The sequence below is a fragment of the Microcaecilia unicolor genome, chromosome 3 (assembly GCF_901765095.1).
Source record: "Microcaecilia unicolor chromosome 3, aMicUni1.1, whole genome shotgun sequence".
Classification (NCBI taxonomy): Eukaryota; Metazoa; Chordata; class Amphibia; order Gymnophiona; family Siphonopidae; genus Microcaecilia; species Microcaecilia unicolor.
In genome coordinates, this window is record NC_044033.1 from 241,626,118 (window position 1) to 241,750,653 (window position 124,536).

Consider the following 124,536-nt stretch of genomic DNA (forward strand, 5'->3'; position numbering starts at 1 on the left):
CACTTCTATAGCTGTATCATATCTCCCCTCAGCCGTCTTTTCTCCAACCTGAAGAGCCTTTCCTCATAGGGAAGTTGTCCAATCCCCTTTATCATTTTTGTCGCCCTTCTCTGCACCTTTTCTAATTCCACTATATCTTTTTTGAGATGCAGCGACCAGAATTGAACACAATATTTGAGGTGCGGTCGCACCATGGAGCGATACAAAGGCATTATAACATCCTCATTTTTGTTTTCCATTCCTTTCCTAATAATACTTAACATTCTATTTGCTTTCTTAGCCACCACAGCACACTGAGCAAAAGGTTTCAATGTATCATCAACGACGACACCTAGATCCCTTTCTTGGTCCGTGACTACTGACGTAGAACCTTGCATGACATAGACATAATTCAGGTTCCTCTTTACTACATGCCTCACTTTGAACTTGCTCACATTAAATGTCATCTGCCATTTAGATGCCCCGTCTCCCAGTCTCATAAGGTCCTCTTGTAATTTTTCACAATCCTCCCGCGACTTAACTACTTTGAAAAACTTTGTGTCGTCAGCAAATTTAATTACCTCACTAGTTACTCCCATCTCTAGGTCATTTATAAATATGTTAAAAAGCAGCGATCCCAGCACAGACCCCTGGGGAACCTCACTAACTACCCTTCTCCATTGAGAATACTGACCATTTATCCCTACTCCCTGTTTTCTATCTTTTAACCAGTTTTTAATCCACAATAGGACACTATCTCCTATCCCATGACATTCTAATTTCCTCTGGAGTCTTTCATGAGGTACTTCGTCAAACGCCTTCTGGAAATCCAGATACACAATATCAACCAGCTCACCTTTATCCACATGTTTGTTCACTCCTTCAAAGAAATATACTAGATTGGTGAGGCAAGATTTCCCTTCACTAAATCCATGTTGGGTTTGTCTCATTAATCCACGCTTTTGAATATGCTCTATAATTTTGTTCTTTATAATAGTCTCTACCATTTTGCCCTGCACTGATGTAAGACTCACTGGTCTATAATTTCCCGGATCTCCCCTGGAACCTTTTTTAAAAATCGGCGTTACATTGGCCACCCTCCAATCTTCCAGTACCTCGCTTGATTTTAAGGATAAATTACATATTACTAACAATAGTTCCGCAAGTTCATTTTTCAGTTCTATCAGTACTCTGGGATGAATACCATCTGGTCCAGGAGATTTGCTATCTTCAGTTTGTCAAATTTCCCCATTACATACTCTAGGTCTGTAGAGATTTCATTCAGTTTCTCCGATTCGTCAGCTTTGAATACCATTTCTGGCATTGGTATCTCTCCTACATCTTCCTCGGTGAAGGCCAAAGCAAAGACTTCATTTAATCTCTCTGCTATGGCTATGTCTTCCCCTATATCCCCTTTTACCCCTCGGTCATCTAGCGGTCCAACCGATTTTTTTGCCGGCTTCCTACTTTTAATATACCTAAAAATATTTTCACTATCCAGCTTATAATCGAAAGAGAAAAACACCTATATTGTGACCCAAATCAGGAGATAGACGTTTATCTCACAAAAACGAATAAAGCGGTATAATCGAAAGCCGAATTTGGACGTTTTCAACTGCACTCAGTCACAGATGCGGACAAAGTTGATGGGGGCGTGTCAAAGGCGTGGTGAAGGCGGAACTGGGGCGTGGTTATCGGCCGATCAGAGATAGGCGCCTTTCGCCGATAATGGAAAAAAATATGCGTTTTTAGCGAGAATTTAGGGCACTTTTCCTGGACCCTGTTTTTCCACGAATAGGGCCCCAAAAATTGCCCTAAATGACCAGATGACCACTGGAGGGAGTCGGGGATGACCTCCCCTGACTCCCCCAGTGGTCACAAACCCCCTCCCACCACAAAAATATGCCGTTTCACAACTTTTTATGTTCACCCTCAAATGTCATACCCACCTCCCTGGCAGCAGTATGCAGGTCACTGGAGCAGTTATTAGGGGGTGCAGTGGACGTCAGGCAGGTAGACCCAGGCCCATCCCCCCCCCACCTGTTACACTTGTGCTGGTAAATGGGAGCCCTCCACACCATCCCCCAAACCCACTGTACCCGCATGTAGGTGCCCCCTTCACCCCTTAGGGCTATAGTAATGGTGTAGACTTGTGGGTGGTGGGTTTTGAGGGGGATTTGGGGGGCTCAACACCCAAGGGAAGGGTGCTATGCACCTGGGAGCTCTTTTACCTTTTTTTTTGTTTTTGTAAAAGTGCCCCCTAGGGTGCCCGGTTGGTGTCCTGGCATGTGAGGGGGACCAGTGCACTACGACTCCTGGCCCCTCCCACGAACAAATGACTTGGATTTATTCACTTTTGAGCTGGGCGCTTTCATTTTCCATTATCGCTGAAAAACAAAAACGCCCAGCTCACAAATTGTCGAATAAAACATGGACGTCTATTTTTTCCCAAAATACGGTTCGGTCCGCCCCTTCACGGACCCGTTCTCGGAGATAAACGCCCATGGAGATAGACGTTTTCGTTTGATTATGCCCCTCCACGTGTTTTGGCCTCCAATGTAATCTTTTTTTTCGAAGTCCCTCTTAGCCTTCCTTATCAGCGCTTTGCATTTGACTTGCCATTCCTTATGCTGTTTCTTATTATTTTCAGTCGGTTCCTTCTTCCATTTTCTGAAGGATTTTCTATTAGCTCTAATAGCTTCCTTCATCTCACTTTTTAACCATGCTGGCTGTCGTTTGGTCTTCAGTCCTCCTTTTTTAATACGTGGAATATATTTGGCCTGGGCTTCCAGGATGGTGTTTTTGAACAGCATCCATGCCTGATGTAAATTTTTGACCCTTGAAGTCGCTCCTCTAAGTTTGTTTTTCACTGTTCTTCTCATTTTATCATAGACTCCTTTTTTAAAGTTAAATGATAATGTACTGGATTTCCTAAGTATACTTACTTCAGAGCTAATATCAAATTTGATCATATTATAATCACTGTTATCAAAGCTCCAGCACCATTACCTCCTGCACCAGATCATGCGCTCCACTAAGGACTAGGTCTAGAATTTTTCCTTCTCTAGTCGGCTCCTGTACCAGCTGCTCCATAAAGCAGTCCTTGATTTCATCAAGGAATTTTACCTCCCTAGCATGCCCCGATGTTTCATTTACCCAGTCAATACTGGAGTAATTGAAATCACCCATTATTATTGTGTTGCCCAGTTTGTTTGCTTCCCTAATTTCCTTTAACATTTCTACATCCGTCTATTCACCCTGTCCAGGCGGACGGTAGTACACTCCTATTACTATCCTTTTCCCCTTTTCACATGGAATTTCAATCCATAGGGATTCCAAGATGTGTTTAGTTTCCTGCAGAATTTTCAATCTATTTGTTTCAAGGCTCTCCTTAACATACAATGCTACCCCTCTACCAATTCGATCCAGTACTTCACAGCTTTCCTCTGCACTCTTGTGTGGGTGGTTGAGAAGCAGAGAATACCCTGTGTTCTGGTGAAATATTCCACATACTTTTTCTGCTTTCTTTCCAGATCAAAACACACTTTTAGGAATATCTTCATTAGTGAGAGGGAGCATTTTCAGACAGGGAAATCAAAATGTGTTATTCTGTTTTTTAAATTTCTAGCCGCCACCCTCCAAAAAAAAGAATGAAACATTAGCAGTAATAATTGATCTGATGCTATGCTAAATATCAAATATAATATTGCCAAGTGTGAACCTCAATTATAAACTGTGTCACATTTCATAGAACAGAGACAGGAAAATGTAAATTGCTAAGAAAGCACTGAGCATTAAAAGATACCCCTGGGGTACAAGTTACATCTGCAGTTCAAGTTGGCAGCCACCAAAATGAAATTTACAAGCGTGTCTCAGATAGGAGAGAAGATACAATGCCACTTCCATGCATTGTTCATCCAACCAGGGGAAAGTTGTGAAGGTGGAGGGTGTCACGTCCTGATAAATCAAAGTTTGTACGAATCCCCCAATCATGATGTCCCCCTCCCTGAAATAATCTTCTGGGAAGCCTCCCTCTTTTACGTGTGAATCTTGGCACTCAGTGGTCTTCCACAGATCTGCCTAAAACGTTAATAAAATCAAAAAGAGATGAGCTCCCATCTTTCAAGATGTTTTTCCTGCTCTGTCACTCTGGTTAATGTGTTGGCACAGCTGAGGATACTGGGCATGTCCTGGTGACCCACAGCTTTCTGAATCTTTTATTACAGTTAGAAAAGATTAAGAATTAATCAAGCAACTTCAAATTGCACCTGGGAAGACCCTTTCATGGGCACAGATCACTTTACAGATGGACCACAGAACTCTTCTGCCGATGTTGATGTGAATTCTGATCTGAGCGAGTATCCAGCAGCTCACTATGGGCCCTGTTTGCTAAGCCACAATGTAGGCGCGCTTTTTAGTGCGCTTAAACAATTAGCGTGCACTAACAATAGAGACAGCCATTATGGGAACCTATAACTAAGGTGCGCTCAAAAATGGTTTGCAGTAGTGTAGGCATGGGTTTTGGGCACGCACTGATCCATTTTTTAGCGTGCCTGTATAAAAGGCCTTTTTTTGCCAAAAATGGACATGTGGTAAAATCAAAATTGCCGCACGTTCATTTTGAGTCTGAGACCTTACCCCCAGCCATTGACCTAGTGGTAAGGAATCCGGGCGGTAATGACCTACCCATCAAATGCCACGGTGCGCGTCTGTTACGTGTGCCCAAAAATAAAAAATATTTTTTGGATGCGCATATCGGACATACGCCAAAAATGAAATTATCACAAGAGCCACGTGGTAGTCAAGTAGTAATTCCATTTTGGCTTGCAATGGGTGCGTAGATGCTTATGCGGCTGAGAAAAAGGGCCCTTATATTCCTATGGGTTTCTCTGGTAGTAGCGTGCGGTAAAATGTTTGTGCACCTAGATCACAGCTTAGTAAACAGGGCCCTATGTGATCTGTATAGGACTCTGCTCATGAAAGGTTCAGCCTCAAAGGAATGCTTGGTGAGGAGAGTACTAATACCATTCAGAGGAATGGTGTATTTGGTTTATAATCCATAGAAAATAATAAAGTAAAAAATATGCTTCTATGATCAGAATCTACCAGACGTACAATCTGCTGCAGGGTCACTGTACACAGAATAATATCTTCAGTTTTTGAGTCAGATTTATCAAAGCTATTCACATTGTAAAAAATATAGAATTGAAAGATTGGCCTCCATCTATCAGAGATCAATGTATAGGGAATTTCTTACCATATTGAAAGGGAATTGATATGATTTAATAAAAATAATATTAAATCCTATGAAGATGTTTCAGTACTAAAACCCCTCTTGATTATATTGATATTTATTTATTTATTTATTGCATTTGTATCCCACATAACATCAGCAACCCCTCCTTCCCCAATTCTTTCTCTGTGTTGTGATCTCTCACATCATAACCACAGTTGAGTAGCATTTTCACTCCTGTGGTCAAGGTCGTGCCCCTTTTGAGAAATGCATTATGGGAGTTAGGCGTCCTGTCTGTAGATGCATGCAGATTCTAATGGGTGCCAATTAACATCAATAACTGGTGATATAAAATACGCATATTTGATCCTGTTCTGTCTTTGCCATTTTTGGAGCAGACTGTAGACGTCTGCCTGGCACTGGCTTTACTTCCCAACTACTGAAGTTGCCATCAAAGCCCAGTCCAGTCCATCCTGATCTGTCTTGCCCTTTTGGGGACACAGAGTGTAGATGTCTGCCCTGCAATGGCCTTACTTCCCAACTTTTGGAGTAGCTGTCCAAATACTACTCCTGCTCATCATAACAGATCAACAATGAGGTCATGAATGTTTTATTTTGATTTTACCCTCTTTCCATGCAGGGATCATTGTGATTATGCCAAACATTTTTGAATGCCGTCACCTTTTTTGTCTACATCACCTCCACTGGTAGGCTATACCGGTGTTTCCTGATATTTCTCCTGTTTACCACCCTGCAACTTCAATTCATATTTTCTAGTTCTACTTCTTTCCCAATTCTGAAAAGATGTGTTTTTATATTAATACCTTTCAAGGATTTAAACATTTATTTCTTATCTCCTCTGTCTGTCCTTCCTTTCCTCTAGTTAGGCACATTCAGGTCTTCAAATCCCTTCTCATATATCTTTTGGCACAAACCACACAACATTTTCATCATCTTTCTCCAAATCACTTCATCTTTTTTTATCCTCAGAGAGATACGGCCTCCAAAACTAAACATTATACTCTATGTGGAAACTTATCAAAAACTTGTACAGGGGTATTCACACTTCCTTTCTTCTACTGGTTATACCTCTCTCTGTGCCATCTAGCATCCTTCTGGCTGTGGCCACAGGCTGGTCACAATGGTTCTCCAGCTTGATATCACAGAAACAATCATCCCAAGGTCCCTCTCTAGGTCTGTGGCTATCACCCTAGAAGTTATGTGGATGCCAGGAAATGCATAGCTAAGCAGCCAGAACTGTCATTTATGTGGTGGTACCTAGTCACTTAACTGTGCCGGCACTGGCACTAAGGGCTCCTTTTATGAAGCGGCAGTAAGCCCAACATGGGCTTACAGCTTGCTATACAGGAAGTACCGCCGGGTTACCTAGGCAGCCCGGTTGTACTTCCCACCCCTAGTGTACTGTCATTTCCAGCGTAACAAAACTTTATTTATTTTTTTAGCACTGGAGTGTACCCAACAGTAATGGGGCAGTGCTGCGTGCTGCGTGCTGCGTGGTTACTGCTGGGTTAACGCGGGAGCCCTTACCGCTACCTCATAGGGTGGCAGTAAGGGCTTCCTCCCAAAATGGTTGTGTGGCAACTGCTTTACTTGTTGCATGGCCATTACCTGCAGGAAGATGAGACTTCCCTTTTACCAGCTGTGGTAAAAGGGGGCCTCTGCTTACGTGTAAAATATGAGCCAACATCAGCACCAGCCCCCTTTTTCCACAGCTTGGTAAAAGGAGCCCTAAATATGGCTCATGACTGTATAATTGCTCACTCCTTTCTGGACCACCTCGGCACTAGCCAGGCATTGCTGAACCTTGACCCCTAAGCTTCTCTGTTTATGTTTCCAACATGATAGGTCTGATAGAAAGAAAACTAAGTTGGTTTTAGGTTCCAACCCTTCTTCTGAATGGCAGGCTTAAAAGCGTCCGATTTGAGTTTACTGTGGTTCAGTGGTGAGTGTCAGTTCCTTTGTGTTGTGCATTTTAGAGTTGATACCTTGCCTACTTTTGTGGTTGTTCCGTTTTTGAGGTTAGTGTAACTCATCATGGTGCTGAGTTATGTATGACCCCTGAAGCAGACCAGTGTGTCCTGTCGAAACATGACCCTGTGTCGAGTCAAGTATACGAGTAGTGCTAAATAAAGTTTGATACCGTTTACATCTGGCTGTGAAGATTTCTTGGTCCACCCCTACTACTTGGATTTTTTTCTTTTTTTACTTCTACACGTTAGCCACATTGAACCTGAGAATACTTGGGATAATGTGGGATATAAATGTCATAAATAAATATTCAAACCATGGCCCTCTTTTATCAAGTCATTCTAGCAGTACGGTAAAGCCGGCAAAGCCCATTTGGCATTGACACGCGGCAGCCTCTAGTGCGGCTTGATAAAAGGGGGCCCATATTTGTATCATGTATGAAGTCAAATGTGACAGCAGAATAAGCTCAAATTATTTTGTTTATTATAGCATATATTTGTTTTCCTTTACGAGAAAAAGTTACTCTGTTATTTCTAAGCCTAAAAATCATTATGAGGCCCCTTTTACTAAAATGTAAAATGCACTAAAATATGAACCTAGTAGGTTTTAACACAGGGCTTTCCTGAATGCTAAAGACCATATTCAAGATGCCAGTATTTTAAGGATTTTTTTTCAGGTCCTGTGCAAAATTTTCCATTAGTATGTGGGACTTGAAAAACATTAACTCTGAGCACTTTTCACCTACTTTCTGAAAACAATTCCCCAAAAAATAAACAACATGCACTGAAAGGCAAATTACTGCAAAATATTTTAATGAATTTTGTGGTAAGCCTTTCTTCATTCGATAAATGTGCGTTAGCACCTAATGCGGTTTAATTAAGAGCCCCTATGTTTTTCGTTAGATACTTCTTGCTGTTCCTTTCTGGCTTCAACAGAATAATGTAACATTTAGGGAGAAAGATACAGCCCAGTATTCCAGCACTTGAAGCCAGGATAGCGAATATCTCCACTGCCACCGTGTATTTGCCCTTGGTGCTCAGGTACGTTGGTATGAAGGAGATCCAGACACTGAAGAACACCAGCATGCTGAAGGTGATGTACTTGGCCTCATTGAACCTGTCAGGTAGATTTCTTGCTAGGAAAGCTACAATGAAGCTGACACCAGCCAGAAATCCCAGGTAACCCAGAACACAGTAAAATGCAACTATTGACCCTTCATTACATTCAATTATTATTGTTCCAATCTCTGATTTCATATTAAAATATGGGAACGGGGGAGCAGTGAACAACCAGGCAAGACACAGAACAGTTTGAATAAAGGAACAGAAAAGGACTATAGACATTGGGACCCTGGAGCCCATCCATTTCCGGAGCTTGCTTCCAGGCTTGGTGGCATGAAAGGCTGTGACCACAGTGATAGTTTTTGCCAGTATGGAGGAGAAAGCAATGGAGAAAGAGATCCCAAAGACAGTCTGTCGGAGAATGCAGCTCACTTCTTGTGGATGACCGATGAAAACCAAGGAACAGAGGAAGCAGAGCATGAGGGAGATGAGGAGAATGTAACTGAGGTCCCGGTTGTTGGCTCTCACTATGGGAGTGTCTCGGTAATGAATAAAGATTCCCAGGATGACAGCTGTGATCAGAAAGAAGAAAAAGCTGGTGGAAGTCAAAACTATTCCTAGAGGGTCTTCATAAGACAGGGAAGTTTTAACTTTTGCGATACAGGCATCTCTCTTCTGATTGGACCATTGATCCTCTGGGCATGTTGTACAGATGTTCATATCTGAGAAGGAAGATAATGGTCTCATTATCTCACAAATACCACAAGATCTGTTTACTAAAGTACACTGAAATACCACCAGCCCTGTAAGTGTTACCGCTCATCCAAGACAGAGCACTTTTATTCTTACACAACAGCATGTGAAGTGAAGGACTATGGAATGCGCATTGAGTTAGCACATAGTACTTTAACACTCATGGCTGCAAGTAGCATCACTTCATTTAAGAGCAGGTATTATGAGCTAGATTATGCAAATGAAGACGAGTCGGAATAGTGCGCATAGTGCTATTCTATAAAGTGCACCTGCATTACGATGTACATTATAGAATAGCGCACAGGCTGGTGGAACGCGCCTACATTTAGGTATGAATCAAATAGATAGGACAAAATTTTTTTGATGTGCAGGGACCTTACAACATGCCCAAAATTATTCCCATATATATATATAACAACACAGGTACTGCAGAATCTACTTATCTTAAGCAGCCAAGTGTGAATTGTCATTGTCGGGAATGCTTAGCATGGAGTGAGAAGAACTGAATTGAACCTCTTCCCTGAAGAAGAAAAATTAAACCTGTTTTTGAAATTTGAAGCTAAGTAGCTTTATTTTTTCCTGCAATGTTATTTAAACAAAAAAAATTCTTGAAATTTTGGGTCAATGACGATTCACACTCGGCTGCTTAAGATAAGTTGATTCTGCAATACCTATGTTGTTATATCTGAAGATCCATATTATCAAAATGACATGTTTTGCAGAGTAGCTAAAGATATGTGAGTTGTGTATGATGCTGGGAATAATTTTGGGTACATTTAGGTATGGCCATTTATGCCAGTGAAAAACTGGTGCAAATACCCGCGCCTAAATGTAGGCACATTTGCCCGAATTCTATAACTACGCATGTAAATCCGAATAATGCCCCTGATACACCCACACTCCTTCCATTGCCATGCCCCCTTTCAGCTACTCATGTTAGGAATTGTATGTGCCTCTCTCTAGAATATGCCTAAAAGGGAGTGTGCGTAAATTCCGCTTATTGACAATTAGTGATGATAATTGGTTGTTATCAGCCAATTATTATTACTGATTAGCTCTTTACTCAATCAGGTAGCACACACAATTTAACATGCACTACTACCCACACCTTATATAGAATCTGGGCGTATAAGTATCTACATTACCAGCAAGCAGGTACTACAGCCCACTGCATAAGAATCTAACCATCCCCCCCAATCTGAATCTTGACCCCCTTCCACTTCACTGATGAGATCCTGACCCTTCTCCCATTTCATGATGATGTTCCAGACCCTTTTCCAATACCTTGAACCTTTTTTCACCCATCCTGATCCCCCCAAATTTACTGGTGGAGTCTCTGGGGGTTAGTGGTAAGGCAAGAGTAATCGCCAGACTCTTCTGCCCTGTTGCAAGCTGGGATTCAAAATGGTGGCTCTGGTCCATAGCTGTAGTGTTGTGGTTCTATCACTAGGGGTCAGCCAGCTAACTAAAAGCAGTGTACCCGTATTTGGCAACTTGACTCCTAGAGATAGTACTGCAGGACTACAGTTATGGGTCAGAACCACCATTTTGAGTCCAGGCTGATAAAGCAACACAAGCCTTTGGAGATTTTACTTACCCCACCACAAACCCATAATGAACACCCCCCAGTAAGAGCTGGGAACAGGGGATTAAAGAATGGGAACTCTGGAACTTCATCAGGGTATGGAAAGTCAAAGATATCATTACAAGGGTGAGAGAGGGGTCTGAAACCTCATGGGAGAGTTGGGGAGGAGTGTTATGTGGTTCTAGAACCTTCTTAGGGTTAGAATGGAAGTTGGCAATGTTCTTAAGGATGCTACTTATTGGGGTGGGGGTTGGGGTTGCTACTGGGGGGGATTGTTTTTTATATAAGCTGTAATTGTAGTAAATGCATGTTGATAGGACAGATGCATTTACAGCACTACCAAAGCATTTTCTGGACATTATGTGTTTACCTTGTGTGTTAACTGCAAGGCAGATACTGGGCAAACCTCCAACAGTTAACACACAGGCTTTACACATACTACATGTTACTTTTTCATATAATTTCCCTCACTTTAATAAACAGGTCTCCATCAGCTTTACAGCTGTGAAAATGGGTGAAAAACTTAGAATATAAGCCCTCTTGGGACAGGGCAATGTCTTCTGTACCTGAATGTAAGCCTACAGGACAACTGAAGAAAGGGGACTTTGGTAGGGCTTTTTCTGTTTTCTTTCTACAGGTGCATATACTACAACCGTGAAACATTGTGTCATCCAAGCTCCAGTTAAAGCTTCCGCCTTTCTGTAGACAGAAAATGTGATCCCAGGAGAGGTGATGGTTCCATGTGCAAGATGTCTTCACCTTGAATCTCTCATGAAAGAATTGAAAGAACTAAGAGATAGGTGACAAGGTTGAGAAGCATTTGTAAAAATGAGAAATACAATGATGAAATGCTTCATGAAGCATCAATGATATCCAACAGTGGGGAAGAAGAAGCTCTGCTGAAAGAGGACAAGAAATCTCAGTGAACCTAGAAGACATACTGAGCCAAATCAACAAGTTAAATAATGGCAAATCACCAGGTACTAAAAGAACTCAGACATGAAATTGCAGATCTGCTGACCTGTAACCTGTCATTAAAATCATCCATAGTACCTGCAGATTGGAGGGTGGCCTATGTAAAGCCAATTTTTTAAATGTGTTCTAGGGGTGATTTGGGAAATTACAGAGTGGTAAGCCTGACGTCACTGCTGGGCAAAATAGTGGAAATTATTATAAAGAATAAAATTACAGAACACATTGTAACCAGGCTCCTCTCAATGTAGCGAAGGATAGAACAATCTCCTTCAGCCACAGGTTCCCGGTACAGTCAAAGAATAAATATCCACCAGCAAACTTCAATCTTAAGGACTTTATTCAATGAAGATTTCTTGTAGTCCTGATTCACAGTTCCAACAGCAACATTCACATTCAATCTTAAACACATGTAGGCCACCTGAAAGAGTATGGCAAATAGTCCCCTTTAAGAAGTAGGCTATCAGCCCCCATCAGGATTCAATACCCAAGTTCAAAATCAGCTTCAGTCTGGGCTCTTTATCCAGTTCATAGTAAACGATAACTCAGTTCCAAATAAGCAGTTAATTCAGTAAACACTCCCATAAACCATAAAACAGAAGTTTCTACCTCCTACTTTCTTTACCTTCCTGGTAGATTCAATATTTTAGGGACCTTCTCATACCCAAGGAATTTCAGCATGCATCTGCTTCACTCTCCACTCCTCTCTCTTGGGACTCCTTCCCACCTGCCTAGTCAATCCCTGGCTTCTGCTACCACAACCAATCATTCTCTTTCCCTTAGCTTCCCCCACACCCATTCCAGCTGAGTTAAGCATTGCCTAATGATGAGCTCCTGCACACAGAGTTTCCTATCTCTCTCACCTCCCCCCCCCCCCCCCAGTGGCAGCCAAGCTACAAGTCCTGCCACTTACATCCCTGGCTTCCCCTACTGCAGCTAGGAGTCCAGTCCAGGTTCTCCATCTCACCCCCTGGCTCCTTGCCTGCAATGCCTTCTGGGGCATGTATTTCAAGCTGAAACTGCATTAACCCAACTATCCTGGATGTGCCTTTGTCATAACATAGACAAACACGGTTTAATGGGATAGAGTCAGCATGGGTTCAGCCAAGGGAGGTCTTGCCTCACCAATTTGCTTCATTTCTTTGAAGGCATGAATAAACAAGTGGATAAAGGTAAGCCAGTTGGTATAATGTATCTAGATTTTCAGAAAGCTTTTGACAAAGTTCCTCATGAGAGACTCCTGAGAAAATTAAAGAGTCATGGCACAGGAGGCAATGTCCTTCAATGGTTTAGTCTGGAAAGAGGGATTGGCAAATTGGTGTGATATGCAGGCCTACTTCACAGACAGAAGTGGACAGAGATTTAATTGAAGGCATTCAATATATAGCTATGAAAGAGGAAGTACTACTAATAGGTGATTTTAATGTGCCAGATGTTGATTGGGGTAACCCTATTGCAGGGTCTTTTAGAAGCAGCGAGATTCTATTCCAGCAGTGAGTAATGGAACCCAGGTGGGATGGGGCCCTACTGGAATTACAGGTCATGTTCAGAAGCAAACGCGGGTACTAGAAGCTATTAGCCCATACTAGTGCCCGTATTTGCTACCACCCCATGATCAGAGCCCCCGAGCACATGAAACTACGTGCTTGCGGGCTCTGACTGCAAGTAGCATGCAAATGCATGCTAAACAGGTATTTTATTATTCCACCCCAATGATCAGTGGGCAGCACACCAAACATAGACATGCTGCTCAAGGCAAACCCTACACCAGCTCGGAGCTGGCGTTAGGGTTTGCAGAACATCGGAGAGAAAAGCTGAGTCCTGTCAAGCATGCATTTGCATGTTAGCAGGCCCCCCATCTCCCAACAGAAACCCCCTCAGGAGCCCCCGAGCCCTCACCCACAGGAACCCTGACCCCCACCTCAAGCCAGTGACATGGGAGCTGGAGGTCCAGTATACCTCCAGTCTCCCTGACCCCCCCCCCCGACACAAGATCAGGATGCACTGGGCAGGGCTGGAGGGTTCTACTCCTTCCTCTGCCACTCAGGTACAGGGGGGGTGTGAGGATGGGGGTCGCTAGACTACCAGGTTGGGGAGGACTTGTTTTTCCAGCCCACTGGGTCACCAGGGCTTTTTTATTGGGGTGCAAGGGGGGTTAGGGGTGCTGAAGATCCACCAGATCCCCAGATCCCCGCAAACTTGTGTAGGGAGGGGGGTTGGGGGACTGGAGATCTGCTGGACTTCCAGCCCCTGTGTATGACAGGTCTGGGCTTTTGACAGCCTGGACCTGTCAAGCAAGTGCATGCTCAGGCACAATACTCCCGCACTTTTACCATATGATCAGAGATAATAGCGTGCTTAAATTTGCATACTATTTTCTCAGATCATAGGGACAGTAAAGCCCCATGCTGTTCCAGTGCTATTTTTAGAGTGCTGTTTGGAACATTGCGGGGCTTTTGATCATCTTCATTTTGGTGCTTAATATTGGGGGAAGTATTTCTGATGTTATAGTAGGTGATCATTGGGCATCCAGTGATCACCAGATGGTGTGGTTTAATATTAAGATAGGTGTGGAGAGGGTTCATTCAAAAGTGAAGGTTCTAGACTTGAAAAAACTAACTTTATTCAGATGGGGTATTATTACTACTACTACTACTACTTATCATTTTGCTGTCTGAATGGGAACATCTGGAAAAAGTTGGAAAACAATGGACAAAAATGAAAGGAGCTACAGTAAGGGCAACAAACCTTTATGTAAGGAAAGTAAATTAAAGTATGAGGAAAGAAACACCACTTTGGTTCTCAAAAGTAGTACTGAAAAGTTAAAGGAAAAGCAATTAGCCTTTAAAACTATAAGAGATCGCAGAAAGAGGAAGACATGCAACAGTAGCTAAACTAAAGGTGGACAAAGCAATGGGGCCGGATGGCATACATCCAAGGGTACTGAAGGAACTTAGGGAAGTTCTAGCAGCTCTACTGACTGACCTTTTCAATGCTTCTCTAGAGTCAGGAGTGGTCCTAAAGAACTGGAGAAGAGCAGATGTGGTCCCTCTCCACAAAAGCAGAAGTAAGGAAGAGTTTGGGAATTACAGGCCAGTAAGTCTGACTTCTCTGGTAAGTAAAATAATGGAAACACTTTTAAAACAGAAAATAGAAGAGTTTTTGGAATCCCGTGGTTTACAGGACCTGAGGAAACATGGTTTCACTAGAGGCAGGTCTTATCAGACAAATAATTAATTTCTTTGACTGAGTGACCAGAGAGTTGGACAGCGATAGATGTGGTGTATTTAGATTTTAGCAAAGCAATTGAAATGATTCCGCATAGATGACTAATAAATAAACTGAGCATCCTCAGTATGAGCTTTAAAGTGACACTGGGTTAGGAACTGGTTGAGTGGAAGGCAACAGAGGGTAGTGGTAAATGGAGCTCATTCTGAGGAAACGGATGTTACCTGTAGTGTGCTGCAAAGTTTGGTTCTTCGGCTGGATCTTTTTAACATTTTTGTAAGCAATATTTCTGAAGGGCTGTCTGGTAAGATTTGCCTCTTTGAAGATGATACCAAAATCTACAATAGGGTAGACATCCCTGATGATGTAGATAACATGAGGAAGGTCTTAGCAAAGCTGGAGGAATGGTCTGGATTTTATCAGCTTAGATTTAATGTTAAAAATTCAGGGTCATGCATTTAAGCTGCAAAAACCCAAGGGAATGGTACAGTTTAAGGGGCGAAGAACTTTTGTACATGAAAGAAGAGCAAGACTTGGGTGTAATCATATGTGATGATCTTAAGATGGCCAACTCGGTAGAAAAGGCAATGGCTAAAGCTAGAAGGATGCTTGAGTGCATAGGGAGAGTAACGGCCAGTAGGAAAAAATGCCCCTGTGTAAGACTCTGGTGAGACCTCATTTAGACTATTGTATGCAATTCTGGAGACTACACCTTCAGAAAAATATAAACAGGTTGGAGTCAGTCCAGAAGGCAGCTACTAAAATGGTCAGTGGTCTTCATTATAAAGCATATGGGGACAGACTTAAAGATCTCAATATGTATACTTTGGAAGAAAGGCGGGAGAAGGGAGATTTGATAGAGACATTTAAATACCTATGCAGCATAAATGCACAGGAGTCAAATCTCTTTCAATTGAAAGGAAGCTCTGAAATGAGGGGGCAAAGGATGGAGAGGAAAGGAAATAGACTCAGAAGTAATCTTCAAGAAAAGGGTGGTGAATTCGTGGAACGGTTTCCTGGTGGAAGTGATGGAGACAAAAACAGTATCTAAATTAAAGAGAGCTTGTGACAAGGGTGTGATTGGGAGAGTAGATGACTTGAATGGGCAGACTGAATAGACCATATGGTCTTTGCCTACATTTTTCTATGTTTCTATCTTCAGCTACCAATAGAAAAGGTGTATGATCAGATTTATTTTACAGTATTGCTGATGGTTGGGCTATACTTCATTTCCTTGTGTTAAGATTGATGCATTCTTTGGATTTCAGGGTACTTCTGTCCTTGGCGTAGACTGAGGGTGCTGGTCTTCCCTAATGATATTTTCCTTTTAAAGAGACAGAGGGCAGTTCCTGAACCATTATCATGACTGGTTGGCCAGCTGAAGGGAAGAGAGGAATATTATCCAGAATATTTTTCTTCATTTTCCAAAGATTTGCTCCCCTGCATAATTTCACAGAGCAGAAACAATAATGTATCTATGTTTACTCCACATATTCCATGATATCACCCACCGGTTTGATTGGAGATCTCTCCCTCTGCACAGGGAATACAGTCATAGCAGCAGACGGCCTCTTCTTTCCTTTGTAATTTGCTGTAACCAGGATGGCAACTTGGGCTGCATCTGGAATATGGAGGTGTCTGAGGATTGAGAAAAGAAGTTATGTAACCTCATTTGACACTGGGCAATTGTTTCTCGAATAGAATTTGACCTTTTGGGGATAACTTATTTAAATGCTCATGAAGACTTGTAAAATACCCCAGTGTGTACCAGAATACAGAAGGTGCTCAGAAAACATTTTGCCTACATTTATATGATATTCATGTATAAAATCTATGGGGTACAGAATGGTTAGAATGAGGACAAATAAACAAGAGATTCAAATGGCCTGATATTTAACTGAAGAAAGAAGCACCAAGAGCCTTCAAAAACGGAACACAGTTCCTTTAATTGTAAAACTTGAAAATCAATATTCCATTTCAAACCTGGCATGGGCTGTTTCAGGGGTTAAATTTGTTCTAATGTGAGATGTATTCCATGTGCAACAACAACACTTCCTCCCTTTAATGAACGAGAGGACCAATTTTGTTCCTAACGTGTCGAGCAGCTAGGTACCAAAGTGCTTGGATTTCTTTTTACCTCAAAGGGAGGAAGTTTTGTTGTTGCATATGGAATCCATCTCATAGTAGAACACATTCGACCCCTGATGCAGGCACTGTGCGCTGAAGCATGTCCCGTGTTGGGTTCGAAATGGAAGATTGACTTTCAAGTTTGACAATTAAAGGAACTGTGTCCCATTTTTGAAGGCTTTTGGTGCTTCTTTTTGTGGTTTTTGGACTTTGTTCTGTACTTGGGATCCTCTCTGTGCTGATATTGAACTGGCAAGGAGAGGCTACAGTGTGCTTAAACCATTCTGAGTTAGGGCCGTGCCATAACGGTAAACGGGGTAAGCATGGCAGGGGGGCGCCTCCCTCTGGGGGGCGCCGCCGCACCATGCTCACCTCGCTTGCCCTCCCGCTCCCATTGTTCAACTGCCCGCCCTCTTCTCCCCCCTCCCGACATCCCATTTCTTTTTTTTTTCTTTTTAAATTTACCTCCGTGGCGGTCCAGCAGCGCAGCATCAGTGAAGGAGGCGGCGCTCCCGACGTCTCTAGCCTTTCCTTCGCTGTGTTCTGCCTTCTTCTGACGTCAAGGAAATGACATCAGAAGAAGGCGGAACACAGTGAAGGGAAGGCTAGAGATGTCGGGAGCACCGCCTCCTTCATGACGCTGCGCTGCTGGACCGCCACGGAGGTAAATTTAAAAAGAAAAAGGGATGTTGGGGGAGAGAAGAGGGAGGGCAGTTGAACAATGGGAGCGGGAGGGCAGGGGAGAGACGAACATGGATGTGAAGGGGGAGGGGAGAAGAGGGCGGGCCAGGCCAACTGGGACATGGGAGCGGGAGGACAGGGGAGAGAGGAGCATGGATGTGGGGGGGTCATGGAAGGGAGAGAGGGGAATTGCTGGATAGGGATTAATGGAGGGTGACAGAGGAGCATGGATGGGAGGGGCAGGGCTCAGGGAGAGAGGGGACTTGCTGGATAGGGAATTAGGGATGAATGGAGGGGACAGAGGAGCATGGATGGGAGGGCAGGGCTCAGGGAGAGAGGGGAATTGCTGGATAGGGATTAATGGAGGGGGACAGAGGAGCATGGATGGGAGGGCAGGGCTCAGGGAGAGAGGGGAATTGCTGAATAGGGATGAATGGAGGGGACAGAGGAGCATGGATGGGAGGGCAGGGCTCAGGGAGAGACGGGAATTGCTGGATAGGAATGAATGGAGGGGCAGAGGGCAGGGGACAGAGGAGCATGGATGGGAGGGCAGGGTTCAGGGAGAGAGGAGAAATTGCTGGACATAGAGGGAGGGAAGAGAGATGAAGGAGATGAAATGAGGGAAAAGGAAGAGAGGAGAAAAACTGCACATGGATGAAGAAAATAGGCAGAAGCTGAGGACCAGAAATGAAGAAGAAAGAGGAAAGGAAAGAAATAAATGGAAAGGAAGCCCTGGAAACGGAGTTAAGAGGACAGATAGCAGCAGAATCAGATACTGGGCCAGCATGATCAGAAAAAGAAAGTCACCAGACAACAAAGGTAGAAAAAAATCATTTTATTTTCATTTTAGTGTTTGGAATATGTTCACTTTGAGAATTTACATCTGCTATCTTATTTTGCAAAGTATAGCAATTTGTTTCTAAGAATATTGCTGACAATTCCTGTCAGTGTGGCAAGTGGTGAGCGATCATTTTCACGGGGGGAGGGGGGGAGGGGCGCCGCCGCCGCCAACTGATAGTCTGTAGGGGGGCGCCAGAGACCCTAGGCACGGCCCTGTTCTGAGTGAATCATGACAAGATATTTCATGGCACTTAACCTGGCAGTGCCACTGAAAATCCCTTCTGACCACTGCAGCACTGTCTGAGCATTACCAGAGTGATCGGGGACAAAGTCAGGGTGGAGCTGGGAGTTATACACACACTGGCAAAACTGACCACATAGATACCTGGACAAGTACAACCACGTAAATAGCAGGTCTTTTCTTTCTGTGGTTAGTGATATGGACGCGGCATAGTCAATTTCCAGGTACCACTGCTGAGAGTGTGTAAACCCAGATATTCAGGGCCAGTTTCTGGATATGGCCTGACACTGAGTACCTGGGTCTAAGTTAGCCACAGTAGTCACCGTCTTTAAAATACTGACCGCCATCATCAACTCAATGTAGACCCAAAAAGTGTTGATTCTTATGGCCAAATACACAGATTATACCAGCCTCAGAGCAGGTCTGACAACTTTCAGGGAGACAATTTTATATAGACAAATTAATTTATTTAATAATATTTAGAGCCCACCAATCCAGGGACAGCTCATAGTGGGTTTTATGTTTCAACTGTTTTTTATTATGAAAGAAATCAACATATCCACATCTTATAGACATTATAGAACTAATACAAGTATTTTTTTGTTCCTCCATTATCTTGTAACAGCATAATAAAACAATAATTATCTTACACAAGGATAGTGTGTTTCTTTTTCTTTCTCTGTGTGTTTCATTAATTTGTATTATCCATGAATTCAACAGAACATTGCATTATTGTCAACATCTAACATAACCAAATATTGTGCCACCTTCATTATCCGATATTAGTACAACAAATCCATTATTAGTTCCCACCATAGTATAATGTTGCATTCTTCCATCCTTATACCTACTATTTCCCTTTCCCCCTTCCCACCCTCCCTGCCCTCTTATTCTTCATGGTTCCCCCTGTAACCTATAAAATTCCCCATACTTTCCAGTATCGCATAAAGTCCACTCATAAGGTATTAATAATCAGACTTCGCCCTTTCTGCGTCATTTTTTCCAAGTAGCATCCCCAGATTTTAAGAAATCTCGTTTTTCTTTTATCATTTCCTTTAGCCTCTTTTGCTTCCCAAACCAACAATTGATGTACCTGATTACGCCAATGCCAGAAATTTGGCGGGTTGTGTGTAGTCCAGTGCTGCATAATACATTTCCTTGCTATCAAACATAATTTGCGCTTTAGCAATACTTTATCTGCATTTAAACTCGATTGTACCTCCTTCATATCCAATATGAGATGTAATGGATTCATATCTACTCTACTACATAACATACCTGTAAGATAGTTAGTTATTTGTCTCCAATATCGTTGTATTAATACACACTTCCACATCGCATGATAAATGGAGTTCTCGGCATTATGACATTTTACACAAAGAGCTGTTTCTATACCCCCTGCTTTATACAATTGAACCTGTGTAAAGTATGCCCTGTGTATCATTCTAAATGCACATTCCCTATAATCATTTCCCCCTATCAGGCATGGAATACTTTTGATTTGTGCCATTATATCCCAGGATTGCAAGTTCCTTCCCATATCTTTTTCCCATTTCTGTTTCAATAAAGTCATCTCCTTCGCAGGAGTTAGGCTCCATAGTCTCTGATATAATTGCGATATAGAAGGGGCATTTTCTGTAATTTCCTCAAAGAAGGTAATAATTTTATTACCTAACCTAATTATAAGTGCTTCTTTATTTAAATTTTGTATGTAATGTTTAAGCTGATAGTGCGCATAAGTATCTTGCCATCCAGGTTCCTCTTGATGAAGCAGCTGCGGCAGTGGCTTAATATCCCCATTCTCTCCTAGTACGTCTGCCAGGGTTTCCACACTTATCTTTCCCCAGTCATCAAAGATTTTGTTCTCCATTCCTGGTTGGAAGGCCGGATTCCCTCTAATACTTATTAACTCCGTTATTCTCGAGTCTCCGCCTAATAGTTTGCCTATAAATTTCCATACCTCTCTCATGGGTTTAAGTAAAATATTGTGCCTAATTCTAGGAGGAGTTTCCCCGCTCCGCAAATGCATTAGGGTAGTAAAGTGATATGGGTTAAATAATGCATCTTCCATCTCTATAGGTGTATAGTCGGAAGCATGAAATAATCTATCTCTCACCAGTCGCAATAAACATGCCATATTATAATATTTAAGATTGGGAATTCCCAAACCCCCCTGTCTCCATCCTCCCAACATGTATTTTTGTTGTATTTTAGCTTTTTTCTTAGCCCAACAGAATCTGAGCAGCATTCGGTATAAGCGCTTTATATCTTTCTGCAACAGGGCTATTGGTAAGATCTGCAACATATATAACCATCTCGGTAAGATCACCATTTTAAGAAGGTTGATCCTCCCTATGAGCGAGAGTGTTAGCGTGCCCCATGATGCCAACTGCTGTGCTGTCTGTTCCAGTAATTTTTCAACATTTAAATGATATAGCTCTTTTGGTCTGGCCGGCAACTGTATACCCAAATATACAAAAGATTTATGTGCCTGCTTCAAAGGGAAATCTCCCCCCCATAACTCGTGTATGTCCACATTAATTTGAAGCGCTTCTGACTTGTCTATATTCAGTTTGAAACCCGAATAATCTCCATATTCTCTGAAAATTTGTAAAAGATTCTCTAGAGTATCTTTTGGCTTCGTAATAATCATTAACAAGTCATCCGCAAATGCAGCTATCTTAAATTCCTGATTTTTAATATGTACCCCTGTTATCGCTGCACAATCATGTATGTCTCTAATTAATGGGTCTAATTGAAGTGCAAATAACAGAGGCGACAAAGGACAACCTTGTCTAGTTCCCCTAGTGATCTGAATTTCCCCCGATATATTTCCATTTACCAGCACTTGTGCCCTTGGGTTATGATATAGTGCTCTAATTGCCTGCACAAAGGTGCCATTAAATCCATATTTCTGTAGCACCGAGTATAGAAAGGGCCATTCCACTCTGTCGAATGCTTTTTCTGCGTCGAAGCTGATCATCACAGCTTGTTCTTTGGAGTGACCTAGTCCTTCCAATGACGCCAAAATATTCCGCAAGTTTTTTGTACTTGTTCGCCCTTGGACAAAACCCACCTGTGCTGGATGAATTAGATGAGGCAATATCCCTCCTAATCTTTTGGCCAATATTTTTGCAAATAATTTTGCCTCTTGATTAATTAGGGAAATGGGTCTATATGATGTAACCAACTGTTCATCTCGTTTTGGTTTAGGAAATACTACTATCCTAGCTAAATTCATATTATCAGACAAGGCCCCCTTCTCTATCCAGTCATTGAACATTTCAGTCAAGGTAGGGAGAATCGAGTCCCCCATCATCTTATAAAATTCTGCTTTAAAACCGTCTGGACCTGATGCCTTGCCTGATTTACTTTGTTTGATTGCCCATCCTACCTCGTCTTCACTAATCCTAGCATTTAGCCGCTTTCTGTCTCTACTTTGCAGCCTCGGAATGTGAACACCCTCTAAGTAAGACTCCCCCTGTAGCTCGTCTTGATCTGCCCTCTTATAAAGTTCTTGATAAAAATTTTGAAAAGCTTGTCGAATTTCTTTATTAGAGTGTATGAGTTTCCCATTTTTTTGTTTAATAGTTGTTATATTTCGGGAATTAACCTTAGATGCTATAAGTCGAGCTAAATATTTGCCCCCTTTATTCCCGTGCTTGTAAAGTTGAAAGCGATAGTAGGCCTGAGATTTCACTTCTCTCTCATGTAGTTTGGCATTTAAAGTTGCTTGTATGGTCAGAATCTCTTGTCTGATATCATTACTAGGGTTCATACCGTATTGGCGGTGTAATTTACCTAAAAGTTGTTCTAGTCTCATTATTTCTCTGTCTCTCATTCGTTTATAGTGCGTGACATAGCTAATTATTTCCCCCCGCAACACCGCTTTCGCTGCTTCCCAGTAAGTGCTGATCTCTTCCACTGAGCCTTCATTAAAATGCTTAAATTCTGCCCATTTAGCATGTAAAAGCTCCCCAAATCTTGCATCTTTAATTAAGTATGTTGGAAACGTCCAGCTTTTTAGCAAGTCTTCATCCTCTCCTCCCTTCCATGTCATTCCGACCACTGAATGATCCGATATGACACAGGGATCTATGTGTACCTCAGTAATGTCTGTTATTATAGTTCGTGATACCAGCAAGTAATCAATTCTTGATGCTGACCCATGTGCTCTAGATTGGTGTGTGTATTCTTTCTCCATAGGATGCAAGGTGCGCCAGACATCTATTAAATCTAATATTTCACATAAATCCGGTAGACCCCTAGTATCTATTTTTCTTATCTCCTTAGGCGGATGCGATCTATCCATATTCGGGTCCCAAGTCATATTGAAATCTCCTCCCATCACTAGGGGCAAGTTTTCCAGTTGAGTGATTTGGGAAAGCAATTTCTTATAGAATTTTAAATCTAACACATTAGGAGCATAGACATTTCCCAAAATTATAGTTTTTTTATTAATGGTTACTATGCTTAGCACAAATCTACCCTCTGGGTCTGAAATAGTTTTATGTATCTTGATTGCTAGCCCTTTCCGAAAAAGTATGGCTACTCCCCCTTTTCGACCCATTGCCGCAGCTGCCACACAATCTGCCACCCACCATTTGGCTAATTTGGCATGCTCCTCTGCTGACAAATGTGTTTCTTGGAGCATTGCAATATCTGCTCTTATATGTTTAAGATGGCGCAATATTTTTGATCTCTTGATGGGGGAATGTATTCCCCCCACATTCCAGGATGCTACCTTAAGTAGTTATCATTCATATAGCGATTTTCCATCATCTGATTACCTTTTACTATCAAGAGTAGCCAGCCCAGCCTCCAACCACTCCTGTTCATACCCCATGTTCTCATTTTCATATTTATTTGCGTCTGTAGGTTACATTGAGTTACTCTCTTCCCCTTCCCCCCCTTACATTGTCTTGTAGTTATCTGTTCCCTAACCTCCCCCCTCTCCCCATTCCCCCCCCATTAGCCCTCTCCTTCCCGTAGGAAGCAGGTCACTTTCAACGCTCCTCCTCCCATTATTTGTATCCGTCCCTTTTCTGCTCGTTCTTCCATTAATGATACATGTATGTGTGAGTAAGTATTACCTCTTTAACATTCAGTCCCCCAACACATTTGACATTTAGATTTGCCATTCTCTACAATTATTAAGCAAAAGCAGTATTATTAGTCATAAATAATCTTATGATTATCAGATTCTTTCAAACTAAGCTTGTTATACTTTTAAATCTAATGTAACTGATTTCAGGCTCTACGACTTATATGACCTGCAGTGTCAACTTGTTATCAACAACAGTAGTATCTTAACCTTATTATACTATATCTATTATAACATATTTTTATGATTGTGTGAGTATGTATTACCTCTTTATCATTCAGTCCCCCATCTCATTTGACTTTTAAATTTGCCAGTCTCTACAATTGTTAATCAAGAGTAGTATTAGTCTTATGAGATCTTAGTGTTGTCAGATTCTTTCAAACCTAGATTGTAATACTTTCAAATCTAATTTAACTGATTTCAGGCCTTGCAGCTTACATTATCTGCAGTATCAAATATCTAACAACAAAAGTAATATCTTAATATCCTTATACTATATCTATTATAACATACTTTCCTAATATCCAAGATTCTTGGCCACTTTTCATGCTTAAATCGTCCTTTCCTGTTATCCTGTTTGTGTTTCAATTGGCCCTCTAATGGTTTCAGTGTGCATTATGTCCACCTTAAATCCAATTTGTGTCGCTGTTCAGTGTGTCCATTGATAGTCTCTTTTATGTATCATCTGCCCCAACATCCTCTGTTTATAATTCTCATTTCAATTATAGGTCTCTTCTTTATACTTTTTTCTCAAGCATTTAGCGATGTCAGTTAGAAAATGTCTTTTTTTCAGCAGTGCAATCCTTAGCTCTCAAGTTTCCGGCCTCTCTTCCATCTGTTGCACAAATAGTTTTGCTTCTTCCATAGTGGTAAACAACTTTGTGCCCGAAGAATGAATGATTCTCAACTTTGCAGGGTATAATAGCGCAAACTTAATCTTTTTATTCACCAACGCTGAGCATATCGATGAAAACTTTTTTCTTTGCGCCGCCACCGCCGATGAATAATCTTGAAAGCAAAGAACTTTGCGGTTCCCGCTGTATAGTTCTTTGCCGTTGCGCAGGGCTTGCAGTATGGCGTTTTTGTGACTGAAATTGAGAATTTTGCAGATGACTACACGTGGTCTTCCCTCCGCCACGTTCTTCGGCCCTAGTCGATGTGCACGCTCGATTCTTAGCGGCCCCAACATCTCAGGTAACTCCAGTTCTGCTGTGAACCACGTTTCAAGAAATTTGCTGAGTTCACGATCTCCTTGCCCTTCAGTTAGTCCCACAATTCGGAGGTTGTTCCTCCTCGACCTATTTTCTAGGTCTTCGAGTTTGTCGTCGTATGAGGTAATTGTTTTCTTCAGTTGATTTATCTCTGCTTCTAGTACAGTGACTCGGTCTTCCGTTTCACTGGCCCGCTGTTGATATTGCGCCATATCCGTTTGTATTTGGGCTATACTGTTATTAAGGGATTCCAACTTGTTGTCCAGGGAACTCAGTTTTTTATCTAATATTACCTCTAGCGCTTGTGTAACTTCTCCCACAATTTCCGCGGCCCAGGCGGACCCCACCTCCGACGTTCCCGGGCTCACCGGCGCCGCCATTTTGTCTCCAACTAGGCGAGTTTTTTCTTTTTCTTTTCTTGTGTTTTTTGTCGCCATTGCCGTAACCTTCTGCACTCAATCCGTTCACTGTGAGTTCGGCTATTGTTCGCTCTCAGTTAGCAGGATGTTAATCTTTGTTTGCAGCGATTTTTTGCCTAGATGTTTGAGGAGAAGGCAGGAGCGATCCAACTAGCGCCCACTCCCGCTCATAGCGTCACGTGACCCCTCTCATAGTGGGTTTTAATTGAACATTCATAACGCATCCCATTCAAAACAATGGTGCAATGAAAACAAACTGCTAGAAAAGACAGATCAACCAAAAGATTTCAAAGTATAAAATTTTTTTTAAAAACTACAAACAGTATCATATCCCCCCCCCCCCCCCCCCCCCCAAGGCTTCCTGAAAAAGAACATCTTCAACTTTTCTTTGAAAAGGAAGTAACTATTGTCCTGTTTTGAATAAGCAGGAAGAGGTTTCCACATAAGCAGGATGGGTTTTTGTGCCTTGACGGCCTAGAGAACCTGGAGCCAGATTCAGTAAATGGTGTCCAAAGTTAGGCATTGTTAAGATCAGTGCTAGGATAGTGTTCTGTAAAGAGTGCTCTGCATAGACCACCCTTTACAGAATTCGAGCTTAGTGCCCTTCCTGCATCTAATTTTGGCACCAGGACTTATGCCTCCTGAAACCTGGTGTAAATATCCATGCCCAGTTAGGTGTGCAAATTCTATAACATTGCACTGAATTTCGAGGAACACCTCTGACCCACCCATTCCCTTTCCATGGCAATGCCTCCTTTTCAGTTACCCAATATGAAATGTAGGTGCAGATGCTATAGAATAGGCAGATGACAGATGTGTTTGTAATTCATAATTAGGAAAGGGATGGTGAATAAAACTAAAAATACTATAATGCCTCTGTACCGCTGCATGGTGCAACCGCACCTTGAGTATTTCGTTCAGTTCTGGTCGCAGAATCTCAAAAATGATATAGTGGAATTAAGCAGGGTTCAAGGAAGAGCAACCAGAATGATAAAGGGGATGGAACTCCTCTCATATGAGGAAAGGCTAAAGAGGTTATAGCTGTTCAGTTTGGAAAAGGGATGGCTGAGGGGAGATATGATTGAAGTCTACAAAATCCTAAATGGTATAGAACGAGTAGAAGTAAATCAATTTTTTACTCATTCCAAAAGTACAAAGACTAGGGGCCACTCAAGGAAGTTACATGGAAATACTTTTAATATTTTTTCATTCAACAAATAGTTAAGCTCTGGAACTCTTTGCCGGAGGATGTGGTAACAACAGTTAGTGTATCTGGGTTTAAAAAAGGTTTGGACAAGTTTCTGGAGGAAAAGTTCATAGTCTGTCATTAAGACAGACAAAGGGAGGCAGCTGCTTGGTAGCATGGAATGTTGCTAATTATTGGGTTTCTGCCAGGTACTTGTGACCTGGCTTGGCCATTGTTTAGAAATGGGATACTGGGCTAGATGGACCATTGGTCTGACCCAGTACAGCTATTCTTACGTTCTTAGTGCCAATTAATTGCAATTAACCCCAATAACTTATTGTTGGCGCATACTTGACTAATTAATTTAAGTGCACATCTGGGATCCGCACCTAAATTTGGGCGACCTATACAGAATCTGGGAACTTCTGTACAACTCTCTTCTTAAGGGTTAGATACAAAAGATCAAACTATGGCTTGATCAGACAGGCTGAAAATGTTTCCTCATGGAGCAGCTAACTATCAACTGTCCATTTTTGCTTTCAGAGTAGGAATCCCTAGGATTGGATCTGTACCTCTCATCATGCTCTTATATCACTTAAATCTGACCTGGGTGAATGAACTCTCCCACACGATCGCCTTCTCATCAATAATGAAATCCTGCCCTGGGGGAGCATGAGGGTTATAACTTCCAACAATTTCATATTTCCATGTCCCATCAGGCAGAAAGAGCAAGTTCACAATATCGTATCCAGTGGCAAGGTCTCCATTTTCATCCATATTCATCTCTTCCCCCAGACCGTTCTTAAAATGGAGGTTCTTCAGATAATGATGGAGCTAAGGAGTGAGGTGTAAATTTACAGTAGTGCCAGGTTACAGAGATAATTTCAAGCATACATAAAAACAAAACAATTTAATTTGTTTAAATTATAAGGAGAACTAATTTTAAATCCATTTCTGGAGATGAAACACAACTTTTCCCTTGACTCAATCCATGTTGGCTTTGTCTCTCATTAATAGTCTCTACATTTTGCTCGGCACCAACATCATGCTTACCAGTCTATAATGTCCTGGATCACCTCTGAAACCCTCTTAATTTCTGTGTATTTGAGTAACATTACTCAAATGTGCAGAAATTAAAAAGGGTTCCAGAGGTGATCAGGGAAATTATAGAGTAGTGAGTCGGACGTAGATGACAGGAGAAATGTAGAGATTACTATAAAGAACAAAATTACAGAGCATATAAATAAATGATATAAAAAACAAAACTTAAAGAGTTACATATGTGTTTGCATGTCAAGTGGTGCTTAGATGGCAACTCTGGCTGCATCAACTAAGGCCGGTGCTGGGCTGACTTGTACAGCCTGAGTCCCGCATATAGCGATCCAGTTTAGGGTGGGCTGGAGAGAGCTTCACCAGAAACTTCAATATTTTTGGAACATGAGGACAGTGCCAGGCAGACTTTTACGGTCTTTGTCCTGCAAACGACAGGACAGATTTGGATAGGCTGGAGTGGGCTTTGATGGCAACTCCAGTAATTAGAACATAAGGACACAGCTGAGCAGACTTCTATGGTCTATGTCCCAGAAACACCAAAGAAAGACCATGATCAAGTAAATAATTCACGTTCATTGTTGATTTAAATCTTGAATTGATAATGAATGTGACTGTTGGGCAGACTGGATGGACCATTCAGGTGTTTATCTACCATCACTTACTATGTTACTATGTTGCTATATGTAAGCATGGATTAATGAGAGAAAGCTAACATGGATTTACTGACGGGAAATCCTGCCTCACCACATTTCTTTGAAGGGATGAATAAGCATATGGTTCAAGGTGAGCCTATCGATATTGTGTATCTGGATTTTCAAAAGGCATTTGACAAAATACCTCATGAAAGACTCCTGAGTCATGAGAGAAATTTGCATGCAATGGAGGTAGTGCATGCAAACCTATCTCATGTGAGAAAAAGGATTGTTGTGATAGTGAGATGAAATAGAAGATCGTGAATATGGATTTGACAGTTTAAATATTTGGATCGCAGCATTTTGGTCATTATAAAAGTTGGAGGACCGTTATGCTATAAAGGGACTCCAGGAAGGAAGGCAAATCCACCTAGGTGGATGGACCACAAAATACCACGGAGTCAATAGAGCAAAGAGGAAAGTGTGAAATGGACCAATAACCTCAGAGACTTGGACAGCTGGAGCATATAAAGCACATTTTATTACAGACTCATCAAAGATCTGTGTTTCGGCCACAGGCCTGCCTCAGGAGTCTAAAAGAATATATAAAAAAACATGTAATGCAAACAAATATAAAAAACCATTTATAATGTAAATGTAAAAACTTAACACATATAAAACAGCCAGAGAAAAATAACTTAAAATGAACTAAAAGAATATAATTTCATTATGTAAAGTATTAGAAAACATGTGTGAACAGAATTATAAAAAATGATTGTGTCTTGTCCACAAGGAAGGTGAGCCCTTAGGTCCCGTAAGGCCCCAAAGGACCTCAAAGGACAGCCGTGCAACCCCAAGTCTTCACCCGCGGCGACAGCCGTTCACCAGGGGTTGAGCCCCCAACTGCAGGCGGTCAATGGGACTTCAGGAACCGCGGGGTTGACGGACTGACCTGGACTGGAACCAGGAGAGAAGTGGGCAGGTGGAAAAGAGAAGTCCACAAACTGGCAGCAGATCGGGGCAGGCAGCTAACAACGTAGTCAGAGTCCGGCAAGAGGTCTAGGCAGGCGGCTTGTAGAGTAATCAATGTCAGGCAAGAGGTCAAGGCAGGCAGCTAGCAGAGTAAACCAGGAAATAGTCCAAAAGTCCAAAATCAGCAACACCAGGAAATCACGGAACACAGGAACCACGGAGACTGGCCTCGGGTAAAAGAACCTGAAGCAACATCCATCTCCGGCTCATTCCTTAAATACTGTTCGGCAGTCAGCTGCCCAGCCCCCGTAGACATAGCCGGCCAATCAGAACTTGGTTATCGACAGAACCCTTCTGATTGGCTCGGATCGAACTCCCAGGCGGATCTATCATGCCGGCCCTCCAGTCCAACTCCTCTGAGGCGGAGCTTTGGGTTCCCGCGCCCAAGAATGAAGAAGACGCCGGCCATCGCACCTCGGCGCCATCTCCCCTATTGGCACAAACACAGCCCCCGTAGCCGGCGATCGAGAGTCCGGCAGCCGCGATCGCTGGCCTCCGGCCTCGGCCCCGGACTGGGCGGCCATCACCACGGCGAGCCCCGGCTCCCCTCCGAGGCCTCAAGAAAGCCGGCCTTCGTCGAGGTGGACGCCGTCTCCTGCTTCCCGCGGAGGAGCAGCCGGAGGGAGCGACGGATGTGACAGTATCCCCCCGGATGCCCCCCTCCTCCTGGGTCCAGGTTTTTGAGGATATCGATCATGGAAGGCTCGTACCAACTCCGGGGCATGTACATTGGTAGCCGGCTCCCAGGAATTATCTTCGGGACCGAAATGCTTCCATGACAACAAATAGAGCAGCTTTCCCCGGCGCCTCTTGGATATGATTTCTTCCACCTCATCCTCGGGGTCAGCCTCTGGAACAATTGACTCTTTATTCTGTGGATGACATTTAGACCCCCGAAAGATCTTCAGTAGAGAAACATGGAAGGCATTATGGATCCGCAAAGTACTGGGTAACCGCAGGCGGTATGTCACTGCTCCAATCCGAGACTGGATAACAAACGGCCTGATGTATCGTGGCCCCAGCCTCCGAGAGGGTACCCGGAGCCTCAAGTATTTGGTGCTCAACCATACTTTTTGCCCTGGCTGGAAAACCGGAGCAGGGCGCCGGTGTCGGTCAGCAAACGATTTATACCTGGCGGCTGCTCTCTGTAACTGCTCTCGGGCCATATTCAGACCTCCCGCAGGTCAGCCAGGGTTTGAGTGACCATGGGCATAGATGAGTCAGAGGGGATGGGCGAAGGAAGCCGCGGATGTTGTCCATACACCATGAAAAATGGAGATTGCCCAGAGGCAGAGTGTTCGCTGTGGTTATAGGCGAACTCGGCCCACGGAAGAAGGGATGCCCAGTTGTCTTGCCACTTATTGACAAAAGCACGCAAGAACCCCTTCAACGTTTGGTTAATCCTTTCGACCATCCCGTTAGTCTGCGGATGGTAGGCAGAGGAGAAATGGGTAGCAACCCCCAGAGCAGAACACAGGGCTCTCCAGAATCGTGAAGTGAACTGGGCTCCGCAGTCACTGATGATCCTAACTGGTAACCCATGGAGCCGGAAGATATGTTGGATAAACTGTTGGGCTAACTGTGCAGCCGACGGAAGACCTGGCAGGGGAACGAAGTGTGCCATATGGGAGAACCGGTCTACCACCACCCAAATTACAGTGTGCCCCTGGGAACGAGGAAGGTCCATGATGAAATCCATAGACAATTCCTCCCAGGGTGCTGCAGGAACGGGCAAGGGCTGCAGATCTCCCCAGGGACGCCCCACCACAGACTTGGTCCGGGCACAGGTCGGGCAGGTCGTGACAAACTGAAGGATGTCTTTTTTCTTATGAGGCCATTGGTACTGTCGAGAAATCAGACGGAGGGTTTTTTGGAACCCAAAGTGTCCGGCCCATACAGACGAATGTCCCCAATGCATTACTTTTTCCCGGTCCTGAGGAGGCACCAGTTCCTGCCTCGGGGTGACCTCTCCCGGGGCCGCACCGAGGCAGGCCGGGTCCAACATAGGGTGAGGCTCTTCAATGTCTTCTGGAGCTTCGAAGGCTCAGGAGAGGGAGTCCGCAGGGGTATTCTGTGCAACTGACCGGAACACAAGTTGAAACCGGAACCTGGTGAAAAACAGCGACCAGCGGGCTTGCCGCGGATTCAGCCTTTGGGCCTCCTGCAGATATAAAATATTTTTGTGGTCCGTAATCACTGTAAATCGGTGCTCTGCCCCCTCCAGCAGATGTCTCCATTCTTGCAGAGCTAACTTCAAGGCTAGCAATTCTCTGTCTCCCACAGTATAATTGCGTTCCGCAGGGGAGAATTTCCGGGAGAAGAAGAAGCAAGGTTGACACCAGCCCTTGGCGTTAACTTGAGAGAGGACCGCCCCGGCGCCCAAAGCTGAGGCGTCCACCTCTACCACAAAAGGTTTATCAGGATCTGGGGCCTGAAGGATAGGAGCGGATTCGAAGGCTTTCTTCAAGTGACTAAACGCTGCTTGTGCCTCGGCCGGCCAATTCCGAACATCCGCATACTTCTTAGTGAGCGCTGTCAGCGGAGCTGTCAATTGCGAATAGTGAGGAATAAACTGACGATAGTAATTCGCGAACCCCAGGAACCGCTGCAGCGCCCTCAGACCTTGGGTTTGAGGCCACTCCCGGATAGCGCGAAGTTTGTCTGGATCCATTCGCAGACCCCCAGGTAAAATAATATGTCCCAGAAACGGCAGAATCTGTTGATGGAATGAGCATTTGCTGAGTTTGGCAAACAGGTGATATTGCCGTAGGCGCTGAAGAACAGTCCGTACGTGGGCCACATGCTCCTGGGGATCCTTGGAAAAGATCAGGATGTCATCTAGGTATACAATTACCGTTGCGTAAAGCAGGTCTTCAAGAGCGAAGTTTATGAATCTCTGGAACACTGCTGGGGCGTTGCACAGGCCGAAAGGCATCACCCGGTATTCGAAGTGCCCCTCATGTGTATTAAATGCAGTTTTCCATTCGTCCCCCTGCCGGATACGGACCAAGTTGTATGCTCCACGGAGGTCCAATTTAGTGAAGATCTGGGCCCCCTGCAGCCGATCAAACAACTCCGGGATAAGGGGCAGGGGGTATCGATCCTTAATGGTGATGGCATTTAGGCCCCGGTAGTCAATGCAGGGCCTCAAGGAGCCATCTTTCTTGGTCACGAAGAAGAATTCTGCCCCGGCAGGGGACGTGGAGGGATGAATAAACCCTTTCTGGAGATTCTCCCGGATGTAGGCTTGCATGACCTTTGTTTCCTCTCGGGACAGGGTATAGAGTCGGCCCCGCGGCGGCATTTTGTCAGCCATCAAATTAATAGCGCAATCAAAGGACCGATGTGGGGGCAGCACATCCGCTTCCACGGGACTAAACACATCAGTGAACTCCCGGTACTCCTTGGGTAGAGCAGCTTGACAGACTGACACAGTTCTAGGAGTGGCTACTACCGCGGGACAGCTGGATTCCCGACCATTCAAACAGGTCTCAGTACAGGCGCCACCCCAGGCTTGAATTCTTCCTAAAGTCCAATCTATAACAGGAGTGTGACGCCGTAACCAGGGCAGGCCCAGTACCATAGGATGAATGGTGCGGGGTAAAATCAGAAATTGAGCGTCCTCCCGGTGGTCTTCCCCCACCTGGAGCCCCAAAAATGGAGTCACCTCTGTGATAGGCTGAGGTAACGCTGTTCCCTGGATGGATGTTACTTGCAAAGCGGGGCGATAGGGCAGGGTAGGCCATCCCATTTGCCGCAAGAGTTCCTGACAAATGAAATTTCCCCCGGCCCCGGAGTCCAAAAGAGCTTGGGTGTGAACCATCGTCTCCTGCCACCGCAGGGTCACCGGGAGAGTTATCAGATGATCGGGTAGGGGATTCGAGTGCCCCAAGACCCCTCCCCTCAGGGCGCCTTGGGAGCGGCGTTTCCTGGTCGTGCGGGGCAAGTACGGATGAAATGGGCGGCCTCGCCGCAATACAGGCACAGGCCGCCCCGAAGGCGTTGAGTCCTTTCCGACGGGGTTAACCTTTGACGGCCGATGACCATAGGTTCCTCAGAGGTCGCTCTGGATTCATTGGAGCCCCGTCGGGGGGAAGGTACCCGACTAGACCGGGGCCCGCCTCCAGAACTCCTCCGCCGGTCCGCACGGGCTCTGGCCCTTTCCTGAAAACGGGTATCCACCCGGACACAGAGCGAGATCAAAGCGTCCAACTGCCCCGGAACCTCCCGGCCAGCCAGTTCATCCTTGATTCGATCCTGAAGCCCCTCCAGGAAGATTGCGGATAGGGACTCCTGATTCCAGCGCAATTCAGTCGCCAGAGTCCGGAACCGGATTGCATAGTCTGCCACGGTCCCTTCGCCCTGTTGGATCCGCAGCAGCTCGGAAGCAGCGGAAGAGGGCCTTCCTGGAAGATCAAACACCATGCGAAATTGGCGTTGGAACTCGGCGTAGTTGTCCAAAAGCGGATCTTGTTGTTCACATAGCGGGGACGCCCAGGCTAGGGCCCGTCCCGTAAGCAAGGAGATAACATAGGCCACTCTTATCTGGTCTGAGGCAAAAGTCTCTGGTTGCATCTTGAAGTATAGGTTGCACTGATTGAGGAACCCCCGGCAGCTTCCGGGGACACCATCAAACCGAGCGGGCTCAGGGAACCGAGGTCCCGGGAAGGACCCTCCCGGACGGGGAGCCGCTGCGGTGACCTGGTGCGCCGCAGCAGCCTGGTTCTGAGCCTGGACCGTGGTTAGCTGAGAGCAGACATTCTGCAGGGCCCCCGACAGGGCGTTCAACTGCTCCTGCTGCTGCTGAAGAATTTTAGCCAGGTCCCATAGGTCGGGTTGCGTAGGCGAGCTCATGGCTTCATGTTTCTGTCTTGTCCACAAGGAAGGTGAGCCCTTAGGTCCCGTAAGGCCCCAAAGGACCTCAAAGGACAGCCGTGCAACCCCAAGTCTTCACCCGCGGCGACAGCCGTTCACCAGGGGTTGAGCCCCCAGCTGCAGGCGGTCAACGGGACTTCAGGAACCGCGGGGTTGACGGACTGACCTGGATTGGAACCAGGAGAGAAGTGGGCAGGTGGAAAAGAGAAGTCCACAAACTGGCAGCAGATCGGGGCAGGCAGCTAACAACGTAGTCAGAGTCCGGCAAGAGGTCTAGGCAGGCGGCTTGTAGAGTAATCAATGTCAGGCAAGAGGTCAAGGCAGGCAGCTAGCAGAGTAAACCAGGAAATAGTCCAAAAGTCCAAAATCAGCAACACCAGGAAATCACGGAACACAGGAACCACGGAGACTGGCCTCGGGTAAAGAACCTGAAGCAACATCCATCTCCGGCTCATTCCTTAAATACTGTTCGGCAGTCAGCCGCCCAGCCCCCGTAGACATAGCCGGCCAATCAGAACTTGGTTATCGACAGAACCCTTCTGATTGGCTCGGATCGAACTCCCAGGCGGATCTATCATGCCGGCCCTCCAGTCCAACTCCTCTGAGGTGGAGCTTTGGGTTCCCGTGCCCAAGAATGAAGAAGACGCCGGCCATCGCGCCTCGGCGCCATCTCCCCTATTGGCGCAAACACAGCCCCCGTAGCCGGCGATCGAGAGTCCGGCAGCCGCGATCGCCGGCCTCCGGCCTCGGCCCCGGACTGGGCGGCCATCACCACGGCGAGCCCCGGCTCCCCTCCGAGGCCTCAAGAAAGCCGGCCTTCGTCGAGGTGGACGCCGTCTCCTGCTTCCCGCGGAGGAGCAGCCGGAGGGAGCGACGGATATGACAGATTGTTATATATAAAAAACATCTGTATCATAATAATAGAAATAAAGAAAAAATGATCCAGCTGTCCCAGTCTCTGAGGTTATTGGTCCATTTCCCACTTTGCTCTGTGTGCTAGAAAGGGACTCCAACATCGTGGTTTAAAGGATGGAACAACTGCACCACAAATAATTTGAAGGGGAATTTTTCCACAGAAATCTTTTTTAAGCATGAAGGATTGAGCACTTTCAGGAGCAAGAATATCATCTGTTGACTCTTAAACCACAATAAGATTGGAATTCAAATGCATCTTAACTGTGAATGAATTTGATTATAGATATAATACTGTGGTATAGGGTCAATAGGAATAGATGACTTATGCTGTGATATATGAGTAGGTTGTGAGAAGTGGAAAAATATTTTATCAATGCTTAATTGAGGGAAAGCTTTTATACAATTAATATTTTTGGAATAATAAACATAGTAACATAGTAAATGACAGCAGATCAAGACCTGAATGGTCCATCCAGTCTGCCCAACAAGATAAGATCATTATTTTTTATTGCATTTATATCCCAATGTGGCTTACAGAGTTCAATTATGGTTTTGCCATTCCAGGATATTAGATATGATTAGTGATTTAAAAGTGTTAGATAGGGAGAGAAGAAAAGGATTAGGTGGATAGGTAAAGAGATTAGACTGCCGTAGCTGGGCTAGTTGGCGGGATGATTTAGTAAGGTTATGGGTTCTCTTTGTAAGCTTTGTTGAAGAGGTATGTGATACTTTATATGCATACCCAAATTTGATTTGTCCTTGCCATACTCAGGGCACAGGCCGTAGAAGTCTGCCCAGCACTGTTCTTGTACTAAAAGTTCTGAAGTTAACATCGCAGCCCCTTAAAATTTACACTCCAGCCCATCCATATCTATTCAGTTACGATCAGGGCGTAGACTGTAGAAGTCTGCCCAGCACTGGTTTTACTTCACAATTATCAGCGTTGCCACCCAATCTCCCCTAAGATTCCATAGATCCATTCCTTCTAAACAGGATTCCTTTGTGTTTAACCCACGCATGTTTGAATTCCATTACCGTTTTCATTTCCACCACCTCCCGCAGGAGGGCATTCCACGTATCTACCACCCTTTCTGTGAAAAAATACTTCCTGACATTACTCCTGAGTCTGCCCCCTTCAACCTCAATTCATGACCTCTAGTTCTACCTCCTTCCCGTCTCCAGAAAAGGTTTGCTTGCGGATTACTACCTTTCAAGTTTGCGGATTAATACCTTTCAAATGTAAAAGAAGGCGAAAAGAAGTGATAACTATATTGAAATAGAGTGAATCTTATAGTTGTGATAGATGAAAGTTCTTTGTGTGTATCCTGAAAACCTAACTGGCTGGGAATGCTCCAGGACCAGGCTTGGGAATCACTGGCCTAGATTTCTCTTTTTCCTCTGTAATTACTATTTCTCTATCACAATGGTATTTGATGTGTAAGTTTACTTGTATCTGGATTTTCAAAAGGCATTTGATAAAGTATCTCATGAAAGACTCCAGAGAAAATTGGAGAGTCATGGGATAGGAGGTAGAGTTCTACTGGGGTTTAAAAACTGGTTAAAAGATAGAAAACAGAGAGTAGGGTTAGATGGTCAGTATTATCAATAGAGAAGGGTAGATAGTGGGGTTCTGCAGGGGTCTGTGCTGGGAGCACTGCTTTTTAACATATTTATAAATGATCTAATGATGGGAGTAACTAGTGAGGTAATTAAATTTGGTGACAACACAAAATTATTCAAAGTTGTTAAATCAGAAGAGGATTCTGAAAAATTGCAAGAGGACCTTACAAGACTGGGAGACTGAGCATCCAAATTGCAGATGAAGTTTAATGTGAGCAAGTGCAAAGTGATGCATGTGGGAAAGAGGAACCCGAACTATAACTACATAATGCAAGATTCCATGTAAGGCGGCACCAATCAGGAACGGGATCTAGGTGTAATTATTGATGATATGTTGAAACCTTCTGCTCAGTGTGGAGCGGCTGCTAAGAAAGCAAATAGAATGTTAGGTTTTATTAGGAAAATGAATGGAAAACAAAAATGAGGACGTTATAATGCCTTTGTATCGCTCCATGTTGTGACCACACCTCAATTACTGTGTGTAATTCTGGTCACCGCATCTCAAAAAAGATATATTATTAAAGGTACAGAGAAGGGTGATAAAAAATGATAAAGAGGATGGGACGATTCCCTTATGAGGAAAGGCTAAAGTGGCTAGGGCTCTTCAGCTTTGAGAAAAGACAGCTGAGGGGAGATATGATAGAGGTCTATAAAATAATGAGTTGAGTGGAACAGGACTAATTGGTATTAATTAGAAATTATTCACACTACTCACTAAGCATATTCTAAAATGTAGTCCACGTAAGTTCTAACGTACAGATCTCAGAAAGCATGACCATGGGAGGAGCATGGGCAGGTTGTGGGCATTCCTAAAATTTACGATGTAGTACAATCTACTCTAAGTCTAAAGTTAGGCATGGGCATTTACTCCAGGTTTTCATTGATGTAAATGGATGCGCCTAAACTTTAGTCACGTGTATAGCGCTACGTGTATTCTATAAACCGTGCCTAACTTTAGGCACGGTTTATAGAATAAGTGTAAGCATATTTTCCATTGGTGCCGATTTTTTAGGTGCAATATAGAGAATTTGATCCTTTATGTGTAACATGGAAAGACATTTTCAAAAGGGACGGCCAAGTTTTGTTGAGGACGTCCTCGCAAAACGTCCACATCCAGGGGTGGGGAAATCCGTATTTTCGAAATAAGATGGACGTCCATCTTTCATTTCGATAATACAGTCAGGGATGCCCAAATCTTGAAATTTGGTCATCCTTAGAGATGGTCGTCCCTAGACTTGGTTGTTTCTGATTTTCGGCGATAATCGAAACAAAGGACATCCATTTCAGAAATGACCAAATGCAAGCCATTTGGTCATGGGAGGAGCCAGCATTTGTAATGCACTGGTCCCCCTGACATGCCAGGATACCAACTGGGCACCCTAGGGGGCACTAAAGTGGACTTCATAAATTGCTCCCAGGTACATAGCTCTCTTACCTTGTGTGCTGAGCCCCCCAAACCCCACTACCTACAACTGTACACCACTACCATAGCCCTTACAGGTGAAGGGGGGCACCTAGATGTGGTGGGTTTGGATGGCTCGCTGTTTCCTCCACAAACGTAACAGATAGGGGGAGAAAGGGCCTGGGTCCGCCTTCCTGAAGTGCACTGCACCCACTAAAACTGTTCCAGGGACCTGCATAGTGCTGTGATGGACCTGAGTATGACATCTGAGGCTGGCAATCAATATTTTTAAAGATGTTTTTTGAGGGTGGGTGGGTTACTGACCACTGGGGGAGTAAGAGGAGGTCATCCCCGATTCTCTCCAGTGGTCATTTGGTCATTTTGGGCACCTTTTTGTGCCTTGGTCGTAAGAAAAACACAACCAGGTAAAGTTGTCCAAGTGTTCATCAGGGACGTCCTTGTTTCTTTTGATTATGGATTGAGGACGTCCTAGTGTTAGGCATGTACAAGTGCCCCCTTCGCTACGCCTCCAATACGCCCTCTTGAACTTTGGCTGTCCCTGCGATTGAAAGCAGTTGGGGACATCCAAAATTGGCTTCAATTATACCAATTTGGATGACTTTGTGAGAAGGACGCCTATCTTCCGATTTATGTCGAAAGATGGATGTCCTTCTCTTTCGAAAATGAACCCAATAGTAACCTAGTGAATGACTGCAAATAAAGACCTGAATGGTCCATTCAGGCTACCCAATAATCACACTCATTATCAATTCATGATTAAACCAACAATTAATGTGAGATAAAATACTTGATCCTGACCTTTCCTTGGTATTTCTGGGGCATAGACCATAGAAGTCTACCCGGCTTTGTCCTTAATGTTCCAACCACTGGAGGGGCTGTCAAAACCCATTCCAGCCTATCTGAATCTGTTGTGTCATATGCAGGACAAGGATTGTAAAAGTTTGTCTGACAATGTCCTCACATTCCAACCACTGGAGCTACCATTGAAGATTTATTTATTTATTACATTTGTACCCCGCACTTTCCCACATACAGCAGGTTCAGTGCAGCTTACATAGTAAAAGAAAGCATCTTACATGGTAGAAAATAAAGCAAAGCAAGAAAATGCAGGAAGAGTATTATAAACTGTGATGATCATAACTACTTACATAGTGAAAAAGCATTACAAAGGACATGTGAAAAGAATATTATGAACTGAGAAAAACACAGTGGCAACAGCGCCCAGGAATATATGAGTTGGAATAGGGAAGGTAAACAAGGATAGGATAGGTAAAAGGGAAAGAGACTGGGAGGGAGATGGTAAGGATGGAGGGGAGAAGATAAGGGATTGAGTATAAGGGGATTTGAGAAAATGGTCAGATGTGTCATTGGGGTCAAAGTTAGTGTCGATGTCATAGCAGGAGTATCGTAGGTGGGCTGGTAGAATTAAGTTGGTCCATTAGGGTGATGACATTCTTCTATTTCTAATTGGAAGGTCAATCAAGTTGTTCATATAGCTGGGGGACTCTCCTGATATGATCTTATGGATCACTGTATGGACCTTGAAGTATATTCTCTCTTTGATGGGGAGCCAGTGAAGCCTTTCTCGAAGGGGTGTTGCGCTTTCAAATCTTGACTTGCCAAAGATAAGTCTGGCTGCTGTGTTCTGGGCAGTCTGAAGCCTTTTCAGGAATTGGGATTTACAGCCAAGGAAAACACTGTTGCAATAATCAACATGGGCGATGACTGTGGATTGAACCAGGTTCCGAAAAGTGTTCAAGTGAAGATAGGATTTCAGTCGCTTCAGAATCCACATCATATTAAACATTTTCTTCGTGGTGAGCTTAGCGTGGTTATCGAAGGATAAATGGCTATCTATTGTAACTCCAAGGATCTTTAGACTATTGGAGATGGGGATAGTTGCATCTGGGGTATTGAGGGTGGCCGGGAAAGGTGGGGAGTATTGAGATGAAAGGACTAGGCATTGAGTTTTTTCTTTATTTAATTTAATCTTAAAGGCATTAGCCGAGGAGATCAAGGTGGACATGCCAGTAGTGATTTTATCGGAAATTTCAGATAAATTTGATTTAAAGGGAATAAAAATGGTGACATCATCAGCGTATATAAAGGGATTAAGGCCATGTTTGGCTAATAACCTGGCCAAGGGGATCATCATGAGGTTGAAGAGTTTCAGGGAAAGAGGAGATCCCTGTGGCACCCCGCATTCAGACGACCATGGGGATGTTATATTTGTGGTTCCTTTAACTTGATAAGACCTGGTTGTGATGAAGTCTTTTAACCAACTGATAATATTGCCACCAATTCCAAGATTGTCCAAATGTTTAGCAAGGATGTTATGATCGACCATATCAAAAGCGCTTGATAAATCAAATTGCAAAAGGAGGATGTTGTTGCCAGTCGCGATTTCCTGTTTGAATTTGGTTATTAGAGTAAGGAGGACTATTTCAGTGCTGTGGGCAGAGCGGAAGCCTGATTATGACTCATGAAGGATGGAAAATTTCTGAATATATTCATTGAGTTGCGAGGTCACTCTATTCTCCATTAGTTTAGTGATTAGAGGGATGGAGGCAATTGGACAGTAGTTGGTAACGTCGTTTGCTGCTTTCTTTGGATTTTTCGGTTTAGGTGTTAATAAAATATTACCATGATTGGTAGGGAAGGAACCTCGTTGAAGCAGAAAGTTTATGTGAGTGGTGAGATCCAAGATGAAGCATGTTGGAGCGCCTCTCAAAATGTAATTTGGACAGGGGTCAAGATGGCGTGGTGACTTGGAGAGTATGTAGATGGTTTTGGTGACTTCCTCAGTGGTCAGGGGGTGAAATTAGTCCAAGATCGGTCAACTGGTATTTCATCTAAACCAGGATCTAGTTCATCAAGAAATGAGTTCGCAGTGACGTTGTCTTAAGAAATTGACTTGCGAAGATTAGTGATTTTGTCACTGAAGTATTTTGCTAACTGGTCAGCCGAAGGATAGTTTGAAGGTGAAGTTGTCACTGGATCTGTGTTTAAAAGATTTTTATAAATTGGAATTGTTTTTTAATATCAGTGCCAAATATATATATATATATATATATATATATATATATATATATATATATATATATATATATATATATATATATATATGGATTTAGCACCGTTCAAATGGATATAGCACCGTTCACGGAAGAGAGTGTGTATCAACAACTAGAAAAACTAAAGATGGACAAAGCCATGGGACCGGATGGGATCCACCCCAGGATATTGAGGGAGCTCACAGCGGTTCTGGCGGGTCCTCTTAAAGATTTGTTTATTAAATCCTTAGAAACGGGAGAGGTTCCGAGGGATTGGAGAACAGCAGAGGTGGTCCCTCTTCACAAAAGTGGTGATAGGGAAGAAACTGGAAACTACAGGCCGGTAAGCCTCACTTCGATTATTGGAAAAGTAATGGAAGCGATGCTGAAGGAAAGGATAGTGAATTTCCTAGAAGAAAATGAGTTGCAAGATCCGAGACAACATGGTTTTACCAGAGGGAAATCGTGCCAAACGAATCTCATTGAATTCTTTGATTGGGTAACTGGAGAATTGAATCATCGACGTGCTATAGACGTAATCTACTTAGATTTTAGCAAAGCTTTTGATACGGTTCCTCACCGGAGGCTCTTAAATAAACTAGATGGGCTGAAGATAGGTCCCGAAGTGGTGAACTGGATTAGGAACTGGTTGACGGACAGACAACAGAGGGTGGTGGTAAATGGAGTTTGCTCGGAGGAGGGAAAGGTGAGTAGCGGAGTGCCTCAGGGATCGGTGCTGGGGCCGATTCTGTTCAATATATTTGTGAGTGACATTGCCGAAGGGTTAGAAGGTAAAGTTTGCCTATTTGCAGATGATACTAAGATTTGCAACAGAGTGGACGCCCGGGAGTGGAAAGCATGAAAAGGGATCTGAGGAAGCTAGAAGAATGGTCTGAGGTTTGGCAATTAAAATTCAATGCAAAGAAATGCAAAGTGATGCATTTAGGGAGTAGAAACCCACGAGAGACGTATGTGTTAGGCGGTGAGAGTCTGATAGGTACTGAGGGGGAGAGGGATCTTGGGGTGATAGTATCCTAGGATCTGAAGGCGATGAAACAGTGTGACAAGGCGGTGGCCGTAGCGAGAAGGTTGCTAGGCTGTATAGAGAGAGGTGTGATCAGCAGAAGAAAGGAAGTGTTGATGCCCCTGTACAAGTCGTTGGTGAGGCCCCACCTGGAGTATTGTGTTCAGTTTTGGAGGCCATACCTTGCGAAGGATGTTAAAAAAATGGAAGCGGTGCAAAGAAAAGCTACGAGAATGGTATGGGATTTGCGTTCCAAGACGTATGACCAAAGACTTGCTGACCTGAACATGTATACCCTGGAGGAAAGGAGGAACAGGAGTGATATGATACAGATGTTCAAATACTAGAAAGGTATTAATCCGCGGGAGGTGGTGGAGATGAAAACGGTAACGGAATTCAAACATGCGTGGGATATGCATAAAGGAATCCTGTGCAGCAGAAATGGATCCTCAGAAGCTTAGCTGAAATTGGGTGGCGGAGCAGGTGGGGGGAAGAGGGGTTGGTGGTTGGGAGGCTAGGATAGGGGAGGGCAGACTTATACGGTCTGTACCAGAGCCGGTGATGGGAGACGGGACTGGTGGTTGGGAGGCGGGAAATATTGGGTGGTGGAGCAGGTGGGGGGAAGAGGGGTTGGTGGTTGGGAGGCTAGGATAGGGGAGGGCAGACTTATATGGTCTGTACCAGAGCCGGTGATGGGAGACGGGACTGGTGGTTGGGAGGCGGGAAATACTGCTGGGCAGACTTATACGGTCTGTGCCCTGAAAAAGACAGGTACAATTCAAGATATGAGTTTATCTTGGGCAGACTAGATGGACCATGCAGGTCTTTTTCTGCCGTCATCTACTATGTTACTATGTAGTAATTTTTTGTGTGTAGTGGTCTCTTTTGGCACGTTTAATGGCATATTTATAGTTTCTTTGAGATTGCTTCCAAGAATTAAAGGTAAAGTTATTTTTAGTCTTGCTCCATGCTTTTTCAAGTTTCCTGGTTAGAAATTTTAGGTCTTTTAGTGAGTCGTTGAACCATGGTGATGATTGATGTTTACGCGAAGTCCTGGGGCGTAGTGATGCAATTTCATCAAGAACCATCTTGCATCTGTTATCCCATATAGTAAGGAAGAGATCAGAATTTGGTTGAGTAGACCAATTGTTTGCATAGATGTGTTTCCAGAAGCTATCGCTATCAATTCGTCCTCTGGTGAGGAATGTTATAGGGTCATGAGGTTTGGGCTGACCCTTCTTGCGCCATTGTATGGCGAGGGATGTTTGTAGTGATCAGACCAAGGAGTGGGAGACCAATCAATATCAGATATAATGAAATTATGGTCAGCGGGAAATTTATAAGCGATAATATCAAGTGAGTGACCCTTGATATGAGTGGGTTGAGGTGGAAGTAGGATGAGGTCACGTAGATAGAGAAGATCTATGCATTCACGGGTATGGACAGATTTGGAGTCCTCTAGATGTAAGTTTAGGTCACCTAAAATTATTACATTGGGGTCATTAATGCACGAGTTAATAATAAAGTCCATAAAGGTAGTATGGTTGTGGTTCCAGTTGCATGGGGGTCTATAAAATAAAATACAGGTCAGGTGATTGCATAGTGAAGGGCTGTGTAATTTGATTGAAGTGATTTCCAACTGCGGGGTAATGCTTTCAGATATGGTTTCAGCGGAGAAGTCAGATCTGAAGAATAAGGCTATTCCTCCTCCCATTTTCTCTTTTCTAGGCCAATGTAAGATTTTATAGCCAGGAGGGCAAAGATCTAGTATGGCAGGGTCTTTCGAGTCACGGATCCAGGTTTATGTGATACAAAGCAAGTCAAGGTTGTCAGATTTAATCCAATCTGTGATGATTTCAGTTTTGTTGACAATGGACCTGGCATTAATGTAGCCCAGACGTAGAGTTAGATAAGGCTTGGTGTTATTAGATGACAAGGGAATATTTATAATTTGTCTTGTTATTTGTGCTTTGTTGTTAATTGCTTTAGACAACTTAGGTGTTATGGGCTTAGTTAGACTATCTTCTTCTAATGATAGTTGGTGAGGTTGGGATGGATTTCTGTGGTTATGAAGATTTCGTGAGGACTTAAATAGTTTAATTGGTCTTTTGTGGTGATGGAGAACTGGTATGAAACTAAGATCAGGTGGGAGGGCTTTGGAGGTTGCAAGGATAAGAACAAGTGAGAGAATGGTGAGAAGAAAGTTGAGGAGATTCATTTTGATGAAGAGGAAGGATTCAACAGTGTCAGGGAATGAAGATGATAATTAGCAAGACTATCTAGGGATAGAATCAGCTAATTAACAGATTAGCAACAGTAAGGATTACAGTGAGTAATTAGCATTCACAGTGACATGAGGGTACAATGGATAATTAGCAGAACTATAAAGTCAAACAGCAGTTAGTTAAGTTTACAGTGGGTGATTAGCATTCACAGTAGTATAGGAGTATAATGGAAAATTAGCTAGATTAAATAGTTAATCGACTATTATTAACAAGCATTCACAGTGGTATATTATTATTGATTGCCTTTATAGTGGCATGGAGTACAGTGGAAAATTAGCTGGACTAAATAGCTAATCAGCTGTATTAATTGGTATTCATATTAGTATAGGAATATCCTTAACAGTGGTATGGAGTACAATGAAGACTAGCTGGACTAAGTAGCTAATCAGCCATTATTAGTTGGCATTCGCAGTGGTATAGCTAATCAGCTATTATTAATTGACATTAAGTGGTATAACTAATCAGCATTCACAGTAATATAGACGTACAGTGGCAAATTAGCTGTACTAAATAGTTAATCTGCTATTGTTAATTAGTAATCACAGTGGTATAGTATTATGAGTTATCCTTCACAGTTGTAAGGAGTACAGTGGAAACGTCGCAGGATTAAAGCTAATCATCTATTATTAATTAACTTTCTCAGTAATATAGTATTATTAATTAGTGTTTACAGTGGTATGGGAGTACAGTGGAAAATTAGCAGGACTAAATAGCTAATCATTTATTATCAACCAACTAACATTCACTGCAATATAGTAATGTTAATTGGCATCCACCGTAGTATAGGAGTACAATAAAGATTAGCAGGACAGATAGGTAATCAGCTAATTAGTTGAATTCACAACAGTATAAGGAATACATAGTAATATAGTAGATGACAGCAGAAAAAGACCTGCATGGTCCATCCAGTCTGCCCAACAAGATAAACTCATATGTGCTACTTTTTGTGTATACCTTACCTTGATTTGTATCTGTCATTTTCAGGGCACAGACCATATAAGTCTGCCCAGCACTATCCCTGCCTCCCAACCACCGGCTCTGGGACAGACTGTATAAGTCTGCCCAACAATATCCTCGCCTCCCAACCTCCAGCCCAGCCTCCCACCACCGGCTCTGCCACCTAATCTCAGCTAAGCTTCTGAGGATCCATTCAGAAGCTTAGCTGAGATTAAGTGGCAGAGCCGATGGTGGGAGGCGGGGCTGGTGGTTGGGAGGATAAATTAGTGGATAAATTAGCAGGATTATCAATCTAAATTAATAGGAGTATTAAAGAATAACTAGATAGTTAAGTATCTAAATTATGGTATAACTAGGGTTGAACTGGGTTGAATATATGTTTGAGTCAAATTCAGATCAGATTTTCTGTCCAGATTGATCTTGTGGACTTTGTTGGCTCAGAGACCACCATTAGCAGTCGGCAGCACAGATGGTATAATTAGGGTTGAACTGGGTTGAGTATATATTTGAGGTCAAATTCGGATTAGATTTTCTGTTCAGATTGATCTCGTGGACTTTGTCAGCTCAGAGACCACCATTAACTGTCGGCAGCACAGATGGTAGAACTAATGAACAGCCACAGCCAGTAGAACGTGATCCGCTAATCAAGATGAACGCCGGAAGATGGAGGAGTCAGGGGCTGTTAGAGTCCAGACCACCGGTGTCGAGACCGGCCAGTAAAACGGCCGCGCAGCCTCCTGATGATGGTCCTGCGCAGGCTGAGTCTGATGGCACTCGTGGTCAGCAACACTGGAAGATGGAAGAGTCAGGGGCTGTCAGAGACGAGGCCGACCAGCAAAACGGCCGCGCAGCCTCCCGACGATGGTCCTGCGCAGGCTGAATCAGATGGTACTCACGGCCAACAACGCCGGAAGATGAATGAGTTAGAAGCTGTCAGAGACAAGGTCGCCGAAGTCGGCCCCAACGATGGTCCCGCGCAGGCTAATTTTGAATGGCAAGTCGAATGGCAGACATTGCAGGCGGCAACTGCAGCTCAGCGGAACGCCGAAGATAATCACATCAGGCGACACTCACGGCCGGCAAGTTAGGGGCTGTCAGGTCGAGGCCGCCAATGTCGAGGCTGGCCAGCAGTCCAATAGCTCGCGTGGAACTCGGACCAAGCCGAGATATCAAGTGCCAGTTCAAATTCTGTGGCACCCTCCACTGTTGAGTCAAAGCAGCTTAAACCAGCTCAAACAGCTCAATCCACGGCCGATCACCGTCAGGCCAAGTTGGGTCCTGGAGCTAACGGTTCATGCGGAGCTAACGGTTCATGCGGAGCTAACTGTTTATGCGGCCATCCATACGGCGGCCAGTCTACTGACACTTTAATTGTTGATTTGCTTTCTTGTTTCAAATGGTGAGTCTTTCAAATTTTCGTGGCTCTCAAGTCTGAGTCTCCAGCCCATCCCAAACTGTCTTGCCATATATGGGGCACAGTCCATACAAGTCTGCATGGCACTGGCCTTAGTTCTTCACAGCTGGAGTTACCATCTTAGCACCACTCGACAGATCAACACATGCAGCCATTTAAGTTTTGTTGTTTTTTTATACAATCCATATTCTAATTAATGATCCTTTGTGTTCATCTCACGCCTTTTAAACTTCTGTCACCATTTTTTATCTCCATCATTTCCTTCAGGAGGACATTCCAGACAATGGCACCCCTCTCTGTGAAAAATAATGTCCTGATATTACTCCTAAGTCTACCAACTTGCAACCTCTTTATGACATCACGTTTTCCTGTTTTCTCTTCTCTGGAAAATATTTGTTTTTATATTAATACCTTTCAAGTATTTCAATGTCTGTATCATATTTCCCCTATTCCTTCTTTCCTCTAGGGTATACATATTCAGGTCTTCCAGTCTGTTCTTAAACGTATTTTTGTGCCTTCCTCTGGACTGCTTCAAGTCTTTTTACATTCACAACAATTTACAGCCTACAAAACTGAACAGGATGCTCAAGGTGGGGCCTCATCAATGACTTGTACAGAGGCATCAACACCTACATTCTTCTGCACAAGCAATTTAAATGTCCAAGAGCCTCTCCTGGCAGTTTAAATTGCTTTTACTATCAACCCCTTGATGTACAATTATATATTTTTGCATGGTTGCTATGGGAGGGATGCTGTTCAGATGATCTTGATTATTGACTATAATTATTAAAATTTTGGAGGGAAGAGAGTGTAAGCTCTTTGAGCAGGGACTGTCTTTCTTCTATGTTTGTGCAGCGCTGCGTACGCCTTGTAGCGCTATAGAAATGCTAAATAGTAGTAGTAGTAGTGTTTAAGGCTGAAGGATCACCTAGGGTACTCGATACCGTGTACTGGTCCTGACCATGGGAACTGGGCATCTGTGAGGTCAGTCTCCTCAACACACTGCATCCTTCTCAGAAGGCTTCCCTCTTACATTGTGCCAAAGTATACCACTTTTTCTCTTTTGAAAATAGAATTCCTCTAACAAATAATGTTACCTTCCATGGCAAATGATCCAAAAATTCCCAATTTTCTCTTCTCCATGTGTCATTTCCTGAACCAGACATTATCATGTCATGCACTGCGTGTGCCACGGCATAGACAGCATTGTACACACTATAGCTGCTCGCAAAGTGTGTGGTGTGACAGTGATCGCTAAATTTGATCTTATCCTTAGGGTTGCAGTCTCTTTTGATATTCTTTGGGCATTGACTGTCACACAAGCCCACCCACCAATACCTAGCAGAGAAATCAGTTGGCAGCCAGATAGGTTTGACCTCACGGATGAATTTTAAAAACTTTGGCATAGCTTTCCTGTGCGTTGTGAATACCAAAGTGTTGTTCATCATATGATAGTCTAGTAGAAGTTTTATGTTTATGGTTATCTCTGATATGGTGATGAAAATCTTGCCAGGTATTCGCAGAAAGTAATATCTCAGTGTATACTGTGTAATAAATGCAGAGTTTTCATTAAAGTAGAGAATGTTCACAGTAGATGATGAATTAATTTCTCTCAAGATTTTATCTAATCGCTTATCTTGTAAACTAATGTGCTCAGGGAAGGTTACATGGAATGCAATGCAGCCACCGCTTTGCTCAATCCCTTCTCTCAGGATCTGGACAGCTTTCATACTATGGTAATCATCAGATGTAATGATACCGACCCAGTTCCAGCCGAAATGCTTCAGTAATTTGACTATCCCAGCACAGACATGCAACTCATTGGGAACAGTCCGGTAGAAATAAGGAAATTTATCAGTGTCACTCATGTAAAGATTCTGTGAGGTGTAGCTGATCTGTTGAGAAAAAATAATTAACACATTACCATCTTTGTCACTGTGAGAGAATAGTTTAAATTACAAAGGCCATAGGCTTCGATGACACATAGTTTGAAGGTGGGCGTTCACATGGGTGTAGTCTGGATGCAGTATGGGCAGGATGCACGCTTACGAGCATAACTTAATGATTACAAAAAATGTATGCATGTCTTCGGAATGTCACATCAGCATTTACACCAGCTCTATGGCTGGCTTAAGGGCTTGTGCCTAAATGGATACACGTGTTTATACCCAGATACTCTAGTTTTCAATATAGAAAAATAGACGCTTCCTTTCCTATATAGAATAGGCTCAAATTGGGTGTCCCTTTATAGAATTGCCCTCCATGCTTTACACTGTAAAATATGGACTCCCTTTTTGCCATTTAAGATATTTGCTGTGAATGGTCTCTTATAAAATACCGACCAGAGTAAAAGTACACACCTTGAAATGACGATGTGCATTTTGCAGAGGGGGGGCATACAAAGGGATAGATTTTAGCTGAACTGTATGTGGACCACACATCACAGTTTATAGAATACTATAGTCTACACTGGTTCCTTCAAAGTATTAGTGTGGGCTTCTACATTGGCCCTAGAGCTGGTGTAAATGTAAATGACTGCTATGTATGCATCTGTGGGAGAAAAAGAAATAGTGAAAAGACACATTAAGAATGAAAATATGCCAGATCTAATGGGAGCTGGGAGAGGAGCCAGAAAAATAAGTCCATCCCCTAAATTTCTATAGCAGAAGCACTTCCATCATCTGTAGTACAGAAACTTCCATACAGGGTAGCAGTAAATGGATTTCACTCAGAGAAAGATGGTGTTACAATCTTTAGAGCAGGGGCTAATTCATGCTTTTATTCGTTAAAGCAGATTTACATCGTAGCAAGAGATGTTTCCCTTGAGAAAGCCTGCACAGCGAAACGGGACCCCGTCGACGGCACTAAAAGATAAGTGTTCGTCAAAAATGATGTGTTTTTGTTGATTAAAAGTTACAAGGAGGTTTTTTAGCCTATGAAGATTCCATCCCGATTAACAGACACAAATATGTACTGAAACGGGAATACAGAGGCTTTTTTCCTCCTTATTTTTACACACATTAAAAAAGTTTAAAAAAGTTGATATATATTTAAAAAAGTTGAATAGCAACTGTTAATTGATTGAGCCACTTTGGATGGTAAAATTTCATTTGTTTCAAACGTAGTGGTATCGTCCTATTGTTTATTTAAGTTACAATAAAGAGCTACAGGGATCAGTCCTTGGCACAATTCTTTTTAACATATTTGTAAGGTTTGTTGTGGAAAAACTGATAAGGTCGGACTCCTTGTAGGTGAAACCAAAATCTACAGTAGATAAAAACACCCTGTATAGCTTGGATAACATGAGGAGTGATCTAGCAAACCTAGAAGAATGGTCTAGAATCTGTCAGCTAAGACATCATGCTAAAAAAATCCAGGGTGATGAATTTGGACTGCAAAAACCCAAGGGAGTGGTACAGTATAGAGAAAAAGAGGGGGAATTGGGAGAGATCGCATCTAATAATCGTAAGGTAGCCAAACAGATAGAACAGGCTCAGGCTAAAAATTGGGTGCATAGGAATGACAAGCAGAAAAAGGAGGTGATAGTGCCTCTGTGTATGTCTCTGGTGAGAATTCACGTGGAACACTTCATGTAGTTCTGCCAACAACCACACCTTCAAAAAGATATAAACTGAATGGAGTCAGAAGTTGGCTACTAAAATGGTCAGTGATCTTTGTCATAAAACTTATAATAACTGGCTTAAAGATCTCTATATGCGTACTTTGGAAGACAGGCAGGAGAGGGAAGATATGATGAAGCATCCTTGACAATGTCTTCTAGGATTTAGGAGCCAGCGGTTGATACCTTGCACCCCCCCCCCCCCCCCCCCATTGTCTTCACTGAAGATAAGGAGTGGTGGTGGTGGTTGTGAAGAAAGTGGATGAGTAGCCTAGTGGTAAGTGCAGTGGAGGAATGGCCTAGTGGTTAGGGTGGTGGACTTTGGTCCTGAGGAACTGAGTTCGATTCCCACTTCAGGAACAGGCAGCTCCTTGTGACTCTGGGCAAGACACTTAACCCTCCATTGCCCCATGTAAGCCGCATTGAGCCTGCCATGAGTGGGAAAGCGCGGGGTACAAATGTAAAAAAAAAAAACATGGCATGTTGCTACTATTTGAGATTCTACGCGGAATGTTGCTAGTGGAGAAGTAGCCTAGAGGTTAGTGCAGTGGAACATGGAATGTTTTCTACTATTTGAGATTCTACATGGAATGTTGCTACTATTGGAGATTCTAGATGGAATGCTGCTAGTGGAGGAGTATCCTAGTGGTTAGTGCAGTGGACCATGGAATGCTGCTACCATTTGAGATTCTAGATGGAATGTTGCTACTATTGGAGATTCTAGATGGAATGTTGCTAAGGGAGGAGTAGCCTAGTGGTTAGTGCAGTGGACCATGGAATGTTTGCTATTATTTATTTATTTATCACATTTGTATCCCACATTTTCCCACCTATTTGCAGGCTCAATGTGGTTTGCATAGTACCGTAAAGGCAGTCGCCAAGTCCGGTAGATATGCAAATAGAAAATAGTTTAGTGGTTGAATAAGGTTTGTGCGTTTCAGGCACAATGGGGGTCAAAGGGAGGGAGGGTTATGTGGAGGGGCATAATCGAACATGGGTGCCCATCTATAAGGGCGCCCATCTCTGGGGGCAAACCAGGGAAGGGGCTGAACCAACCGTATTTTCGAAAAAGATGGGTGCCCATCTTTCGTTTCATAATACAGTCCGGCCCGGTCAAATCCCAACATTTAGGTCATTCTTAGAGATGAGCGAACTCGGTTTTCACTAATAATGGAAACCGATGGTCTGCACTGAGGGCAAGATGGCGGATTTGAGGGGTCGACTGCGAGTAAGCTGCTGACTTCCCAAGGTGGTGTCTTGCTGGTGAGTTAATCCTTTCCCCAAAATTTATGGGGAAAAGGAAGGGAAAACCCAGGGACCCGGCCTCCTTGGAGCCTGGAAATGTTCCCGCTTCCCGACAACTGACCCTGGAGCAAGTCAGTGTCCTCCCACAGGTCATGCAAACACTCACTTTGAATCGATCCACAGAGGATTCGGCGGATCCCAGCGATGGAGCGGTATCTTTGAGCCCGCTGGAAAATGCAGCCCCACCGCGACCCAGATGTAGTTTTATCGCCGAGATAGGAACGGCTGGTTCAGTTCCTGGAGAGGATAGTAACAACTCGTTTCAAGGAGGTATCTCGGCGAATCTTACCCCGACAGTGGGAACAGCTGAAAATTGGAGGGCTGCTGCCACCTCGACCCCCACGCTTTTGAGAGCTATGACCATAAGTGAAACGGAGATGAAAAGACCGGCTGTAGTCAATTTAGACTCCCTATGGGACGCAATTCAGGGGATGAATTCCGTACTTACCAAGGTAACCAATTCCTTTACTAAAGAAATTACAGACTTGAAACATTCACAACAGATGTTAGTGGATAAAATTCGAGATCAAGAAAGTCAAGTTGGAAATTCGAAGGTTGAACTTTCTACCTTACAGTCGTTTGCGGGAGTTGTCTCTAAAGACAGAGATATATTGAAGAAGAAACTTGAATATTTAGACAATCAGGGGAGGAAGAATAATTTGCGTTTTATAAATTTTCCTAAAGCCCCCTTAACTACACCAATAGATTTGCTTCGTAGATATTTTCAGGAAGTACTGAAAATTCCAATAGAGGGTCTTCCACCTATTACCAAAACTCAGTACTTAACTGGGATTAAGAAACTGACCCCCCCCCCCCCCCCCCCCTGGATGCCCAGAACCAACCTGAATTGAAGGTGTCATTTGTGTTAGAGTTAGATAGAAACAATATTTTCTAATTATATTTTAAACATCTAAATGAAAACTTTCTGGGGGAACAAGTTCAAGTTTATCCTGATTTAAATAAAGATACTCAATTGTGAAGTTGAGAATTTATGAGTCTTAGGTCTAGAACCCTTGCTTTAGGGGGTTTTATTTGTATTAAAATTTCCATGTCGATGCATTGTATCTTTAGATTCAATCACATATATGTTTATTGAGCCCCAAAAAATGAAAGTCTTTATCAGTTCTAGAGAAAGTAGTAGAATTGAAGACCAGAATGTTCAATAGGTTTGTAACGCTGGTATTCAGCTGTGAGTGTTGCGCATGTTGCGGCTCTTTGATTTAAAAGTTTTTCTTTTTTTCCTTTGTATTTTATTCTTTGTTTCTTGCCTGGAATCCGGTAATTGTGGTCTAAAAGTTTTGAAATGTTTTCTATTTCTTTATATATATATATATATATATATATATATATATATATATATATATATATATATATATATATATATATATATGTAAAATAAATCCAATTAAAAAAAAAGATAATGGAAACCGAGAGCACCCATCTCAAAAACAACCAAATCCAAGGCATTTGGTCATGGGAGGGACCAGAATTTGTAGTGCATTGGTCCCCCCTCTGACATGCCAGGACAGCAACTGGGCACCCTAGGGGGCACTGCAATGGACTTAAGAAATTCCTCCCAGGTACATAGCTCCCTTACCTTGTGTGCTGAGCCCCCTCCCCCCCAAATTCCCCCAAAACCCACTCCCCACAACTGTACACCACTACTACCATAGCCCTTATGGGTGAAGGGGGGCACCTACATGTTGGTACAGTGGGTTTTGGGGGAGTTTGAAGGGCTCAACATTTACCACAACAAGTGTAAGAGGTAGGGTGGGATGGGCCTGGGTCCGCCTGCCTTAGGTGCACTGCACCCACTAAAACTGCTCCAGGGACCTGCATACTGCTGCGATGGACCTGAGTATGACATTTGATGCTGGCATAGAGGCTGGCAAAAAAAAATTTTAATGTTTGTTTTTTAGGGTGGGAGGGGGTTAGTGACCACTGGGGGTGTCAGGGGAGGTGATCCCCGATTCTCTTCAGTGGTCATCTGGTCAGTTTGTGCACTTTTTTGAGTCTTGGTCATGTAAAAAAATGGACCAAGTAAAAACATCCAAGTGCTCGTCAAGGATGCCCTTCTTTTTTCCATTATCGGCCTAAGGCACCCATCTCTTAACCACACCCCAGTCCCGCCTTCGCTATGGTTCCAACACGCCCCCCTTACACTTTGACCGCTCTTGCCATGGACTGCAGTTGAGGGAGCCCAAAATCGATTTTGCCGCACCTGAGAGAAGAGCGCCCATCTCCCGATTTGTGTCGGAAGATGAGCGCCCTTCTCTTTCAAAAATGAGCTGGATAGTGTCCAATACGATCTTTGGTTTTGCTGTGTTGCAGGATGTAGGCATTTATGTTGGGTCTGTGGGGTATGCCTTTTTGAACAAGTTGTTTTTTAGTGACTTCCTGAAGTTGAGATGGTTGCAGATTGTTTTCACAGCTTTTGGCAGTGCATTCCATAGTTGTGAGCTTATATAGGAGAAGCTAGATGCATAGGTTGCTTTGTATTTGAGACCATTGCAGTTTGGGTAGTGGAGATTTAGGTAAGTTCGAGATGATCTGGTTCTGTTTCTGGATGGTAGGTTTATTAGGTTTGTCATGTATCCTGGGACTTTGCCGTAAATAATTTTGTGTACCAGGGTGCAGATTTTGAAGGCAATACGTTCTTTGATTGGGGGCCAATGCAGTTTTTCTCGAAGGGGTTTGACACTTTCGTATCATGTTTTACCGAAAATCAATCTGGCTGCTGTGATTTGGGCGGTCTGGAGTTTCTTTGTGAGTTGTTCTTTACATCCTGCATAGATTCCGTTGCAGTAGTCTGAATGGCTTAATACCAAATCAGAGATGCAAACAAAATGGGCAATGTGATAATAATGGGTGACTTCAATTATCCAAATATAGACTGGGTAAATGTAACATCGGACACGCTAGAGAGGTACAATTCCTTGATGAAATCAAGGACAGCTTTATGGAGCAGCTGGTGCAGGAGCCGACGAGAGAAGGAAAAATTCTAGACTTGGTCCTTAGTGGAGCGCATGATCTGGTGAGGGACGTTATGGTACTGGGGCCGCTTGAACAGTGATCCTAATAGGATCAGTTTTGATATCAACCTTGAAGTATCTATACACAGGAAGTCAAATACGTTAGCGTTTAACTTTAAAAAAGGAGACTATGATAAAATGAGAAAAACAGTTAAAAAAAACTTAGAGGATCACGTGATGGACTGAGAGAGAGCAGATGTGTCTTAGCTTTCTCCTGGGTTAACCCTCCCCCCCTAAAATCATCTGAACGATAAAACACGGGAATGAGCGAATTCTGAACCCTACATCGTGACAGAGTTTATGGACCACTTTGTTATACGCGAACAGAGGGTGATGTCGACCAGGACGGCAAAGAAAGAGGCTGAAAAACAACGCGGGCAGGGAGAAAACAAGATGGCGACGAGCCCGAAGACAGACGGCATTTCAGCATTTACCCCTGCACAGCTATCTCAACTTACAGAAGCAGTGTAATTAGCTCTGGCACCGCAATTTTCTAAGCTCTCAGAGCAAATAGCGGGAATGGAAACACGCCTAGACGAAACGACCCGAAGGACCGGGGAACTAGAGGTGCGCGTCTCTGATATTGAAGATACTGAAGCAGCCAAGGCGTCCGAGATAAAAGATCTTCGATATGAGCTTGGAACTCTCACCCAACATCTAGACAATCTAGAAAACAGATCTAGGAGGTCAAACCTCCGAATAATTGGAGTACCTGAGTCGGTTCCGGAACGTTCCCTCTCCTTTCAACTCGAGCGATGGCTCAAGACTGAGTTTGTACTTTCTGATAGTGTAGGCCCGCTGTGCCTGGAGCATGCACACCGTTTGGGGAAGCAGAACAATACGGGAACAAGGCCAAGGGCAGTACTTGTAAAGGTACATAACTTTGTGCATAAAGAAGAAATCTTGCGAGGGGCCCGATTAAAATGGGACTCATTGGCTTTTGAAGGATCACCCATAAAAGTATTCCAGGACTACTCCATAGCAGTACAAGAGAGGCGGACAGGCTTTGGGCCTATATGCCGGCGCCTGGTAACCAACAAACATCGATTTATGCTGTTATATCCAGCGTTGCTAAAGGTGCAAATCGACGGCACGTGGAGAACTTTTACAACGCCACAAGAAGCACAACAAGGGCTAAAATATGACAATACCACGGACCCAGAACAAGGCTGAGGATTAATAGCACGTGGCAGAAAAACAACAGAGGTCAAACCTGAATCAGGCATATCCAATAAAAAGGATGACATCCAAAATGCAGGACAATGAGTTAAGTTCACCAGAGTTCTAGTTAACATATGTTGTTAATGTAAGTTTGTTTACAGCTGATAATATGTACAGATAATCTGCATATAAATAGGGGCCCAGTTCCCTAAGACAAGATATAAGGTGGGGGGGGGGGGAACCCACCATCATTAGATCTACACTCCCCCAACTGTTGTTCGGGAAGGAGAGTGAGGGGTTAATGGTAGGGGAATATGGAGGGCTTGGCAGGCAGGGAATGGGAGGGAGGAAGGGAAGGAGGGGGGAGAAGGAGGGAGGAAGGGAGGGGAAGAGGATGATAAAATGCAAGACACAAAAGGCAATGTTAAAGGAATGTGGACCTATTGTTGAGGATAGGTACAGATCGTACAATAAAAAAGGGGTGGTGGGCACACCAAGTCAGCAAGAATTAGCGGAGCCTAACTATGAGAAAGGGAGAGCAGCCACGGTGAGCTGGGCACCGGGGGCTAAAATAGAAGGAAGTAACCGGACAATTAAACTTTTGATCCCAGCCAATACTTAAAGCTACATCAACTAGGTTCCTAACGTGGAACGTGGGAGGTATCACGACTCCAGTAAAAAGGACTAAGATCCTAGCAGCCTTAAAACGTCATAAAGCAGACGTGGCCTGTCTACAAGAAACACGCTTAACCCCAGAGGAACACCAAAAACTGCAGCATGGCTGGGTGGGAGAAGTGCATGCTACATCAGCTGAAGGAAGAAAGAGAGGGGTAGCGATTTTAATCCGTAAAGGTTTAGTGGCTAAGTCCCAGTTAATAACTAGCGACCCAGAGGGGAGGTATGTGATCATTCGCTTATGGCTTCATCACAAAGAATACCTGGTAGTGGCAGTATATGGACCAAACTTACACAATAAGTCCTTCTATGATCATATAGTACAAACATGCTTACTTTATAGATCTCTCCCATTGCTAGTTTTGGGTGACTTTAACTTAGTAGCGGATCCAATGTTAGATTGTTTAGCGCCTAGGCGTGCAGCGCGGGGGGGGGGACCCAGTGCTAGAGCCCTGCACCATTTCATGCAAGAGCTTAGCGTCGTAGATGCATGGCGGACATTACATCCAGAAGAGCGGGAATACACACATCTGTCTAGAGCGCATGGCACTTTCTCTAGAATAGATTATATCCTAATAGACAAGAAAATATTCTCTCAGGTAGAGGAAGTGGAAATTGGACCAGAAGAGGTAACAGATCACGCAATGGTGTGGGTAGACCTGAAGGTAATAGAAAGCGGTCACGATGCTGTAGGGTGGCGGTTCCCGTCTTACCTAGCCTCGAACAAAGACTTCCAAAGCTACGTACAAGGGAAGTGGACAGAGTATACAGAACTTAACTCGGACTATAAAGATCGCCCTGCTATTTTCTGGCCAGCAGCAAAAGCAGTTATCAGGGGAGACATTATTGCATACACAGCAAGACGAGAGCGTAGATTGAAGGGGGCTATCGTCAACCTGGAGAAAAAGTTCCAAAAAGCGAAGCGTAGATTTATTCAAACCCCTAGTACCCACCATAAAGAGCAAATGCAAGCTGCGCAAATAGCGTTAAATACCTTACTCCAGGAGAGAGCTACCAAGGCGTTAATCTTTAGGAAATATAAACTTCAGAGGTTTGGTAACAGAACAGGGACACTGCTGGCGAGCCTGGTCAAGCATAAGGGAGGACCCCGCGTAATAACTGCGGTAAAGAACAGAGAGGGAACGGTCCAACACAAAAGAGAGAACATAGCACAGGTTTTCCAGGAGTTCTTTAGCTCAATGTATAAACAGGGATACCCACCAGATACGGATGACATACAAAACTATCTCCGAAAGGCAGGTATGGAACAATTGACGAGTGAAGAGGCGAGGACTCTAGAAATTCCTATGTCAGGGAAAGAACTGCAAGAAATTATTAAATCCTTACCCATGCATTCAGCTCCTGGCCCTGATGGCTATACAAGTGAGTTTTATAAAATCCTAGGGCCCTCAGTGATAGGAGCCCTTCAGGACTATTTTGAAGAGGTGGTACAACAGCAAAACTTCCCAGCACATGCGAATGAGGCTCTAATAACTTTACTTTTAAAACCAGGGAGACCAGACACTCAGGCAGATTCCTACAGGCCAATTTCTTTAATAAACGTTGATATTAAAATCCTGGCCAAATTGCTCTCAAATAGACTCCATATGTACCTTCCTCGCCTAATAAACCCAGCCCAAGTAGGGTTTGTTCGCAACCGTCAGTCAGTAGTTAATGTGCGGCGACTACTGCTAGCTATGGGACACTGCCAACAAGCAAAGACTACGGCGGTGCTAGTCAGCTTAGATGCCGAAAAGGCATTTGACACTGTAGACTGGAATTACTTGTTTGAGGTACTCCACTTCCTAGGGATTCGGGGATGGATACTGCGAGCGATTCAGACATTATACACTCACCCGACAGCTGCAGTACTAATGAATGGAACTCGTACCCCACAATTCCCCATAGCACGAGGAACCAGGCAGGGATGCCCCCTCTCCCCCGCATTGTTTTTATTAGCAATTGAACCACTGTTGAGGACCCTAGTTAGGGAGTCCAACATTCCGGGGGTAGAAGTGGGGGGGGACACTGTCAAAGTGATGTCCTTCGCCGATGATCTTTTGATAGTGACAACAAGGCCTGAAACATCAGTCTCTACATTAATACACTGCATATCTACTTTTGGAGGCCTCTCAGGCTTCAAGATAAATCTACAAAAATCTAATATTATGCAGGTATTCCCTCAGGGGCTGGAGTCATGGGTAACCAATGATTTCCAGTTGAAACCGCAGACAACAATAAAATACTTAGGGGTACACATCCCACAAGATCTGTCTAAATTAAATGACTCCAATGTACACAGGTTACTATGAGAAACAATAACAAAACTGGCACGGTGGCAGGGCCTCCCAATCTCACTGTTGGGACGTATAGCTTTGTACAACATGATGGTAATACCATGCTGGTTATATGTATTTCAAATGCTGCCAATATACTTAAAGGGTACCGATGAGAAAAAGTTGACTTTTGCCTTGACAAAATTTTTGTGGCGAGGGAAGAAACCCAGACTATCTTTGGACATGGTAAGCACCCCAAGAGAGTATGGAGGTTTGGGACTGTTAAATATCAGATCAATAACCATAGCCTGTACCATGAGACATTTAAATGACTGGTTTAGAAACACTACAGATTTTTCAGCAACAAAAATTGAACTTGAGTTGTTCAGCCCACACCACTTTAGCAGTTTGCTTCATGGATTACAATGCAAAATATCACCAACGTTGGAGATATCTCACATCTTGCCCACCGCTCGGAAATCCTGGAGGTGGCTATGTAAATTGCATCATTGCTCTTCCAAGGTGACTCCGCTTTTGCCACTGAGAGGAAACCCGGATTTTCCACCAGGCACCTTATATTCTATATTCACTAGATGGACAAAACAAGGAGTCACGTATCTACAACCAATACTTACTGAGAATGGGAGACTACAATCTTATGCACAACTACAAGGCTTAAAGATTCTAGGGCCCAAAGATCAATTTTACTATTGGCAAATAAAACATTATGTGACCAGTCTGCCTTGGGAGGCCCTTGCGGAGGACATTCAGGAAGAACTACCCACAGCTTTGTCCTTGAACTCACAACAGAAGGTGCCATTATTGTACCACCACAGACATATAAAAGACACTAAGTCGGAACTGGACTATGCTAAGTATGCCAGAGACTGGAGCAAGGATCTATCGGTGCAAATTTCTCCCAGCATGTTTAAGGAACATGTGTTAACATTGAAACAAATAACTAATTGGTCCATGTATTGGCCCAATACCGGTTTGCCCTGCGGCTTTATATTCCACCCCGGCGGGCATTCCACATGGGCCTGTCTCCTGATGGGGCCTGCCCTAAGAGTGGAGAAGGTGGAGCAACTCTATGGCATATGTTCTGGAGTTGTCCAAGAGTTGTGCAGTTCTGGACTAGCCTAGTTGGGCAAATAGCGAAACTGTGGAAGACAAGATGGACATACTCGCCCTTACTATTATTTGGCAAGCCGGATCTCAGTAGGCCGAGACCTAAAGGGTACTCTGACTTTGTGAAAAGAACCACCATGATGGCAAAGAAAGCTATCTTAACATACTGGTTGGAAGTAAAAGGACCATCGATTCAGATATGGAGAACACAGATGATTCTTCTGATGAGGTTGGAGAGACTAGCGTGCAAGGAAAAGCCTTGCAAAGATCTTGATCTGTTCATAGACAGATGGAGTCCATTCCTAGACACAATGCCTTCTGAAACAAGAAGCCAATTACTGAATATGTAATTATGTGTTATTGCTGTACACTTAGAATATTAGTAACTAGGGGGGTAAGAGATGGATTAGAGGGAAGGGAGGGGAGGGGGCAAGGTAGGATAGGGAAAACGGCAAAACGATGGTACATGTTGTCTTAGTGGAATAATTTAAGATTGTATTGTTTCATTCCATCAATAAAAATGATTTAAACATAAAAAAAAAAAAATGGGGGGCAACTGAGAGGGTAAAAACTGTACAACAGGCATGGACTCTATTCAAAAATACCATCCTGGAGGCCCAGGCTAAACATATTCCGCGAATTAGAAAAGAAAGACGGAAGTCCAAAAGACAGCCGGCGTGGTTGAAAAGTGAGGTGAAGGAAGCTATTAAGGCTAAAAGAAACGCCTTCAGAAAATGGAAGAAGGAACCATCTGAAAATAACAAGAAGCAGCATAAGGAGTGTCAAAGCAAATGCAAAGGGCAGATAAAGAAGGCCAAGAGGGATTACGAAAAAAGATAGCATTAGAGGCAAAAATACATAGCAAAACTTTATTCGGTATATTAAAAGCAGGAAGCCGGCAAAAGAATCGGTTGGGCCACTGGATGACCAAGGGGTAAAAGGGGCGATCAAGGAAGATAACGACGTAGCGGAGAGATTGAATGAATTCTTTGTTTTGGTCTTCACCAAGGAAGATTTGGGTGGGATACCGGTGTCGGAAATAGTATTTCAAGCGGACAAGTCGGAGAAACTTACTGACTTCACGGTAAATCTGGAGGACGTAATGGGGCAGTTCAGCAAACTGAAGAGTAGCAAATCTCCTGGACCAGATGGTATTCATCCTAGAGTACTGATAGAACTGAAAAATGAGCTTGCGGAGCTACTGTTAGTGATATGTAATTTATCCTTAAAATCGAGCGTGGTACCAGAAGATTGGAGGGTGGCTAATGTAACGCCGATTTTTTTAAAAGGTTCCAGGGGAGATCCAGGAAATTATAGACTGGTAAGTCTGACGTTGGTGCCGGGGAAAATGGTAGAGACTATTATCAAAAACAAAATTACAGAGCACATCCAAGGACATGGATTACTGTGACCAAGTCAGTACAGTACGGCTTTTGTGGGGAAATCTTGCCTGACCAATTTACTTCAATTCTTTGAAGGAGTAAACAAACATGTGGACAAAGGGGAGCCGGTTGATATTGTGTATCTGGATTTTCAAAAGACGTTTGACAAGGTACCTCATGAAAGACTACAGAGGAAATTGGAGGGTCATGGGATAGGAGGAAAAGTCCTATTGTGGATTAAAAACTGGTTGAAGGATAGGAAACAGAGAGTGGGGTTAAATGGGCAGTATTCACAATGGAGAAGGGTAGTTAGTTCAGTTGCTCAGGGATCTGTGCTAGGACCGCAGCTTTTTAACATATTTTTAAATGATCTAGAGATGGGAGTAACTAGCGAGGTAATTAAATTTGCTGATGACACAAAGTTATTCAAAGTCGTTAACTTGCGACAGGATTGTGAAAAATTACAGAAGGACCTTACGAGACTGGGAGACTGGGCGGCTAAATGGCAGATGACATTTAATGTGAGCAATTGCAAGGTGATGCATGTGGGAAAAAAGAACCCGAATTATAGCTACGTCATGCAAGGTTCCACGTTAGGAGTTACGGACCAAGAAAGGGATCTGGGTGTCGTCGTCGATAATACACTGAAACCTTCTGCTCAGTGTGCTGCTGCGGCTAGGAAAGCAAATAGAATGTTGGGTATTATTAGGAAAGGTATGGAAAACAGGTGTGAGGATGTTATAATGCCATTGTATCGCTCCATGGTGCGACCGCACCTTGAGTACTGTGTTCAGTTCTGGTCGCCGCATCTCAAGAAAGATATAGTAGAATTGGAAAAGGTGCAGCGAAGGGTGACGAAAATGATAGCGGGGATGAGACGACTTCCCTATGAAGAAAGACTAAGGAGGCTAGGGCTTTTCAGCTTGGAGAAGAGAGGGCTGAGGGGAGACATGATAGAGGTATATATATATATACAGTATATATATATATATATATATAAAATATTGAGTGAAGTGGGTGGATGTGAAGCGTCTGTTCACGCTTTCCAAAAATTCTAGGACTAGGGGGCATGCGATGAAACTACAGTGTAGTAAATTTAAAACAAATCGGAGAAAATGTTTCTTCACCCAACGCATAATTAAACTCTGGAATTCATTGCCAGAGAACGTGGTGAAGGCGGTTAGCAGAGTTTAAAAAGGGGCTAGATGGTTTCCTAAAGGACAAGTCCATAAACCACTACTAAATGGACTTGGGGAAAAATCCACAATTCCAGGAATAACATGTATGGAATGTTTGTACGTTTTGGAAGCTCGCCAGGTTCCCTTGGCCTGGATTGGCCACTGTCGTGGACAAGATGCTGGGCTCGTGGACCTTTGGTCTTTTCCCAGTGTGGTATTACTTATGTACTTATTGATTGTATTAGATTGCGAAATACATCTCTCGGGAAGAAAGGTTTTATCCGTTTAAATTTCCACATTGAGTGGAACATTTTCTTTGTTGTGGAGTTTACTTGGCTCTCAAGTGTAAGGTTGCGATCGATTGTAACACCGAGTATTTTTAAGCTATCTGAGATAGGGAGGGTGTTGTCTAGGGTGTTTATGGTTGTAGGTTTGAACTTATTGTTTTGAGATGAGAGGATGAGGCACTGTGTTTTTTCAGTATTCTACATGGAATGTTGCTTCTATTTGAGATTCTACATGGAATGTTGCTACTGGAGGAGTAGCCTAATTGGGTTCGATTCCCATTGCAGCTCCTTATGACTCTGGGTAAGTCATTTAACCTTGCATTGCCCCAAGTACAATACTTATACTGTGAGCCCACTAGAGACAGATAAAATACCTGCATATAATAATTGTAAACTGCTTTGATTTTATCACAGAAAGGCAGTATATCAAATTCCATTACCCTTATCCTTACTAGTAAATCCTTAGCCTTTCATTCATTCTTCTTAGTTAGGTTATTCAGCTTTTAAGTCTTTTTGTTCCATGGCCCACTAGGCTCTCTTAGGCCTCAGGCACCAGGACAGAGATTTTTTTTTACCATTAGCAAGCTGTTTGATTTTGCTTCATCTATTTTTCCTAATATGTTCCAGAAAAATCCCAATGGTTTTAAGAAGTTTTTCAGATGCAACTGGACCATGTCCCTTATGGACACCCATACCTGGTGCCTGCAGTGTCTGGGGCCTGACCATAATCCCTCTTCTTGTAAATTCTATTCACAGATGTAAAGAAGAGGTATTAAGGGTCGCGAGGAGCAGCACAAATGTATTTTTGGCATAGAGAAGTCTGGTCCTTTGACTTCAGTATTGGAGGCATCAGTCTCTATGGCTCTAGGAGCTGAATCAGACACTAGGGACACATAATTATGGAGAAAGTCTCCACCTTCCTTGATATCAAGCATCAGAAAAGAACCAATAAAGAATAATTTCCCATTGTCCTGTTCCTAGAGGTCCACTTATGCCTCTTGTTTAGCTTTGTCCTTTTGGTGTACTTGGAACCCTCCCTTTTTCGCTTGTCCAAGGTAGCTAAAGGCAGAGTCATGGATACTATTGAGGCAGACAAGTGAGTGAGGTGGAAGAGTGAGGAGACTGTTATCAGAAGAGTGGAGGCAGCAAAGTGGGGAGTAAGGGATTAGAAGATTGTTAAGATGGGGGGGAGGGCAGTAGGGAACCTAGATTTACAGACCAACACGAGTATTTTAAATTTAATTCAGACTGAAATGGGAAGCCAGAACTTACTGAGTCGGGCTCCACTGGATGACATCACCTATCAGTAGCTGATGTCCTTGGAGAACACCTGCTACAGGTGAGTAACTTCACTATACTCCATGCCCCTTATGACTGTGCCTTTAATTTAATCTCTGTAGCCAGGGCCGTGCCTAGGGTCTCTGGTGCCCCCCTGCAGACTATCAGTTGGCGCCCCCCCCCCCCCCCCATGTGGCACAAGATGCAAAGGAAATAGGAGCTGTAAGATGGAGTGCATCTTTGTGGGATTGCTCAACAAATGGAGGGTTTACAACCACTTAGCTTTTTGTGCTTTCATAATTTTTTTATGATTTTTAACCGTGAAAATGATCGCTCACCACTTGCCACACTGACAGGAATTGTCAGCAATATTCTTAGAAACAAATTGCTATACATTGCAAAATAAGATAGCAGATGTAAATTCTCAAAGTGGACATATTCCAAACATAAAATGAAAATAAAATGATTTTTTTCTACCTTTGTTGTCTGGTGACTTTCTTTTTCTGATCATGCTGGCCCAGTATCTGATTCTGCTGCTATCTGTCCTCTTAACTCCATTTCCAGGGCTTCCTTTCCATTTATTTCTTTACTTTCCTCCTTTCTTCTTCATTTCTTGCTCTATATCCATAAGTAAAAGCTAGGTCCTCCGCACTTGACTGTCCAGTGGATCCAGCTTCTACCTATTTTCTCCATCCATGTGCAGTTTTTCTCCTCTCTTCCTGTTCCCTCATCTCATCTCCTTCCTCGCTCTTCCCTCCCCTCCATCCATGCCCAGCATTTCTTCTCTCTCCCTTCCCTTCCATCCATGTGCATCTCCTTCCTGTCTTCCCTTCCCTCCCCTCAATCCATGCCCAACAAATCTCCTCTCTCCCCTCCCCTCCATGTCCAGCAATTTCTCCTCTCTCCCTGGGCCCTGCCCTCCCATCCATGTCCATCCTTGTCCCTCTCTGCCCTTCCCTCCTCCATCCATATCCAGCAATTCTCCTCTCTCCCCTCCCCTCCATTTCCAGCAATTTATCCTCTCCCTGGGCCCTGCCCTCCCATCCATGTCCATCCATGTCCCTCTCTGCCCTTCCCTCCTCCATCCATATCCAGCAATTCTCCTTTCTCCCCTCCCCTCCATTTCCAGCAATTTCTCCTCTCTCCATGGGCCCTGTCCTCCCATCCATGTCCATCCATGTCCATCCTTGTCCCTCTCTGCCCTTACCTCCTCCATCCATATCCAGCAATTCTCCTTTCTCCCCTCCCCTCCATTTCCAGCAATTTCTCCTCTCCCTGGGCCCTGCCCTCCCATCCATGTCCCTCTCTGCCCTTCCCTTACCTCAGCTCCGTGCCACCCTGGGGGCTTTAAATCTTTTACCTCCAACGGTCGCAGCAGCTGAGCAGCATCAGTGAAAGCGCTGCCGATGTCTCCAGCCTTCCCTTCGTGCTCGCTCATTCATTCCCTCAGTGCCCCACCCTCGCAAGGAAATGACATCAGAAGAAGGTGGGACACTGAGGGAATGAATGAGCGAGCGCGAAGGGAAGGCTGGAGACGTCAGCAGCGCTTTCACTGACGCTGCTCAACTGCTGCGACCATCAGAGGTAAAAGATTTAAAGCCCCCAGGGTGGCGCGGAGCTCAGGTAAGCGACAAGGGTAAGCACCTCGGCGGCGCCCTCCAGAGGTCGGCACCCCCCTGTGGTGCTTACCCCGCTTACCGTGTTGGCACGGCCCTGTCTGTAGCCCTTAACTCCTTTGTTATTTGTTTAGGGCAAAGATTAACACCTGTGCTCCACACTCTCTTCCTATGGGTAGCAATAGGATTTCTGTGCACATATCCTTGTATTGTTCCCTCTGTTTCTGCTTGGTTGCTCTGTGCTCCCTGTGCTGTAGCTGACCTTGTAGAATAAGGCACAACACTCTAGATGATTATTTTATCTCCTATTGCTTAAGCTGTTAGCACTCACTGGATCACAGTACTTAGCCAGACTTCGAGGTGGGAGGGGGCCAGAACTCAAGGTGGGGGGCACAATTTGGTCGCCACCCCCCTCCGCCGCCTCGCCGCCCCCCTCCTCCGCTGTCCACTGCCACTGCTGTAAATATCTTGCCTGGCAGGGGACCCCAACCCCCGCCAGCTGAAGCCCCACCACCACAAATACCTTGGCTTGGGGGGGGGGGGGGTCCCTGCCAGCTGAAGACTTTGTCTAGTGCTAGTTTCTGGTGCCGCCACATTGCCTGCCCTTCTCTCTCTTCCCCTCACGTCGGACACACTCCTTTTAGTGAAACTGCTCAATTTCACTAAAAGGAGTGTGCCAGACGTGAGGGGAAGACAGAGGGGCCCAGAGCAAATTTGGGGGGCCCAGGCCCCTGTGTCCCCACCTAGCTACGTCACTGCTGGATCCAATGCCTCCAGCTTCAAGTCCATTCCCTGACAGGGTCTGTATGCTGCCAGCAGCTTCTCTCACTTTATGCTTTCTCTGACTGAGGATCAGGATCCAGTTTTCCCATGACCAGACCCTTCTACCTTTAAGGCACACTATCAGGCTTATTTTCGAAAGAGAAGGGCGCCCATCTTTTGACACAAATCACAAGATGGGCATCCTTCTCACAGGGTCACCCAAATCAGCATAATCAAAAGCCGATTTTGGGCGTCCTCAATTGCTTTCCGTCACGGGGATGACCAAAGTTCACGAGGGCGTGTCAGAAGCATAGCGAAGGCAGGACTGGGGCATGCTTAACACATGGGCGTCCTCGGCCGATAATGGAAAAAAGAAAGGCGTCCCTGACAAAAACTTGGCCGATTTTACTTGGTCGTTTTTTTTTATGACCAAGCCACAAAAATGTGCCCTAAATGACCAGATGACCACCAGAGGAAATCAGGGATGGCCTCCCCTTACTCCCCCAGTGGTCATTAACCCCCTCCCACCCTAAAAAGTTTTTTTTTTATATTTTGTGCCAGCCTCTATGTAAGCCTCAAATATCATACCCAGCTCCATGACAGCAGCATGCAGGTCCCTGGAGCAGTTTTAGTGGGTACTGCAGTGCACTTCAGACAGGAGGACCCAGGCCCATACCCCCCCCCCCCCACCTGTCACATTTGTGGAGGAAACAGCGAGCCCTCCAAAACCCACCACAAACCCACTGTACCCACATGTAAGTGCCCCCCTTTACTTGTAAGGACTATGGTAGTGGTGTACAGTTGTGGGTAGTGGGTTTTGGGGGGCTCAGCACACAACAAGGTAAGGGAGCTATGTTCCTGGAAGCATTTTATGAAGTCCACTGGATTGCCCCCTAGGGTGCCTGGTTGGTGTCCTGGCATGTGACGGGGACCAGTGCACTACGAATGCTAGCTCCTCTCATGACCAAATGGCTTGGATTTGGTCATTTCTGAGATGGGCATCCTCGGTTTCCATTATCGCCGAAAACCGGGGACGACCGTCTCTAAGGACGACCATCTCTAAGGTCGACCTAAATGTTAAGATTCGGGCGTCCCCCAACCGTATTATCAAAATGAAAGATGACGGCTCATCTTGTTTTGATAATACGGGTTTCCTCGCCCCTTCGTGGGGACGCCCTGCGAGTACGTCCTCAGGAAAACTTGAGTACCCCGTTCGATTATGCCCCTCCACATCTTAAAAGAGCAGCTGTGGATCAGACTGACACACTCCTGTTCAGTTCACTTATTGACCAGACTGACAACTCCTGTGCTGACACTTCTCCTTCTCCCTCTTTCAGGTTCCAGCGGGCCCCTGGGTAGGGTAACCAGCTCACTATTACTCTACATCACGTCTTTTTTTGAGGGGGTACTGGCAACCTTTCCCTTGTCTGCTAAAATTGACCCATGGTCCCCAAGTTTTAATGAAAGGGCTCAGGTTCTACACACTAATTCTGCCTTGTAATAGATTCTGTGACTGGTTGCAGGGGCCCTGGCTATTGTGGGGTGGGTCCCTTAGTGATCACCCCACCCCTGAGGGGTGGCCCGGCATTTGAGTGCTGGCAGCTTTTTTGCTAGAAAAAATGCACTGCTCTACATGCTCCTTGCTGGATCATATCCAGGGAGGAAAGAACAAGACTCCTTCTTTAGCTTAAGTTTGTATACTTCTCTCTAAAAGGCTCAAGCTCAAATCTAATTGGGCAGCTGACTCAGAACAGACCTCCTCCTATTCAGATTTGTTTGGCATCTTTTGGGAACAGGAGCCTCGAATGTTCTTCCTCCAACTGCAAAGGAAAGAACATTATGGCAGCCTACTACAGGTGAATTTATTTTGAGGAAGGATGATGGTGTGTAGTGATGGATTAGACAGGGTAAGGGGTTGAGTATAAAATAAGATTAAGAATCTCTCTGACCTGCGGGTAGCGGTATATCTTGAACATGTTGTAGAACTGATATGATTCCTCAGGTGAAAAGCCTTCGATGATGGCAGCCATCGTGCGAGATGATTTACAGTTGAAATTTACCAGTGAGCGCTTTCCTGCCTGAATATTCATGGCCGCATAAGTTATATGTCTTTTATCCCTGAAAGAATCTACAACGTGGAGCCCCAGTGTGATATTGGGTAAGAGCTCTGAGCTGTTGTTAATCTCCTCCACCGCAAAAACAAAGGCCAAGAAGTTATAAGTATTTTGTGGAAAATACCTGTAAAGAATTAAGAGCATCATTTTATAACAGGGCATTTAGAAGCGTTTGCAAAACTGCACCTCTTTTGTACCTATTTTATAAAGGCAACGTAGGTGTCGATAGACCAAAATGAAATAGGCTTTCAGAATTATCCACATTAGTGCCCAAATCCTGACCCAAGTTTACAGCTGCTCCAAAGAAGGCATAAATGTGATTGTTTAAGCAAGGGGCCTTTAAGTAAGCAAGCAGAACACAGATGCAGAAAAAATCTTCATCAGATAGTTCAAGGTTCAACAAAATATTTTTATATTGTTTGTAAACCATTCTGACCAGTTTTTTGAGACCTCTATATCAAACTCAATAAAGTATGTATCCACTCCTACCCTAACTGAGATAATATTTAACCATCTCTCTGACCTCATGTGCAACTTTCTTTAAATTAATCACTTACTTTCTCACTCTTCTTACCCTCTTAACTATCTCTATGTTAATCTTTGCTTTACTCTTCACTATTAGTTAAAATGTTGTATTATGTATTGTGTTGACATTGTAAGCAGAATACTATGCAATACTTTGTATTATTATTTGAATATTTTTACTGCTGTAATTGCCTATTTCTCATGTTTGATCTATTCTTACTGTACACCGCCTTGAGTGAATTCCTTCAAAAAGGCGATAAAGATATCATAACTAGGCAGGTGCCTTAGGTTAAATGGAAGAGATTTCCATAAACTAACTGCCTGATATGCAAATAAACAAGTGAACAGCTTCATCAAGGTAATCCCCCATGGATTGGGGAAAGAGAAGAATAATTTTGAATATTATAATGTCCTGTTTTCAAATAACAGACAAGAGAAATGATATAATGAGGAATCAAACCAGCTGTGATATTAAATAATACACATCCTAACTTGAAAAACACCCTAGCCTCTATGAGGAGCCAATGCAGATTAATAAAATATGGAGTAATTCTATCAAATTTCTTAAGAGAGAAAATCAGGCGTTCAGCCACATTTGAGGAGTTTGAATTTTTCTCAATAAAACAATTAAACTATATTCCAGTAATCTAATTTACTAAGAATCAATGATTGTACCACAAGTTTAAACAAATCTTTTGACAGATATTTCCAAACTAACTGTAACTATGAACAGAATGTGAGCCTGTACTTGGAGCCAAAGTACTATGGAGATGCCCTGTCCCATCTGCCGCCCCCTCCCATGAATTCTGCCCTTCATCCTTAAGAATAGTCTTATAGTCAGCCTGAGCCACCTTAGGAACATTAGTCCTGCTCAAGAGGAAGTGAGCCAGGAGGAGGGGTGGAGCCAAAACCAGGAAGGATGTAAGACAGGGCCTGAATGAGGTTAAGGAGTCCAGCAAAGTTGCCAGATGGGTGGTTTTCCCGCCCAATTGGGCGGCTTTCCGCGACCTGCTGCGGGAAATTTTTTCCCGCTGCGGGTCGCGGTTTTTGGCTGTTTTTAAATTTTGTTGGGTGGGTTGTTTTTTCTCCGCCAGCTGCGGGTTTTCTCGCCCCGCGGGGGGCATGGTTAACGACATGTCAATGACGTGTTAACGATGTGTTAACGACGTCGGTGACGTTGTGGACGGAGTTGGTGACGTTGGGGGCGTGGTTGGTGATGTTGGGGCGGAGCTGATGATGGTGGGGGCGGGGTTGATGACGGCGGGGGGCGGGGTGTGCGGTTTTGGGTGGGTTTTGAACTGGTTTGGGGTCGGAAAATTTATTTAAACCTGGCAACCCTGGAGTCCAGAGAAAGGAAGGAACCAAAGCTCCAGCGTATGCCACCACCTACAATTAAGAATTGTGACCTGGCTGAGAAAAGCCGCTTTTGCTTCTTGTTTGAGACTGACAAGCCTTGCTCCAAGGTCTGGACCCTAGTAATTGGAGAAGAAGCAAAAAAGACTCCCAAGCTGTGTTTGTAGCCACAGACTGGTACCACAAGTAAATTCAGTTGTAAGGAATGAAGAGTTCACATAGGATGGTATGAGATCAAGAGACGAGAGAGATAAAGCAGAGAAATGGACTGATGTATTTTATGTGGAACTACTGTGCTTTTTACTGGGAAGAGGACATTTTTAGATAGGGCATTGTCATATTAATTGTTTTTGAAAATTGCTAAAGTTCAAAATATGAATCTGCAAATCAAGCTAAAAAATGATAAAACATTAACAGCTTATAGAAGCTTATTACATTTATTAACCCTTTGATTACACTCATACAGACCTTTGGTCTAGACGAATACTGTTATGCAGATGATATTCTCATCCAAGCTAAAATTTCACTATCATCATTAGATTTTTCAGTACTTTAGAAGGGTCAGTTGGCTGAAAGAGAACCTTTAGGCTTGAATGTCAATAAAACAACAGCTTGTTGGATTTTAGACCAAAATGATAACTCTATTCTGCACCCCACCATCTTTGATAACCTATAGTACTGGTTGCCAGCTTTAAATATTTAGGGGCCCTTTTACAAAGGCGCACTGAAAAATGGGCTGCGCTAGTGTAGACGTGTTTTGGGCACACGCAGGGTCATTTTTTAGCACATCTGTAAAAAATGCTTTTTAAAAATTTTTTGCTGAAAATGGACATGGCGGCAAAATGAAAATTTCCACGTGTCCATTTTGGGTCTGAGACCTTACCGCCAACCATTGACCTAGCGATAAGGTCTCACATGGTAACCGGGTGGTAATGGTCTACATGCGTAACATGCCGATTACCGCCATGATTACCGCATGCGCACCAGAAAATAAAAATATTTTCCAGCATGCGTAGCGGATATGTGTAAAAAATGAAATTACCGCAAGGTCCACGTGGTAACTGTTGGAATGTAATTGTATTTTACATGCATTGCCTGTCACCTATTATTTCTCTGTGATTACTCTGTGACCTCTGATGTGAATTACTTAGAGAGGTCACACAGCTATGCAACTTCCTGTGGGGGTTTAGACACAGCAGATGCAGCACATGGAGCACATGGAGCTCATGATCTCTCCTAACCTGAGAGGATCTATGGTGGTGTGAGCATCCATTACCATCTAAGCACATGGAAGGAGCTGATAATACAAATGTATAGTAATATGTATATATAAGCCTGTCTGATTATAATCTAACTACAAACTGTGAGTAAACAGATGTTTTGTTACTTCAACTTTAAAGTGACTCAGCAGTGAATTATTCAGGGGTGAATGAGAGAGAGAGATGAAGAAAGAAATTAACATTTCTAAAGCTGAAGCTGTGTGTACTAAAATCTGCTAATTATTTACTACAAATAATCCAACAAAAGGGTTATGGGCCCAGGGTCCAGGAATTGAAAAAGAAGAGAAATATTACCAGGCAGTAAAAAAGCCACATTTTTCTCTTAAGTTTTAAAGGAAAGATTCAGTCTGTCTCTCTCTCCCCCCACACAGCAGACAGAAGGCTAAGAAAATGGCTGAGGGAAGAAATTCACCATTTTTCTATTCTCTCAAGGTGCCTAAATTAACTGAGTTTAATTATCGGCAGTGGGAACTAAGATTCATATGTCTCCTTCGAGCAAAAAGATTAGATATATGCTTAGACCAAGACAGAACAGCTGAAAATATGGCTGAATGGGACAATGCAAACTATTATGTGAAGTGCATGCTTTTGGAAGCTCTCTCAGAGAAACAAGCCATATTAGTGGAGGGAAAAGATACACCAAAGGACATTTTATATAAACTGAGAACTATGTATGCAACTACATATGCAAAGCAGCAACCAATTTGGCTGGCAGAGTTGAATGAAACCAAATTAAGGGATAAAAGTAAATGTAATGATCACATTATGCATCTTCTGTCTTCATTTCAAAAGTTAGAACTTTCTGGAATTCCCATGTGTGATGCATTGAAAAGAGCATTTCTTTTTACCTCACTATCAAAGAAGTTTGATGTTTTTAGGTCTGTAAATGAGGCCATTGAAGGGCAATCTTTTGAACAGGCAACATCAAAACTAAGGCAGGAATGCATAATAAATGATTCTGAGGAGATGTGTTCTCAAAGTCAGTCAGAGAGAAATGAAACAAATTTCTTGGCAAAGAACAGAGGAAGGCGGAGCTATGGGAAAACTCCACCCAAGGGCAAGCTGATTTGCTACTCATGTGGAAAGGAGGGACATGTATCTAAATGGTGTAAGGAAACACAAAACACTCCCTCTAGCTCACCTAAGCCAATGGAACTAAAGAATTTTCAAACCAGGAAATGTATGAAGGACAAAGATAAACACAAGGGCTTTCTAATGACAGAAAAATCTTTGACTATGGTAAATAATAATTCAAATGAAAGTACTTGGATTTTGGATTCAGGGAGTACATGCCATTTAACCAATTGTAAGGATTTCTTTCAGGAAATGTGTCCAGAAGAAGGTATTCTTAAAACTGCAAACGCAGGGACTGCTAAGATCCAAGCAAAAGGTATTGGATTCTTAAAATGCAAAGTGTCTAATGAAGTTAAAGAAATTCCTGTAAGTGATGTCTTGTATATTCCCCAAGCAGTTTGTAATATGCTTAGTGTATCTACATTAGATAAGAAGGGATTTGTGATTCATTTTGAAAACAGTAAGTGCACAATCTCTAAAAATGATGAAGTGTATGCTGAAGCTTTTATGCATAATGATGTTTATAAACTGAGCATTTCAGGTGAAGCCTCACATATGGTGCAAGTAAGGAAGAATGATGGTAAATGTAGTCCGGAAATCTGGCACCGCCGCCTGGGACATCGTGATTTTAAGGTGATCCAGGATCTTTACAGTAAGCAACTGGCCACCGGCATTCAGATAAGTGCAGATGCTGGTAAAATGGAGAAATGCATAGACTGTGTTACTCAAAAAGGTGTGAGACCCTCATTTCCTGCATACACAGGAAATAGGAGTAATAAAGTGCTGGACTTAATACACAGTGACTTATGTGGACCGTTTAATATCCCATCATTGGGAAATAACAGATTTGTGCTAATATTCTTGGATGATTTCTCTAGATACTGTGTGGCCTATTTGCTGAAAGAAAAAAGTCAAGTCACAGACATGCTGAAGAAATACGTAGCCATGGTGAGCAATAAATTTGAAAGAAAACCAAAGGTTCTTCAGACCGACAATGGTGGTGAGTTCACTTCACAAAGCATGCGCACATTTCTAGAACAAGAAGGCATTCAACATATCACAACAGTAGCTTATACACCAGAGCAAAATTCTGTTGCAGAGAGAAAATTTAGGTCACTTGTGGAAATGACCAGATGTATGCTGTCAGATAGCAATCTCCCTAAAAGACTATGGGGGGAAGCAATTCTCACAGCAGTGTACCTACAAAACAGAATGCCAACTAAAGGCGCTGAGCGCACACCACATGAGACATGGCATGGTAGGAAGCCAAACCTGTCACACATAAGAACATTTGGAAGTACAGCATATGCTCATGTACCAAAGCAAAGAAGGCATAAGCTGGATTCCACAACAGAAAGGGGCATTTTAGTTGGCTATGCTCCAGGACACAAAGGATATAGAATTTTGAATCTGAAAACTGGCATTGTTGGCATAAGACATGTTACATATTTTGATGAAAACAAAAGGGTTGATAAAGGCTGGATTATCCCAGATGAGCCTGATCATCCAGAATATGAAACTAGAACCATAATAGACATGCCAGTGTATATAAATGCCATACCAAGGCAGATGTCTGAAAGCAACTCATCTGTATCTAACGAGGAACAGGCAGAGGAAACAGACACAGAAAGGATCATTGAAGAAGACAGTACAGTTGGAGAAGGGGAATCAATTGGAGAAGGACTCTCAGATATTGAGGATGCGGAAAGGTCAGACCAACCTGTTGTCAGACGCTCATCCAGGGAAAACAAAGGTGTTCCACCCCCAAGACTGTCTTACCTAACAAAGTCAGCAGAAGCTCAAGAGCCCTTAACATGGGATGAGATTGAGAAAATGCCAGCAGAAGAAGCTGCTGAATGGCATAAAGCTGCACAAGAAGAAATTGATGCATTGGATAAAAATAATACTTGGATTCTTACAAAATTACCTCCTGGCAAGAAAGCTATAGGATGCAAATGGGTATTCAAGTTAAAAAGGAATGCACAAGGAAAAGTGGAAAGGTATAAAGCCAGATTAGTGGCAAAGGGATATCTTCAAAAATATGGAGAAGATTTTGATGAAGTGTTTGCACCTGTAGTGAAACACACGACAATCAGAACACTTCTGAGCATTGCAGTCTCAAAAGGCATGCAAGTCAAACACATTGATGTGAAAACAGCATTTCTTCACGGAGATATAACTGAAGACTTGTACATGGAACAACCAACAGGTTTCATAAATACAAAACAAAGACAGCTAGTGTGTAAATTAAACAAAGGTCTTTATGGATTAAAGCAAAGTGAAAAATGTTGGAATGACAAATTGCATGAAATATTGACAAATTTAGGATTTAAGCAAGGTGAAGCAGATAAATGCTTGTACACTAGGTGCACAAATGGACAATATGCATACATTTTGGCTTTTGTTGATGATCTGCTCATTGCAAGCGAAAGTGAGCAAGAGTACAAGGACATTGTAAAGTGTTTAACCCTCAATGTTGAGATAAAAGAACTTGGTAATGTGTCATACTATCTTGGTATAGAAATTGAGAAACAAAATGATGGTTCTTATCTTCTAAGCCAGAAGCAGAAAATAAATGAGCTTATTGAAAGTTTAGGTATGCAAGATGCCCAAGTTGTAAGCACTCCCATGATCACTGATTTTCTGAAGGATGAAACAGTAAGAGAACCTTTACCAGATAACATCCAATATAGATCAGCCATAGGTAAGCTTTTATATCTAGCTACCACATACAGGGCTGATATAGCAAATGCAGTAGGAATTTTGAGCAGAAGGGTCAGCTCACCTACCAAATCAGATTGGACTGCAGTTAAAAGGATGGTAAGGTATTTAAAGGGTACCATTGATTGTAAATTAAAGATTTCAGCCAATAGTAATCCAAAACTAATATGTTACTGTGATTCAGATTGGGCAGGGGATCATTCTGATTATAAATCCACAAGTGGATATGTGTTTATGTATGGAAATGTACAAATTTCATGGGCCAGTCATAAACAAAGTATTGTGAGTTTGTCTTCTACAGAAGCTGAATACGTGGCTGTATCGGAAGCGTGCAGAGAACTGATGTGGATTGAAAAACTTTTGCTGGATTTTGGAATAGCTGAAAAGAGACCAATCCAGATAATGGAAGATAATCAGAGCTGCATCCGACTGTCACAGAATGACAAGGTTCAGTCACGCACCAAGCACATCGCAACGAAATACCACAACGTGCGAGAGTTGGCGAAAGAAGGGGTCATCAGTCTACACTATTGTCACACCAGTGAGATGACAGCTGACATCATGACCAAACCGTTACCCAGAGAACATTTTGTGAATCTGCGTATAAAGCTTGGACTTTGTATGAATAAATAATTGCATGACAGTTATGCATGAGAAGGGGTTTGTTGGAATGTAATTGTATTTTACATGCATTGCCTGTCACCTATTATTTCTCTGTGATTACTCTGTGACCTCTGATGTGAATTACTTAGAGAGGTCACACAGCTATGCAACTTCCTGTGGGGGTTTAGACACAGCAGATGCAGCACATGGAGCACATGGAGCTCATGATCTCTCCTAACCTGAGAGGATCTATGGTGGTGTGAGCATCCATTACCATCTAAGCACATGGAAGGAGCTGATAATACAAATGTATAGTAATATGTATATATAAGCCTGTCTGATTATAATCTAACTACAAACTGTGAGTAAACAGATGTTTTGTTACTTCAACTTTAAAGTGACTCAGCAGTGAATTATTCAGGGGTGAATGAGAGAGAGAGATGAAGAAAGAAATTAACATTTCTAAAGCTGAAGCTGTGTGTACTAAAATCTGCTAATTATTTACTACAAATAATCCAACAGTAACCAGGCGGTAACTCAAATCTGAACTGCGATGGGCGCATGTAGGCACTTACGCGGCTTAGTAAAAGAGCTCATTAGGTATTATTACCAATGCCAGAGTTACTTTGGATGAACAAATATCCTCAGTGCTTAAAAATGGGATTATCATTTTGATGAAGCAACTTTACAAACATTATCACATCCTCTCCTCTCCTCAAGCAAGATTATGGTAATAGTGTCTATGCTAACAGCAGACTTAAACCCTTACAAATCTTAAATAATGCTGAATTAGACCACTAGGTAATGTACGGAAATTTGACCATCTCTCTCCATGTTATTGATTCTATCATTGGTTGTCAATAGAAATCAAACAAAATAAAACATGGAAAAGAAAATAAGATGATACCTTTTTTATTGGACATAACTTAATACATTTCTTGATTAGCTTTTGAGGTTGCCCTTCTTCGTCAGATTGGAAATAAGCAAATGTGCTAGCTGACAGTGTATATAAGTGAAAACATTCAAGCATTACTATGACAGTCTGACAGGGTGGGAGGATGGGGGTGGGTAGGAGGTATGCATGGGGACATCAAAGCATATCATTGATATTCTAACAGGATGGGTGTGGATAGGTGAGGGGTGGGTTGATCAATAGAGATATCATTGGTTGCCAACTGCATCAATTAAAATTCAAAATTCTCTGTCTTTGTGCACAAAGCATGCTGTGAACAGCAACCAGGCTACTTAAGTGCCATGATCACCACATACCTACCAGCTACAACCCTTAGGTCACTTCAAGATCATAAAATGGTAATGCCTCATTTCTCTAAGGCATTCCATAAATCTATAAGGGAAAGAGCTTTGTTTTGGCTAGCTCCATCCCTGTGGAACAGATTTTCAAAGGAAATTTACTTAACCTCAAAGTTTTAGGGTACTTTTGAGAACTTACCTTTTTTAGAGAGGCCTTTGATGTTCTCCTGGTGGGGGATTAGATGGTTTACTAGGAAGTTAGCAATAGAAATCAAACAAAATAAAACATGGAAAAGAAAATAAGATGATACCTTTTTTATTGGACATAACTTAATACATTTCTTGATTAGCTTTCGAAGGTCGCCCTTCTTCCTCAGATCAGAAATAAGCAAATGTACTAGCTGACAGTGTATATAAGTGAAAGCATTCAAGCATTACTATGACAGTCTGACAGGGTGGGAGGATGGGGGTGGGTAGGAGGTATGCATGGGGACATCAAAGCATATCATTGATATTCTAACAGGATGGGTGTGGATAGGTGAGGGGAGGGTGATCAACAGAGACATACAGCTTTATGGTTTATAATGGGCAAGGAACCCCAGATCCTTGTTAAGTCCTTTCTGTTGGGTGTTAAAATATTCAATCATTCTGACTTCAAAGGTCTTACGTTCTTGTATGGTTTTAAAGTTACCTTTCAGGATTCTCACTGTGAAGTCACTGGTACAGTGTCCTGGTCCTATAAAATGTTGACCAACAGGCTTGGGAACCCTACTGGCACCAGTATTGTTCATGTGATGTCTATGTAAATTGAATCTTGTCTTAAGCATCTGGCCTGTTTCTCCAATATAGCATCCTTCGTTACATTTTTTACACTGAATGATATATACCACATTGGAAGATGAGCAAGTGAAAGATCCCTTTATGTTGAATATCTTTCCTTTGTGGATGACTTTGGGGTCCTGTGAAATATTTTGGCATAGTTTGCAACTGGATAAATTACAGGGAAGTGTGCCCTTCTGTTCCTTTTCAGTCTGTGATGGAAGTTTACTTCTGATTAGCTTGTGTTTTAAGTTGGGTGGCTGTCGGAAGGCCAGTACTGGTGGGGATGGGAATATCTCTTTCAGTAATTCATCCTCCTGGAGTATAGGCTGTAGATCTCTTATGATTTTCCTCAATTTTTCCAGCTCTGGATTGTATGTCACTACAAGGGGGATTCTGTCTGTGGATTTTTTCTCCTTGTACTGTAGCAGATTCTCCCTGGGTGTTTTGAGGGAGGAGGCAATATTCTTGGAGATTATTTTGGGGTTGTAGCCTTTCTGTTTGAAGGATGCAGTCAGGCTTTTAAGGTGTCTGTCTCTGTCCCCTGGGTCAGAGCAGATACGGTGGTATCTTGTGGCTTGGCTGTAAATGATGGATCTTTTTGTATGTGAAGGATGGAAGCTGGAGTTGTGGAGGTAGCTGCATCTGTCTATGGGTTTCTTGTATATAGATGTTTGTATACAGCCATCACTGATTGAGACCGTGGTGTCTAAAAAATTGACTTTTTCTGGGGAGTAGTCAATTTTGAATCTGATTGTAGGATGGTATGTATTGAAGGCAGAATAAAATTGTTTCAGAGTTTCTTCACCCTCCGTCCAAATCATAAAAATGTCATTGATGTACCGGTAGTATTTTAGAGGTTTGGTCTGGTGTGTATTCAGAAATGTCTCTTCCAGCTCAGCCATAAAAAGGTTGGCATATTGGGGTGCTGTCCTGGTGCCCATCGCAGTGCCCATTATTTGCAGATAGATATCATTGTTAAAGCGGAAGTAGTTGTGAGTTAAAATTAATTTGATTAATTTTGTAATAGCTTCTGGTGAGTATTGATGGTCCAGTGTGGATTTTTTTAGGAGTCTTCCACATGCAGCTATGCCATCCGCATTTGTAATGTTGTTGTATAGTGATTCTACATCCATCATGACCAGAAGGGTGTTAGGTGGTAGTTGCTTGATATTTTTCAATTTATTCAGAAAGTCTGTGGTGTCTTATATGAAGCTGTTAGTTTTGTGTACGAGAGGTTTCAGAATTCCCTCTATGAATCCAGATATTTCTTCCGTGAGTGTGCCAATACCTGATATGATTGGTCTGCCAGGGTTTCCCGGTTTGTGGATCTTGGGTAGTATGTAGAATGTGCCCACAGCAGGCTGGTTTGGTATGAGTTTCTTTAGGCGAGGTTGCGCTTGTGTAGGAAATGTTTTGATAAGGTCTTTCAGCTGTTTTGTGTAATCCTGTGTGGGGTCCTCAGTTAGTTTCCTGTAGTATTTATTGTCTGAGAGCTGTCTGTGCCCCTCTTCAATGTATTTTTGTATGTCCATAATTACCACTGCGCCTCCTTTGTCTGCGGGTTTGATGATAATGCGTTCGTTAGTTTATCCAGTTGCAACCTATGCCAAAATATTTCACAGGACCCCAAAGTCATCCACAAAGGAAAGATATTCAACATAAGGGATCTTTCACTTGCTCATCTTCCAATGTGGTATATATCATTCAGTGTAAAAAATGTAACAAAGGATGCTGTATTGGAGAAACAGGCCAGATGCTTAAGACAAGATTCAATTTACATAGACATCACATGAACAATACTGGTGCCAGTAGGGTTCCCACGCCTGTTGGTCAACATTTTACAGGACCAGGACACTGTACCAGTGACTTCACAGTGAGAATCCTGAAAGGTAACTTTAAAACCATACAAGAACGTTAAGACCTTTGAAGTCAGAATGATTGAATATTTTAACACCCAACAGAAAGGACTTAACAAGGATCTGGGGTTCCTTGCCCATTATAAACCATAAAGCAGTATGTCTCTGTTGATCACCCTCCCCTCACCTATCCACACCCATCCTGTTAGAATATCAATGATATGCTTTGATGTCCCCATGCATACCTCCTACCCACCCCCATCCTCCCACCCTGTCAGACTGTCATAGTAATGCTTGAATGCTTTCACTTATATACACTGTCAGCTAGCACATTTGCTTATTTTTGATCTGAGGAAGAAGGGCGACCTTCGAAAGCTAATCAAGAAATGTATTAAGTTATGTCCAATAAAAAAGGTATCATCTTATTTTCTTTTCCATGTTTTATTTTGTTTGATTTGTATTGATAACCTTAAGAGTGGACTAACACGGCTACCACACTCCTCTACCTAGGAAGTTAGGAAACAGCTAGGGCTTTTCAGCTTGGAGAAAAGACGGCTGAGGGAAGATATGATAGAGGTCTATAAAATAATGAGTGGAGTGAAACGGGTGGACATGAATCGCTTGTTTACTCTTTCCAAAATTACTAGGACTAGGGGGCACGCAATGAAGCTACCAAAGTAGTAAATTTAAAACGAATCATAGAAAATATTTTTTTACTTAACATGTAATTAAACTCTGGAATTCGTTGCCAGCGAATGTGGTAAAAGCATTTAGCTTAGCGGGGTTTAAAAAGGTTTTGGCTAGCTTCCTAAAAGAAAAGTCCATAAACCATTATTAATATGGACTTCGGGAAACCACTGCTTATTTCTAGGATTAGCAGCATACCAAAAAATATAGACAGTGGATAAGTCACATTAGAAAACTACTCCAGAATATAGAACATGTGATATAAACACACAATTCATAATATTTCTTGGAAGATCCTTGTGCTTGATATTGTTACATTTATTAATTTTTTATATTTTGTTAATTAAGTTGCGTGTGCAACTTTAGTTGCCATATATTGAATTTCTTCCTAAATGCCCCCACTCTAATGAAAATATAAAAAAAATAAAAAATAAATGTAACGATATCAAACACAAGGATCTTTCAAGAAACTTTATGAATTGTGTGTTTATATCACATGTTCTATATTCTGGAGTAGTTTTCTAATGTGACTTATCCACTATCTATATTTTTTGGTGTGATCACTTTTTTAGTGGTTCCCCTTTTTAGTTTGTTTATCTTGAAGGAGAAACAGCATAAAATGTACTATTTGGGGATCTTGCCAGGTACTTGTGACCTAATTCACCACTGTTGGAAACAGGATACTAGGCTTGATGGACCTTCGGTCTGTCCCATTATGGCAACATTTATGTACTTCTGACTGATTGTTTAGGTAGGTTTAATCTACAGTTTGAAGATAGATATGCATCCCCCCCCCCCCCCTTTGGTTTGTATGCACTGTACTCTGAACGTACGCTTAGCCCTTTCCTGTCAATTTTTATGAAGTTCCTTTTCATACTTTACTTTTACATACTTTTTTATCATTGTAAACTGCTTTGGTCTGAGTAAGTTAATGTGGTGTATCAAATTTTAATAAACATGAACATACATGACTGGTAAGAATCCACCTGCTGCAAGACATTGAACCCAACAAATCCCATACTACATGCTTCCCATGTAATTTTAAACTATGTAATATCTTTTAGATTACATGCAGGAAAATATAACCTCCCAAGAAGACATCAAACATCAAAAGTTCTCTCATATGGGTAAGAGTTACATCTGCAAATCATGTCAGCAGGCCACCCAAAATAAAACTCACGAGCACATCTCAGATAGGAGGGAAGCCAGAATTCTACTTACTCTGTTATTTTTAAAGATTGTGTATGGCCGCCAAAGGGTTCAGTTAGCTGACCACCGTACTCTTGAACAAATCCCCCAATTATAAAGTCCCCATCCCTGTAGTAGTCGTCTTTTGAAACAGTCCTCTTTAACTGTTTACATATGCACTCAATAGTCTTCCAGAAATCAATGTAAAGTATTAATAAAATCAGAAATGGATGACCTCCCATCTTTTGATGTGAGAAACAGCTGCTTTTCCTGCCCTATCACTCTGGTTAATCTATTGCCGTGGTGGAGGATGCTGCAAAGGTATTGGTGACCCCCACCATTCTGAACTTTTGTATTATGGGCAGAAAAAAAAATATCTATTAAGCAAGCAATTTCAGACTGGACACAGGAAGACCCTTCGATGGAAATAGATCGCATTACGGATGGATAACAGAAATCTTCTCCTGATGTTGATATGAACTCTGATCCGAGCGAGTATCCAGCAGCTGTGTGAGGGACAGGGATGTGATCTTTATAGGATTCTGCTCCTGAAAGGATCAGCCTCAAGGGATATCTTCTGCTGATCTACGCATTTAATATTAAATATAGGCTGTTTTTATAAATATGGGCTTACAGAAGCTTTGTTTTCATTAAATGCAAGACCACTGTTAATTTAAAAGGAATGCTTGGGGAGGAGTGTAATAATACTAGTCAGAGGAACTGTATATTTGATTTATAATCAATAGAAAATAAATTAAGTAGGAATATATGCTCTTTAATCAGAATCTAGCAGATATTCAATCCCCTGCATGACAGGGTGGGGTCACCCTATACAGAATAATATCTTCAGTCTTACAGGCGGATTTATCAAAATTATTTCCATTATAAAAATAAGGAATTGAGAAACTGGTCTCTCGTTTATTACATAGGAAAGGTTTTTTTTACTGATAGCTCTCCTGATTATAACTGATACAAAGAGGTGGGAAAATGTGGGATACAAATGCGACAAATAAATAAATAAATAAATAAAATAACATCAGCATCACCTCTCTCTCCTTCTGATTCTCTCTCTATCATGATCTCTCGAACAGCAACCACAGAGCTTAGGTGTCCTTTTACTAATCTGCTTTAAGCATTTTAACCACAAATAAGCCTGTGTAGTTACTTCATGAGCACAGTAACTGTTACCACAGTTGTGATTAGGGGGATGGAACTGGGTGAGTTATGGGAAGAGAATGAGTTTGGTCTGTGCGGTACTTACTGCGTACTGTCACTGCCAGAGGTGGCCCAAGGCAAACTGCTGCCTGAGGCAGGGATGAGATGCCGCCCCGCCTCTGCCCCACTCCCACCTGGCCACAGTCTGGCATTTCCCCCTTCCCTCCTCAGCCCTCTCCCCCAACGTTTATCTTGGGGTTTTTGGTTTGTTTCTTTTCAAAAGAGAGCAGCAGCAGTTCCCATAGGCTACCCTGCTGCTGGCACCGGCCTCTTTGCTGTACTGCATCCCGCCTCTGAGGAAACAGGAAGTTTCATCAAGAGGTGGGCCGCAGTAGGGAGAAGCGGCTGTTGCCAGCGGCAGGGCGGCCTATGGGAATCGCTACCGCTGCCAGTGCCACTGACACTTTCACCTTTTGGAAAAGAAGAGAAACAAGGTAAATGCAGGAGGGAAGGTGAGAGTGCTGCCTGAGGCTCCTGCCTCAGTTGACCTAATGGTAGGGTCGTCACTGGTCACTGTGCAATTAGAGTGGGGGAACTTAGGAAGAAATTCAATATATGGCAACTAAAGTTGAACACGCAACTTAATTAACAAGCTAATCGACACTGATAATTGGCCAAATACAAGCAATTATCAGCATTAATTGGAACTATTTAGAATTTACGTGTGCAACTTTCTAAGCATATTCGGTAAAGCGCTGCACATAAATTCTAATGCGTAGATCTCATAAGGGGTGTGGTCATGGAAGGGGCAACGATGGGTCATGAGCATTCCTAAAATGTATGCATACTGTTATAGAATACACCTGATCTGCACTTAAGTTAGGCGAAGGCATTTACACCAGGTGTTAGTTGGCATACATGGCTGCATTTTTAGTCACAGGGACAGACACCGTGTGTATTCTATAAACTGTACCTAACTTTAGGTGAGGTTTATAGAATAGCGCTATGCACAGTTTTTTTCAGCCCCAATTTTTTCAGCATCTTATGTAGAATTCCCCCTTTGATGTCTCCATAAAAGAAACTGTAATAAGGAACGTTTCAGTGCGGTAACTGCAGAGGACACACTGTACACACCCTCAACACTTCCTGCACAGTAGGAGCGTAACCAGACCTCGAGGTGGTGGTGAGGTGGACAGAGCCCAAAGTGGGAGGGGGGCACATTTTGGTCCACTGCCCCACTGCCGTCCCCCCTCCACTGCCTCGCTGCCTTCCTCTGCCTCCCTGTCGCTCCCAACCCACTGCCACCGCTGTACATCTTGGCTGGTGGAGATCCCCAATCCCTGCCAGCTGAAGCCTTCATCCAGCGCTGGTCTCCGGCGATGCACTGCTGCTGCATTTCCTGCCCTGGTCTCTCTTCCCCTCACATCTGGTACACTCCTTTTAGTGAAACCTTGGGAGGGGGCCAGAGTCCAAAGTGGGGGAGTCACATTTTGGTCCGCTGCCCCCTCTGCCGCCTCGCCACCACCGCCTGCCACCCTGATGCTCCTCTCCCACTGCCGCTGCTGTACATCTTGGCTGGCAGGGGTCCCAAACCCCCGCCAGCTGAAGCACTGCCGCTGCAAATACTTTGGCTGGCAGCTGTCCCCAACCTTTGCCAGCTGAAGCCTTCATCCACCACTGGTCTCCAGCACCAAGCTGCTGCCGCATTGCCTGCCCTGGTCTCTCTTCAACTCACGTCCGGCACTCTCCTTTTAGTGAAACTGCTCAATTTCACTAAAAGGAGTGTGCCGGACATGAGGGGAAGAGAGAGCATGGCAGGCAATGCGGCGGCGCCGGAGACCAGCACTGGACGAATGCTTCAGCTAGCGAGGGTTGAAGACCCCTGCCAGTCAAAACAGGGGTCCAGAGCAAATTTTTTTGGGGGGCCCAGGCCCCCGTGTCCCTACATAGCTACGCCAATTTTGAACAGCCTTTCACTCACCAAGGGTGGTGAATTCGTAGAACGGCCTCCCAGTGGAAGTGGTGGAGACAAAAGCAGTATCTGCAGTCAAGAGAGCTTGGGACAACTACATCAGATCTGTAAGAGAGAGCTAGGAAGAGTACATAAGTACATAAGTATTGCCATACTGGGAAAGACCAAAGGTCCATCAACCCCAGCATCCTGTTTCCAATAGTGGCCAATCCAGGTCACAAATACCTGGCAAGATCCCAAAATAGTACAAAACATTTTATACTGCCTATCCCAGAAATAGTGGAATTCCCCAAGTCCAATTTAATAATGGTCTATGGACTTTTCCTTTAGGAAGCCGTCCAAACCTTTTTTAAACTCCACCAAGCTAACCACCTTTACCACATTCTCTGGCAATTAATTCCAGAGTTTAATTACAAGTTGAGTGAAGAAACATTTTCTCTGATTCATTTTAAATTCATCCCATGCCCCCTAGTCCTAGTATCTTTGGAAAGCGTAAACAGATGCTTCACATCTACCCATTCAACTCCACTCATTATTTTATAGACATCTATTTTATTTTGTTACATTTGTACCCCGCGCTTTCCCACTCATGGCAGGCTCAATGCAGCAGGCAATAGAGAGTTAAGTGACTTGCCCAGAGTCACAAGGAGCTGCCTGTGCTGGGAATTGAACTCAGTTCCTCAGTTCCCCAGGACCAAAGTCCACCACCCTAACCACTAGGCCACTCCTCCATAGCTCCTCTCAGCCGCCTTTTCTCCAAGCTGAGGAGCCCTATCCGCTTTAGCCTTTCCTCACAGGGAAGTCGTCCCATCCCCTTTATCATTTTCGTCGCCCTTCTCTGCACCTTTTCTAATTCCACTATATCCAGTGCAATTTTTCTAGCAAAAAAGGTGCCGGTACTCAAATGCCAGGCCACCCTTCAGGGGTGGGGTGATCACTGAGGGACTCACTCCACAATAGCCAAGCCCCCTGCAACCAGTCACAGAATGTATGACAAGGCAGAATTGGTGTCTTGAGCCTGAGCTCTTTCATTAAAACTTGTGGTCCTTGGGTCAATTTTAGAAGATACTGGAAAAAGTACCGGTATTCAATACCCCTGAGTACCCCGTCAAAAAAAGCCCTGACTGTATCTTTTTTGAGATATGGCAACCAGAATTGAACACAATATTCGAGGTGCGGTCGCACCATGGAGCGATACAAAGGCATTATAACATCCTCATTTTTGTTTTCCATTCCTTTCCTAATAATACGTAATATTCTATTTACTTTCTTAGCTGCAGCAGCACACTGAGCAGAAGGTTTCAACATATCATCAACAACGACACCTATTTCTTGGTCTGTGACTCCTAACGTGGAGCCTTGCATGACGTAGCTATAATTCGGGTTCCTCTTTCTCACATGCATCACTTTGCACTTGCTCACATTAAACGTCACCTGCCATTTAGATGCCCAGCCTCCCAGTCTCCTAAGGTCCTCGTAATTTTTCACAATTCTCCCGCAATTTTTTTTAATCATTTATTTATAATTTTTCATTTTACAAGGGTCACTTGCAAACAGTAATACAGAGATGACTGTACATTAATACAATATTAGAAGAAAACAATCTCAACTAGATAAATGGATTATATACAATCTTTCTCTTTCTTAGACCACAAAATAAATAGGGAGAGTGAAACAAGACAAGGAGATCAATTAAACAGCAGTTATTATTTATCTGAATCATTATTCCACATTGATCATCTGGTTGGCTTCTTCAAACCCAAGATGGTGTATAGTCAATTAATTTTGTTGGAAACATACTTATTGTCCAATATTAGTGGAAATAATATACCTGATTTCATTTTTTTTCTCTTTTAAAACCAGAAATTATTTAACAATACAAACACTTGAATCTCTAATCCAGTTCCCACTGATTAAGGTAATCCCAGTTTCACAGGCTTCACTCCTTTTGAATTAATATACTAAGAGGAATCATTTCAGAGGAAAAAAAACTTTGGGAGTCATACCCGGAACTCTGGGAAAACAACAATCTCGATATTAATCATCTGTAATAATATTCATTTTGTTTAAATTTTTCTGGTCTATTAACATTTTCAAAATCGTAACCATTTCCTATTCCTGTAGAACTTCATTTGCTGTATCAATTTTTCATTCTCAAAGGATTCAATTAGATTATCCATGTGGCTCACTAATAAGATTATATCTGAAGCAAAATTATTTACTACCACCGTTAGGTCCTGGAGCGCCTTCCAGATGATATTCAATGTAACCTCCACGGGAGCCAAAAGCTCCAAGCTGATAGCTCTTACGGGTTTAGGAGTGGCATTGCCGACACGGGTTCAGCTGTAAACGACTTCCGTTTCAGCATACACTCCTAACTCACTCCTCCACTCCTTTGGACATGGTGGTTAAATGATTTGGGAGCGATGAAGTTGTTTTCAGGTCCAAGAGCATCGACGCTCCTTTGCTGGCGCTAATCAAAGGACTCATCAACCCAGTCATCAGTGGGCAGCTCGTCGCACAGCGGTCCCACACTTGCTGCACAGGGACAAAACACTGGCCATTGGCGGCTGACCCCCCCCCCCCCCATTGTCCCCTTCCTCTCAGTTAAGGTAACTTCAGATGCAAAGAGGAAATTTCAAGTAAACAAAGACAAAACTTCAGAGGACAGCTGTGCCGTTGAGCGTACGAGCTTCAGGTCACCATCTTTCCACTCTCCCTAGTTTGGGACACTCTTTGTCTGGTTTCTCCTCAGAGGCCTGTCTGATATGGGTAACCCTTCAGCATAGCCCTCTGAGTCATTGAAACACGGAAGCCCCTCCACTACTACAAGGTGGTGTCCCTTCGGAGGGGTCCTCCCGCGATTTAATGACTTTGAATAACTTTGTGTCATCAGCAAATTTAATTACCTCACTAGTTACTCCCATCTCTAGGTCATTTATAAATATATTAAAAAGCAGTGGTCCCAGCACAGACCCCTGGGGAATCCCACTAACTACCCTTCTCCATTGAGAATACTGACCATTTAACCCTACTCTTTGTTTTCTATCTTTTAACCAGTTTTTAAGCCACAATAGAGAACTACCTCCTATCCCATGACTCTCCAATTTCCTTTGTCAAACGCCTTCTGAAAATCCAGATACACAAGATCACCTGGCTCACCTTTATCCACATGTTTGTTCACCCCTTCAAAGAAATGTAGTAGATTGGTGAGGCAAGATTTCCCTTCATTAAATCCATGTTGACTTTGTCTCGTTAATCCATGCTTTTGAATGTGCTCTGTTATTTAGTTCTTAATAATAGTCTCTACCATTTTGCCCGGCACCAACATCAAACTCACCGGTCTATAATTTCCCGGATCTCCTCTGGAACCTTTTTTAAAAATCGGCGTTACATTGGCCACCCTCCAATCTTCCGGTACCACGCTCGATTTTAAGGATAAATTACATATTACTAACAATAGCTCCGCAAGCTCATTTTTCAGTTCTAGTAGATGGCATGGATGGGCAGACTGGATAGGCCGTATGGTCTTTTTCTGCCTTCGTTTTTCTGTTTCTATGTAAATTTCAGTACATGCAAAAGCTTCCCATAGTTTAGTAAAAGGGCCCTAGTGACGCAGCAGCCACTGCTCACTCTTATCCCTCTGAACTCCTTGTCTCGTCTGTTCTAGTACCATCAGCCTGATTACATTTACAATAATAATAATCCCAATAATGAGGTGATTGGATAAGTTACCTGGTTAATCTTAACCGGATACTCAGATGGCATCCCATTAACTGCTGGATTCTATATATGGCACGTGGAGGCACATGCGTAGATTTGTGTATATGCCTAATCTACGTGCGCATCTCAATTGTTTAACGAACCACTTAGTCATGATAATTGGTCGATAATGACCAATTATCAAAAATAATTGGCCATAATTGGAATTTATGCCTGCGCTTTGCTAGGTGCATTCTGTAAAGTGGTGCTCATAAATTCCAATGTGCGCAGCCAAAAAGGGGGCATGGGCATGGGTGGAGTGTGGGCATGCTCGGCCTATCGATCAAAACTAAGCACACAGTTATAGAATTTGGGCCAGCATGCATAGATGTAGGTGCAGGCATTTACATTAGCTTTTTACTGGGGTAATGGCTTTGCCTAAATCTTCGTCCATCCACCCGGACTAAGCATATTCTATATACTGCGTCTGAATTTAGGTGCATCATAGAATACGCCTAAGCATCTCTATCAGACATACCTACATTCTAGACACCATATACAGAATCAGGTCCTAAGTGGGCCACTGAGTATACTGGCTTAAATCAAACCAGATGAAGATATTTGGACATCTATAGGAAAGAGAATTTTCTAACCAGACATAATCAGATAATGTTAACTGAATTATGCTGAAATCAGCACTATCTGGTTATTCTCTAAGCATACTCTTCACATATCTCTAATTCTACTCATGTTGAACTTGTTAAACTTTTTCCAGACAATAGTCTGCAGGTGGGATATTTAAAATAAAAACCTAAGGGATTGATAGTCACCGTTATTTAACCAAGGAGATGAAGGTCAAAAGAACATAAGAGTAGCCATACTGGGTCAGGCCAATGGTCCATCTAGACCAGTATCCTGTTTTCCAAATAGTGGCCAAGCCAGGTCACAAGTACCTGGCAGAAACCCAAATCATGGCAACACTCCATACTACAAATCCCATGCTACATACTCCATACTACATCCTTCCCTTGTCTGTCTCAATACCAGACTATGGACTTTCCTTCCAGGAATTTGTCCAAACCTTTTTTAAACCCAGATACGTTAACCACTGTTACCACCTCCTCTGGCAAAGAGTTCCAGAGCTTAACTATTCGTTAAGTGAAAAAAATATTTCCTCCTATTTGTTTTTAAACTATTTCCATGCAACGTCCTCGATTGTCCCCTAGTCTTTGCACTTTTGGAACGAGAAAAAAATTGATTTACTTCTATTTGTTCTACACCAGTCAGGATTTTGTAGCCCTCAATCATATCTCCCCTCATCCATCTCTTTTCCAAGCTGAAGCGCCCTAACCTCTTTAGCCTTTCCTCATAGAAGAGCCAGTTCCATCCCCTTTATCATTTCAGTTGCTCTTCTTTGAACCTTTTCTAATTCCGCTATATCTTTTTTGAGATATGGCGACCAGAACTAAACACAATACTCAAGGTGCAGACGCACCATGGAGTGATACAAAGGCATTATAGTATTTTTGGTCTTATTCACCATCCCTTTCCTAATAATTCCTAGCATCCTGTTTGCTTTTTTGGCCACCACCACACACTGAGCAGCAGATTTCAGCGTATTATCTTCAACACCACACAGGTCTTTTTCTTGAGTACTGACCCCCACGGTGAATCCTAGCATCAGCTAACTGTGATTCAGATTATTCTTTCCAATGTGCATCGCCTTGCATTTGTCCACATTAAATTTCATCTGCAATTTGGACGCCCAGTCTTCAAATTTCATAAGGACTTCCTGCAATATTTCACAGTCCGCATGTGTTTTAACAACCTTGAATAGTTGTGTATCATCTGCAAATTTGATCACCTCACTCATCATTCTGATTTCCATATAATTTATAAATATGTTAACTAGTACCAGTCCTAGTACAGATCCCTGCGGCACTCCACTGTTCACTCTCCTCCATTTAGAGAAATGACCATTTAACCCTGCACTCTGTTTTCTGTCCAATAACCTATTCCTAATTCTCAGAAGGACATTGCCTCCTATCCCATGACTCTTTAATTTTTATTCTCAGGAGTCTCTCTTGAGGAACTTTATCAAAAGCTTTCTGAAAATCCAGATATACTACATCAATCGGCTCACCTTTATCCACATGTTATTCACTCTTTCAAAGAAATGAAGCAAGTTGGTGAGGCAAGACTTCCCTCGGCTGAACCCATGCTGGCTCTGTCCCATTAAACCATGTTTGTCTACGTGTTCTATAATTTTATTCTTTATAATAGTTGCCACTATTCTGCCTGGCACCAAAGTCAGGCTTACCGGTCCATAATTTCCCTTATCACCCCTAGAACCCTTTTCAAAAATTGGCATCACGTTTGCCACCCTCCAGTCTTCAGGTATTATGGACAATTTTAACGACAGGTTACATATTACTAACAGCAGATCAGCAATTTCATGCTTGTGTTCTTTGAGTACCCTTGGATGTATGCCATCTGGTCCAGGTGATTTACTACTCTTTAATTTGTCAATTTGGCTCAGTACATCTTCCAGGTTCACCGATATTTCTTTCAATTCCTCCACATTATCACCTTTGAAAACCATTTCCGGTACAGGCAGATCTCTTTTATCTTCTTCCGTAAAGACAGAAGCAAAGAATTCATTCAGTTTCTCCGCTATGGCCTTGTTCTCCCTGAGTGCCCCTTTTGCTCCTTCATGATCTAACAGTCACATGGATTCCCTCACAGGCTTTCTGCTTCTGATGTACCTGAAAAAGTTGTTACTGTGAGTTTTAGCCTCTGTGGCAAGTTTCTCTTCATACTATCTTTTAGCCTTCTTTATTAATGCTTTGCATCTGACTTGCCAGTGCTTATGTTGCTTTTTATTTTCTTCGTTTGAGTCCTATTTCATTTTGGGTGTAATGCCCGAAATGACCAGATGACCACCGGAGAGAATCGAGGATAACCTCCCGTTACTCCCCCAGTGGTCACTAACCCCCTCCCACCCTCAAAAAACATCTTTAAAAATATGTTGTGCCAGCCTCTATGCCAGACTCAGGTGTCATACTCAGGTCCATGACAGCAGTATGTAGGTCCCTGGAGCAGTTTTAGTGGGTACTGCAGTGCATGTCAGACATGCGGACCCAGGCCCATACCCCCTCCCCCACCTGTTACATTTGAGAGGAAAAAGCGAGCTCTCCAAAACCCACCAGAAACCCACTGTACCCATATATAGGTGCCTCCCTTCACTGGTAAGGGCTATGGTAGTGGTGTACAGTTGTGGGTAGTGGGTTTTGGGGGGCTCAGCACACAAGGTAAGGGAGCTATGTTCCTGGGAGCATTTTATGAAGTCCACTGCAGTGCCCCCTAGGGTGCCTAGTTGGTGTCCTGGCATGTCAGGGGGACCAGTGCACTACAAATGCTGGTTCCTCCCACACCCAAATGGCTTGTATTGGGACATTTTTGACATGGACATCTTTGGTTTCGAAAATCGCCTAAAGTCAGAAACGTCCAAATCTAGGGACATCCAAATTTAAGGATTTAGACATCCCTGATGGCATTTTCGAAATGAAAGATGGATGTCTATCTTGTTTTGAAAATACGGGTTTCTCCACCCCTGGATTTCACTATTTTGCAAGGACATCCAAATCAGAATTTGGACGTTCCTTTCAAAAATGCCCCTCCAAGTGTTCGTCAGGGACGTCCTTGTTTTTTTTCAATTATAGGTCAAAGGCGTCCAAGTTAGGCACGCCCAAGTCCCGCCTTCGCTACACCTCTGACATGCCCACTTGAACTTTGGACGTCCTTGGATGTCCAAAATCGGGTTCCGATTATACTGATTTGGATGTCCCTGGGAGAAGGACGTCCATCTTCCGTTTTATGTCAAAAGATTGACATCCTTCTCTTTCAAAAATGATCCCAATACTGAACACACAAGACCGCAGTCAGTCCAGATCTGGCCAACATTATTAATCATTTTCTTTGCTGCCTACCAGCACTGAATATTTCAGTATGAGGGGCAGAGCTATGATTTTCTAGATAATGGAGTAACTTCTGGCTCCACCAAGGCTCTGCCCCAATACTGCAGTTGCCAAATGATTACTGTGATGCACTATACAATTGTCTGACTACAAACAGCTCCAGTTGATTCAGAATGCAGCAGCAAGACTCATAGAAGCTTACAAGTGATGTGACCACATCACACCATTTGTGCAAAAACTTCATTGGTCACCAGAATACAGGGCTAAATTTAAAACTCTATGTCTGATCTTCAAGGCACGTAAAGGAAATGGCCCTGAGTACCTGAAGAGTAGGATGATCCTTTACACACCACCAAGGACACTAAGGTCCTCTCAAGGATAATCACTAACCACACTCTCTCCAAAAGACATTACACAATGTGATACCCACAAGCGAGCTGTTTCTGGAGTAGCCCCCCACACTCTGGAATGCACTGCCTGAAAGGCTCCACTTAACACTAGACTATCTCTACTTCAGGAAGCAGGTGAAAGTCAACCAGGACTTTACTGGATGAAGTAACTAACCTCTTTGTCTCTCTCTCACACACATGCACATACTGTAGCAGGACATGTTTATCCACTCCTACCCTAGCTGAGATAAAATTTAACCATCTCTCTGACCTCATGTGCAACTTTCTTTAAATTAATCACCTTACTTTCTAGCTCTTCTTACTCTGTTACCTATCTATATGTTCCATTATTGCTTTACCCTTCACTATCAATTAAAATGTTCTATCACGTATTGTGTTGACATTGTTAGTATACCATGTCATACTTTGTATTGTTATTTGAATATTTTTACTGCTTTAATGGCCCATTGCTCATGTGTGATCTATTCTTACTGTACACCGCCTTGAGTGAATTCCTTCAAAAAGGCAGTAAATAAATCCTAATAATAAATAAATACAATTAGAACTGGATATTACTTGCTGGCCCTTATCTGGGTACTGCCACTGAATATCCAGGTCTGGAGCAGTTGCCAGAAATTACCCAGGTACCATCATTATTCAGAGGTAGTTACCATATTTGTGGGGACAAAAAAAGAGGACAAAAATAAAAATTACATTATATTACAATCATATATCTCGCAAAAACCACCAAGTTCAATGCAGGTAACAATAAGCAAACTCACCACAATTTTCACCACACGTGTACTAGTTAGAGTGGGATATGGGTATGGATCCAGGTCCTTTTTTTTAGTATCCACTGCACTGACTACTAGTTTACTCCTGGGACCAGGTTTCTGCTTTAATAGGAATGGCTATAACATCTGATGCTCTCGTAGAGCTTGGTATGTACTGTTACATCTTAAGGGTGGAGGTAGGAGGGGGTCAGTGATCAATGGGGGATTAAGTGGTCAACTGCTAAGTTAGGGCACTCTTTTGAGACTTAGTCATGATTGAAATAGGTCTAGATAAGAATGTGCCAATTTTTGCTCTAGACATTTTTTTAAATTAACATTTCAAACTTTTTCCAACCAAGCAATTATCTTGTACAGCAAAGTATAGCTATCCAACAAAATTAATTAATTTTTCTTCTAAAAAAATTAAAGATGTATATTTAGTTATCTTAACTTAAGTCCACAACTAGTGATCCAAAATCCAAGTGGAGGAGTGGCCTACTGGTTAGAGCACCAGTCTTGTAATCCAGAGGTGGCTAGTTCTCAACTTTCATTACTGCTCATTGTGATCTTGGGCAAGTCACTTAACCCTCCATTGCTTCAGGTACAAACTTAGTGAGCCCTCCTGCTACAGAGAAATATCCAGTGTACCTGAATGTAACTCACCTTGAGCTACTAGTGAAAAAGGTGTGAGCAAAATCTAAATAAATATACCGTATTTTTCGGACCATAAGACGCACCGGACCATAAGACGCACCTAGGTTTTAGAGGAGGGAAATAGGAAAAAAAAATTTTCCTCTTTCCCTCCTCTAAAACCTAGGTGCTCCGGTGCGTCTTGTCCGGGTTTTGGACCTCCGTTCTGTACTTACAGGATTCCATGTTCCCTGGTGGTCTAGTGACGTCGGGGCAGGAAAGAGCCCCCTCTTTCCTGCCCATCGCGCTGCTCTCCGTGCTTCTCAATGCTTTCTGACGGTCTCGGCGAGATTCTCGGCGGCCATTTTGAATATCGCCGAGACCATCAGAAAGCATTGAGAAGCACGGAGAGCAGCGCGATGGGCAGGAAAGAGGGGGCTCTTTCCTGCCCCGACGTCACTAGACCACCAGGGAACATGGAATCCTGTAAGTACAGAACGGAGGTCCAAAAACGCTACCTTCGGACTATAAGACGCACCCCCCATTTTCCTCCCAAATTTTGGGGGAGAAAAGTGCGTCTTATAGTCTGAAAAATACGGTAGTAGAGAAAAAAAAGGAAATGTTTTATATTGAAGTTTTAGCCCTGATATACTAGGAACCCCCCCTTTTTATAATTAGAGCTATTTACCCCATGGTCCGTGAGTTGAGAAGGTTAAAAAAAAAAACATACTTTACATCTTGATGCTTAACTACACATTTACGGGAATATCGCAAGTAAAATGTAGCTCCTATCCGAAGGACAGCTGGTTTAAGCAAAAGAAACTGTCAACCTTTCTTTTGGGTTTCCCTTGTTACATCTGGGAAAATTTGAACTTTAAAGCCCAGAAAATGTTTTTGTCTATTTTTGAAGAACAATTTCAGCCTTTATCTGGCACAAGAGTAACAGTTACAAGCAATGTTGAAAATATAGCATTCTCAGTATCCGAAGATTCCAAAATATCTGAAATATTCAATGGTAAATTATCCTGAACTAAGTCTTTTTGCTGATCCTCTAGAATTTTTCTTGAGAAAATGGAGGTATATTATCTTCAGAAACCCAGAAACCCCTAAGATTTCTTTAATATATCATTTTAACATCTCTCTGAGAGATATAGAAAATTAGTAAAAAAAGGCCCATTTCTGTTTTAAAGGAAACGGGCGCTAGCAAGGTTTTCCTCGGAATGTGTATGTTTGAGAGAGTGACTATGTGAGAGAGAATAAATGTGCGAGTGTGTGTGTGTGTGACAGAGAGAGTGAGACTGGGTGCGAGTGTGTGTGTGAGAATGAGAGTATGTGCCAGGGTCCCCCCTCCCTGCCAGTTCCAGGGTTGTTGTCCCCCCGGTCTGTCTCCCAGTTGCAGGTTCCCCCCTCCCTCCCAGTTGCAGGGGGTCCCCCTCCCTCCCTTCCTTTCTCCCTCCCTCCCTTTTTCCCAGTTGCAGGGTCCTCCCTCCCTCCCTTTTTCCCAGTTGCAGCATCCCTCCTCCCTCCCTCCCTCCCTCCCACCCAGTTGCAGGGTCGGTCGCCCTCCCTCCCTCCCAGTTGCAGGGTCTGTCTGTCTCCCCCCTCCTTTTGTCCTCCACATTTTAAGGCACTGTCTATCCAGTTGAAACAGCTTTAGACTTGTTTCAGATGGAACAACAATTTAAAATGACAATGTGAAGCAGCAGCTCCTAGGTTTGCTTGTTTTTGAGTGTATACCAATGACGACTGCGTAGGGGAGTGGAAACAGAGATTAACCAATGGGCACCCTTGCTTACCATAGACTTGCTTTGCTCACTTCCACTCCTGTCTATTAAACGTCCTGCAGCATCTCATAGGTTTGCTTGCTTTGTGACTTCACCCAAGGCACAGCCAATCAGTGGGATTCATGACGTCAGTTTGATCTACAGCACCTAGCAGACCACGGTTCCAGGCAGGGACAGAACATTGGAGGTGAGAATTATTATATAGGAAGTCCTTGGAAAGTTCAAAAAAACGTAGATTATTAGCTCTTGTTATATTCCACAATGTCTCTATTTTCCTGTGGAGATCAGTTGTGTCTTTAATTATAACTTCCTGTATCTTCTGTATATTTTCCATTTCTTTCTCCTGTTTTTCAATTCGTCCCTTTAATTGCTTAAATTCAGAGTCAACTATTTCCAACTTTTTCTCTTGTGAGACAATTCATTGTTCTACTTTTTGAACTTGAGGGCATAACTCCTTACCCAGATTTACAATTAGGACCCAAAGTTACTTCAGCAGGTTTACTACTCAAAAAAGAAGAAAATTGTGAAGAAGGCATCAAGTCTCGTATCTGAGGACTTACTTCTTGCTCATTGACTGCCGCAATCGGATCGCTCACATTAGATGAAATTCCTGCCACTTCAGGCTGTGGGTCCGGAAAAAACGTTGATTCCCCCGTCCGACGCTGGTTGACCAAGAGCCTCTCTACAGTGTCTCCACCATATTTCCTTGCAGTGGAGTCCCTATCACTGACAGCGGGGAACTGCTAATTAGCGGCTGTAAGGGGGGAGCTCTACTGTTGGGGGTCAAGGTGACTTCCAGCCCAGGAGACGCCACCAGATCTCTACCTTCTCCAGGCGTCTCTAGCAGGCTTCCTCCCGACCGCACTTAGTTTCCCGGCCTCACCACAAAGGACTCCATAGAACTGAAGACCTGTGGGGGTGGTCGCAGTGAGGCTCCAACCGCCGACTTTCCCCTGCGCTTTGGCATCGCAGACACAGAGAACAATCAGAGAGGCTCAGCGTGTATCAGATGAATGTCACCATCTTCAATCTAGACATTTTTTTATATTGTCACTCAAAAACATCCAAATTCTGAGCCCACCCAAATCCTGCCCCCTTATGATTTGGACAAACTGAAGAGAAAAGCATCTCAAATATGAGTTTTGACAATCGCAACTTGGATGTTTTTGCAAAAAAAAAATGTTCATCTGCCGCTTTGTATCACTTTTGAGACGTTTTTCTCTTTTGAAAATGAGCACTATAACTTGTAAGTTGTAAAATTAAGATGAATTTTGAGCTGAAAACAGGTATAAGAACATACAGTGGTGGAAATAAGTATTTGATCCCTTGCTGATTTTGTAAGTTTGCCCACTGACAAAGACATGAGCAGCCCATAATTGAAGGGTAGGTTATTGGTAACAGTGAGAGATAGCACATCACAAATTAAATCCGGAAAATCACATTGTGGAAAGTATATGAATTTATTTGCATTCTGCAGAGGGAAATAAGTATTTAATCCCTCTGGCAAACAAGACCTAATACTTGGTGGCAAAACCCTTGTTGGCAAGCACAGCGGTCAGACGTCTTCTGTAGTTGATGATGAGGTTTGCACACATGTCAGGAGGAATTTTGGTCCACTCCTCTTTGCAGATCATCTCTAAATCATTAAGAGTTCTGGGCTGTCGCTTGGCAACTCGCAGCTTCAGCTCCCTCCATAAGTTTTCAATGGGATTAAGGTCTGGTGACTGGCTAGGCCACTCCATGACCCTAATGTGCTTCTTCCTGAGCCACTCCTTTGTTGCCTTGGCTGTATGTTTTGGGTCATTGTCGTGCTGGAAGACCCAGCCACGACCCATTTTTAAGGCCCTGGCGGAGGGAAGGAGGTTGTCACTCAGAATTGTACGGTACATGGCCCCATCCATTCTCCCATTGATGCGGTGAAGTAGTCCTGTGCCCTTAGCAGAGAAACACCCCCAAAACATAACATTTCCACCTCCATGCTTGACAGTGGGGACGGTGTTCTTTGGGTCATAGGCAGCATTTCTCTTCCTCCAAACACGGCGAGTTGAGTTCATGCCAAAGAGCTCAATTTTTGTCTCATCTGACCACAGCACCTTCTCCCAATCACTCTCGGCATCATCCAGGTGTTCACTGGCAAACTTCAGACGGGCCGTCACATGTGCCTTCCGGAGCAGGGGGACCTTGCGGGCACTGCAGGATTGCAATCCGTTATGTCGTAATGTGTTACCAATGGTTTTCGTGGTGACAGTGGTCCCAGCTGCCTTGAGATCATTGACAAGTTCCCCCCTTGTAGTTGTAGGCTGATTTCTAACCTTCCTCATGATCAAGGATACCCCACGAGGTGAGATTTTGCGTGGAGCCCCAGATCTTTGTCGATTGACAGTCATTTTGTACTTCTTCCATTTTCTTACTATGGCACCAACAGTTGTCTCCTTCTCGCCCAGCGTCTTACTGATGGTTTTGTAGCCCATTCCAGCCTTGTGCAGGTGTATGATCTTGTCCCTGACATCCTTAGACAGCTCCTTGCTCTTGGCCATTTTGTAGAGGTTAGAGTCTGACTGATTCACTGAGTCTGTGGACAGGTGTCTTTCATACAGGTGACCATTGCCGACAGCTGTCTGTCATGCAGGTAACGAGTTGATTTGGAGCATCTACCTGGTCTGTAGGGGCCAGATCTCTTACTGGTTGGTGGGGGATCAAATACTTATTTCCCTCTGCAGAATGCAAATAAATTCATATACTTTCCACAATGTGATTTTCCGGATTTAATTTGTGATGTGCTATCTCTCACTGTTACCAATAACCTACCCTTCAATTATGGGCTGCTCATGTCTTTGTCAGTGGGCAAACTTACAAAATCAGCAAGGGATCAAATACTTATTTCCACCACTGTAAGCATTGCCTTACTGGGACAAGTACCTGGCAAGATCACAGAACAGTAAAACATTATGTTATCGTATTTATTATTGTATTTATTTGTAACTTGATATACTATGCTGCTTATCCTAAAATATGCTGTGGATTTTCCCAAGTCCATATTAATGGCCTTTGGACTTTTCTTTTAGGAAATTATACAAACCTTTTTTAAAACCCTGCTATGATAACTGCTTTTACCACATTCTCTGGCAATGAATTCCAGAGTTTAATTAGTCATTGAATTTTTGTTCTTGTTTTGGTCCAGGATATCCTGGGGACAGTGGATGTTCAGGGAGTGCAGTTTGGCATGGATACCTTTAAAATCTCTGCTTTTGCAGACGATCTTTTGGTTTTTCTTTATAACCATGGACTTCTTTGCCTGCCTTACTAGATGTCCTTATGGAGTTTGGAGATTTATCTGGCTTTCATATCAATTTTTTTTGTCATATTTTTATTGAAGGTTTTTCAAAACATACAACATAAAAGAAAACACAAAATCAAACAAACAATATTAAACACACCATGGCAAATAAGCATAAATATAAGAGCAAAACAAAATTACCAAGGTTCCATGACAATACCTATAGGCAAAGGCATAAGGTCAATTAGTGCTATAAGATTCCTGACAAAATAAGTCTAAGCGAGCCCAAGTCTTTAAGACAGACTTAACTCTATGATGCTTATGGGCAAGGAGTGCTTTATATTTTCTGATCACACAGACGTAACTCCACCATTCATTATAATTTAGATTCACATTATTTTTCCAATTTGAAACAATTAAGTGCAAAGCGACAGCTAACAGTGTATTGAACAATTTCTTATCTGACTCTAGAAGAGAGATATTAGGAGCAGAGGCTCGCAAAATCACAACTTCATATGAGATTGCTGTAGACTCAGGCAAGTGAAAAATAAGACACATTTTTGCCCAAGTAAGTCGCCAGTATGCTCTGATGTTTTTACAGAAAAAGACCATATGCGCTAATGATCCATCTTTCTCCTGACAAGACCAGCATTTGAAGTTTGCATTCTTAGTGATCCTTGCTACTCGAGCAGGGGTCCAGTAGGCCCTGTGAAATATAAAATATGAAGATTGGGATATCGCTGCTGATTTAGTAGGACGCATGGCATTAACCCAGAAAGTATAATAGTCAAATTCAGACACATCAAAACTTAAATCCTGTTCCCAGGACAGCTTTAACGGAGCAACAGTGTCAACATATAAATCCTGCAGTTTTTTTTATATAGCAGAGATGCCTTCTTGCCACCTGCTGCAATGGTACGGCAGGAGGAGATGAAATCTGAAGGGGTGGTTGCAATAGAATTGGAGACTTGAAAGGTTAAAATATGTTTAGATATGTCCTTCCATGTATGAGAATCTATTAGGGAGACATTATACAAGGCAGACAAGGCGTCAGGTGATAACAGATTACCAGCAATATACAGATGAGATAACAACCATATACCCTTTCCCTTCCATTCCACTTTTTGAGACTGCAGGAGAACCGGCTGAAAGCCAGAGTTATACTAGAGAGAGACTTCTTCCAGTGAGAATTCCAAGACCAGCTCTAAATGTGCGAATATCAGAAGCAGAGGCTTTAAGAGCCTAAGGTGTTTTGTATATGGATACAAATCTGTATATGGAAGAAGATATAAAGGGCAAGGGCGTACCAAAGCAGCCTCAGAAACCTGCCACCTGGGCGTGAGATGAGAGATTTCCCTTTGGAACCACATTAAAGACTATACAAGTCGAAAGGCCATGTGATATTTTTGGAAGTCAGGGACATTAAGACCTCCCAAATGTTTTGGTAATTTAAGTTTTTTGAGTGCAATGTGAGGAGGTTTTTGTCTCCAAAGAAACTTATTTAATAAGGAGTCAATCTTGTTATAGAGTGAAGTTGGGAAAGCGAGGGGGGTCATACTGAAAATGTAATTTAACTTTGGAGCTAGAACCATCTTAATAGCCTCTATCCTTCCCCACCACGTTAAATAAAGCGGAGACCATAAATCTAAAATGGAGGAGGTTAAAGTTAATGAATTCTGAGGTTCTATCAATTAATGTGGATGAGGCGGCTTGGGGGACTTTGGGTTGTCCTTTGCGTTGAGCTTTTGATTCTTTTACCTATTTCTGGGTTCAGTTATGTGTGGCTCCTTCAAAACTATACCATACTAATGTATCTAATTTGTTTTCCTTTACTACTGTTAATATGGTCCTTATAGGACATGCAGGACATGACTATAGGCCATGTTAAAGGCTGAACGAGAACCAGAATTTGTGTGTGTAACTAGGCCTCAGAAAAATAACTATTACATTGAAGAATTTGATATGGTGCATTTACTGGAACTCAGTGGCGTAGCCAGATAGCCAATTTTGGGTGGGCCTGAGCCTAAAGTGGGTGGGCACAAAATTCTCTGCCCCGCCATTCCTCCACCTCAAAATATAAATACTTTAACTAACGAGGATCCTCAAGCTCTGTTAGCTGAAGACTGTCTCCGAAGGCAGCCAGAACTCCCTTTTACCAAGCTTGGCAGGCAGCAGCAATGTCCCTAAGCCACTAATGCCAGCACCACATGCGTGCTTAGTAGTCGGTGGCTCAAGGATGCTGTCACTGACTGGATTTGGTAGAAGGGAATTCTGGCTGCCTTTGGAGGAGGTTCTCAGCTGGGGATGCTTGGGGTTCCCCACCAGATATAAAGCAAGGGTCAGGGCCAGTGTTAGACATGCTATGACCCAGGTCAGAAAATAAAGGAGGGCACTTTCTCTGATCCCCTCTCCTCCCTGCCTCCCCTCCAATTTCCCCACTGCCAATACTAATCACACTGACAGACCTTCAACCAAATACAGACCAAGGGATCACAAATTAGAAATTAAAATATTTACACAAAAATTGAATTGAGAATCCCAAGAAGTTAAACTTAACATATACTACAACACTGGAGAAACAACAACAGAAATGCATTTCCTTTCTATTGAACACAATGCAAAGACAATTGCTATGCACATTTCTGAAAGCTAATATATTCCATTTAAAACATTCAAAATAAAATGCTTTTTTCTACCTTTGTTGTCTGGATGTTTTATTTTTCCATTATGTTGGTTCCAATTTCCTGTCATCTACTAATCCTCCTTCAAGCGGCTGCTGTACATTTGTCTTCTCTCTGCTGTCTATTCCCTCACTACACCTACCTCTGATATAATGATCATTCCTTTTTAGTTCTGTCCTCTCATTTTTTTTTCTTTTCTGCCTCTGTCAACTCAAATTTCACCCTCTCTCATCCTTCTCCTCCTTTTTACTTTTCAGCTACCTATCAGATTTCTATCTTCTTCTTTCGCCCACTAGCTCTCTCATTTCCCATCTCACTCCTTCCCCAGGCTTCCATTCCCTTCCATCTTTATCTATTCTCCATTACCATATTTCTACCCTCTGTAATCACTATCATCTCATCCATTTTCTTGCCACCCTTCTCCTCCCCTTCCTGGCCTTTCCCACATAGTTCCACCATTCCCAGCGCCTTCCTCCCTCCACCTTTCTAGCCCAGCATCTGCTCTCTCTTTCTTCCATCCCCACCTTTGTAGCCTGATATATCTTGTCCTCTCTTCCCTCCTGTCCTGTTCCCCATGGTCCAGCATATCTCCTTCTCTCTTCCCTCAATCCCATTGTCTGGCATCTCTCCATCTGCTCCTGGATCCATCTTCTTCTCTTCCCCTCTCCACCTGTGCATCTCTTCCTGCCTCTCATCCAATCCCATGTCCTAATTCTCTCTATCCCCCTCCCTTGTACCCCAGAGCCAACTTCTTTCTTCCCCCTCCCTCTCACCCACCCATGCAGCATTCATGCCCTTCCTCCGCCATGTCCAATATTTTTGCCTCGATCTCACTGTCCACCATTTCTCTCTCTCCCCCTCGCCCTCCTTTGTGCCCCAGGTCCCCCATGCAGCATCTCTCCCTTCTTCACTTCCAGTGCCCCCCCCCCCCGGTCCAGCACTTTTCTCCCCTTCCCCTCATCCAACCGGTCCAACACTTTTCTCCCTTCCCCGCCTCCAGTCTCCGATCTGGCACCTCTGTACTTTTTTTCCTCCCAGCTTCTAATGCAGTGTCTGCAACTTACAGCATGAACTACCCGGCAGCGATTCACACGAGTCGCACCTCGCAGTAGCTCCAGAGTTCCCGCCACCTCCCTTCCTAATAGGAAGTTGCGTCATTGAGGGCGTGCCGCGTGACGCGTCAGAGCGAACGCCGGAGCCGGCCTGTGCTGTGAGTTTGAATCGCTGCGGCAGAAACAGGGAGGAAAAAAAAAGAAGTGCCAGATCTGTGGTAGTGGAGGGAAGGGATCATGGGTGGTCGGGGTGCGCTATGCCTGGGTGGGCCTTGGGCTTAAGTGCCACCCGTGGCTACGCCCCTGCGGAACTGCTTGACTGATTTACTGGAAATGTTTTGATGACAGAATGCCCTTGTGACATGTAAGAACATGGAAGTGAATATATTACAGTAAGTTTCAAAGAAGAACAGAAATATGGTTTCATAAGCAACTGGGTTATGAACTGGAAAGATTTAGGAGAATATGGAAGTAGGCAAACAGGTAAACAGAAACCTGTGGTTATGTATTACAAGTGAGAGTTACCCTTATTATTTAGAAGTAAGTCCAATTCTTGTAAATGTTAGATTAAGTAAGTTTCAATATCTAATTATGTTTGCTGATTATGTGAAAACTCAGTACTAATTAATAGAAAAACAGATGACCGAAAGAAGAAGTATTATATACCATTTGAGGAAGATGAAAAAGGCGGAGTTAAGTGACAGAACTCCATAGAAGTAATGGAAAGCTTACTTTATATATGTGTTAGTTTAATCAGTGGAATTCAGAGATGTACGATTGAGCAATCACGTCTTCTGACCAGTTACACTCTCTATGAGAGCAAGCTTGAGGCCTGTATTTTGATTGATGCAACTACCTTTGCTGTAGTACCTAACCTGAAATAACCATTGTACTCTTACTTGGTAAGTTTTAAATAAAAACCTGCTTCTTCTCATATTATAATAGCCTTCTGATTCTGTCTTTATTCCTGACTCTGACTCTCCTTACAGAAGTAATTTATAAAGCAGTTTATTTGCAATATTTGTCACTGTGGTAGACACTGTCAATATTTAGATAAAACTGTATTTGTATTACCTAGAGGAGGTCAGATAAATTGGAGTCAGTCTATACACTACAAACAAATTGTGCCAATGGTCTAGCCTCCCATTATCTTTGTTGGGGGTGTATAAATCTCTTTTCTATGGTCATTTTCCCCAAGTGGGGAGAAACCCTTCCTCTATATCTCACTTCAAAAGATTTGAAATCTCTCAATAGTTTAGTCTCTCACTTTTTTTGTTGGGGGGGGGGGGGCAAAATACTGAAGATTAAATTTCAATTTCTGGTGGGTAATTGGTGCAGGGGGGCCTAGGCCTGCCAGATGTCAAATTATACAATATGGCCTGCATGTTGAGACATTTTTGTAACTGACTTACCCAAGGAGATACTTATATCCCGTTGTCCATGGAATCTGCTTTCTGTTCTCCCCCCACATCTCCTCTATGTATTGCATGATGCTAGGGCCTCTGTTTTACCGACTCACCTGCGTACAAGTGTGATGGTTAAACCCATTCGGGCAGTGTGACGAGGCTTTGCTCGGCTATGGAAGTTCAATCTTCATTGTGGTGGTTTGCTGCACCACTGCTGTTCCTTGGTCTTGTCACTTAAATCGCTTAGTCAGAGCTAAGTGGGGATATTCAGTGAGACAGGCCTGCTGGATATACCGTAACCGGTGAGGTTAGGGAGGGTCTGGGGCAGAGTTTGCGTGGAGCGGTTACCTAACCAGTTAGCGGCAATATTCAGTACATTAACAGGATAGATAACCACGTAAAGTTACTCCCCCCCCTTATAAAAGTGGCCATGAGCAGGAGTGGATTCACATTGCTTCTGCACCAATGGACTCACTCAGACTACCTCAAAAGTAGGTCCGTGGCAGAGAGCACTTGAATTGTGAGGGGCATAGTGGTGTCTTGGATCACGGGCGGGGAACACTGTCATCTGCAAACATAACCTGCCTGTTTTTGTTTACCAATGACAGGAAAGAATAGAAGAAATGATGTTGATATTTCTTTTGTCATTATAAACGACTGCTCATCCCCATGATTTTATAGTTTTTCTGTATATATAGGGCCTTAATGATATTCTTGACCACATCTACATGGAAAAAGTATGCGCATGGAAGGAATGTGCCTACTTTTAAGAGATCTGTGCATAGCTGTTTGTACAGAAAAGAATCAAATGAGTGTTGTGTGCACAGATTTCATAAAATACAACGGTAGACTCTTGAAACTCACAGATACATTTTCTTCTTTTTTGGAACAAGTCTGAACATGGCCGCCAATGGGGGGGGGGGGGTGGAAAATTCCCCAGTCCAGGCCTACTGGGGGGAGGGAGCCTCGCACCAGTAAGCTTCATCCTGCCTGCCTGGTTCTAGGTCTGTCTCTCTCCCAGGGGCGTAGCCAGACAGCCTAGGCAAGAAGTGGGTGGGCACCAAATATTCTTTCTCCCACTCCCACTCCCACATCAAAAACATATCTCAGCTGGTGGGAAAATGCTTCTCTCCAGTCTCCACCTTGGTAGTCTGCAGCAGGCATGCGCTGAAAACTGAGTATGCGAAGGTGCCAGTATTGTGGAGAGCAGCATTTTCATTATCATGTGCTACTGTTGGATGGGCCTGAGCCCTAGGTCCACCTGTGGCTACATCACTGCTCTCTCCTGTTCCTGTGTGTCAGGAGGACCTAGATGATTGTATTACTGCGATAACCCGGGAACCTGGGTTATAGCGTTAATAAATAAATAATAAATAAATAAATAAATAAATAAATATAGTTATCTGGGTCCTGACACATAGGAGCAGGAGATGACAGAGATGACAGAGGTGCAGTCAGACACAGGAAGGTAAGGGCCTGTGTGGGGGGGGGGGGGGGGGGGGGGAGCGGCGGCGTGCGTGAGTGGGGAGGCAGTACTGCCCTGGACCCTGCTGTGTCTCTCGGCATGTGCACATAGGGGCCCTTTTACTAAGCTGCATAGGTGCCTACGCATACCCAACACACATTCATTTGGAATTACCGCCCATCTACCACTTGGTCTGTGTGGTAATTTCATTTTTTACGCGTGACGGAAAATAATTTTTATTTTCTGGTGTGCGGTGCTAACCAGGCAGTAAAAGGCATTCTACGTGCAAAGACCATTTCTGCCCGGTTAATGTGTGAGACCTTACCGCTAAGTCAATGAGTGGCGGTAAGGTCTCAGACCCAAAATGGATGCACACCAATTTTCAATTTGCTGCACGTCCATTTTCGGCCAAAATGTTTAAAAAAGGCAGTTTTTACAGGTGCGCTGAAGAATGGATCTGCGCGCATCCAAAATGCACGCTTACGCTAGCAGAGGCCATTTTTCAGCTCACCTTAGTAAAAGGACCCCTTAAAACAGGTTTCTATGGGCATTTGTGTAGGTTTGTGAGTGGGACTGGTTCTTGGAAAGGCAGATAGATGCTTATTCTGTTTATAAATAGATTTAATATAGGTTCCTTTTTGCAACGAGTCTAGGTGCTCTGCTGTAAAATCCCTCCCCACATATACAACGTCCTTGATTAGTGTTATTATGCTGATCACCACACATTTCAGCTAGATTAATGTTTGTCTGTCTGTTAATATCAGATAGCAGCAAACTATATTTAATGTTAAAAACACAGAACTAGAGCAAATGTCCCTTGAGAATTAAACTGTAAAGAGAATGACACTATAAAGCTACTGTATCTTAGCAGCAGAGTTAAACTCAACATGAGCAACAGGCTTTAATGATCCCCCCTTCAGTTATGTACCTATTTCTGGTGTAAAAATATAACTGGATTTTATGGGAGGAGGGTGTTTTGTTAGTAATTTAAAGATGCATTTGTGTGGGATCAGCAAGAACCCTTCAATATCTTCTACCGAGTCAGTAAATTAAGTACAGTCACAGCAGCTATTTCATTGGATAAACTATTTCACAGTTTTGAAGATGAAAGCTCATTCTACTCTGATTTTAATAATGTATTTTCACGTCCTATGGAAGTTCGCTGAGTGTTTGTGTTCCTTAGGGCAGGATTTGATGACATTACCTGGATATCACAGGAAAGGGGACATCGTACTCGGAGGAATAGTAACTGTGAACACTGTGTCTGAAAGCGAACCGTTTTCCTTCACATTTCCCCCGATGTTGGTTCGAAAGTGGTCGTAAGTAACATTGTTTAGCTCATCCAAACCAGGGTTATGCTTGTGAATTTTACACTGCAGAGCCAGCAACTGTGGCAGGTAATGAATTTAGTGAGACCCTTATGGAATTCAGTAAGCGGGATTGACCTATATTTAATATAGTAACATAGAAAATAACGGCAGATAAAGACCTGTACAATCCATCCAGTCTGCCCAACAAGATAAACTAATTTTACGTGGTGTGAGATATTTTATATGTATATCCGTTTGACTTGTCCTTGCCATTCTCAGGGCACAGACCGTAGAAGTCTGCCCAGCACTGGTTTTGCTTCCCAATTACCGGTGTTGCCACCAGAGGCGTAGCTAGGGGGGCACCAGGGGAGCGGTCCCCCTAAACGGACTTCTGCCGGCGCCAGAACCTATTTTTTACACAATCTGTTGCATTTAAAACAGGCGCTGGCACTAGCGGAAGTCCACTCTCCGCTCCCCCGTGCCTTCAGCCTGGCTCCGCTTCTGGTTGCCACCCAATCTCCGCTAAGATTCCGTGGATCCATTCCTTCTAAACAGGATTCCTTTGTGTTTGTCCCACGCATGTTTGAATTCCATTACTGTTTTCATCTCCACCACCTCCCGTGGGAGGGCATTCCTTGTGTCCATGTATTTAGGATCCTATTGTCAATTAGAATTCCAAATTTAGGCTCCTAAAACTTTGATGGTTATGGAGTAGAAAAAAGGCAGGGAAGGGAAATCAATGTGTCAATATTGCAAAGCACTTTCCATATCACCTGTTACCTGGACAAGTGCTGCTTATGGAGATATTCAGAGGCACCATCTGTATACTGTCTGTGAATATCCTTACATGTGCCTCTGCATTGTGTGGATAGTGTAAGAGTGTCGTAAGTTATCAGAAACATAGAAACATAACGGCAGATAAAGGCCATATGACCCATCCAGTCTGCCCATCCTCTGTAACCCCCAATTCTACCTGTTTCTAAGCAATCCCACATGCTTCTCCATGACTTTTTAAATTCTGGAACAGTCCTCAACTCCATCACCTCCACCGGGAGGCTATTCCACGCCTCCACCACCATTTCTATGTAATAATACTTCCTTAGGTTACTCCTAAGCCTATTCCCTCTTAACCTTGTCATATGCCCCCTCATTCCAGAGCTCTCCTTTATTTGAAAAAGGCTCTCTTCCTATACATAAATGCCCTTGAGATATTAAAATGTTTCTATCATGTCTCCTCTCTCCCTCCTCTCTTCCAGCGTATACATGTTGAGGTTCATAAGCCTGTCCCTATAATTTTTGCATTCAAGACCGCTTACTAATTTCGTAGCCGCCCTCTGGACCCACTCCATCCTGTTTATATCTTTCCGTAGGTGCGGTCTCCAGAACTGCACGCAGTACTCCAAATGAGGCCTCGCCAGAGACTTATACAACGGCACTATCACCTCCTTTTTCCTGCTGGTCATGCTGGTATTGCCACTATTTGGATAAGTTCCAGTGCTAACTATCTGATCTGGATCTTCAGCCCCAGACACAGCAGTGGTGTTGAATAACGATATTTTTTGACTGCAGCAGGTGGCATTTAAAATACAAACGCTGACTGTAGCAGGTGAACATTGGTCCATATGGGTTTATGTACTTTCAGCACTAGGCAATTAATTTAGGCACCTTTCTTGGAAAATTAATTGGAAACCTACAGTTAAGTGTCTCAATTTTAGGATTTTTTGAACAGACAGCTAGCACCTAAATTTCAACAAAAGCATTCTTATATTCAGGAAAGTAAACGTAATGTGTTGCAACACTGTCTAAGTATATTGATGTGAAAATATTACTGATAAATTCTTAACAGTTGTATGGTACAAATAAGCATAAAATCATATATTTGTTTATACTATCTTGGTAAATTCATTTGTTCTGACTTTCTTGCTCCACCCAGTCTGTCCATCTATGCTGTGACCAGTCACCACCTGTAAAAAAAAAAAAAAATTCAGCACCCCCAATCATTTTGAAAAGTTGGCTCCTATGGTTTATTTTATTAAAAATTTGATATACCGCCCTTCACAATCACATCAGAGCAGTGTATAGTAGTCAGCAGGGCCGCCGAGAGCCGGAGCCGGGCCCGGGACAAGGCCGCCCCCGGGCAACCCCCCACCCGAGGTCGCTGCCCACCCAAGATCGCCAGGCCCCCCGCCACCCGCCCCCCCCCCGAGATCGCCGGGCCCCCCGCCGCCCACCCACCTGAGGTCGCCGGGCCCCCCTCCACCCGCTACTGGGCCGGGCCCTCGGAACTAACCTTAAGCCTCCTTTCACTTCGCAGCAAGCAGCAGCAGGGCAGACCTCTCCTCCTTCCTTCCGTGCCCCGCCCTTACAGATGTTACGTCAGGCGAGGGCGGGACACGGAAGGAAGGAGTGGCCTGCCCTGCTGCTGCTTGCTGCGAAGTGAAAGGAGGCTTAAGGTTAGTTCCGGGAGCGACGGAGGGCGGGCCAGGCGGCGGCGCCGGGCCCCCCCAGAGGCTTGGGCCCGGGGACTTTTGTCCCCCCTGTCCCCCCCTCTCAGCAGCCTTGGTAGTCAGTCACATTCAGTCTGTGGTTTTCTCCTTTATTTCTTCATGCACTAAAGCTCCCTGCATGTTTAATTTGCTCCAGGGGTTTTAATCCTACCACCTCAGTTATCAACCAGCCTTTTAAAAAACTTCTATCATTATTTTTCGGCATTCTCTGACCAAATGTCTATTACTTAATAAGAATATTTTTTACTATTTTTTTCCAAAATCATAATCCATGAATAGTAATCATCACTTGGATGCTGCTGTTTTTTGATCTTTTCAAGTTCTTCCCTAATGCACTCCTAATTTCCATATAACTTAATTAGCTGTTTGTCAGTGGCTTAAATATGGAGTATGCCTGCATTATGATGGTTGGTCTTGAGTGTATGAACTTTTCTATCAATAATGTTTATAGGTTTTATGCATTGGGAGGTTTTTTGTTTGCTTATTTATTGCCATATTGTAAACCGTTTTGGTTTGACTACAAGGAAAATGGTATATCAAGTACAATAAATGATAAATGATAACATTCAAATATCTCATTACAGTAAAAGAATGAATTTATTTTCATGCATTTAAAAGCAATTGTATGTTCAGAGTCCATTCAAACAGCTACATATTGTTAGATATCCAGGTGGTCATAGCCTGGATGTTCCCATCTATTCACCTGAAGAATTTCATCTATCAAGTTAAGGGTTGGTTGGTGGTATTTTGAGTCCCAAGAATTCATCAGTTCTTGAAATAATTGTGTGTGTAAATGGAAAATACAAATTTTATGAAACCTTCACCCTGTATTAGATAGACTATATCAAAATACATATTAATCTTGTGGACTGTGAGGTGGAAATTGACAGTAGGTTATGAATGCTGTGATAGCTATACTGTAAATGTTACAAAGTTTGCACATTTATTCCAGATCTCTTGCATTACATTGTGCAATATAGAATGGAACTAGTATGATATTCATGTCCTTAGAATTGGTGTAGGAGTGCATAAATGTGCTTTAGAAGCAGTGAAAATTTTTTGTATAAATAGAATTTTTTTTCTCTGTCTGTAGTCTCCTCCCCCTTTCCCCTAGTAAACCCATTTATCATTTAGAGGGACATTTTCGAAAGGGACGTCCATGTCTTGATATGGATGTCCTCGCAAAACGTCCCAATCCATTTTTCGTTTCGAAAATACTGTCAGGGACGTCCAAATCCTTAAATTTGGTCGTCTCTAGATTTGGTCATCCCTAGACTTGGTCGTTTCTGATTTTGGATAATGGAAACCAAGGATGTCCCACAAGCCATTTGGTTGTGGGAGGAGCCAGCATTTGTAGTGCAGTGGTCCCCCTGACATGCCAGGACACCAACCGGGCACCCTAGAGGGCACTACAGTGGATTTCATAAATTGCTCCCAGGTACATAGCTCCCTTACCTTGTGTGCTGAGCCCCCCCCCCCCCCAACCACACTCTCCACAACTGTACACCACTACCATAGCCCTTACGGGTTAAGGGGGGCACCTAGATGTGCGTACAGTGGGTTTGTGGTGGGTTTTGGAGGGCTTGCTGTTTCCTCCACATACGTATCAGGTGGGGGGGTATTGGCCTGGGTTCGCCTGCCTGAAGTGCACTGCACCCACTAAAACTGCTCCAGGGACCTGCATACTGCAGTCATGGACCTGAGTATGACATCTGAGTCTGGCAATTAATATTTTGAAAGATATTTTTTGAGGGTGGGAGGGGGTTAGTGACCACTGGGGTAGTAACGGGAGGTCATCCATGATTCTCTACAGTGGTCATCTGGTCATTTCGGGCACCTTTTTATGCCTTGGTTGTAAGAAAAACACGACCAGGTAAAGTCATCCAAGTGTTCGTCAGGGACATCCTTGTTTCTTTCTATTATGGGTCAAGGACGTCCAAGTGTTAGGCACGTCAAAACCCCGCCTTCGCTACACCTCTGATACGCCCCCTTGAAGTTTGGCCATCCCTGTGACAGAAAGCAGTTGGGGACGTCCAAAATTGGCTTTCGATTATACTGATTTGGACGACCCTGGGAGAAGCATGTCCATCTTCCAATTTGTGTCGAAAGATGGGCATCCTATTTCGAAAATGAGCCCGATGGTTATATGAATAAAAACATAATAGCATGTGGCAAAGCTAGGCATGGTCAAAAAAATATAATCAATAGCCATAAGGCAAAGTGTTAACATTTTAAATCAAAACCCATTTATCATACACAACTCTGAATTTTTTTTAAGTACACGAGATTCAACCTGTCATTAAGCCTTGTTTCTGATTATCGCTTTTTGCTGAATGGATATCTTAGTTCATTCAGTGGCACCCTCAGATCGTAATCCATAACTAGCTGCTTTAGACTGCAAAATTTATTTTCTCACTGTTTTCACTGTTAAGTGTGATACCTTTTACCTTCAGATGGGTCTCACCGCCAGATAGCTTGTACCGTATGTTTTAAGACCTGTTTTAAACTCTGTGATATGCTCACCCTTAGGGTGAGTAGTATTTGGGAACTTGAGTGGGACATAAGTACATAAGCATCGCCATGCTGGGACAGACCAAGGGCCCATCGAGCCCAGCACCATGTCACCGACAGCGGCCAAAAGAACAAGCAATTTGTCCCGCCCATCCTAGAAATACTGTATTCCCTCATCCATTCAATAACATTCTATGGCTCTTTCCTCCAGAAAGCCGTCCAACCCTTTTTTGAAGTCCGCTAAGTTAACCGCCTTAACCACCTTTTCCGGCAGCAAATTCCAGAGTTTAACTATGCGTTGAGTGAAGAAAAATTTCCTCCGATTCGTTTTAAATTTACCACACTGCAGCTTCATCGCATGCCCCCTTGTCCTAGTATTTTTGGAAAGCGTAAACAGACGCTCCACATCGACCCGTTCCATTCCACTCATTATCTTATAGACCTCTATCATATCTCCCCTCAGCCGCCTTTTCTCCAACACTTTGGTTAAAAGGGATAGGGAATGTGCGGCCTTTCTGAGCAGAGCCGTGTTACCTGAACCTTTAGTTCCATGAGATGCCCTTTTTGGAGGCAGAACAAGTTCGGCCCCCTCTCCAATTACTTCGGGCTTGTGAAAGTCATAGTCAAGGTGTGTCCCCCCCCCCCCCCCCCCCCCCCCGCATAGACTGTTTTTCCCCATACTGCCCTTTAGGGTGCACAGTAAACTCATGTTCCCATTGTGTCGCACCTGATGATGGTGAGAGAGCCAAGGTGGGGACATGGTGTACCATAGAATTGGAAATGGCTATCTCTAAAGGGTACAGGGTGGGGGAACTCTGCGAGGGGGGAAACAGGTATATATACAGCTCAACAGGGTCTCTTATGATGCTAGTGGCAGGTAGATTTCTTCTTTGACCAAACTTCCTCCACAAAGAGTTTAAGAACCGTTTTGCAATTTGTTGTTTTGCAGGGTTCACGGTTATCTGATTGGTGTGTAAGAGCACACCTTCTTTCTAACAGAAATCATCTATGTATTGGTTTTGTTGTTCAGCATCAGTACACCACTGAGGAAACCCCGATGCATACTGCTTTTGTTGTAGATGTATGTTTATGTATTCTGCAAAGAGTTGTGTAAATATCTGTTCAGACCTCGTAGGTTTCCCTCACCCTGTAGAGACAGCCATTTCCAATTCTGTGGTACACCATGTCCCCACCTTGGCTCTTTCACCATCATCAGGTGCGACACAATGGGAACATGAGCTTACCGTGCACCCTAAGGAACAGTATGGGGAAAAACAGTCCATGCGGGGGAAACACCTTAACTTTCACAAACTCAAAGTAATTGGAAAGGTGGCCGAACTTGTCATAGATGATTTTGGGGTGTCCGATTGGATATTCTATAGTTTTATTGACAAAAGGGTACAGGCTGGTAAAATCATACCACTACTACTACTTATCATTTCTATATCGCTACTAGACGTACGCAGCGTTGTACACTTGAACATGAAGAGACAGTCCCTGCTCGACAGAGCTTACAATCTAATTAGGACAGACAAACAGGACAAACAAGAGTTAAGGGAATATTAAAGTGAGGATGATGAAATAAGGTTCTGAATAAGTGAATAAGGGTTAGGAGTTAAAAGCAGCATCAAAAAGGTGGGCTTTTAGCTTAGATTTGAAGACGGCCAGAGATTGAGCTTGATGTACTGGCTCAGGAAGTCTATTCCAGGCATATGATGCAGCAATATAAAAGGAACGGAGTCTGGAGTTAGCGGTGGAGGAGAAGGGTGCAGATAAGAGAGATTTACCCAGTGAACGGAGTTCCCGGGGAGGAATGTAGGGAGAGATGAGAGTGGAGAGGTACTGAGGAGCTGCAGAGTGAATGCACTTATAAGTCAATAAGAGGAGTTTGAACTGTATGCGGAAACGGATAGGAAACCAGTGAAGTGACTTGAGGAGAGGGCTAATATGAGCATAACGATACTGGCGGAATATTAATGTATTTTCTCACCCTGTTAGTACAGACACACGGTGTTTGTTCTGCCTCCAAAAAGGGTGTCTCATGGAACTAAAGGTTCAGGTAACATGGCTCTGCTCAGAAAGGCCACACATTCCCTATCCATTTTAACCAAACTATCCCACTCATGTTCCCAAATACTAACAACCTTAAATCCTTTCTCTTTTAGGTAATCTGCCTTGCACTGTGTTTTGTAGTTGAGAAACCCAAAGGTGGTGCTCATCAAAGGGTTCTGCTTTTTAGAATTAAAGCAGGTTGTACAGCCATGGTAAAAGCATCCGTTAAATTCAAAGGCAGTGCACTCACAGCATACCCATTGAGAAAGTAGTCACCCACCCATATTTTGCCCCCTTTAGAGTGTGCCTGATTTGTATGTGTTCTTTGTCCTCGGTTTACATCAGCGAGTGGATACTGGTGGTAGAATATCTTTTGGTCTACCGATGATAATTTTCGACCACCATCAGAGCTATGGTTTTTGCTTTTAAACACATGAACCTGAACATGGCCATACACACGGAAGTGAGTGTGATGTACTTGAACAGGTCTATAACATTCTTTAGGGTTGCCACCCCACCCCCCGTTATTTTTTCTACATCTACCTCCACAGCCCTTGCTGTCATTTTCATAATTTCCTCTCTGTACAGGACACTGCCTTTTTGTAAAATATAGACATCCTGCTTACGATAGAAGGCTAGTTCTTTTTGTAAATCAACCATCTTATGCTTTTCTCGCCGTACCAACATGTGAAAGCCTTGTTCTCATCAGGCATCGTGCTCTCAACACAGTAGTACTTTTCCTCAGGCATTTCCCCCACATAGTTTTGGTTTTCCACAGTGTTAAAAAAGTGAGGAAAGTACCCTTTGCTGCCTTCAAATCCCATGGCTTGCGGGAGCTTACTAAGCTTCATAGGCAGAAAATTTAGAGAGTCTATAAAGCGAATGCCCAGCACATTAACACCGATTTGTAAAAACTTACTGCCCTGAGCTATGAATATTATCATCGTAGCTAAGAGCCTTGGTTCAAGGCCTGACTATGGTTCAGGATCTAGAAATGACAGAGAAGCTTACAGGCCTGTAACTCTAATTTGAACTCTAGAGTTACAGTAAAACTCCTGAGCTGTTGTGTCACCTTCATGCAGCAAAATGAGGAAGGGGCTAGGGTGCAAAAACCTCAATAACAGGATAGTGCGGTCTACCAACAGGGCAGAGTCAGTTACACCCAGGAGGATATGGTCAAAATGTAGAACTTTAGTGGTCTTGCAAGAAGATTACCAAGCTTTCCGAGCAATGCTAAAATAAGCCAAGCACGTACAGTAGAATTCCAGGAAATATTAACTGGTATGCTACCATGTATAGTCACTAAGGTATTAATCACAATATTAACATATATCCAATAAGATATGAATATGTAATTTTACCTGTATCCTGAATGAGCATATAAAAATGAGTGTACTTCCAATTTCAATGGAGAATCTGGACAGCCAGTACTTTTGTAAGGGCAGCTAGTCTCCCAAAAGCAATTGTCAATTGTAATTTGGTGAGTAGAGAGAAAATAAAAATATCTAATTGCTTTTCTAACCAAATGTAGCCTTGGGTGATTTATTTATTCCTAGGTATTAGTGGGTGGACCACCATATTGGGAGGGATAAATACACCCAGAAAAATACAGCTAACAAACTTATATCCATCATTTCCAGCAACACCTGACTAATAACAAAATAACCATTGTAACTTTTCAAATTATGTGCTATGAAAGTGTAGTCCTTGAACCACTTGTCAATAAAAGAACCTATGAACTCTGAGAAACAATTCACCCCCTTGAATTCCCATTTGTTCTCACGGTTAAGATTTGTTGCAAAGATGTAGTTGGGGATGTGCACCCCCGTTTCTTGCATACATTCACAGATATAAATGATATACTTTTTGGATGTTTTAGGCCTAGCCAGCCTTGCCATACAGTATAAATGTTTTTCCCCTTTCAGTAACAGATCACCACACAGCAACATTTTATGACTTTGCATTTGTGCTTTCTTTCTGTGTAAGAGTCACATTTATTGCAAAATATTTTAGACAAGCATTCTATCTCTTTTTTGGATGCTGTTTTAAACATTCCTTAGAATAACAGTACAACCGGCAGTTAGAGCACCTCTCTCTACAGCCCACCCGAACCTCACATTTGTCAGATAGACACAGACGACAGCATGATTTGCACATGTGGTTGTGGCTATAAGGCATTTCACAGTGTTTACAGAAATTTCTCTTACCGTAGAAATGTTTGATATCTAAGATACTGTAAAAACAGCAGTGAAAGATGGCCGCTGCCTAGAGGTCACGAGGGCAGCCAGCTCTATTGACCCGAGCAGGAATTCAGCCAGGAAATGGGGTTGATCGGCCCCCCACACGTTACGAGCTTACCTCGAGGTTGGAGGGAAGTGCACAGAAGGGTTAGGGCCTCTCGCGGACGTCCTGCCATGTAGCGACCGCCGCCAAGTGCTGACCTATGGATCTCACCCTGCCCGGGGCCATAGCCGCAGCTGAACAGGCAGTCACTGCCGAGTGCCACCGCCAGGTGCTGACCGCGGCCCTTACCCAGCATGCAGCCACGACACCGCAGCTGCAGCCGAACACCCAACCGCTGCCGCTGAGCCCCGACCGTGGCTCCCGCCCAGCCGGATCCGTGACACCGCACAAGGTGCTGCCCTGCTGAGCTCCCACCCGCCCAGAGACACAGCTGCTACCAATCAAACAGCCACCACCAAGTTCCGCCACTGAGCGCCAATCGCAGCTCCCACCCAACCAGTCCCGTGACGCCACCTGAGGTACTACCCAGCAGCCGAGCGGGTCATCACGGTGAACTGGACTAACCCGCCGACCACGGAGGAATTCACCAGCCAGTTGAACAACCGCCCGAGGCAGCGGGGCAAAGAAAAGAGCGGTGAACGACACCACTGAGCCAGGAGTGCGACTGCACAACCGGAGAGAGCGTGCGAGGGAAGCAGCCGCCAGTGGTGCACGTGAGGCTGATACGAGTGGCGCCTTACTGCCAACACCGCCCGTCATGGTGGGACTGAAGCGCTGGCCAATCGGGGAGAGGGACTGGATCCTTACGCCCCAAGGCACACTACAGAGCACCGGACCGTGAATGGACCGCAGGTGGTGTCGAAAAGAAGCACGGGTGTGGAGCAGCCCACTCAGCCGAACTACATCAAACTGATCTAAAACTGTTTCATCCAGCAATATAACTACCTATTCTAGATTCCTACCTCAAACCACGGACACAACATTCAGAATTACGGAGTCTCTGTGCCCGGGAACAACACTTCTAAACATCTGACTGTGAGTAAATATCTGCATCTATTCACCAACCGGACTCCCTGCTAAGAAAGTGACTCAGGTGTGTCCTGATACGTCACAGCTCACTCCAATAATACTGATTACTCACAGTGGGATTAATTAACTGACAGGAGACAACTTAAAGAAGAGCCTCACCCCTGCCTATCGAACACGGCCCGCTAGCAACCCAATTGTATTGATACCAAAATGAATACCGTCAAATCACTTCTAGCTATCTACTCCTTATCACTGATTCACCTAACGCTTACCACCCCACTCGCAGAAAACAACATAATACCCATACTGCACAACAATCATAAACTGACCAGATACTTCACACCGCACCAATCTGACAACCAAAATAAAAGTAGAATACCAACATGCAGACAACATTAGAATGGAAAGAAAGGTTATAACAAACACACACTTACAAAGACACGACAACTAACAAAAATTCACACAACACCAAACAATGAAGCCCAATACCAAACAATCCAAGTGGGTTATATCAACGCCAGATCCGTTGTAAACAAAACTACTACAGTAACAGACTGGATCACGTCAGAAAACCTTGATCTAATCTTCATAAATGAAACCTGGATCCATGATCAAAAGGACCCCATAATCCTTGACTTTTGCCCCCCAGGATACAAAATCACTCACTGGACCAGAAAGGAAAAGAGAGGCGGAGGGATAGCACTAATCTACTGATCCCACTTTACCACCGATACCACTGCCGAGTTCATAACAACTCGACTTGAAATTGCCACAATTAGAATCCACAACGAATCCCTGCTTGACCACCTGAACTGTGTCTTGTTCTACAGACCACCAGGTAGCTGGAATGAAAGCCAGTCAAACCTCATGGACTTCATTTCAAACACTTGTGTAACTAACTCCAACATACTAGTTTTAGGAGACATCAACCTTCACCTAGAGGACCCAAACTCTACCAACGCACGCGAATGCAAGGAATTCTTCCACTCATTTATTTATTTATTTTTATTTGTTACATTTGTACCCCACATTTTCCCACCTATTTGCAGGCTCAGTGTGGCTCGTGGGATCTTAAATGGCCACAAATGCAAGCAACCCATGTTAAAGGGCACACACTTGACCTCATCTCACACAATTTGTCCACTAACCAGAACCTGATAATAACAGATATTAAATGGACATAAACACCTTGGACCGATCACTACAAACTAAACCTGTCCCTATAGTGGAGGAAAAAGGGCTCATATCATACACAAGAACATACAACCTGCACCACAGGAGGCCAAATAGACCCGAACACATTCTGGGAACAGATATATAATAACGAATGGACATCACAAACAGACTCCATAAACTTCCTATCTGAATCAAATAAAAGATGCAGAAACATATTAGACAAAATAGCACCATTACAAACAAGCACATCACATAGACATAACCCAGTACCATGGTTCAACGACGAACTGAAAAAACTAAAAATACAAACCAGGAAGCTTGAACGAGCATGGATAAAAATAAAAGACGATCACACACTTAACGCTTGGATACAAACACAAAGAAAATACAAATACGCAATAAGACAAACCAAAAGGTCATACTATAAAACAAAAATAGGACCAGATCACAAAAACATGAAGAAACTATACCAACTCGTACATAAACTACTGGACACTACCACGGTCACCTCAACCAACTCACCCATCGGCAGACAAACTTGCCAAATACTTCAATGAAAAAATTGTAAAATTACGTAACAATCTTCCTCAGAACACTACCGATATCGAAAACTTCATCAATGGCCTGGACCCAACCTCAGGAGAATACCCAGCGGACCGAACCTGGTCAAAATTCGCTCTCCTCACCGCCAAAACAATGGCCCATGTGATTAATAGAGCCTCCGACACTCACTGCAAATTGGACTCCTGCCCCAGCTACCTAATAAAATCCGCCCCCGATCGCTTTAAAACAGATCTCACAGCCCACCTAAACTTCATGCTCCAACAAGGTCTCTTCCCTAAGAAAAATGGCAACATCCTACTCACCCCCATACCAAAAGATACCAAGAAAAAAACAAATGAACTTACCAATTACCGCCCAGAAGCATCTATCCCACTAGCCATAGGAGCCAACTTTTCAAAATGATTGGGGGTGCTGAATTTTTTTTTTAACAGGTGGTGCATTCCCGCCCCCTCCCTCCCCCTCCCTGCCCCCTCCCTCCCCCTCCTCCGAGTTCCAGGCCCCCCTCTCCTCCGAGTGCCAGTCCCAACCCCAGCCTGACCTCTTCTCCCACAACAGTCCTCCGCCGGTCCATCCTCGCCTTCCTGCATGCCGCCCAGAATTTTAAAACTCATCTTACCTCGGGGTCCTGGCAGCAGCAGTGAAAGGTGAGCAGGCTCGGTGCTTCAGCCTTCCCTTCTCTCTCAACTCTGGTCATGCCCTTGCGGAAACAGAAAATGAGAGCGGGACTAGAGCTGAGAGAGAAAGGAAGGCTGAAGCGCCGAGCCTGCTCGTCTTTCACTGCTGCCGCTGGGACCCCAAAGTAAGATGAGTTTTAAAATTCTGGGCGGCACGCAGGAAGGCGAGGACGGACTGGCGGAGAACTGAGGGAGAAGAGGGTGGGCACCGGGCAGGTGGGCTGGCTGGGAAGGAAACTTCCGACTTCCAGTGGGTGCAGAGCCGGTCCTAGGGTTTCTGGTGCCCTCCTGCAGCCTATTAGTCGGCGCCCCTACCCATCCAAGGGTGAGATCACTGTGGCTCCACCCCTACAGTAGTCACACCCCTTTTACCAGCCATGGCGTCATTGAAAATATTACACCAGTATAGAAGAAAAATAACTTGTGGGGGTTTTTTTGTTTTCATTATAAATAATTTCTGTAAGCTGTTACAGCTCCATTATATTCTAAATGACACAAACCAAATTAGCATATGAGAACAGGCAGTCTTGCCAACTCTGAAAAACAAAGTGTTAGCAAAATCTCAGAATCTAACAAACAGATCCCTATTCAGACACTTGGCCTTGCAGTCACACATGCAGAACAGAGATAGCCCCTCTTCAAATTCCTCAAAAATTAACCTGAAATCCTAAGAAGTTAGACCCTGCAAGCAGCACAATACCAGACAAACAGAAAGAAACACATTGCTATACATTGCAAAATAAGACAGCAGATGTAGCAGATGTAAATTCTCAAAGTGGACATATTACAAACACTAAAATGAAAATAAAATGATTTTTTTCTACCTTTGTTGTCTGGTGACTTTGTTTTTCTGATCATGCTGGCCCAGTATCTGATTCTGCTGCTATCTGTCCTCTTAACTCCGTTTCCAGGGCTTCCTTTCCATTTATTTCTTTACTTTCCTCCTTTCGTCTTCATTTCTTGCTCTATATCCATAAGTAAAGCTGGGTCCTCCTCTCTCCCCTGTCCCCTCCATGCTACATCCATCCATATCCAGCAATTCTCCTCTCTCCCCTGCCCTCCCCTCTATGTCCAGCAATTTCTCCTCTCTCCCTGGGCCCTGTCCTCCCATCCATGTCCATCCATGCTTCTCTCTCCCCTGCCCCCCTCCATCCATCCATCCATATCCAGCAATTCTCCTCTCTCCCCTGCCCTCCTGTCCATGTCCAGCAATTTCTCCACTCTCCCTGGGCCCTGCCCTCCCATCCATGTCCATCGATGCTTCTCTCTCCCCTGCCCACCTCCATCCATCCATATCAAGCAATTCTCCTTCCTCCCCTCTCCTCCATGTCCAGCAATTTCTCCTCTCTCCCTGGGCCCTGACCTCCCATCCATGTCCATCCATGCTCCTCTCTCCCCTGCCCCTCCATCCATCCATATCCAGCAATTCTCTCTCCCCTGCCCTCCTCTCCATGTCCAGCAATTTCTCCACTCTCCCTGGGCCCTTCCCTCCCATCCATGTCCATCGATGCTCCTCTCTCCCCTGCTCACCTCCATCCATCCATATCAAGCAATTCTCCTTCCTCCCCTCCATGTCTAGCAATTTCTCCTCTCTCCCTGTGCCCTGCCCTCCCATCTATGTCCATCCATGCTCCTCTGTCCCCTGCCCACCTCCATCCATCCATATCAAGCAATTTCTCCTCTCTCCCTGGGCCTGCCCTCCCATCCATGTCCATCGATGCTCCTCTATCCCCTTCCCACCTCCATCCATCCATCTCAAGCAATTCTCCTCCCTCCCCTCCCTGTACAGCAATTTCTCCGCTCTCCTTGGGCCCTGCCCTCCCATCCAGATCCATCGATCAATGCTTCTCTCCCCCCTGCCCTCCCGCTCCCATATCCACCTGCCCTACCCGCCCGTCTTCTCTAAATCTTTTAAATTTACCTCCGTCGCAGCAGCTGAGCCTGTGCAGCATCAATGAAAGCACTGCCCCCTAGTTTTCGCTTTGCTCGTTCGTTCCCTCTCAGTGTCCCGCCTTCTTCTGACATCATTTCCGCGAGGACGGGACACTGAAAGGGAACGAACGAGCGAAGCGAAGGGAAGGCTAGCGGGCAGCGCTTTCACTGATGCTGCGTAGCTGCTGCGACATCGGAGCCGGAGGGGTAAGCGGCGCCCCTCCCCCCCGCTCCTGCCTGTGCGGGTGAAAAAATTGGGGGTGCTTGAGCACCCACAGCACCCACAGAGTTGGCGCTTATGCCACTAGCAGTCAAACTGATGAAAGTATGGTAACCAAACAACTTACCGATTACATACACAAATTCTCAATACTACAAGAATCACAATCAGGATTTCGCCCCCGCCACAGCACCGAAACAGTGCTAACCACCCTCCTGGCCAGGGCCGTGCCAAGGGTCTCTGGTGCCCCCCTGCAGACTATCAGTTGGTGCCCCCCCCCCCCCGTCTCGCTTCTTCATTAGATGTTTCTCCATTGTTACCTGTCTTTCCTTTAGACTGAAAACTACAGGCCTAGCCAGACCTGACAAAAGGGTCTACCACACCCTTCAATGTCATGCATATACAAGAAAACTGTAAATTAGCTTACACAGGAAAGCAGTTTAAAAAAATAAACACAATTCCTGCTGTTTCTTAACACTGCTCTCCAGAGAAAGCACTGCCTTTATAAAGAGGCTTCTCAGTGGGACTTAGCCTATTAAAAACTATTAGCATAATTAGGAATGGCCAGCCCTTGTAACTGCAGAGACCTAAGCTTTGATTATGCATGTTCCTGTCTTTGTTACAGTGTGGGGGGGGGGGGGGGGGGTCTCTTCATCTCATTTACACAGTCTGACCTCCCTGGCTCACTGGGAGCCCAGTCTCTTGGAGACTGCTATACATTGCAAAATAAGATAGCAGATGTAAATTCTCAATGTGGACATATTCCAAACACTAAAATGAAAATAAAACGATTTATTTCTACCTTTGTTGGCTGGTGACTTTCTTTTTCTGATCATGCTGGCCCAGTATCTGATTCTGTTGCTGGTATCTATCCTCTTAACTCTGTTTCCAGGGCTTCCTTTCCACTGTATGTATCCCTCATTGATAAGTCTCTGACTCTAAAGTTTAGCAATTTCATTAAAGCAAAATGTATTTTCAAATATCACAAACTCTCCCTATTCAAGCAGAATGTTTTATATAAAAACAAACACACAAAAATAGCAATCAGATTTTTACTTACCAGCTATTCTACACTATACATCAGCTAAACTTCCTCTTTGAACCTCAGCCAATTAAATGGATTTTAGCTGTAGATATGATAATTATGTACACATCATTACAGTCATGCCCTCCTCTCAGTGTACATGCTCAAAAAACAAAAACTTTGAACCACTTACAGATAACAATTACACTATTTATTTTTTATTTCTCCCCAGTCTCACTTGCACACCTGCCTCCAAACCTGTTCTCTTTAATTTGAATGTTGTTCCAGCTCACCCTGAATGAAAGTTGTTCACACACCAAAGCCATAAATAGCTGCTGGTTGTACTCTTTGAAGCAGCTTTAGCAGAGCAGCTTGTCTGTCTCAGCACTGCTGGGCTACCTTCACTTCCTGATGCGGGAAGGGCAGGGGAGAGAGGAGAATCACAACTTCAGGTAAAAGATTTTGCAAGTGAGTGGCGGTCGGCGCCCCCCTGCGTCGCTTACTGTGTCAGCACGGCCCTTCTCCTGGCCAAATTCAAGCAGGAAATAGCAACAGGTAAAAGCCAAATTCAAGCAGGAAATAGCAACAGATAAAAGCATACTTCTCCTCCAATTCGACATGTCTAGCGCATTCGACATGGTAAACCATAATATACTACTAAGACTCCTAAACTACTTCGGGATTAGTGGAAATATACTCAGTTCGATCAAGGATTTCCTAACCACCAGAACATACCAAGTGAAATCAAACTCAAACATATCATCACCGTGGAAAGCAGACTGCGGAGTACCTCAAGGATCACCACTATCACCAATCCTTTTCAACCTAATGATGACCCCATTAGCCAAATCTCTATCCACCCAAGGCCTCAACCCATTCATCTATGCTGACGGTGTTACAATATACATCCCTTTCAAACATGATCTGACAGAAATCACCAACAAAATCAACCTCAGCTTGCACAC

The 124,536-nt window shown here is 43.5% G+C and overlaps 1 protein-coding gene across 1 annotated transcript; it reads right to left on the reverse strand.

Annotated features, from left to right (window-relative positions):
* Positions 1–8,073: 8,073 nt before the first annotated feature.
* On the reverse strand, positions 8,074–116,546 carry LOC115464514 (vomeronasal type-2 receptor 26-like). The gene is made up of 4 exons (XM_030194879.1): positions 116,330–116,546; positions 103,470–103,543; positions 16,312–16,438; positions 8,074–8,984 (listed from the first exon to the last, which is right to left on the reverse strand). Exons 1-4 carry the CDS (start codon positions 116,544–116,546, stop codon positions 8,074–8,076), a joined length of 1,329 nt encoding a protein of 442 aa, XP_030050739.1.
* Between the last annotated feature and the right edge of the window lie 7,990 nt (positions 116,547–124,536).

Coding starts and splice junctions, on each gene's coding strand:
- LOC115464514 (XM_030194879.1), bottom strand. CDS start 116,546: ATGCAAGAAACGGGGGTGCACATCCCCAACTACATCTTTGCAACAAAT. Junction 16,439..103,469: donor GCTGCCGGGTAGTTCATGCT/GTAAGTTGCAGA, acceptor CTCAATCCTCAG/ACACCTCCATATTCCAGATG. Junction 8,985..16,311: donor AGAGATCTCCAATCAAACCG/GTGGGTGATATC, acceptor CTTCCTTCTCAG/ATATGAACATCTGTACAACA.